Raw genomic sequence first — 144,179 nt, forward strand, 5'->3', positions numbered from 1 at the left:
CCCTCCACATCTTGCTTTTGAAAGTGATTGTCAGAGCCGTAACTGTGACAACCAGCTTGGGATCCCATAATAAAGGTGACGGAATGAATAGATAGTCACATATTAGTTTCCTGATGACATTACAGAGCTGCCAAACCAAGATGCTACTCCCTACCTCCAGACTTCTTGTTATGGGAGGTCATTAGACGTCTTTATAGGTTAAGCCAGAGTTAGCTAAGTTTTCTTTACTTGGAACTAAAAGCATCCCTGACTTATACACTCCAAAAGAAATTCTTTCTCCAAAAGACATCTGAAATTTTCATATGCTCCAACCCATGGTAGGCTATACCTGATGATTTCACACTTGGAGATGTGTCCGAATCCCGAATAGAGATTTTAAGCAATCAAGCTAACCGTTGCAATATATGCATATAAATATCTTAACCACAGATGCAAAAGATATCAGATAAACCAAGAATAAAAGTCACCTGAAAGCCCTTTAAAAGCTAATGAAAATCAAGACATCAAAGGAAAGTGTCTAAATGTAGAAGTTAAATAATTCACCAGATTACCATCAATGACAAGAGCAGAAGTAAATGAGGCAACGTATTCAGAAGATAGAAGGAATTGTTACATCCACAAGAAATAGTATTATTATAGTTATTTATAATTATCCAGTTATATTTATAGTTATCCAGTATTATTTTGCCCTGGATTTGCAACATCACTGACCAAGAAAAGCATCTAGAATTAAAGCTTCCAAATCAAAAGTAAATATAAATTTCCCCCCAGATATAAACTTAATAAATGATTCAGATAAATTCAGTGGGAGTCATGATTTTTTTTTTCTTTTGGCCATGCCACGCAGCTTGCAGGATCTTAGTTCCCTGATCAGGATCCAACCTGGACCCACAGCAGTGAAAGCACTGAGTCCTAACCACTGGACCGCCAGGGAATTACCAGGAGTCATAATGTTTTTATAGAAACACATACATCCTATTCACTGAAGAAATAATTTATGGACCCTCTTAACAAATATTCCATGGTGAAGGCAACTGGAAAATAAATGTATAAAAATCCTTTAAAACCTTGAGTAAGAGCTATATATGTTCCCGAAGAACAAAAACAGAGTTCTTAAGTGTATCTCTAGAAAATCAGAAGTGAATGAAAGAAGAGAGTATGCCTTGTCCCAAAAGCCAATATTCTATCTTATTCCAACACTCTTTCTACTTGAGAAAAACTCTTCTACTCTGATACTGTTTTCATTTGTATTCTTAGTTAGTGCTTTTCGATCAGTTGAAATATATGGCACATTGTGGTTCTCAATAAATGTTTGTTGAATGAATACCTAAAGACTGTTGTATTAATTTCCTGTGGCTTCTATAACAAATTACCACAAGCTTGTGGCTTAAAAATGGCAGAAATTTACTCTCTCACATTTTTGAAAGCCAGAAGTTCAAAATCTGTATCACTGGGCCAAAATCAAGGTGTCAGCATGGCGACTCTTCCTCCAGAAGCTATAAGGAAGAATCTGGTCCTTGTCTCTTACAAAAGCTTCTAGTAGCTGCCAGCATTCCTTAGTTTGTGGCTGCATCACTACAATCTTCAAGACCAGCATCTTCAAATCTTTCTCTGCTCTATCTTCACATCACCTGTGTGTCTGTGCATAAAATCTCTCTCTGCCTCCCTTTTATAAGAACATGTGAGATTGCATTTCAAACCCACCCTGATAATCCCAAAATAATCACCCCACCTCAAGATTCTTTAATCACATCGACAAAGACCTTTTTTTTTTTAAACCATGTACAGTAACATTCACAGGTTCCAGGGATTAGAATGTGGATATGTTTTAGGGGGGCAATTTTTCAGCTTAAGGCACAAGCATACAAAGAAAGTAATAAACAGAAAACAGAATATATGCCAAGAAAAGAGAGCTCCAATAGAGAAACATTCCGTTGCTCATATGGATGTCTTGGATCATCTTAATGCAGCTAAAATCTTCACTTCCAAAAAAACAAAAATTAAAGATAACTTTATTAAAATTAATGTGGTACCTAGAGGGGTGGGATAGGGAGGGTGGGAGAGAGATGCAAGTGGGAGGGGATATGGGGATATATGTACACCTATAGCTGATTCACTCTGTTATACAACAGCAACTAACACAACATTTTAAAGCAATTATACTCCAATAAAGATGTTAAAAAAATTAATGTGGTAATAAAGAAATTTTCAAACCAAACAGTCAGTGCTAATAAATAAAAACTGGAAAATTACAGGCCTTTCCCCTGAAAGAAATAATATTACTTAAGATGAAGAATGGGTCTAATAGAATTTTTGTGCGGAACGAGATCCAAAATCACCATTACTAGTATAATTCACTTGGATTCTTTGTGGGATAAAAGAACATTGGTTGAGATATTTTCTCTACACCAACATTATTTTTGCAGACTTCTGCAGATAGGAAAGGAGAGAGAAGAAAATATTGCCAAGAATTTTGACAATACAAAAGGCTGAAAGGAAATGTTGAATGAATTAAGCATTTCAGGGAGTTTTAAAACTCAGAATATAGAGCTATTGTTTAGTGCACTGAGAAAATTGATAATTTTGAAATTCTTAGAACAGAAATCTAGACTATATTATCACTATTATTTTTCTTCTGCTGTTTCTAGGTCCTGCCACTGTCTCCCAACGTATTATTGCACATTAGGGAACCCAATATAAAAGCAGTTTAAAATTATAGAAATAATAAAAATCCTTTCATTTTATTTTCTTTGCTTTTCTGAATATTTTCAAAACTTCTATTGATACATTCTAAGAACAAAGCAGGGGTTTACACACATGTCTTTACGAGTATTTATTAACATTTCTTTTAATGTCCACATTTTAAAGTTTATCCTAGAATTCCTTATCCAGTAAATATTTGTTGAAAAGTAAATATTTATTGAGTTAATATATATTTTTTGAGTGGTTGAATATTTGCTGAATGACTGAAAGGCAAATGAATGAACAGTGGCTCACAGACCCTTTTTAGAGGTAGGTAAAGTACACCAATTCTACCTAGAGCCATCCAAATGAGAAACAGGAATGTGATTCTTGCTTGTGGCTTATGAAACCCTGGTGCCCACGGACTATGTAGGTGGGGAATATCATGAGCACAGTCTGTGTGTCCAGAAAAGCCTACAGAAGGATTCTCAAATCAGTCTGGAAACAACAAAAATAGAGAAGACATAAACGTATTGTTTCTTTTTTTTTTTTTTGCGTACACGGGCCTCTCACTGTTGTGGCCTCTCCCGTTATGGAGCACAGGCTCCGGACGCGCAGGCTCAGCGGCCATGGCTCATGGGCCCAGCCGCTCCGCGGCATGTGGGATCTTCCCGGACCGGGGCACGAACCCGTGTCACCTGCATCAGCAGGCGGACTCTCAACCACTGCGCCACCAGGGAAGCCCTGTTTCATTTATTTTTATTTTTTATTGAATTATGTTTGAATGTATTTTGGAAGTTTATTCTCATCAGTTTCTCTGGAAATGTTTCTTCCCCTCCTCTTTCTTACCTCTTGACCCTCTTCCTCACTCTTTTCCTCCTTGTCTTCCCTACTGTGTAGTTCCTCTTATTGTGCTATCGTTGGACAAATTCATCATTATCAACCAACAAAAGTTAGATGTGGCCTGATGAACACTTTCTGCCTGACATCTGCAGCTATTTTCAGCTCTTGGAAAAAGTCAGAAGAGATCACTTAGGTCTTAAGACCAACTGAACGTTTTAAAACAGTTGCTGAGACCACACAAAAGATGACGAATAGAAAATAAAATAAAATAAAATTGACCAGGATCACAATGAACATTGCCAATATGGATTTAGAATGCATGGTCGTCCAAATCAAATGCAATGGTACTCTCCTTTTGTAATTCCAACTAAACCTTTAAAGTTTGGAAATACTTGGATTGACCATGGGGTTTATAGAATTGACATGGTTGATAATTGAGACCCTGTGGCAAGATGGAAAGAAACTCATTCTGATTCTCCCTGTTCCTTATATAATATAGCCCAATTTGCAGATTCTGCTTCTTCTATTGTGATTCTAGCTTGCCATTTTTGTTTTTTCTCCTGAACCATTCAGCTATGATCAACTAATAGGAGTGAAGAGCCAGTCAAATAATCACATTGTAGTGTTAGTTATTGACAACATTTCTGGTGATGCTCTGAGTTCTCTGGTCAGGCAATAGCACCCCATGTACATAGAAGGGTATGTGTAATTCCTGAGACTTAACAGAAGAGCTTTAAACTGAAGCTCCAAGTAAAAAAGGGAGGTATGTGCTGTGTATTCAGTATTATGGTGGGTCTCCTGCATCAATCTACCTGCTGTGGGAAGGAATTAGCCAGGAAGTTCCTTATCTTCTCAAGATCAGGAATGATTTTCAAGTCCTCACCTCCAGGGAACTTCTTTCTAGTCATTATTGCAATTTGAACTGAATTTATTTTATCTCAACATTTCTGGCATATTATGCCCACTAACCCCTCCCATTCTGGATTCTTGGTGTTCTTTTTCCTCCTTTTTATTTATACATTCATTTGTTTATTCAAAAAGCAATCAATGAACATTTATTGAGTGTCATATATGGGAGAGAGATTGGATTTGTACTTGGGGTACCAGGTGGTAATACACATTGTCAAAAGCTATGGGGGAGTGTGGTTTATGATCTACAGTGAATGGCCGTGCATTCACTCCTCTGGCTTGAACCTACATGGAAACTGACCAGAGGTAGCCTTTCCAAAGTAGTTACATGTAATGTAGATTTTTCAACATAAGATTAATCAATATAAACTGTTTAACTAGGTGAGTGCCTATGATGGTTCGTTGGTCTCATTATAGGAGTAGATTCTGTGTGTGTGTGTGTGTGTGTGTGTGTGTGTGTGTGTGTGTGTGTGTATGTGTGTGTGTGTGTGTGTGTCCTGCCAGTGGCTGCCTTGACCTTCACTGTGGATTGGATCTGGAACAAGGGCTTTCAAGATCAAGAGCCTCCTGCCACAGACTCAGTGTTCCAGTGTCAGGGAGAAGGACAGCAAGAACTGCTGCAATGGAGTGCAGCATTACCAACTATGAAAGCTGGGGCTTTATATTTAGTAAACCCTAATATGGTGACCCTAAATGTGTTTAGTGCACAGGCTGGCTCTGCTACTCCCACTTGTCTGGCTGGACGTTTTACCTCTATCACCTCAGGCAACCCTAATATGCTGACATGGATAAGATGTGATGCCCTTCACTGGATACAGGCGGCTCTTTTAGGTTGGTACTAATAAAATGCTGTGGCTGGGCCTTAGACTAAAAATTTATGCACGTGTTCACACACACACACACACACAAAGTACATGGATTTAAGGTATTTTACCTCTGCTAGCAAAAAATTGCATGTATCTATAAATAATGAACCCCTTATGGTGGAATTTCAGGTAAAACAGGAGAGATATTTGATAGCAGGTGGCCATTCTCAAACCCCCTTAAGTGCACCTTATTCCAAAGGTCTATTATCTTCTTTGTTCAGTTTAGTGCAAACATGGGACCTGGTGATAAGACTGCTGTCTTTCTAGACAAAATTGAGTTTAAGAGTTTTATGTATGTTTGCCTTAGCTGAGATTTTTAAAAAATGCTTCCAGTTTAATATAATTTTATGTACATTCTTCAAAATCCTTTTCTTTTTCATTTTTTTTCAGTCATTATGCTGAGATAAATTTGATCCACACCTTCCTTTTAATTTATGGAGAACACATTAAAATGTTTGCCCTGTGAAACATTTAGTGAAACATCAGATGATATTTCTGATAAAAAAGGGATTTCAAGGCTAAAGTTCATAAAGTTGATTTACCAAAATTAAACATACTATGATTAAAGTTTAGGATTACTTCAGAATGTGAAATTAATAAACAAGATGAACCTATGATTTAGAAAAATATACCCCTCTTGCCTTTAACTTTATTTCTCTTACTACTATTTTATGAGAAAACAATAGAAATGCGTACAGCAAAGTCGACCCTTTCATTCTTAAAATCTTCTCTTTTTATCCGTGTGTTTAATTTATAACTTGGAACAGTTTAAAGTAGGATTTTTCAGAGTGTGGGAACACAAGACCCTCAAAAGGTATCTCACCAAACAAACTCTCTCATCAACTAAATATAGAAATCACACAATAGTATATCCTATCTGGGAGATTCACAGTGTGATGGTAGTGCCATCTGGAAGCTCTGGAAGAATGGAAAGTAGTGAAAGAATATTCTTAACTCTATCTACCGCAGCACAGCCTGCTTTGCAATTATATCTATTAAATTAATTAATTATATCTATTAATATTATCCATGGATTGCACTTTGGGAAATATTGACCAAGTTTTTCATGGTTACTTAACCCTTAAACATTTTTCCTCTTCAGGGAACAGAGGCAGTATAGTTAGATATTTGGATTTTGGACTCAGATAACCTGAGTTCAAGCTCCAATGCTGTGACCTTGAGCAAATGACTTACCTCTTTGAATGTCAGTCCTTCCACCCCTAAAATGGGCATCATAATAGTATCAGTCTCATAGAGTTGCTGGTAAGTCTTAAATGATAACTTCTATGAAGTACCTAGCATAGTGCCTGGCATATAGAAAGCTCTCTAATTTTTTATATTTATGATTGTACTGCTACTATTAGAGATGGCTTGGATGTATACATCTTAGCTACTCATAAACATGGAAGTCATTATTGTGATTTCTATCATCTTGAGCTTTTCATTCAGAGGCAATAGGTTTGGGCAGATAACAGATCTTTCAACAGCCAACTTTGCATCTGGAATCTCCTCCAAACCTCATCTACCACACTCTAGGCTAAAGAATTCAATCTCACTTAGATAAGATTATCTAAGAGTTTAGTTATTTAACCTAACAAGTTAATCAAGTTTATCTTCCTTGTCCTTCTGTCCTTCCAACCCATTACTTTTCTGTCTCTCTTTTTTCTTCTTATGCTTTTGAGCTCCAGTACTGCTTTGACTAATTCATGTTTCCTTTTCTCTTTCATCCAGCATCAACTGAACTGATTTAGGGTGACCTGGCCATGTTTTACTAATCCACCAATTCAACAAATATTTACTCACTACCTAAGTGGTCCTTGAATTTATGTATCACTCTGTGCACGGAACTCCAGGACCTGACTTTGGCAAAAGGCAGAATCTGAATGTTTACATAAGATGAGGAAAAAGAATGAAAAGAAAACACAGCTACCTAAAAAATAGCTGAGATGCAAAAAGCCCTTTGGTTAGGAGAGAGAGACTGCGCACACAACAGGAAGAAGCCACAGACTCAGTGGCAAAGGGTGAGATTTTCCATCACGAGCACACCTCTTCCCAAACGTTCTCTCCTCGAAAGCTGCTGACAGAGCTTTGGCAAAGGATCATCCTCCCACTGGCTGATAAGCAAAGCCCTGTTTTATATTTAACTCACTCCGGTAGGAGGGGTGGAGTGGGGGATGCGTTGTTTGTAAGAGGAGCCGTGACAATATTCTCGTCAGTCCTCTTCCTCCAGCTCAGCTCCTCTTCTGGAGTCCTTACCCCACCCCCTTGATTCCACATTCATCCTTGAGTGTCTAGTGGGAACGTGAAGGGAGAGGAAAAGATTCAAGCAGCCAGAGAGAGAGAGGTGTGGGAAAGGCGAAAGCAGGCTGCCAAACCAGGGAATTCCTTCCAATTGAAAAAGGAAGACTGCTGACGTTAGTTAGTTAAATTTAACAACCTTTTATGTGTAACATTTGACTTTGGAAACAAAAATGATCTTGGAGGAGGGAGAAGGCTCTAAGAGATACTGCATTAAAAGGAAACATGTGGCCATTATCTGTGCGGTGGTGGTGGGTGTCGGATTAATAGTAGGACTTTCTGTGGGCTTGACCAGATCGTGTGACTCTACCGACGGAGGACAGGGCACAATCCAGGCTCCTTCCCACAGGCCTCCCACTTCGAGGCCTCCCACTTCGAGCCCTCCACAGGACCAGGGGGTCTGCCCTGCCAGTGAAGATGAAAGTGGAGGCTGGAAAGATTTCAGGCTGCCGGACTTCATCAACCCAGTGCACTACGACCTGGAGGTGAAGCCCCTGTTGGAGGAGGACACGTACACGGGCAGCGTGAACATCTCCATCAACGTGAGCTCACCCACCCGGAACCTGTGGCTACACCTCCGGGAGACGAGGATCACCCAGCTCCCGGTGCTGAGGAAGCCCTCTGGGGAGCAGGTGAAAGTCAGGCGGTGCTTCGAATACAAAAAGCAGGAGTATGTGGTAGTGGAGACAGAAGAAGAGCTTGCACCCAACGGTGGCAAGGGTCTCTACCAGTTGACCATGGAGTTCGCCGGCTGGCTGAATGGCTCGCTCGTGGGGTTTTATAGAACAACATACGTGGAGAAAGGACAAATCAAGTAAATTTTTAAATTTTTTTTGCTTTATTTCTCCAAAGCTATATATTTGCTTTCCATTTCTTCTCCTTCCCTTTCACTTTCCACCTTTCAATTATATTGATGGTCTGATCTTTATCTAAACTTGGTTTCATTTCTGCCTGTTCATCTGGGAAGCAAAAATTCTTGCCCATTTATATTTTCAAAGCCTACCACAAAATTTGAAAGTATTGAATGAGCTGCATGGAGTCTAAAAACTCAGTGTAAGTCCTTTATTTCATCAGGAAAAATCACATTATACTGCATTCTATCCTTAACATTTACATGAACTACCTCAAACTTTAAAAATACATGTGTCTGGTAAATTTCACTGGTGATATTCTTGGGCTATGTGGCAATGATTTTAAAGTGAACTTTTAAAATTATATCACACTAAATTTAAGTGAAAATCAGTAAATATCAATTATAATTTTGTCTGTTTTATTGGAGAAGAAACATTGAGAGTATGTAAAATTCACGCAATTGTTTTTGTGTTTTCATTTAGGAAGGAAGGTAGGACTATGTCTTTTTAATCTCATATGGCCAGAACCATGTTTTACAGATAAGCTTTCAATAAACACTCATTGAGTCCATACATTAGTGGTAGCACACGGATAACTCTTCAGGCTTATTATCTATCATGCAGTATGCAATGGTTATGCTAAGCCTTAAGCAATTAAGAACATAAATATATCCCCCCCACACAGCCCTCCTAGTATACATGTATATATACTTGCATTCCCTAGTCTAGCCAAATGGTTACTTGCCTTGTCGCTCAATCAGAGGCTATTACTAGAGCTTTGTCAAAGGCATAAACTCTCTCAATGAACTCAAAAAACCTTCACTCTGCAGGTGTGGTCCTTGCATCAGAGAGGAAGGCTACACCTGAGGTAACACTGAACTTGAAACTGCTTTGACCTTTGCCTACTTAGATTCTGAACAAGTAAATGATTAAGAAACCTTATATCACTGTTCAGAGTGAGACTGAGGCCAGCCCTCTGAATATTCCTTTCCTATGTTGTTTTAAGCATTTTATAGAGCAAAGCAAATCTTTTGGTCAGAATTCTTCCTATTGTTTGTCAGAGACCCAGGGATTAAAATAAAATATTATACATTCTTATCTCACTGTGTAGTACAGCAATAAACTGAGTAGAAATGATAGTCTGAAAAAATATTTGGAGGGATCATGTTCATATAGATACTGTATCTTAATATTACTTGCAAAAAACAAGCTTCTTTATTGTTTACATATTCTTTCTGTTTATAAAAATTACAAATGTTGAAAGCATAGAAAATTATAAAAAGGAAAAAAAGAACCTATAAATAATTTCACCACCCAGTGGTTAGCCCTGTTAAAACACTAATGTATATTCTAAATTTTTTTAGGTAATCAAAATTGTAATTATATTATGTCTACATATCTCTCTGTCCATATACCTTTTAACTGAATATACTGTAAGCACTTCCCTTTGTTAAATATTTTCAAGAATCTGATTTTAAAGATTGTGCAATATTTCACTGCATGAATGCAGTTATTTTTTTAAAACCAATTCCCTAATGTTGGACATTCAAGTAGCTTCCAGTGTTTTATTACTATAAGCAAGTCAGAAAGAACATAGTTGTAAGTACCTAAGTGTGTATCTGTTTATTTTCTCATGTTAGGATATAGTCCGAAAAATAGAATTGCTGGGTCAAAGGGTACAAATATGTCAAGAAACATGTAACATTTATTTTGTTTAATTATTTCATAAATAAGATACATTCACTACAGAAAACTTTAGAAACAGAAAATTATAAGAAAAAAAATCCATCTACAAGTCCATCACTCAAGCATAGTCATTGTTAGCAGTTAGGCAGACATTCTTCTAGTTATTTTTTCTGGATACAGATAAACATGGCATTATTATGCTGTATATAGTATTGTGTAACATGTTTTTACAATTCCACAAATGACTTAAAGGATATATGATAGCCCATTGTACCAATAAAATGTAATTCATTCAACTTTCCCATTAGATTTGGACACTTAAATTGCTTCTACTTTTTTACCTATAAACACCTATAAAATGTAATGAACAGCCTTATAAAAAACTATGAATAGTATTTTCTAATATTTCTATAGGAAATTTCTTAGGAAATTGGCTCAAACTACACATGTACGAGTGCACGCATGTGTGTGTATATATACACACATCTACACATATATAACACATGTGCATGCACATGTGTATATGTGTGTATCTCCAAACTGACTTTCAAAAATATGTCCCAAATTACATTTCCACAAACAATGAATGAAAGAACTTATTTCTCTGAGCCTTACTAACGATAAGATGATTTTTTTAAGTGTTTGCAATTTGGTAAAGGAGTAATACTCTAAAGAATATCTACTTTCAAGAGATTCTAAAAATATGTTAGTGTAAAGTGAAAACAAGTCAAAACTTTTAAATGATTATTGCTGAGTTTAAAACTGCTTTTTGGGTTGTGAAAAGAACAGAAATTGCATCTGGGTAAAGCCATCAAAATACTTTATAAAATTCTATACACTACAGGAAGGCCAAAAAATATGGAACACAGTTCCATTAATAAGTTTCTGTTATATATTTTATAAATACAAAAAATTACTATATGCTAAAATATATATTATTCATTCTAACTCTTTGGATTATTTTACTGTATGAGTTAGTTTTATGATAAGATATATACTTGAGAGATGACATTCTGAAACTTAGCTGTCTTAGTTGCTAAAATACTCAGAAATACTAAGTGACGCAAGGTTGGGGAGGAAGGCTGGTGCTCAATTAGGCTCCCATGGAGGACTGGTGTCACCAGGTTTGTCTGTTTTCATTGGTAGCAGATGAGGCTCTTACATTACACAGGATGCAGCCAGTTTTGCACTGCACACATGGTTTTGGAATGGTTCTGGAACATAATAACCTCATTTAGGCTCAATGGAATACTTTTTGTTTTTCTTATTCTGAAATATTTCAAGCATATGAGAAAAGTGCATTGTTTTCTTTCAAGCCTGTGAATAACATTTTGACAGTGCAGGCCTCTTTAGTGGGTCTCATCTACAGAGTGCAGAGGAGGGCCACAAGCGTGAGTTCAGGGGGAAGAGCACCGTCCTTTCAGATTATAGAGTGAACTTTGTAATATTTGATGCTCATGCAATTTCAAATGCCATCAGAGTAATACATTTTATGTATACCATCAAGATTATACTTTCCAACCCTTCTGCCTTATTGTAAAATTAACTCCAGGATTGAGTATATGCGGTATGGGATATGACCGTCGCAACCACAGTGCAAATAAACATTAGTGCACTCAATAGTAGCCAAAATTACTTGATTTCTGTAAATACAACCGACACTTGAACTTCACAGAGAAGAGACAACTATCTGAGCTTCTTTCCCTCAAAATTCAGAGGCAAATGGAGATTTGGAGAAGGTAGAGCAAGTTTAGAGTTCCCTAGCCATAATAACCGTATCATCTCACCGGGGAGACAGCTATAGTGAGGGTCAGGAGAAGAAAGTTTGGGAAACTTAACAGCCACTTTTCCTACTCTCTGGTCTGTTCCTTCGGGTCTGAGGAAAACTACTTCGAAGGATTGGAACCTTTGGAATGTTTTCCTGCCCACACCACCAAACCACTTCAACACTCCTTCTCAATAGTTATGTAGGATTTCCAGTTGTTCTCAGAGTTCCCCTCTACTCACATCTCCGAAGTATATAACAATATTCTCTCCTCTCCAAGGTTCAGCATTTCCTTCTCTGCATTTGGATTGCTCTTACACAGCATTTCCTAATTATCTGTTCCAGAGAGTTCTAGTTGCATGGGATATTAATAGATACTGTCAGAAAAATGCAAGGGAGGGATTCTGTGGCCAAATTTCTTTGGGAAATAATACTAAACACAAAATTATGTTAAAGTTTTTTAAACTTTAAAGTTTTTTTAAAATGGTGGGACTTTTCAGAGACTTTTATATGATAATGTTCATTATGAACCTCTAGAAGCTGCCATAGTATGTAGTTTCCCAACTGCATGAGACTGTGGAATCTTCTGTGGGTCCCTGAGAGTGGGGTCCCTGTGTCTCTCTTGTTCACTACCTAGCACACAGAGAGAACTTAATGATTATTAAATGAATATACAGACATTTTCATATAGGCTCTCACACTAGTGTCCTCTGGAACATGCTGGGACATGCTGCATCGCCACAGCCCCTTTCCCATAGGGGAATCCAATTTCCACCAATGACAGCTCCACCTTCCCACTCAGTCAGGATGGAAAACTTCCCATGGTTCCTTTTCTCCCCGTCTTGTCAAAGGCAAGAGAAGTCAGTAGAATCTTTTTTTGACTTAGGAATGCAGTCTTCATACTTTAAGGACTGAGAACCATTGGAACTGACAGGAATTGCAAGAAGAATTTAAAAGAGGGACACATGGTTTCCGGTTTGGGTTTTCTGGGTTTTTACAGCATTGCTGGGATTGAAGTTGAATTTTGATGTAATGGTGGGATTTCAATAGGCAGAGGCAAGCAAGAAGGTAAAAAGCTGGCAAACAGGAAAGGCATTAGGTCAAAAAAGCATAGTCGGGAGAAGAAATAAGTTTGTAGGAGAGGTTTATATGAAGAGGCTAGCTAGAGATAACTCTGGAAAACCCACAGGAAAAAAAAAAGTAAGGATATTTAATGACAGGCATTATGCAGGAAAAGTTAACCAATGACTATTTACATGGGGAGGAAAGAACTAAATCTGTACATGAGTATATGAGAGACACTGCAGTTATCCAGGACAGAGAAGACGATGAGGATCAGGTAGGACAGTGATTTCAGGACAGACAGAAGAGAACATAATGGAGAAAATAGCTTGCAGGTAATGCAGTCAGGATTTGAAGACTGACTGGCTGTGGGGAAGAGATGAGTTATAGATTTAGGATGCTCCAGATATCTGATCTGATAGCCCACACCTTTCACTGATATTGAAAATAGAAGAACCAGGTTTAGAAGGGAAGGTCATGAGTTCGGTGGCAGATGTGTTGAATGCCTGTCAGACATCTAGGAAGAGATGTCTAGTAGGCATTTGGATAATTAAATCTGAAGCACAAGGTTAGGGCTTGTGATAAAGATTTAGCAGTTAAGTGGAAACAGAGCAGAAATCATTGAGAAGGTCATAATTAAGTGTGTGTGTGTGTGTGTGTGTGTGTGTGTGCACGTGTGTGTGCATTATATCCTCACGCACAGATATGTATACTCATTTGTAGTTTTGATCTTGAAATTTTAATTGTATGTCAGTTTATTCATTATATTGATATGTCGAGCTATCAGTATGCCCATTATCAACAAAGAACAGCTTCAGCAGGGGTGTCTTGTTTACTTGTTGCAGGATGCATAGTAATTTCCTTTATTTTGGAAGCAAGCAAACAATAAGAAATTTTACTTGACCTTGAGTATCCTCTGCATAGAAAAAAAGCATTTGGAAAATAAATTTAAATAATTAATTGGTTCAAACCACCATAAAAATAGGTTGGAGGGGCTTCCCTGGTGGCGCAGTGGTTGAGAGTCCGCCTGCCGATGCAGAGGACACGGGTTCGTGCCCCGGTCTGGGAAGATCCCACATGCCGCCGAGCGGCTGGGCCCGTGAGCCATGGCCGCTGAGCCTGCGCGTCCGGAGCCTGTGCTCCGCAACGGGAGAAGCCACAGCAGTGAGAGGCCCGGGTACCGCAAAAAAAAATTGGTTGGAGTTTGAATAATCTAGATGGGTTGTCTTGCACTGATCAGCTCCTCTACTGAATTCTGAAACCCTTTACTAGTCTGCAAAGATACTTCATTGTGGCTGCCTCGCCTGCATCAGCAGTCTTTCATTTAAGTTTTTCACTCAGACCTTGCTGTTTATTTTTCTGGCTCAAGATATTAAACTGCTGAACATAGCCTGAGAGTCTTCATTGGAAACAGTACACCAGATGATTTATGAGGTAATCAAGTAGTTGGTTTTTTTAAAGTTGATTCAGAGTGAACGGTTGGTGCTTGCAATCATTACTTCCTCTCTCTTCAGCGTTCTCTAAGGTCAGCTTGATCTGATGCACTCAGAGAAGTCAGAGGAATGCCTTCCCTTTTGTAAATTAACAAGCTACACAGAATTATACTTTTAATGTGCTGGGTCTAGTAAGTGACTTACAACACAGAGAGGCCCCTATGTAAAAATGGTTTACCTCAGCACATTTGCCTGGCATTATAATTATTTAGGACATACCCAAGAGTTACTCCTGAACATACTGTGAGATTAGCCAGGCCTTTTCCATTAATTTGCAAACCAATTCATCTAACTTTAAAAAGAAGTTTTAATCACTGAATAAAACCTCCCCAAAGAAGTTGTGATCTAAAATGGTTTTGTATTGCTATCTCATATACGTTGTTTTCAAATCTGCATATATTTAGAAAACTTTAGTAACTCTGGATGGAATTTAGCATATACAAATAGGGCCTTTTTAAATAACTGAAGTATAGTTGATTTATGATATTATATTAGTTTCAATATTTTTATAGATTATACTCCATTTAAAGTTACTATAAAATATTAGCTATATTCCCTGTGCTGTACAATATATCCTTGTAGCTTATTTATTTTATACATAGTAGTTTGTACCTCTTAATCCCCTACCACATCTTGCCCCTCCCCCCTTCCCTATCCCCACTGGTAACCACTAGTTTGTCCTCTGTATCTGTAAGTCTATTTCTGTTTTGTTATATTTGTTTATTTTTTAGATTCCACATATAAGTGATAACATACAATATTTGTCTTTCTCTGTCTGACTTATTTCATTAAGCATAATACCCTTCAGGTCTTTGCATATTATTGCAAATGGCAGACTTTCATTCTTTTTTATGGCTGAGTAATATCCATTGTATACATAGATACTACATCCTCTTTAGCCATCCATTTGTTGATGGACACTTAGGTTGCTTCCATATCTTGTCTATGAACATTGGAGTGCATGTATCTTTTCAAATTAGTGTTTTCATTTTTTTTCCAGATAGATACCCAGGACTGGAACTGCTGGATTATATGGTAGTCCAATTTTTAGTTTTATGAGGAACCTCCATACTGTTTTCCATAGTGACTGTACCAATTTGCATTCCCACCAACAGTGTACCAGGGTTCCCTTTTCTCCACATCCTTACTAACATTTATTATTTGTGTTTTTTGATAAAAGCCATTCTGACAGGTGTGAGGTGATATCTCACTGCTTTGATTTACATTTCTCTGATGATTAGTGATGTTGAGCATATTTCTGTGTGCCTGTTCCCCATCTGTATGTCTTCTTTGGAAAATTGTCTATTCAGGTCTTCTGCCATTTTTATTCAGGTTGTTCATTTTTTGGGTATTGAGTTGTATAAGCTGTTTATATATTATGGATATTAACCCCTTACTGGTCATATCATTTGCTAATCTTTTCTCCCATTTCATAGGCTGTCTTTTTGTTTTGTTGATGATTCCCTTTGCTGTGCAAAAGCTTTTAAGTTTAATTAGATCCCATTTGTTTATTTTTTATTTTGTTTCCTTTGCCTTAGAAGACAGATCTAAAAATATATTGCTACAATTTATGTGAAAGAGTGTTCTGCCTATGTTTTCTTCTAGGGGTTTTATGATTTCTGGTCTTATATTTAGGTCTTTAATTTATTTTGAGTTGATTTTTGTATATGGTGTGAGAAAATGTTCTAATTTCATTCTTTTACATGTAGTTGTCCAGGTTTCTGAGCACCATTTATTAAAGAAACTGTCTTTTCCCCATTGTATATTCTTGCCTCCTTTGTCATAGATTAATTGACTATAAGTGCGTGTGTTTATTTCTGGGCTCTCTGTTCTGTTCTATTGATCTACGTGTCTGATTTTGTGCCAGTATCATACTGTTTTGGTTACTGTAGCTTTGTAGTCTGAAGTCTGAAGCCAGAGAGTGATATCTCCAGCTTTGTTCTCTTTTCTCAAGATTGCTTTGGAAAATTGGGGTCTTTTGTGGTTCCATATGAATTTCAGGATTATTTGTTCCAGTTCTGTGAAAAACGTCACGAGTATTTTCATAGGGATTGCATTAAATCTGTAGATTGCTTTGGGTAGTGTGGATATTTTAACAGTATCAATTCTTCTAATCCATGAACCTAGGATATCTTTCCATTTCTTTGCATCACCTTCAATTTCCTTCATCAATGTCTTATACTTTTCAGAGTATAGGTTTCTCACCTCCTTGGTTAAGTTTATTCCTAGGCATTTTATTCTTTTTGGTATGATTTTAAACAGGATTATTTTCTTGCTTTCTCTTTCTTTTGGTTCATTATTAGTGTATAGACAAAGCAACAGATTTCTGTATACTAATCTTGTATCTTGCAATTTTACTGACTTCATTTATTAGTTCTAATAGTTTTTTAGTGGAGACTTTAGGGTTTTCTATATATAGTATCATGCAAATAGTGACAATTTTACTTCTTTCTTTCCTATTTGGATGCCTTTTGTTTTTTCTTCTTGTATGATTGCTGTGGCTAGGATCTCCAATACTATGTAAATAATTGACAAAGAATGGGCATCCTTGTCTTGTTCCTGATTTTAGAGGAAAAGCTTTCAGCTTTCCACCACTGAGTATGATGTTAGCTGTGGGTTTGTCATGTATGGGCTTTATTATGTTGAGATATGTTCCCTTTATACCAACTTCAATGAGAGTTTTTATCATGAGTGGATGTTGAATTCTGTTAAATTTTCCTACAGCTATTGAGATAATCATGTGATTTTTATGTTTCCTGTTGTTAATGTGGTGTATCACAGTGACTGATTTGTGGATCTTGAACCATCACTGCATCCCTGGAATAAATCCTACTTGATCATGATGTCTGATCCTTTTCATATATTGTTGAATTCAGTTTGCTGATATTTCATTGAGGATTTTTATATCTATATTCATCAGAGATATTGGCTTGTAATTTTCTTTTTTTGTAGTATTTTTTGCCTACTTTCAGTATCAGAGTAACGGTGGCCTCATGGAGTAAATTTGGAAGTGTTCCCTCCTCTTCAATTTTTTTAGAATAGTTTGAGAAGGATAGATATTAGCTCTTCTCTATATGTTTGGTAGAATTCCCCTGTGACGCTCTCTGGTCCTGGACTTTTGTTTGCTAGGAGTTTTTTTTAGATTGGTCTGTTCAGATTGTCTATTTCTTCCTGATGCAGTCTTGGAAGATCTTATGTCTCTAGAAATTTATCCATTTCTTCTAGGTTGTCTAAGTTATTGCTTTATTGCTGTTCGTAATATTCTCTTATTTTTTTAAATCTCTGTTATATTGGTTGTAATTTCTCCTCTTTCATTTCTCATTTTGTTAATTTGGGTCCTCTCTCTTTTTTCTTGGTGAGCCTGGCTAAACACTTATAAAGTTTGTTTATCTTTCCAAAAAAACCAGCTCTTGGTTTTATTGATCTTTTCTATTTTTTTTCAGTGTCTATTTATTTCCTTTCTGATCTTTATTATTTCCTTCTTTCTGCTGACTTTGGGCTCTGTTTGTTCTTCTTTTTCTAAGTCTTTTAGTTGGTAGGTTAGGTTGTTTATGTGAAACTTTTCTTGTTTCTTGAGGTAAGCCTGTGTTGCTATAAATTTCTCTCTTAAAACTGCTTTTGAGGCATCCCATAGATTTTGGATAGTTATGTTTTTATTTCCATTTGTCTCAAGGTATTTTCTAATTTCCTCTTTGATTTCTTGATTGACCCATTGGTTTTTTGTTGTTTTTTTTTTTTGCGGTACGTGGGCCTCTCACTGTTGTGGCCTCTCCCGTTGCAGAGCACAGGCTCCGACGTGCAGGTTCAGCAGCCATGGCTCACAGGCCTAGCCACTCTGCGACATATGGGATCTTCCTGGACCGGGGCACGAACCCGTGTCCCTGCATCGTCAGGCGGCCTCTCAACCACTGTGCCACCAGGGAAGCCCGACCCACTGGTTTTTTAGTAGCATGTTGTTTAGTCTCCACCTGTTTGTGTTTTTCCTGGTTTTCTTCCTGTAAATGATTTCTACTTTCATACCATTGTAGTCAGAAAAAATGCTTGATATAATTTCTATCCTCTTAAATTTGTTGAGACTTGTTTTGTGGCCTAGCACACAATCTATCCTGGAGAATATTGCATGGGCTCTTGAAAAGAATGTGTATTCTGCTGTTTTGGGATGGAATGTCCTGTAAATACATATTAAGTCCAACTGGTCTAATGTGTCATTTAAGACCACTGATTTCTTAATGGTTTTCTATCTGATGATTCTATCTGGATGACTGTCCATTGATGTAAGTGGTGTGATCAAGTCCCCTACTATTATTGTATTATTGTCAATCTCTCCCTTGTCTGTTAATCACACTCATATTCCCAAATTAGTTATCTGGCTTATTTCTGAGGTGTGACTAAATTGAAACATTCTTGCAGAGAGTGACTTTTCCTCTTCCTTTGCCTGGGGAAGAAATCAGAATCCAGAGGAATTCAAAAGAAAAAAGCAGCTGACTAAACATGGGGTTGGAGCCTGGTGGATCTTCTTATAAATCCTTAGTACACTGGGGAAGTGTACAGGCTTCTTTATATTCTGATGCATTTGCAATTCACTACAGTCTACATGTGTTAGAAACTTCAATTTAATAGTTAAACTGTTATCACAAAAACTAATCAGTAATACTGAAGAATAAATTCTTGGCTGGGACTTTTTGGGTAACTTTATTTTGAAATAATTTCAAACTTAACAGAACAGTTACAAGAACAATACAAGAAACTCCTAGGAACACTACCAATTGTTTACATTTTGTCCTATTTCCCCTCTCCCCAGCAACCCCATATCTCTGTCTCTCTCTAGACCTTTAGAGTATATTGAAACATTGTCTCCCTTTACCTCTTCACATTCAGTATATATTTCTTAAGTACAGGGACATTTTCTAACATAACCACAGTACAGTTATCAGAATCAGAACATTTAACATTGATATGATAATCATCTAATCCACAGTCATAATCAAATTTCATCAATTAACCCAGTATTTTTTTCCTAGTCCAGTATCCAGTTTGGATTCATGCAATGCATTTAATGTCATGCCTTTTTAGACTCCTTTAAACTGGAACAGTCCCTTGCCTTTCTTTGTCTTTCACAACCTTGATATTTTTGAAGAGCACAGGCCAGTTATTTTGAGAATATCCCTCAGTTTTAGTTTGTCTGATTTTCCTCATGATTTAAAAATGCAAGTCAAGCATTTTTGTCAGGAATTTCAGAGAAGTGATACTTAGTCCCTCTCACGAAGTCACATCAGGAGACACGTTATGTTGATCTGTACAATTATTAGTGATCTTTGATTACTTGTTTAAGGTGGTATCCAACAGTTTTCTTCATTGTAAAGTTATAATTTTTTTATTTGTACGTAATTTTCAGAGAAAGTGTTTGAAACTATTCAGATATCCCTTTCCTCAACAAACTTTCATCCACTTTGTTTTGGCATCCACTGATGATTTTCTAAATCCATCATTCCTCCTAAAATTATTAGTAGGCAATCTACTGTAAAGAAGAGCTTTCCTTTGCCCCACTTATTTATTTATTCATATGTTTTATCATGGATTCTTATTTTAATCAATAGTTTATAATTCCATTACTTATTTTGATGTTCCCCCAGATCTGGCCAGGGGTAGTCCCCTCCAGCTGACTTTTGTGTCCTTTTGACTTATTCTTATGATTCTTTGAAAACTTCCTTACTTTTTGGCAAAGCAAGATGTTCCAGGATCATTTTGGACCTTTCTGATCCAGCACTGGAATCAGCCATTTTTATGAAGAGTTCTGGTTCCTTTTATTGGAGAGTGGTAATGGGAACTAGTTGTGCTCATTGCTACAAGCTTGTCATTTCTTCTAGACAAAACTAGGAAATACATGTCTCTGTGTATTTTTATATCCATTTACATATATAGATACATGTGTATGTGAAAAATCATTGAGGATACACTGAACCTGCAGTTACAATTCAATACCAAGGTCTAGTCTTCCTTTTTTACAAACTTATAACTCTCTTCCCCAGCTGTGAGAAACCTGCCTTCTGTTATCCTCATTTTTTTTTTCATTTGCTCAAGCTTGGGATACAGAAGAGATTGTTTCTGAACTGTTAACTCATGCCACTGCAACAATGCAAATCTAAACCTATTTACTGGAGCTCAATATTGATTTAGTTATTTTTAGGTAAAATTTATATACATTAAATGCACAAATCTAATGGGAACAATTCAATGAATTTTGACAAATGCACACATCTTTGTTAACCACACCCATAAAAAGGTATAGCTTTTTTTTTAACATCTTTATTGTAGTATAATTGCTTTACAATGGTGTGTTAGTTTCTGCTTTATAACAAAATGAATCAGCTATACATAAGGTATAGATTTTTTCAGTCATCCCAGAAAGTTGTCCCCCTCAGTCAACAGTGTCCTAAAAGACAGACCTTTTCCAGTTTTATTTTTTACAGATTAGTTTTTTTGGCTGAGTTTTTGACAACTAATTTTTGTATCCAAAGGGGTTTTAAAAGAAATTCAAAAATATTTTAATTTCTTGTAGTTGGATGTTGACCTATGACATATTATTTTTTATATAAGTTAATGTATATAATGCATCCTTGAACCCAAATGAAATGAAGACACTTACCATGGCCTCTGCTGACCCCTTAGTCCCTCCAGTTCACTGTACTTCAGCTACACTGGACATCTTTCAGGTCTCAACCACATTAAATTCTTTTCCACTTTAGAGACTGTGCACTTGCTGTTCCCTCTGTTAAGGAAACACATTTTCCCTAATCTTCACCTGTCTGGGTTTTTCTCATCATTCGGATCTCAGCAAACCATCACCTACTCCAAGAGACTGTCCCTGACTACTCTACCTAATATTGCTCACCACTTTTCCTGAGTCATTTTCTGTCACTTCCCCTGTTTCATTTTCTGTATAGCTCTTAACACTCTCCTTATTTATCTATTTATTTATTTATTCTTTGTTATTCCCTCAGAACCTAGAATAATGCCTGGTAGATGTGTGTGTGTGTGTGTGTGTGTGTGTGTGTGTGTGTGTGTGTGTGTGTGTAGGAAGGGGTTCAATTAATATTTATTGGATCAATGAACAATGTAACAATTTGTTATTCTTTATGAAATATGTTCCTTAGTCTCTGAGAATTCTGAAGGATGAAATATTTTCCTTACACAAATTATTAATGAATATGTCAACATTTCTTTCCTTTTACACTTTTTACTCTGCTTACTCTTCTAATGAGCAAATGTACAATATCTTACTGTAATATAACTACATGTAAAAAGTTTACATTCATTGATTTGTTTTGAGCAATTACTCAGAAAAAAATATTTCCACTTTGAAATGATGGAAACATTAAACACTAACATTTTAGCTTAATAAGCATTAAGTTAGAGCTATAAAGGAATACTGTCTCTTTCCAAAAGTGGACTTTAAACCTGGCCAAAGGTTGCTTCACTGGGAGATTGCTCAGGGACTGACTTTGCATGAAAATGAAAACTAAGGGATTTGTCCCTGGTGTAACATAAGTAAGAAAGAATGTACTATTAGGGACAGGAGCTGTGGACTCTGGAATATACTCCTCTACTCCGTGACAGGACACAGCTGTTCACACTCACAAGGACAGGTACAAGCAAGCCTTTGAGTTTGGCTTTGTGTTTATCTACTTGTCGCTTGATGGCTTTAGGATGGAAAGAGTGATAGCTCAGAAACGGATTGATTTTTGCTCATTTAGAGTTCACAGAGTTTTAGTTATGGCAACAAAATACCTAACTACTCCTATAAAATATCCGAAGCAGCTTCTGAATTTTCATTTATTTGTTAACCTAACAATTCCAGGAAAGACTTTGACAACTATTTGATAGTTTTCTGGATGGAAACTCATTTTAAGAAATGCAGTAGTTATAATTACATAGCTGATTCTTTTCTATAGGAATAGAAACATAGGGGCTATCAGAAGAGGCAACATATATTTTGTTTGTGTGTTTATTTCTAAGGAGCATAGCAGCCACTGATCATGAACCAACAGATGCCAGGAAATCCTTCCCTTGTTTTGATGAGCCCAACAAAAAGGCAACTTATACAATATCTATCGTCCACCCCAAAGAATATAAGGCACTTTCAAACATGCCAGTGGAGGTGAGTATTTTAAATTTTTTAATTTATGCAGATAGTCTGTTTATAATATCAGGTAAATTACCTGCTTTGCTATGAAAGAACCTACTGAACTCTAAAATAAATGTGCTCTAATAGCTTATTTAGAAGCTCGAAAATACATTTGGGCAATCTCTTTTCTTTGAGTACTAGACATCTTTAATTCAAGATATCACATTCCAATCAAAACACCATGTTAGGTTTTCTAAGCAAGAATGGATACAGTAGACATACATTAGCTGGGTTCTGCTTAAATGAAAGAAGCCCCTAATCATGACAAATTAAAGGCAAACTAATGGAATTACAGATTTAAAAATATTCAAGGGCCTAGTTACTATTCTTGGTTTTCAGTTGAATATAAATAATTTTTTTAATAGAGGTTTTTAATAGAGGGCTACTACAAAAAATCATCACTTAAATATTGGAATATAGCCACAACTCCAGGAAACACCATGCCTATAGGTATTCTAGTGAACAAGAAGTACTCATTAAATGTTAAAAAAAAAAAAAATAGGCTACAGTAAGTTCTGTTTGTATAATTATTAACATGACTCTTTCCTCTGTTACTGCTCCTCCTCTCCAGAATGGGTAACGCAGTTAACTAAAGCATCATTACCTCAAGGTTGAGGTTTATTATTCCTTATACCTTTGACATGTAAAAGGATGAAGCTTGGGGCTTCCCTGGTGGCGCAGTGGTTGAAAGTCCGCCTGCCGATGCAGGGGACACGGGTTCGTGCCCCGGCCCGGGAGGATCCCACATGCCGCGGAGCAGCTGGGCCCGTGAGCCATGGCCGCTGAGCCTGCATGTCTGGAGCCTGTGCTCCACAACGGGAGAGGCCACAACAGTGAGAGGCCCGCGTACCGCAAAAAAAATAAAATAAAATAAAAGGGTGAAGCTCATCCTTAGATATAACTGTCACCTATCTAATACCAGAAAAGCATTGTGCGTACTTTACAACTCCCATCTTTCTGATCCACTTTGTGAAATATCATCACTGAAATTCATCCTCTTTAATTACAAATATTCCTTGAAAAAGCAAACCAAAGCTTTAAGAAGGTTAAAAAGTAAACTGTTGGTGTAAGTTTATCAACTTTTCTTCTGGTGTCAGACACCTGGGCAATTGGGTTTTGATTGGAGAAGAAAGAGGAAAGGATAAACCTAAACTATGACACTCTAATCCAGAAGACTGGATCAGAATAAAATGCCATCAGAATTTTTTGGCATAGAACAGAGAAAATGAAGGTGGGAGGAGTAAGAATGCAAACTTTACTAACCTCTGTTTACAGTTTCCTCACATGACCTTTTTGTTTTGCAGAGTATATACTTCTTCACTTTCACCTAGTTCCAGAAACTAGTCCTGGAAGAAGGTGAATAATCTGGGTCCTTAGGAGATCGAAACTACTACTAGGTTCTTATCATAGAGTAACTTTGCTGGGGCTCCAACTCTTCTCTATAAGCATGTGCGCATCATGCTTGCCTTGCCGACGATGCATCAAGTTCTAGTCTAGCCTCCCTCTCTTAAATCCTTTTTTAAAGCTTTCCACTGTAGAGTAACTCACTGTGTGGCTGCAGGGCATGTGGAAATGTTTAAACAATGGGTAGCAGGAATCAGGCAACTATTCATGCATGAAGTATTAGGACTGATGACTGGCTGAGAGAGGAAGGCAAAGCTGGCATGGACAGAAAACCAGACAGATGGGGTCGGTAGTTGCATGAAGTAATGCAATCCTTCTCTCTCTCCACGGTAACCAAAGCAGTGACTTTAGTGACCATACCCTGGGTCTCAGATGGAGACAACCAGAGATGAAAAAGACAACCTGACATCCTGCTATGCCTGGTACAGCTATTACCCTCTTGCACATAGTCAAATCAGCAAATACCTGCTTAGTTCGTTCTGTGTGCAAGGCACTGAGCACTAGCCTGTTCTTCATTAAGAGGCCACAGGACCTGCTCAAATATTATGGCCAGGATTGTGTGTTTAATGTAGAAAGATAAACTCCTGTCCAGTTTATATCACAAAGTTGTATTTCTCCCTGAGAAACCTCATATGGTATATAGTTCAATCACTCTTTCACAGTACTAAAAATAAAATGAATTTTCCTCTAGTTTTTTTCAACATCACCAGTTAGGGGTAAAATTTCTTTTTACACCTAAGCTTTGACAAAGGACTTCTGACTGGAAAGCTAGGTTTGGAGTAATTTTTTGTTTGTCTTGTCCATGATTGATCTTTTTATAAATAAAAAATTATCTTTTGCTTTCAACAGAAAGAAGAGTCAGTGGATGATAAATGGAATCGAACAACTTTCCAAAAGTCTGTTCCCATGAGCACTTACCTGGTGTGCTTTGCTGTACATCAATTTGACTCCATAATGAGGATATCAAATAGGGGGATACCTGTGAGTACCATTATATATTTTTTAAATTTACCACGTATGCATTTGTGATTTTATAATTTTTTTGAATAGTTTTTTTTTTTTTTCACACAACAGACCAGAAAAGCCCATTAGTCACCAGGCTCTGTGAGCCTGATGATACACTGAATAATATAGGAAAATGTAAGCTGAAAGGACCCAGGTGAAAAATAAACAAACGAAACAGCCACAGGAATGGATAGTCTTGAATTATTTAAGGTGAAAATTCACTATAAGTCCAAAGCTAGCTCCTAAGTATATCAGCACAAAGGTATTAAATATTTGCACATGCTTAATTTAGTAAAATGATTGGGGGTATGTGTTTGGGGGTCCCAGATGAAGACCAGAGGGAGAGGAGGAAACCAGAGGGAGATGAAAATCCTTCAAGTAACTAAGCACTGAGGTGTCTGTGGTGCCATTCCAATGTGTAATTCAACATAGGACAACAGCAAAGTATCAAAAAGCATTTTCTAAAAGTGTAAGAAAATACAAATAAGCTTTTTTTAAATCAAAATGATGAACTGAATAATTTTCTTAGAAAAGTAGATTCTAAATTAGATTCTAAATTAGAAAAGTAATTCTAAACACTTTTACCTAATTATTTTTCTCTTTTGGGGGGCCCCCAATTTGCTCATGCCCTGAACACTTGCTAAGCTGTCTAACGGTTAGTCTGCCTCTGTGATACATATTATATATATAAAACATTATAATCTTTGCAATATAATTTTATAAGGAAGAAATCATCGCTCCTACTTTACAGATGAGAAAACTGAAATAATGAGTTTAATTAATTTGCTCAAGATCACCCAACTGGCAAGTGGTGGAGACTCAAATTCCAGATTCTTTTCAAACAATGTGCCCTGCTAAACGTTCTGAAATGTGATATTCTGAAAAATATCTTTACCTCACTGGAGGGGAGAGATGCTCCTCCCTCCACCCCATCTACAGAAGACAGGCAACCAGAGTTTCCCTCCTGCAAAAACCTGTGGGGTTCTTTTCTTCACAACTGAACAGAACCTTGCAGGAGAACTTAAAGGCATCTAATGTGAATGTCAATTCAAGGTAAATTCCACCTCTTTGGCATTTGACCATTCACTCTAAATTGAAATCTAGCCCTTAACACCCAAGCACAAATGCTCCAGTACAATTTCCCACTCCAGAGGGAATTACAGGAAAACCACACTACTTATATCTACTTGAAAGTAACATCGGTGGGAACCCACACCAGTCTCACAGTACTACATTCTTAGAGCTAAACAGACAACCTAAGACAGACATATGAGGAAAACAAGCAACATAAAAGAGAAAATCCAAGACCAACAGAAAAGCACAGTGTGAGTAAATAAGAATAGTTAGGGAAACAAAAAAAAAAGCCATAAAAAATTAAACATATTCTGACAACACAACCTTTAATTATTACACTCAGAGATTCAAGAAGATATGATCACCATAAAATAAAAACAGGAAACTATGATAAAACAATCAGCAATAGTAGTCAGAGTTTAAAAAAAATAATTTCCAAAGCATGACCTTGCTCTAACCTCCAGGAATTTGTTGCTAATTCCTTCAAAAACCAGAACCCAATAAGCGAATAGCTTTAGTTCCTGCCAACTTCTTTGTGTCTTTATCAACTCCACGGAGATGCTTATATTGTTTGAAGCCCTGATACTTCTCGTGGGTTTTCCACTTTTATATTGCAACTATCATTTCTGTTTGTTTGCAGTGGGGGTACATTAAAGCATCAATATTCTGCATGATCTAGAGCCAAAATCTCTATATTACTTGTTCAGCTAAAAAAAAGATTAAGCTAGTTACTTTTTGTGTAATACAACATTTTTAGTAGAAATTTCATGAATCAAAAAACTATTCTTATCCACTCTGTTTCTGACAGTATTATTCTGGTATATTTATCACCTGCTATTCATAGTCAGATTATACTGTGCAGTCCAAAAATCTATAATACCCTGACTGAACTCACCATTCTGGCAAGAATCCTTTATGTCAGTAAATACTGAATCGAGGCCTATGTTCTTCTTAACTGTCTACCTGGAGTAGCAGATATTAGTACTTGAACCATTCACTATGCTTAAAATGTCCTTGTTGCTCATGAAGATTAGAGGACCCAACCCTAAAAAATTGTTAGGAAAAAAGGTAACCAAGTTTGGAAAGTAGCTCAAAAGACTTAACTCTGCTTATTTCCTTTTTTGCATATTAGTTGCATTACATTTTTTATTGAGATATAGTTGGTTAACAATGAAGTTCAGATGTGCAACATAGTAATTCACAACTTTTAAAGGTTATACTCCATTCATAGCTATTATAAAATATTGGCTATATTCCCTGGGCTGTACAATATGTCCTTATAGCTTATTTATATTACACATAGCTGTTTGTACCTCTTAATCCCTTACCTGTATTTTGCCCCTCCCCTCCCCCTCCCCACTGGTAACCACTAGTTTGTTCTCTATATCTGTGAGTCTGTTTCTTTTATGTTATATTCATTAGTTTGTTTTATTTTTCAGACTCCACATATAAGTGATATCATACAGTATTTGTCTCTCTCTGTCTGACTTATTTCACTAAGTATAATACACTCCAAGTCCATCCATGTTGTTGCAAATGTCAAATTTTCATTATTTTTTGGCTGCATAGTATTTCATTGTATATATATATACACCACATCATCTCCATTCATTTGTTGATGGACACTTAGTTTGCTTCCATATCTTGGCTATTGTAAATATGCTACTATGAACACTGCAGTGCATATACCTTTTTCTTTTTAACATCTTTATTGGAGTATAATTGCTTCACAGTGTTGTGTTAGTTTCTGCTGTATAACAAAGTGAATCAGCTATATGTATACATATATCCCCATATCCCAAATCAGAGCAAGATCCTTTCTGACCCACACCCTAGAGAAACGGAAATAAAAACAAAAATAAACAAATGGGACCTAATGAAACTTAAAAGCTTTTGCACAGCAAAGGAAACCATAAACAAGACAAAAAGACAACCCTCAAAATGGGAGAAGATATTTGCAAACAAAGCAAATGACAAAGGATTAATCTCCAAAATATACAAGCAGCTCATGCAGCTCAATATCAAAAAACAAACAACCCAATCCATATACCTTTTTGAATTAATGTTTTTGTTTTCTCTGGATATATACCCAGCAGTGGAATTGCTGGGTCATATGGTAGTTCTATTTTTAGTTTTTTGAGAAACTTCCATACTGTTTTCCATGGTGGCTGCACAAATTTATATTCCCACTGACAGTGTACAAGTGTTCCCTTTTCTCCACACCCTCTCCAGCATTTGTTATTTGTGGTCTTTTTGATGCCAAGTTTTCAGAATGAGTTTGATTTTTATAACATTTTAATGAATTTTTTAAAAATTTCTTTCTTTACTGGAAGGACTATTCTAAATTAAGGTCTCTTAATCTTCCCTGAAGGAATGTATTTAATTCAGGAAGCCACAGAAGATTGCTAATGATCCTTATTCTTTATTTAAATATACAAAAATAAAAAAGAATATAAAATTCTATGAGATAAGTTAGATTTTTTAATGTTTATTATTTGTTTTGAAAAATTCTACTGCAGGAATGATAATCACCAAGCATCAAACAACTCAAATTTTGAGTTAAATGAGAAGTAAGCTGCCAACAAATGTTTTGTGTAACGTAAGTGACGATGCTGGGTTTCTTCTCAAACAACACCTCATGGCAGCTGACCTCTGGAACTCAAAGTTCTGAACACATTGTGAAACTTCAAAGCCACAGCGAAATTACAGTCCTTAGTCACCCAAACTTCAAGCCAAGGTTCTGCATATTTATAATAATTTATCTATGCATAAGGGGCAATCTAAAATTTAGGAAGTGTATATCACATTCCTGTGATAAAGCAGTCACAAAGAAAAGTTGAAAAAACCCCAAAGTATCACTATTCTTTTCTACTAAGTATTCCCCTTCCCCCAAATTTCTGCCTATTGCTGGAAGAATATTTAGAAGAACATAAACTTATAAAAAATTAAACACATTGATGACCTCCTGTAATATCAACCATGTACCTTAAACACGCATTTATAGAATTAAAAACAATATCAAGTTCTTTTCTCTTTCTCATCCTGGCTACATCAGCATTGATAATAAAATTGAGGGTTCCTCCAATCAGAATGTTTTATCAGTCTTTGTTGAGCACATACTATGTGCACAAGGAGGATGCTAAGCCCTGAAGGGAGTGAAATATGCTAAGGTATCTGCACTTCAATTAAGATGTGAAACAGAAGTGGTCACCACTGTCCAGTGTCTCCCAACTGTGTTTTAAGGTCTCTGCTGATCATGCCATTTTTGAGTGCCAAAGATCTCATCTTCTGCTTTAGGGGCCCTGCAAGGGTCCTGGGCCATTTAAAGGGGTGTGTCTATTTGGAACAGTAGAGATAAGATACAAAAACCTCAAGAGATGAACAGGTGCTAACTCTGCTGGATGATCGGCAGTGGAAAGGCAGACTGTTGTCAATGGGGAGAGTGATCATACATTTTTATCATTTATAAAATATAAATAATAGAGAAGGCGTTATTAATTATGCTGGCATAAGAGGTGTAAGCAGATAAGCAGCAGACTTACATTCCTGGGACATTCTGGGCAAACCTGGATGTTTGGTCACCTTTGTCAATGGAAGATGCTCAGCAGACAAGGACAACAAAAACATGGACACAGGACACAGCAGACTTGCAGGGCTGCCAGGTGGTAGTGGGAACCCTGTAGGCCCTGAATGGGCTTCTGACTAGGGTGATGGTGGTAGTGGTGGGTAGCATCTGTTCAATCTGATTCCTTTCTGTTCACATGGTCTTCCCAAGTTCAGTGCCTTCACCTCAGACTTTAAGACACCCTTCCAGAGCCTTGCCCCTTCAATCTTAGTACCCCTCTCCTGGGGTACTAGTTTATTGAGACAGAGCCCTCTGGACGTCCCTCCAGTCTCTTTCCAATCTATTGTTACAGCATAAACGTTGTGGTCTGCTTTTTTCCTTGGCTTCTGTTTTTATTGCTAAATCCTTTTTAACCAGGCTCTTGCAAATTAAAACATTTTGGCTTTCAAATTTATTGTGTAGGCATGAAAAGCCTATTCTGGACTTCAAAAACTTAACTTCTATTTTTTCCCCCTTCATTCTCCTAGTATTCCTAATGGTAATGTGGATACCACCCACATATAAGGAAGTGCAGACAAAGAAAATTACAGAGGTTAATCATTCAATGTATTATCTCTAATGATACTAATGTTCTTGATGGGACACACAGAGCTATCATGTGTCAAGAATTGCTTATGCATTAGCTTATTAACTGCTCACATTATCAGACAGGTACTGTTGTTACCTCTATTTTGTAGCTAGGGAAAGTCAGGTTTCATTCTTAGGAGTAGAGAAAAGAAGAAGTATGATACAGTAAAAAACAAACTTTGCGCTGAAGTTTAGTGTCAGTTTTGTCTTACTTCATTTTTCTCATGTACACATTTTTCTCACGCACACAATGTACACAATGAGGAAGTTTATTTTTAAAACTCTTCCAACTCTAAAATTTGAAATAGAAGTCTACAATCCCTACCTAAAACCTTTGTGTCTAGTTGTATGTTTGACGTCAGAAATTTTCAGATTTGTGAATGGTAATATGGTACGAATATTGAGTATTATTGAGTAACTACAACGGGCTCTGGGGCAGCACCTTATAATCAAACAGTAGTATTTCTGCAGCAATATTTTTTAGTGAGAAAATAAAAATTATTTTTAAAAACTCCTATCAGTTCAGGTCAGATGCTACTGACAAATTTGTTTGCTTAGAACATATAAAACAACTTTTGATTTTCAGAACTCTTTGGACTTTATAATTGTGAAAACTGGGCTAATGAAAGGACTGGGGTAAAGATATCATCAGTGATGCAAAACATTATATTTTATTATTATTAATAGTGCCAGATTCATAGAATTGGTGTGTAGAGTGAGACATTGCATGGTAAGTGCTTATCACATTACCTGGGAATTTTTAAGTATCCAGTAAGACTAATAGTTAATCATAATGATTACACATAAAAGAAGTGACAGCAACCAATTAGAATAAATTCTCGTGGACTTACATTCCATCTCTCAAATTCCTGGAGACCCTTAATTAAAAGGACAATATTAACAACTCTAAAAGCGTCCTTTACAGTAGGTTGCCATATGATAAAAGAAAGGCAACAACAACAACAGTGATAAAGCAGATGTAAGATGTATCACACCTCCTAAAAGAATAATCAGCTGCATACAAGCTTCAGAAAGCACAGATTTTACACCTGACACTAGCTCAATAGATACAGTGCTTTGAGTTATGACTAAAAGTACCCATGGACCTCCCTGGCAGCCCAGTGGTTAAGACTCCGCGCTTCCAATGCAGGGGGCATGGGTTCAATCCCTCGTCGGGGAGCTAAGATCCCAGAAGTTGTGCAGTGTGGCCAAAAATAAATAAATTTAAAAAATAGTATCCAACAGTGGTATATCTAGGTAACTTAATTCACTTAGGAAACTTAGTATCTTTAAAAACTAAATATATGCATTCAAGTTAAGTTCTTAAAGCCTTACAAACTTCATATATATATATATATATATAGTTATAAAACTTATATAAAAACCTTTATATTTAACCTTTAATAGAGTCTTTGAATAATAAAGGCATATATGACTTTTCAGAAAGGAAGAAGAAGAAACAATATGCATGCATATCTCCTTCCTCATCCCATGCTATTTCAATATGGTTATCACAGGCTTTAAAAAAATCATCTCAGTAAAGCAAGCATGTAAACTAGAATGATAGTAATTACTACAATGACAATTCAGGAGTAATTTACTGAATTTTGTCATGGACAGAAGTGCTGAGGCTCAGCAAACAAGGGAGGTGGGTTAGCAGCTTCTACCGACGCCCATAGAAAGTGATCTTTAACATAAAAATGTTTCTGATATATGGCAGATAGGACACATAGATATGCTTTGCCTAATAATGTTACAAGGTTAACAGGCTGTATCTATGTATTCTGTGATTGCTTAGCTCAGTTGATCAAAGCAGTGGTCATAAAATATGATGGATTATATATCAAAATAAGGGTCATCGATCACATGTGATCTGCAGACTGGCCAGACTGTAAAGACAGAACATACTTCTCTGTGGTGTTGAGTTTCTCAGAAACAAAAAAGGAAGGCATTGCTTTTATTTGGATCGAATTTACACTAACACCAATCCTATTTAAGGACACTGCATTCCTGTTGCTGCCAACAATAGAAATATGGAGAGGAAGAAAAACCTGATTATATTGTCTCAGAAGCATTCTGATTGAAGGGAGTCAATCAACCAGCATGGGCAATGTGAACATATTGACAGAAAAAGCACATAGTCTTTCTCCTCCCCATTGCTCCACCTAAGGTGGGAGACCTCACTGTTATCTCTTCTTCCTCTTTTTCAACCCTCTTTCGCTCTCCAAATATTACGCGCAACACAAAAGTACAGAGTGTGTACACAACAGCAGAGTGAGGCAAGAGGAACTATCCTTTCTGAAGTTTTTAACAGAAGAGAACAGATGTGGTGGAAATTCTGAGAATCTCAGTTTACAACGTGACAATGCTATATGAACGTGATAGTTTTGATTTCACAGGGGGCAATTACCTTCTCTCTGTTCAGTGGCCACCAACTGGATCCTTAGTTTCACTTAACTTCTTGGAAAACGCATGTTGTTCACAAAGAGAACAGGAGGGCGGTGAGGAAATGTATCACTTCTTCTAGAAAGCAAAAATAAATAAATAAATAAATAAAACAAAACAAACTTTAAAAGAAAGGGGATGATAAATGAGTGAATTTTGTAGCCTTTGGAGAGGAACACATCTTTACTTAGACAAATAAAGCAAGAATGTCAATCACCCAGTAGCTTGGGAGAACAGTGAGTCAGCAATAGTAATTTAAGGGATTCTTTTTATTTATTTTTTTATTATCTTTATTGGAGTATAATTGCTTTACAATGTTGTGTTAGTTTCTGCTGTACAACAAAGTAAATCAGGTATATGTATACATATATCCCCATATCCCCTCCCTCTTGAGCCTTACTCCCACCCTCTCTATCCCACCACTCTAGGTCAACACAAAGCATCAACCTGATCTCCCTGTGCTATGCAGCTGCTTCCCACGAGCCATCCATTTCACATTTGGTAGTGTATATATGTCAGTGCTGCTCTCTCCTTTCATCCCAGCTTCCCCTTCCCCCGCTCAAACCCCATATCCTCAAGTCCGTTCTCTACGTCTGTGTCTTTATTCCTGCCCTGACACTAGGTTGATCAGTACCGTTTTTTTTTAGATTCCATATATGTGCGTTAGCATATGGTATTTGTTTTTCTCTTTCTGACTTAACTTCACTCTGTATGACAGACTCTAGGTCCATCCACCTCATTACAAATAACTCAGTTTGGTGTCTTTTTACGGCTGAGTAATATTCCACTGTATATATGTGCCACATCTTCTTTATCCATTCATCTGTTGAAGGACATTTAGGTTGCTTCCATGTCCTGGTTATTGTAAATAGTGCTGCAGTGAACACTGTGGTACGTGGATCTTTCTGAATTATGGTTTCCTCAGAGTATATGCCCAGTAGTGGGATTGCTGAGTCATATGGTAGTTCTATATTTAGTTTTTTAAGGAACCGCCATACTGCTCTCCACAGTGGCTGTATCAATTTACATTCCCACCAACAGTGCAGGAGGGTTCCCTTTTCTCCACACCCTCTCCAGCATTTATTGTTTGTAGATTTTGTGATGATGGCCATTCTGACAGGTGTGATGTGATACCTCATTGTGATGTTGATTTGCATTTCTCTGATGATTAGTGATGTTGAGCATCTTTGCATGTGCTTTAAAATTCATGATTTAATGTGGTTATATATATATATATATATAAAATTATATATATATATTCAAAAACTACCATTTGTTAAAGCATACCATTATGCCATATTGAAGCACTACAGTGTTTCTGTTTTCTAACATCTTTATTGGAGTATAATTGCTTTACAATCGTGTGTTAGTTTCTGCTGTATAACAAAGTGAATCAGCTATACATATACATACACTCCCATTTCTCCTCGCTCTTGCATCTCCCTCCAGGCCTCCCTATCCCACCCCTCTAGGTGAACACAAAGCACCAAGCTGATCTCCCTGTGCCATACAGCTGTTTCCCACTAGCTATCTATTTTACATTTGGTAGTGTATATATGCCCACGCCACTCTCTCACTTCGTCCCAGCTTACCCTTCCCCCTCCTCATGTCCTTAAGTCCATTCTCTACATCTGCATCTTTATTCCTGCCCTATCCCTAGTTTCCTCAAAACCATTTTTTTTTACATTCCATATATATGTGTTAGCATATATTTCTTTCTCTCTGACTTACTGCACTCTGTAATATTCCATTGTATATATGTGCCACATCTTCTTTATCACTTAGATTGCTTAGATTGCTGCCATGTCCTGACTATTCAAAATAGTGCTGAAATGAACATTGTAGTACATGACCCTTTTTGAATTATGGTTTTCTCAGGGTATATGCCCAGTAGTGGGATTGCTGGGTCATATGGTAGTTCTATTTTTAGTATTTTAAGGAACCTCCATACTGTTCTCCATAGTAGCTGTATCAATTTACATTCCCACCAACAGTGCAACAGGGCTCCCTTTTCTCCACATCTGCTCCAGCACTTGTTAGTAGATTTTTTGATGATGGCCATTCTGACCAGTGTGAGGTGATACCTCATTGTAGTTTTGATTTGCATTTCTCTAATGATTAGTGATGTGGAGTATCCTTTCATGTGTTTGTTGGCAATCTGTATATCTTCTCTGGAGAAATGCCTACTTAAGTCTTCTGCCCATTTTTGGATTGGGTTGTTTTTTTGATATTGAGCTGCATGAGCTGCTTGAATATTTTGGAGATTAATCCTTTGTCAGTTGCTTCATTTGCAAATATCTTCTCCCATTCTAAAGGTTGCTTTTCATCTTGCTTATGGTTTCCTTTGCTGTGAAAAAGCTTTTAAGTTTCATTAGGTCCCATTTGTTTACTTTTGTGTTTATTTCCATTTCTCTACGGGGTGGGTCAAAAAGGATCTTGCTGTGATTTATGTCATAGAGTGTTCTATGTTTTCCACTAACAGTTTTATAGTGTCTGGCCTTATATTTAGGTCTTTAAACCATTTTGAGTTTATTTTTGTGTATAGTGTTAGGTAGTGTTTTAATTTCATTCTTTTCAATGTAGCTGTCCAATTTTCCCAGCACCACTTATTGAAGAGGCTGTCTTTTCTCCATTGTATATTTTTGCCTCCTTTATCAAAGATAAGGTGACCATATGTGCATAGGTTTATGTCTAGGCTTTCTAGCCTGTTCCATTGATCTATATTTCTGTTTTTGTGCCAGTAGCGTACTGTCTTGATTACTGTAGCTTTGTAATATAGTCTGAAGTCAGGGAGCCTGATTCCTCCAGCTCTGCTTTTCTTTCTCAAGATTGCTTTGGCTATTCGGCATCTTTTGTGTTTACACACAAATTGTGAAATTTTTTGTTCTAGTTCTGTGAAAAATGCCAGTGGTAGTTTGATAGGGATTGCATTGAATCTGTAGATTGCTTTGGGTAGTAGAGTCATTTTCACAATGTTGACTCTTCCAATCCAAGAACACTGTATACCTCTCCATCTGTTTGTATCATCTTTAATTTCTTTCATCAATGTCTTACAGTTTTCTGCATATAGGTCTTTTGTCTCCTTAGGTAAGTTTATTCCTAGATATTTTATTCTTTTTTGTTGCAATGGTAAATGGGAGTGTTTCCTTAAGTTCTCTTTCAGATTTTTCATCATTAGTGTATAGGAATGCAAGACATTTCTGTGCATTAATTTTGTATCTTGCTACTTTACCAAATTCCTTGATTAGCTCTAGTAGTTTTCTGGTAGCATCTTTAGGATTCTCTATGTATATAGAAGCATGTCATTTGCAAACAGTGACAGTTTTACTTCTTCTTTTCTGATTTGGATTTCTTTCATTTCTTCTCTGATTGCTGTCTAAAACTTCCAAAACTATTTTAAATACTAGTGGTAAGAGTGGGCAACCTTCTCTTTTTCCTCATCTTAGTAGAAATGGTTTCAGTTTTTCACCACTAAGAACAATGCTGGCTGTGCGTTTGTCAACTATGGCCTTTATTTTATTGAGGTAAGTTCCATCTATGCATACTTTCTGGAGGGTTTTTATCAAAAATGCGTGTTGAATTTTGTCAAAAGCTTTTTCTGCACCTATTGAGATGATCATATGGTTTTTATCCTTCAGTTTGTTATATGGTGTATCACATTGATTGATTTGCATATACTGAAGAATCCTTGAATTCCTGGGATAAACACCACTTGTTCATGGTGTATGATCCCTTTAATGTGCTGTTGGATTCTCTTTGCTAGTATTTTGTTGAGGATTTCTGCATCTATTTTCATCAGTGATATTGGCCTGTAGTTTTCTTTGTGACATCTTGTCTGGTTTTGGTATCAGAGTGATGGTGGTCTCATAGAATAAGTTTGGGAGTGCTCCTCCCTCTGCTATATTTTGGAAGAGTTTGAGAAGGATAGGTGTTAGCTCTTCTCTAAATGTTCAATAGAATTCACCTGTGAAGCCATCTGGTCCTGGACTTTTGTTTGTTGCAAGATTCTTAATCACAGTCTTAATTTCAGTGCTTGTGATTGGTCTGTTCATATTTTCTATTTCTTCCTGGTTCAGTCTTGGCAGGTTGTGCATTTCTAAGAATTTGTCCATTTCTTCCAGGTTGTCCATTTTATTGGCATAGAGTTGCTTGTAGTAATCTCTCAGGATCCTTTGTATTTCTGCACTGTCAGCTGTTACTTCTCCTTTTTCATTAATAATTCTATTGATTTGAGTCTTCTGCTTTTTTTTCTTGATGAGTCTGGCTAATGGTTTATCAATTTTGTTTATCTTCTCAAAGAACCAGCATTTAGTTTTACTGATCTTTGCTACTGTTTTCTTCATTTCTTTTTCATTTATTTCTGATCTCATCTTTATAATTTCTTTCCTTTTGGTAACTTTAGGGGTTTTTTGTTCTTCTCTCTCTAATTGCTTTAGGTGTAAGGTTAGGTTGTTTATTTAAGATGTTTCTGGTTTCTTGAGGTAGGACTGTATTGCTATAAACTTCCCTCTTAGAACTGCTTTTGCTGCATCCCATAGGTTTGGGTCACCGTGTTTTCATTGTCATTTGTTTCTAGGGGTTTTTTTGTTTGTATTTTTGGTTTGTTTTTTTTTTGCGTACTCGAGCCTCTCACTGTTGTGGCCTCTCCCGCTGCGGAGCACAGGCTCCGGACGCGCAGGCCCAGTGGCCATGGCTCACGGGCCCAGCCCCTCCACGGCATGTGCGATCCTCCCGGACTGGGGCACGAACCCACGTCCCCTGCATCGGCAGGCGGACTCCCAACTACTGCGCCACCAGGGAAGCCCATGTTTCTAGGTATTTTTTGATTTCCTCTTTGATTTCTTCAGTGATCTCTTGGTTATTAAGTAGTGTATTGTTTAGCCTCCATGTGTTTGTATATTACAGATTTTTTCCTGTAATTGATATCTAGTCTCATAGCATTGTGGTCAGAAAGGATACCTGATATGATTTCAATTTTCTTAAATTTACCAGGGCTTGATTTGTGAGCCAAGGTATGGTCTATCCTGGAGAATGTTCCATGAGCACATGAGAAGAAAGTGTATTTTGTTGTTTTTGGATGGAATGTCCAATAAATATCAATTAAGTCCATCCTTTTAATGTATCATTTAAAGCTTGTGTTTCCTTATTTTCATTTTGGATGATCTGTCCATCGCTGAAAGTGGGGTGTTAAAGTCCCCTACTATTGTGTTACTATCAATTTCCTCTTTTATGGCTGTTAGCAATGCCTTATGTATTGAGATGCTCCTATGTTTGGTGCATAAATATTTACAATTCTTATATCTTCTTGGATTGATCCCTTATGTAGTGTGCTTCTTTGTCTCTTGTAATAGTCTTTATCTTAAAGTCTATTTTGTCTGATATGAGAATTGTTACTCCAGCTTTCTTTTGATTTCCATTTGCATGGAATATCTTTTTCCATCCCCTCACTTTCAGTCTGTATGTGTCCCTAGGTCTGAAGTGGGTCTCTTGTAGACAGCATATATACGGGTCTTGTTTTTATATCCATTCAGCCACTCTATGTCTTTTGATTGGAGCATTTAATCCATTTACATTTAAGGTAGTTATCAATGTTGCTATTACCATTTTCTTGTTTGGGGTTTGTTATTGTAGGTCTTTTCTTTCCCTTGTGTTTCCTGCCTAGAGAAGTTCGTTTAGCATTTGTTGTAGGGCTGGTTTGGTGGTGCTGAATTCTCTTAGCTTTTGTCTGTAAAGGTGTTAATTTCTCTGTCGACTCTGAATGAGATCCTTGCTGGGTAGAGTAATCTTGGTTGTTAGGTTTTTCCCTTTCATCACTTTAAGTATGTCCTGCCACTCCCTTCTGGCTTGCAAGTTTCTTCTGAAACATCAGCTGTTAACCTTATGTGGATCCCCATGTATGTTATTTGTTGCTTCTCCCTTGCTGCTTTTAATATTTTTTCTTTGTATTTAATTTTTGGTAGTTTGATTAATACGTGTCTTGGCTCTTGGCATGTTTCTCCTTGGATTTATCCTGTGTAGGACTCTCTGTGCTTCCTGGACTTGATTGACTATTCCCTTTCCCATACTAGGGAAGTTTTCAACTATGATCTCTTCAAATATTTTCTCAGTTCTTTTTTTTCCTCTTCTTCTTCTGGGACCCCTATATAATTCAAACGTTGGTGCGTTTAATGTTGTCCCAGAGGTCTCTGAGACTGTCCTCAATTCTTTTCATTTTTTTTCTTTATTCTGCCCTGTGGTAGTTATTTCCACTATTTTATCTTCCAGGGCACTTATCCATTCTTCTGCCTCAGTTATTCTGCTATTGATTCCTTCTAGAGAATTTTTCATTTCATTTATTGTGTTGTTCATCATTGGTTTGCTCTTTAGTTCTTGTAGGTCCTGGTTAAACGTTTCTTGTATTTTCTCCATTCTATTTCCAAGATTTGGATCATCTTTACTATCATTACCCTGAATTCTTCTTTAGGTAGACTGCCTATTTCCTCTTCATTTGTTTGGCCTGGTGGGTTTTTACGTTGCTCCTTCATCTGCTGCGTATTTCTCTGTCTTCTCATGTTGCTTAACTTACTGTGTTTGGAGTCTCCTTTTCACAAGCTGCAGTTCGTATTCACATTGTTTTTGGTGTCTGTGCCCCGTGGGTAAGGTTGTTTCAGTGGTTTGTGTAGGCTTCCTGGTGGAGGGGACTAGTGCCTGTGTTCTGGTGGATGAGGCTGGATCTCATCTTTCTGGTGGGCAGGACCACGTCCAGTTGTGTGTTTTGGTGTGTCTGTGAACTTATTATGATTTTAGGCAGCCTCTCTGCTAATGGGTGGGGTTGTGTTCCTGTCCTGCTAGTTGTTTGGCATAGGGTGTCCAGCACTGTCACTTGCTGGTTGTTGAGTGGAGCTGGGTCTTAGCGTTGAGATGGACATCTCTGGGAGAGCTTTTGCCATTTGATATTATGTGGGCCATGCAGTCTCTGGTGGACCAATGTCCTGAACTCGGCTCTCCCACCTCAGAGGCTCAGGCCTGACACCCGGCCGGAGCACCAAGACCCTGTCAGCTACTCGGCTCAGAAGAAAAGGGAGAAGAAAAAGAAAGAAAGGAAAAAATAAAATAGTTACTAAAATAAAAAATAAAAACATATATTATTAAAAATAAAAATTAAAGACGTAATAAAAAACAGAAAGAAACAAGAGAATGACCAAACCAAAAAACAAATCCACGAATGATAACAAGTGCTAAAAACTATATGAAAAAAAAAAAAAGAAAAAACGGACAGACATAACCCTAGGACAAACCATCAAAGAAAAGCTATACAAACAAAATCACACAAAGACGCATACATGTATACAATCAGAAAAAGAAAAGAAGGAGAAAAATATATATACATATAAAGAAAAAAGGAAGAGTGCAACCAAATCAACAAATCTACCAGTGATAATAAGCTCTAAATACTAAATTGAGATAAACATAAAACCAGAAACAAATTAGATGCAGAAAGAAAACCCCAAGTCTGCAGTTGCTCCCAAAGTCCACCACCTCAATTTTGGGATGATTCGTTGACTATTCAGGTATTCCACAGATGCAGGGTACATCAAGTTGATTGTAGAGATTTCATCCACTGCTCCTGAGGCTGCTGGGAGAAATTTCTCTTCTTTGTTTGCACAGCTCCTGGGGTTCAGCTTTGGATTTGGACCCGCCTCTGCATGTAGGTTGCCTGAGGGCATCTGTTCTTTGCCCAGACAGGACAGGGTTAAAATAGCAGCTGATTAGGGGGCTCTGGCTCACTCAGGCTGGGGGGAGGGAAGGGTACAGAATGCGGGGAGAGCCTGTGGCAACAGAGGTTGGTGTGACATTGCACCAGCCTGAGGCGCACCATGTGTTCTCCTGGGGAAGCTGTCCCTGGATGACAGGACCCTGGCAGTGGCGGGCTGCACAGGCTCCTGGGAGGGGACGTGTGGATAGTTACCTGTGCTTGCACACAGGATTCTTAGTGGCTGCAGACTCAGCCTTAGGATCTCATGCCCGTCTCTTGTGTCTGCGCTGATAGCCACAGCTCACGCCCACCTCTGGAGCTCGTTTAGGCAGTGCTCTGAATCCCCTCTCCTCGTAGGCAGTTCTGGACTTTTTCCCAGACTCTCTCCCTGCTATCTGTGGCGCACTAGCCCCCTTCAGGCTGTGTTCACGCAGCCAACCCTAGTCCTCTCCCTGGGGTCTGACCTCCGAAGCCTCAGCCTCAGCTCCCAGCCCCACCTGCCCTGGCGGGTGAGCAGACAAGCCTCTTGGGCTGGTGAGTGCTGGTCGGCACTGATCCTCTGTGCAGGAATCTCTCCACTTTGCCCTCCGCACCCCTGTTGCTGCATTCTCATCCGTGGCTCCAAAGCTTCTCCCCCACCCACCCCTCATCTCTGCCAGTGAAGGGGCTTTCCAGTGTGTGGAACTTTTCCTCCTTCACAGCTCCCTCCCTGAGGTGCAGGTCCCATCGCTATTCTTTTGTCTCTGTTTTTCCTTTTGCCCTACCCAGGTAGGTAGGGAGTTTTTGCCTTTTGGGAAGTCTGAAGTCTTATGCCAGTGTTCAGTAGGTGTTCTGTAGTTGTTCTACATGTACATGCATTTTTGATGTATTTGTGGGGAGAAAGTTGATCTCCACGTCTTACTCCTCTGCCATCTTGAAGGTCTTCCGAGGGATACTTTTTAGAAACTCATCCTTTAAATTATTGGATCTTTCTGCTGTTCTTCACTTCTGAGAAAATATGGCTAAAGTTGTATGCATATATCCATCATTACTCTATCACACAGAGTATTTTCACTGCCCTAAAAATCCTCTATGCTCTACCTATTCATCTCTCCACCTCTCACACCCCAGCATGTCATCAACTGATTTTTGTGTGTGTGTGTGCGGTATGTGGGCCTCTCACTGTTGTGGCCTCTCCCGTTGCGGAGCACAGGCTCCGGACACACAGGCTCAATGGCCATGGCTCACGGGCCCAGCAGCTCCACGGCATGTGGGATCTTCCCGGACTGGGGCACGAACCCGTGTCCCCTGCTTCGGCAGGCGAACTCTCAACCACTGCACCACCAGGGAAGCCCCACTGATCTCTTTATTGTCTCCATCTTTTTGACTCTTCCAAAATGTCAAACAGGTGGTATCATACACTGTGTAGCCCTTTCAGATTCATTTCTTTCACTTAATATTGATAATATGCATTTAAGGTTCCTCCCTGTTTTTCCATGGTTTCATAGCTTCTTTCTTTTTAGCACTGTGTAATATTCCATTGCCCACAGTTTATCTGGTACATGAAAGACATCTTGGTGCTTCCAAGTTTTGGCAATTACAAATAAAGCTACTATAAACATCCTCATTCAGGACTTTTTTTTTTTAATTAATTTTTTATTAGTCATCCATTCTATGCACATCAGTGTATACATGTCAATACCAATCTCCCAATTCATCACACCACAACCCCAACACCTTGCCGCTTTCCCCACTTGGTGTCCATACGTTTTTTCTCTATTTCTGTGTCTCAATTTCTGCTCTGCAAATGGGTTCATGTGTACCATTTTCTACGTTCCACACATATGCGTTAATATACGATATTTGTTTCTCTCTTTCTGACTTACTTAACTCTGTATGACAGTTTCTAGATGCATCCACGTCTAAAAATGACCCAATTTCGTTCCTGTTTATGGCTGAGTAATATTCCATTGTATACATGTACCACAACTTCTTTATCCATTCATCTGTCGATGGGCATTTAGGTTGCTTCCATGACCTGGCTATTGTAAATACTGCTGCAATGAACACTGGGTTGCATGTGTCTTTTTGAATTATGGTTTTCTCAAGGTATATGCCCAGTAGTGGGATTGCTGGGTCATATGGTAATTCTATTTTTAGTTCTTTAAGGAACCTCCATACTGTTCTCCATAGTGGCTGTATCAATTTACATTCCCACCAACAGTGCAAGAGGGTTCCCTTTTCTCCACACCCTCTCCAGCATTTGTTGTTTATAGATTTTCTGATGATGCCCTTCTAACCGGTGTGGGGTGATACCTCATTGTAGTTCTGATTTGCATTTCTCTAATAATTAGTTATGTTGAGCAGCTTTTCATGTACTTCCTGGCCATCTGTATGTCTTCTTTGGAGAAATACCTATTTAGCTCTTCTGCCCATTTTTGGATTTGGTTGTTTTTTTAATATTGAGCTGCATGAGCTGTTTATATATTTTGGAGATTAATCCTTTGTCCATTGATTCCTTTGCAAATATTTTCTCCCATTGTGAGAGTTGTCTTTTCATCTTGTTTATGGTTTCCTTTGCTGTGCAAAAGCTTTTAAGTTTCATTAGGTCCCATTTATTTCTTTTTGTTTTTATTTCCATTACTCTAGGAGGTGGATCAAAAAAGATATTCCTGTGATTTATGTCAAAGAGTTTTCTTCCTTTGTTTTTCTCTAAAAGTTTTATAGTGTCCGGTCTTACATTTAGGTCTCTAATCCATTTTGAGTTTATTTTTCTGTATGGTATTAGGGAGTGTTCTAATTTCATTCTTTTACATGTAGTTGTCCAGTTTTCCCAGCACCACGTATTGAAGAGACTGTCTTTTCTCCATTGTATAACCTTGCCTCCTTTGTCATAGATTAGTTAACCATAGGTGTGTGGGTTTCTCTCTGGGCTTTCTATCCTGTTCCATTGATCTATATTTCTGTTTTTGTGCCAGTACCATACTGTCTTGATTACTGTAGCTTTGTAGTATAGTCTGAAGTCAGGGAGTCTGATTCCTCCAGCTCCACTGTTTTCCCTCAAGACTGCTCTGGCTACTCGGGGTCTTTTGTGTCTCCATACAAATTTTAAGACTTTTTGTTCTAGTTCTGTAAAAAATGCCATTGGTAATTTGATAGGGATTGCATTGAATCTGTAGATTGCTTTCAGTAGTATACTCATTTTCACAATGTTGATTCTTCCAATCCAAGAACATGGTATATTTCTCCATCTGTTTGTGTCATCTTTAATTTCTTTCATCAGTGTCTTACACTTTTCTGCATACAGGAATTTTGTCTCCCTAGGTAGGTTTATTCCTAGGTATCTTATTCTTTTTGTTGCAATGTTAAATGGGAGTGTTTCCTTAATTCCTCTTTCAGATCTTTCATCATTAGTGGGGAGGAATGCAAGAGATTTCTGTGCATTAATTTTGTATCCTGCAACTTTACCAAATTCATTGATTAACTCTAGTAGTTTTCTGGTGGCATCATTAGGATCCTCTATGTATAATATCATGTCATCTGCAAACAGTGACAGTTTTACTTTTTCTTTTCCAATTTGTATTCCTTTTTTTACTTTTTGCTTCTCTGATTGCCGTGGCTAGGACTTCCAAAACTATGTTGAATACTAGTGGTGAGAGTGGACATCCTTGTCTTGTTCCTGATCTTAGAGGAAATGCTTTCAGTTTTTCACCATTGAGAATGATGTTTACTGCGGGTTTATTGTATATGGCCTTTATTATGTTAAAGTAGCTTCCTTCTACGCCCACTTTCTGGAGAGTTTTTATGATAAATGGGTGTTGAATTTTGTCAAAAGCTTTTTCTGCATCTATTGAGATGATCATATGGGTTTTGTTCTTCAATTTGTTAATACGGTGTATCACATTGATTGATTTGCATATATTGAAGAATCCTTGCATCTCTGGGATAAACCCCACTTGATCATGGTGTATGATCCTTTTAATGTGTTGTTGGATTCTGTTTGCTAGTGTTTTCTTGAGGATTTTTTCATCTATATTCATCAGTGATATTGGTCTGTAATTTTCTGTTTTTGTACTATCTTTGTCTGGTTTTGGTATCAGGGTGATGGTGGCCTCATAGAATGAGTTTGGGTGTTTTCCTTCCTCTGCAACATTTTAGAAGAGTTTGAGAAGAATGGGTGTTAGCTCTTCTTTAAATGTTTGATAGAATTCACCTGTGAAGCCATCTGGTCCTGGACTTTTGTTTGTTAGAAGACTTTTAATCACAGTTTCAATTTCATTACTTGTGATTGGTCTGTTCCTATTTTCTGTTTCTTCCTGTTCAGTCTTGGAAGGCTATACCTTTCTAAGAATTTGTCCATTTCTTGAAGGTTGCGCATTTTATAGGAACAGAGTTGCTTGTAGTAGCCTCTTAAGATGCTTTGTATTTCTGTCGTGTCTGTTGTAACTTCTTTTTCATTTCTAATTTTATTGATTTGAATCCTCTCCCTCTCTTTCTTGATGAGTCTGGCTAATGGTTTATCAATTTTGTTTACCTTCTCAAAGAACCAGCTTTTAGTTTTACTGATCTTTGCTATTGTTTTCTTTGTTTCTATTTCATTTATTTCTGCTCCAATCTTTATGATTTCTTTCCTTCTGCTAACTTTGGGTTTTGTTTGTTCTTCTTTCTCTAGTTCCTTTAGGTGTAACGTTAGACTGTTTATTTGAGATTTTTCTTGTTTCTTGAGGTAGGCTTGTATAGCTATAAACTTCCCTCTTAGAACTGCTTTTGCTGCATTCCATAGGTTTTGGATCGTTGTGTTTTCATTGTCACTTGTCTCTAAGTATATTTTGATTTCCTCTGTGATTTCTTCAGTGATCTCTTGGTTATTTAATAATGTATTGTTTAGCCTCCATGTGTTTGTGTTTTTTACGTTTTTTTCCCTGTAATTCATTTCTAATCTCATAGCGTTGTGGTCAGAAAAGATGCTTGATATGATTTCAGTTTTGTTAAATTTACTGAGGTTTGATTTGTGACCCAAAATGTGATCTATCCTGGAGAATGTTCCATGCACACTTGAGAAGAGAGTGTAATCTGCTGGTTTTGGATGGAATGTCCTAAAAATACCAATTAAATCTATCTGGTCTGTTGTGCCATTTAAAGCTTGTGTTTCCTTATTAATTTTCTGTTTGGATGACCTGTCCATTGGTGTAAGTGAGGTGTTAAAGTCCCCCACTATTACTGTGTTACTGTTAATTTCCTCTTTTAGAGCTGTTAGCAGTTGCCTTACGTATTGAGGTGCTCCTATGTTGGGTGCATATATATTTATAATTGTTCTATATTCTTCTTGGAGTCATCCCTTGATCATTACGTAGTGTCCTTCCTTATCTCTTGTAATATTCTTTATTTTAAAGTCTATTTTATTTGATATGACTATTGCTACTTCAGCTTTCTTTTGATTTCCATTTGCATGGAATATCTTTTTCCAACCCCTCACTTTCAGTCTGTATGTGTCCCTAGATCTGAAGTGGGTCTCTTATAGACAGCATATATATGGGTCTTGTTTTTGTATCCATTCAGCAAGCCTGTGTCTTTTGGTTGGAGCATTTAATCCATTCACGTTTAAGGTCATTATCGATACGTATGTTCCTATGACCATTTTCTTAATTGTTCTGGATCTGTTTTTGTAGATCCTTTTCTTCTCTTGTGTTTCCCACTTAGAGAAGTTCCTTTAGCATTTGCTGTAGAGCTGGTTTGGTGGTGTTGAATTCTTTTAGCTTTTGCTTCTCTGTAAAGCTTTTGATTTCTCCATCAAATCTGAATGAGATCCTTACTGGGCAGAGTAATCTTGGTTGTAGGTTCTTCCCTTTCATCACTCTATCATGCCACTCCCTTCTGGCTTGTAGAGTTTCTGCTGAGAAATCCTCTGTTAACCTTATGTTAACCTTATGGGAGTTCCCTTATGTTATTTGTCGTTTTTCCCTTGCTGCTTTCAATAATGTTTTTGTCTTTAATTTTTGGCAATTTGATTACTATGTGTCTCGGCATGTTTCTCCTTGGGTTTATCATGTATGGGACTCTCTGTGCTTCTTGGACTGGGTGGCTATTTCTTTTCCCATGTTACAGAAGTTTTCAACTATAATCTCTTAAAATATTTTCTCTGGTACTTTCTCTCTCTCTTCTCCTTCTGGGTCCCCTATAATGCGAATGTTGTTGCATTTAATGTTGTCCCAGAGGTCTCTTAAGCTGTCTTTATTTCTTTTCATTCTTTTTTCTTTATTCTTTTCCGCAGCAGTGAATTCTACCATTCTGTCTTCCAGGTCACTTATTCGTTCTTCTGCCTCAGTTATTCTGCTATTGATTCCTTCTAGTGTATTTTTCATTTCAGTTATTGTATTGTTCATCTGTTTGTTTGTTCTTTATTTCTTCTAGATCTTTGTTAAACATTTCTTGCCTCTTCTCAATCTTTGCCTCCATTCTTTTTCCAAGGTCCTGGATCATCTTCACTATCATTATTCTGAATTCTTTTTCTGGAAGATTGCCTATCTCAATTTCATTTGGTTGTTTTTCTGGGGTTTTATCTTGTTCCTTCATGTGGTACACAGCCCTCTGCCTTTTCATCTTGTCTATCTTTGTGTGAATGTGGGTTTTGTCCCACAGGCTGCAGGACTGTAGTTCTTCTTGCTTCTGCTCTCTGCCCTCTGGTGGATGAGGCTATGTAAGAGGCTTGCTGAAGGTTCCTGATGGGAGGGACTGGTGTTCGATAGAGCTGTCTGTTGCTCTGGTGGGGAGAGTTCAATAAAACTTTAATCCACTTGTTTGCTGATGGGTGGGGCTGGGTTCCCTCCCTGTTGGTTGTTTGGCCTGAGGCAACCCAATACTGGAGCCTACCCAGGCTCTTTGGTGGAGCTAATGGCAGACTCAGGGAGGGCTCACGCCAAGGAGTACTTCCCAGAACTTCTGCTGCCAGTGTCCTTGTCCTTTGGTGAGCCACAGTTGCCCCCTGCCTCTGCAGGAGACCCTCCAACACTAGCAGGTAGGTCTGGTTCAGTCTCCTATGGGGTCACTGCTCCTTCCCCTGGATCCCAATGTGCACGCTACTTTGTGTGTGTCCTCCAAGAGTGGAGTCTGTTTCCCCCAGTCCTGTCGAAGTCCTGCAATCAAATCCCTCTGCCTTCAAAGTCTGATTCTCTAGGAATTCCTCCTCCTGTTGTCAGACCCCCAGGTTGGGAAGCCTGATGTGGGGCTCAGAACCTTTACTCCAGTGGGTGATTTCTGTGGTATAAGTGTTCTCCAGTTTGCGAGTCACCCACCCAGCAGTTACGGGATTTGATTTTATTGTGATAGCGTCCCTCCTACCATCTCATTGTGGCTTCTCCTTTGTCTTTGCATGTGGGGTATCTTTTTTGGTGAGTTCCAGTGTCTTCCTGTCGATGATTGTTCAGCAGTTAGTTGTGATTCCAGTGTTCTCGAAAGAGGGAGCAGAGCATGTCCTTCTATCCTGCCATCTTGAGCCAACCTCAGGACATGTTTTAAACTCCTTTGGGTAAACACAAAGGAGCACAATTCTTGGGCCATATGTTAAGAGTATGTTTAGTTTTGTAAGAAACTGCCAAACTATCCTCCAAAATGGCTGTACCAGCTTGCATTCCCACCAGCAATGTATGGGAATTCCTATTGCTCCACATCCTCACCAGCATTTGGTGTTGTCAGTGTTTTGGATTTTGGCATTGTAGTAGGTGTGCTGTGGTACCTCTTTGTTATTTTAATTTGCATCTCCTTGATGACATATGATGTGAAGCATCTTTTCATATACATACTTGATATCTGTATATCTTCTTTGGTGAGGTGTCTTGTTTAGGTCTTTGGCCCATTTTTTAATCAGGTTGTTTCCTTTCTTCTTGTTGAGTTTTAAGAGTTCTTTGTATATTTTGTACAACTGTTGTTTATGAGATGGACCTTCTACAAATATTTCCTCCCAGTCTGTGGCTTATCTTCTCATTCTCTTGACATTGTCTTTCAGTGAGCAAAAGTTTTAATGAAGCCTAGCTTATCAGTTATTTCTTTCATAGATTATGCCTTTGGTGGTAAAGCTAAGAAGTCATCTTCATATCCAAAGTCATCTAGATTTTCCCCTATGTTATCTTCCAGGAGTTTTATGTTTTGTGTTTTACATTTAGGTATGTGATCAATTTTGAGTTCATATTTGTGAAGGGTGTTAGGTCTGTGTCTAGATTTATTTTTTTGCAGATGGATGTTCAGTTATTCCAGCATCATTCATTGAAGATACTGTCTTTGCTCCATTGTATTGCCTTTACTCCTTTGTCGAAGATCAGTTGACTATATTTATGTGGGTCTATTTCTGGGCTCTCTATTGTCTTGTACTGATCTATTTTTCTATTGTTTTGTTAATACCGCATTGTCTTGATTACTGTAGCTTTACAGTAAGTCTTGAAGTCAGATATTATCAATCTTCCAATATTGTTTTTCTCCTTCAATATTGTGATGGCTACTTGGGGTTATACATGCTTAGAATTGGGGAGTAAAAAGTCTATACTTGGTTTGATTTATAAATTATGTCACGGCATAAAAATAATATCCTAGATACTTAGAGATGTAGCTTATCAAGATTTGGCTTATCAAGATGCCTCCCTCTCAAGAAAATTTTGAGTCATTGTATTTTAGACTCTGGAAGTAGAATAGTTAATATATCAAAGGGTAGTGTGGGTAGCAATGGATAGAAAAGCAAATGGAAAACACGTATCTAAGGGCTCTTTAGATGAGAAAAAAATCACATGCCTTATTTCTTCAAAGACGAATTACACAAAGCGAGATAAATACATAGATACACAAATATTAAGAAGACAATATATGTTCTAAGTAGAAAAAAGTAATAACATTTAAAAAATATACTGTACATTACGTACAGTATATTTTATTTATATATTATTTATTTATAAATTATTACATTATTTATAGTCATTGAAATTACTTAGTGAGTTATGTGGTATTCTTTTCCTTTACATATGAGTCTCAGAAACGTGAAGTGATTTGTCCAAGACCATGCAGAACTGGGATTCCAATTAGACTTACCTGGCTCCAAAGCCCACCTTCTTTGTACTATGTCATGTATCATAGTTTTTGTGTTTTTTCAAATGAAAAATTTTCATTGAATTTTTTTTATTTTAATAGCTCACTATATATGTCCAGCCAGAGCAAAAGCACACAGCTGAATATGCTGCAAATATAACTAAAAGTGTGTTTGATTATTTTGAAGACTACTTCGCTATGGATTATTCTCTTCCTAAATTAGGTGAGAACCATATTTTATTTTCTTGTTTTTAATATTGCTTTTGTTTTCACTTAAGTTAACTCATTTCCTCCAGCTTTAGCATCCTTAGTTAATGGTCATCCCTTAGTCTTTTCATCATATGCCTATACTATGTATCTAATACTTACTAGATGCTGAAAGATTCTTTCTGGATTCCTCTAAGAATAATGTCTATACTCTGTTCTTACCTGATGAATGTATAGTATTTTATTTCCAAATAAAGATTGAAGTATATACATAAAACTGCAGACACTGATAATGATGGAACCAGAAAGAGCAACCTAGATCAGCTGATTTCAAAATTAGTACCCATCTCAATAGCTTACATTAATAAATAATAGGGATAAATAATGCTGTCAGAGTCCCATGTACTTCCAGTCTTTCCACTGTTGTACAAGACTAATTCTAGATTCTTCAGCAGTTAAAATGAACTGGTGCTCCTTCCATAAGTATTTTTTCTAATATGGAGGATGTGGGGAACATGTTTTCTTTTTAAAATAAAAATAGTGCTATAATCAAAATGGTATGGATATGACACTTCTATCAACAGCAGAAATGCTTTAATAGTAAGCTTGAGTGGTATTAGCAAAGACTTTAAATGTAACACCCATATAGATGTCTGTAGGGATGAAATGAAGGCAACAAGAAAACCAACAAACCAACAATCGACTTCTCTATTTCTGTTTCTTCCCTTACTTTAATAAATTACCAATGCAAAGCAACTGGAATGTCAAATTCTCTACATGGGAATGTCTGTGGCTCTGAGCAACTTTGTGGATGCTCCGGGTTTTTTTCTTTTTTTTTTTATTGCTTAACAGCTATTAGAGAAGGAGACAGGAAGAGAAACAACTTTCCACAAAATCAGAATAACATCTAATAAAATGTTAATCACATTAATTTAAAAGCCTTTTTCTCTTTATCTCTCTTGTACCACCCATGATAACCTGGGAAGTGGAAATCTCACAAATTTATTTTTCTGTTCTCTTTTCTTCCTCCCTCTCTCCCATATTCTTCTTCTTCATACTTTTATATGCATTTTCAACTCTTTCAGAATTGACTCTTAGACTTTCCTTACAATTGATTACTGCATTTATCCACCCCCTAAATTAAATGCACTGGAGTTAATTAATTATAATGTGAATATTCACCAAAGAAATGAGGTTTAAAAAAATTCCTTTTGTTCATGGGTTAGGTACAAATTACACTCTGTAACATTATGGAAAATACTGGCCCTTGGGGGGAATACTTCTCCAAACTTTAAGAGGTACTCTGTGATAAAATAACCAAACCTAAGAATGAAAATAACACTAAAAGTAAACTACTGCTGTAATTCTGACCTCCATTTAAGATGTATCCATTTTCATTCTTTTTATAAAAAGCTTTAAGAATATTTTAACCATAAAGAAAGGACCTTTTCTTTATGTTAGATGAAAATTTAATTTATTTTCATTTATGTGCCTAATTTAAATTATATGTAATAATAAATCCCATGCTTATCATAGTTCATTAACTGGAGAAGCTGCGTTCTGTCCACCAATCCAACTGAACCTTTTCTGTTTTGGGATTTAACATAAAACTGATCAACACTGCCTCTTTCTGTCAGATAGCATGTCTACCATTATAGGTCCCAGCAAAAATAAGGACTAGAAAGTCTAGATTGAATTCAACAGTTTAGACCTGGAAGGGAATTTCCAGAGAATATAGTCAATTCCATGTTGATCCAACTAATTTAATACATACATACAAGTGGATGGTAAGCTATTCAATTAGTAGGGAATCTGGTTGACCACAAATTGTACAGAATTAGGGAAAAAGTGGAATTTTGTGTTCTCTAATAATCTGTTTCCTTGGACAGAAATATATTTCTACACACTTGGAAGCTCTGTACTTCTAAGACCTCATTTGAAAACTTCATTCTCTTATTCCTTACAGCATACCCCCCAAACAGAAGATTGGTATTATCTAAGTGAAAGTCATGGGGAAAAAAAGCAAATAAAAATGAAATACAGAAAGGAACAAAAGACATAAAATTATAGAGGACTTGAACAGAGCATTGCCAATAGTATTCTTAAAAAATAAAAGACACATTGATATCAGGAAGAGTTCCATGGATATTCTGAGTGCATTAAAGACTGAAAAGTTTACACAAATAGATGATTGTTTTTCACTCTGAGAAATTATTTTTAGTCTTTTAAAAAACGTTCACCTGAAGAACTTAATTTGGTAAGAAGTGTTATGAACAAAATGGAAAGAATGTATTTCTCACTGGACTCTTTTTCCATAGATAAAATCGCTATTCCAGATTTTGGCACTGGGGCTATGGAGAACTGGGGACTCATCACTTACAGAGAAACAAACCTGCTTTATGACCCTAATGAATCAGCCTCATCAAACCAACAGAGGGTGGCCACTGTGGTTGCCCATGAACTTGTGCATCAGGTATAGAATCTTAGCACCAACTTAGCTTATTTTAAAAAGTGGCTTAAGACCATAGGAATGATTGAAATTATAACTTAGCAAATAAAAAGTAGCCAACCCAGAAAATCCTGCTTGAAAGTCTTTCTTACTGCTAATAAACATTTTACCATAAAGAAACTTTTAAGACACATTGTTCTGCCTTTAGTAAATACACAAGGTTTTCCTATAACTTTAAATATTCCCAGTACTACCAAAATGAAGACAATAAGGAGAATTTCAGATCACTTAAAAACCAGGAGAAATAAAGCAGGAAATAAATGCTAAGTATGATGTCTGTCACTTTTGTGTCAAGTGACAAAATTTGCATGAACAAATGAATGTACTGAAATTTTCTAGGCCTTTCTACCAAAGGCATGAGAATTTAACCCTCTTTCTTGCTTATAATTTCAGTGGTTTGGAAATACTGTGACCATGGAATGGTGGGAAGACTTGTGGTTAAACGAAGGGTTTGCTTCCTTCTTTGAGTTCCTGGGAGTAGACCATGCAGAAAAAGAGTGGCAAATGGTGAGCCCTAAACATATAAGTTCCAAATCTCTGTTTTCCTCATGTCAAGCTGATTGAAGCCTTTGGACTATGACAGTGGCCCTGAGTTTGGGGCCAAGTGCAGTATCGAATTGGGAATTCCATTGGGAGGCTGGGGTGGAACCAGCTGCCTCCACTGAACTACACCATGCTCAGAGCCTATGCCCAGGCCCTAGAGGGCAATTGACCACCACGAGCCAAGAATGTGGTTGGTAGAGTCATTCAACAACACGTGCCAGGGCAGGAAAAAAATATCTAGCTTAGACAATGCCAACTCTGTGTTCAAGAAATTATCTGTAGTGCTAACCCTTTGAAAAATGCCCAAGCCTAATTTTATAAATGACTTCCCTTACACAGGTTGCTGAAATGACACGGTAAAGAGATAAACGCATAAACTTAGTAGTTAGACTCAGGTTCAAATCTTGCACACATCATTTCTTAGATGCATTACAGAGAATGTGACCTCGAGCAAGTTACATATCCTGAGTCAGTTCTCTCCTCTATGAAAGAACACTGTTCTCTGTATTGTAAGCTTAAAAGCTTCCAAAATGTACATGTAATTACTATTATTATTCTGTGTCTCTGAGGGGCCTGGAACAGAGGCTTCTATGAACTCTGAAGATATTTTTCCCAAAAAGCTACACCTGTTTTCATCTGTATTTAGGTGGTGTATTCTTACCAGTTTGTATATATAAAAGTATAAGTGTGTGGTTATGTGAAAGTAGCATTGCAGGAGGTTGTGTACTGTATAGACTACTGCCCTCCACTGGATACAGTAAGAAGAGTGTTAGATGCTCGCAGCCCTTGCCGTTTTTCACAACCTGCTTTAAAAAGTGAAAAAAGTTAAACTGGTGAATGCAAAGTCCACCAATTTAAATGTAAATCTCATTCAAAACACCCTCACAGAAACACCCACAATAATGTTTGAGCAAATACCTCGGCATCATGGCCCCATCAATCAATGTGACATAAAATTAACCATCCCAAATATCTAAAATTTAAAAGACTGATAATACCAAATGTAGGTAAATTTGTGGAGCAATTTCAAGTCACATACATTGCTGGTAGACATGATACAGTCACCCTTGAAAATAGTGTGACCACTTCTTATAAGTTAAACATACATTTATCATATAATCCAGCAATCCTACTCCAAGAGACATGAAAACACTTGTCCACACAAAACCTGCATGTAAATGCACATAATGGGAATATTCATAATAGCCAACTGCTAGAAACAACTCAAATTTATAAATAAATTGTAGCATATTGATACAATAGAATACTACTCAACAGTAGAAGGAGCAAATTACTGGTAAAGTAACATTGTGGATGAATCTCTAAAGCATTTGCTATGTGGAAAAAGGCATCTGTGAATGACTACATACTGAATGAGTCCATTTATTTGACATTATAGAAAAGACAAAACTATAGGAATAAAATATATATCACTGGTTGTCAGGGACTAAGGTGAAAGGAGGAGACAGACTGAAAAAGGATTCAAGGGAACTTTTGGGGGTAAGAAATTTTTCCATATCTTGACTATCATTGTAGTTAAGATTGTTTATATCTGTCAAAACTCATCAAACTGTCTACTTTAAGAGGGTAAATTTTAATAATGTAAATTATATTTCAAAAAACTTTTAAAAATGGACCAAGAAAAGCATTAATTAAATTATAAAATTAATTAAACAATTAACTTCTAATAAATGTCTTCAGGTTATAAAAACTGAAATTACTGAAAAAATGTTCAATTAGTATTTGGTATTGCATCCTTATTATTTTCTCATATCACAAAAGTATACTTTGAGAACAAGTTAGTCTATAAATTAAAACTGAAAGATAAAAAAAGTGAAAAAGTTAATTTGCAACAATTGCTTCTTTAAAATTTAATCTACATTGTGGTTTTTCAAGGATGGAACTATTGACATTTGGGCCAGATAATTCTTTGTTGTGGGGACTGTCCTGTGTATTGTAGGGTATTTAGCAGCATCCCTGGCCTGTATCTATTAGATGCCAGTAACCCTCCACCCCAGCTGTGAAACCAAAAATGTCTCCATAAGATGGTGTGGAGAAAACAGAACCCTCCTACTCTGTTGGTGGGAATGAAAGTTGGTGCAGCCACTATGGAAAACAGTATGGAAGTTCCTCAGAAAACTAAAAATAAAACTACCACATGCTCCAGCAATCCCACTCCTGGACGTATACCTGGACAAAACCATAAATCAAAGAGATACGTGCACCCCTATGTTCACAGCAGCACTATTCACGATAGCCAACACATGGAAACAACCTAAATGTTCATCAAAAGATGAATGGATAAAGACGATGTTGTACACATATACAATGGAATATTACTCAGCTATAAAAAAGAATGAAATAATGCCATTTGCAGCAACACGGATGCAACTAGAGATGATCACACTAAGTAAGTCAGACAGAGAAAGACAGATACCATATGATATCACTTATATGTGGAATCTAAAATATGGCACAATGAACTTATCTACAAAACAGAAATGGACTCACAGACATAGAGAACAGACTTGTGGTTGCCAAGGGGTAGGAGAGGGAGAGGGATGGACTGAGAGTTTGGGGTTAGTAGATGCAAACTATTACATTTAGGATGGATAAACAACAAGGTCCTACTGTATAGCACAGGAAACTATATCCAGTCCCCCGGGATAAACCATAATGGAAAAGAATATAAAAAATAATGTATGTATGTGTATAACTGAGTCACTTTGCTGTACGGTAGAAATTAGCATGACATTGTAAATCAACAATACTTCAATTAAAAAAAGAGAGACAAGAGAAAAATGTCTCCACATATTGTCAGATGTCATCTGAATGATAAAATGTCCCCTAGTTGAGGACCATTCCTCTATGTTGAAAATCGCTGATTTCATAATTTATTGAAATTAAACTATATAAATGAAAAATTATTTTCTCCTGTATTTTCTATAAAGTAACCCTTCTTATATCAAGATGTATTGTTTATGTAATATATTGTATATGTAATATTATAACATTCCATTTTTAGTGTTTCAAAAACAATTAAATATGGGAAAAATTTAGTATTCAGTTCTTAAATGAAATTTAATCATACGATCCAACTCATTCATTCTTCATCTATTCATTCATTCTTCATTCAGTGAACACTACGGAGGACCCAAAACTGAATAAAACACACTTCCTGCCCTTACAGAAGTTCCTAATTTAGGGTCTGGTGGTGGAGGGAATAGATAAACAAAGATACATTGTAAGAGAGCTTGATAAGTACCACAATAGTGGAGCCTCATTTTACAGGTGAAAAATCTGATGCCCAGGAAGGTAATGTACCTTCCAAATGTCACACAGACAACTGGTAGCACAGCCAAGATGAGAGTCAAATTTCCTGACACTGAGATTAAGATCCCTTCTTCTTACCTAAACATTTTAGGGGAACAAAAATTAAAATCCAAGACAAAATTACCTTGATTGACAGTCATCACCTGACAATAGTATCTTGCCTATTATAAGTGGAATTCACAAAATTGGAAAATGTAAACTAATATAGCATGCTCCTTTTGGGAAATATTTTTGATTAAGTAAGATCAATAAAGCTTTTGATTTTTATTATTAGTGATTTAATAGAACTAGATTTCAGAATCTAATTAAGAATCAAAATAATAACAGCAGCCAGTGTGTTAGGTTTTCACTCTGTGCCAGGTACTATGCCAAATGCCTGTCATGCATTATCTCATTAAATCCTCTGCACGTTTCTAAAAACGTAGCTGCCATCATGGGTGAGGGAAATTACTTAAACTCACATGTCTAGAAAGTGGAGAAACTGAGCTTTGAACCTAGGAAGTTTGACTATAGTGCTAGACCTCTCAAACACTCTATTTTGCTGAGAAAACCTAGGACAGGAATGAGAAGGTAATTATTAGAACTAAAGCAAAAGTTAATGTTTTCTTCAATTAATTACGAATCATCCAAATTCCAATGATTAATGGAAAAAGACCCCTAAAACAATTGTTCACAAATCAACACGTTTCCTCAAGTCTCAGACAAATCTGTGGGGTGATATCATCATTCTTACTGCACACATATGAAACAGGGCTTGAAAAGTTTGGCTCATGTCTGAAAGTCACAGAGAAGTAGCAGAAACAGAATTTATAAATGCTTCTGTCTTCTTGGCCTGCCATATAGGGGTGAAGTCAAGGGAATTATAAGTAGAAGGGAATGGAATCAGTATAGAAAAATCAGTGCAAAATATGATTAATTTGAACATCTAATATTTGTTTTAAATAATATGAGTCATTTATTTCCCCCCAATGTGTATTATATAAATGATATTTTGACATATAAACCACTATAAAGGAAGTGCTAGATTTCTTTGGTTCATTCTGTCATTTCAGCGTGATCAGATGCTACTTGAAGAAGTATTACCTGTACAAGAGGATGATTCTTTGATATCTTCACACCCAATTATAGTCACTGTGACAAGTCCTGATGAAATAACATCTGTTTTTGATGGGATTTCCTATAGCAAGGTGCGGAAAATATAACACTGTTTTGAATGTCTTCCTGTTTGGTGGTTCTTCTCTTAGTAAATGCCTAAAAATGGTAAGAATGGTTATACTATGTTAATGGGCTCTGGGAAACAGTGTAGAACTTATTCCAAGTGCTGAATATTCAACAGTTTGTAATTTTCAGCGGAAATGATCAATGCTGGTCATTGTCACAGAATTGTGAAGCAGATTTTTAAAAGTTTCTCTTTTTACTTTTGTTTATAACAGATATCATTCTGATAACTGAACATTTACCCTTTAGGCATCCAATTTAAAGTTATTTGACTTGATTTTTTAAAACACAGTAAATCTTCTCTTTCTACCATGTGGTCAATGAGAAGTGCCATATATGTGGACACCTTTTCTAGTAGAATGCTTCCAGGAAGCACTTAAATCCAATTCCGTTTGAAGGAATTACTTTCATACGTTTTTATATACGATTTAAAGATGAATTTGTTAGCATGTCATAGATGGGGCATTTTTATCCAGTAAAATTTTATGAAAAGTTGCTAATAACCCATAGTGACCTGAAGCTTTATGCTACCCATTTTTCTCCCACAACTTCTCCTGCAGCTTCTCCTCTAAACATATTCCACACCTGTATGCAACATATTTTAGTCGATTTTCCACCCCAGCCTCTTGTGGTTTACCCACTAGGTTAAGTTGTTCAAAAGCCACTGCAAACTAATACATTTTACTGTTCTGGGGATACCCAAAGTTTTATTTAAGACAAAATATTACAATTATGAAAATGAATACTAGATAAAATTGGCTTTAGTGAAAAAGCCTTCTATATATTAGTATTTGAAGTTTATAGCATCATATTTTTTGGCTTTCCCTCTCATATGTTCTCATGGCATTATTTCAGGCTTCCTTTATTCATTTTTCTTTTATATTGTCAATGATTCTTTTTATCTTTCTGTTAAAAGGAAAATCTCTAATCCACTTATAGTATATTCTAATAATTCACATAGAGACATTTATATTTACTAAATCAGCTTCTTCCTAAGTCCTAGATATTCCATGGGTATAAGGTATTAGGTCAGAAATAAATACATGTTTCTGTCAGAAATAAATACATGTTTCTAAGCCTTTAGCTTTATACTAGGTACAAAAATAACATTTTAATAAATTACAGTAGAAACTGCTAACTTAAATGGGGAAGCAATGTTTTTCTGGTCAGTTACTTGAAAATTGATTTTTAAATCTATGAATAATGCATTTAAAATTAATCTTATAACATATGAAATGCAAGTAGACAGCGGAAGTATTCATCAGACTCTTCAGACTAAATAAAATCAAGTGAGATAAACCACTTTGGAAGAGTAGCATTTTATGCCTAAATTATATACGTAATCTATATTAAACTATTTGACCAGATTAATTCCTCAATTGTCTACCCCCTCTGTTAAAATATAGTTATTTTTCCCAAATATTCCAATATACTTAAGAAGTAGCCAGAATTTTATCCTGAAGTTGCTTTCCTTGTTCATCAAAGAACATGACTTTTCTAAAACTTTCTCCAGTTTCTCTTTCATTAGGAAAGCCCCATCTACTGGTTCATGTGGTGAAGTGCAATCATTATTTGAACCTTGTTACTGAAACGATGGCCATTTTATCAATTTCTCCTTGCCTTTCAGTTATTTTAGAAGCATAGATACAGGGGGTATGCCAAGTGGTATTTTCATCCTAAAATCACAAATTGATAGCCATGTAATTTAGCATAATCATCTTAAAGACATTATCTCACATATATGATCATGAAATACTAGTCACAATAGTGATCACTGATATTTGTTTCTTACATATCCTTTATTAATTTAACTTGCCATTCTTTTCCATCATAGGGAGCTTCTATTCTGAGAATGCTTGAAGACTGGATAACACCACAGAAATTTCAAAAAGGATGTCAGGTATGATTTATTACTTTTAATATTATTAAAAAACTACACTGATATATGGCTGATGAATGTTAAGATATGTGATTAATTAAGGACAATTCCCTTTTTACTTTTCTTTTCCTTGCTCAAGGATAATATTGCAGAACACAAAAAGGTGATCACATCCAGGTTATTACCTATGTTGTATCTGTAACTGTCATTTAAAACAAAAGTTTCATAGAGAAGTGAAACAGATTACTTATTTTTTTACACCCTTTACATGTGTATTAGCTCAGTCTGTCATAACAAAACACCATAGATTGGGTGGCATAACAACAGAAATTTATTTTCTCACAGTTCTGTAGACTAAGAAGTCCAAGAACAAGGTGCTGGCAGACTCAGTTTTCGGTGAGAGTTTTCTTTCTGGCTTCCAGATGGTCACCTTTTTGCTGTGTCCTCACATAGCAGAGAGAGAGAGAACCTTCTGGTGCCTCTTCTTATAAGACACTGATCCCATCATGAGGCTCCCACCCTCATGATCTCATCTAAACCTCACCCTAAACCTCCCAAAAGCCTCATCTCCAAATACCATCACATTGGGCATTAGGCCTTCAAAGTATGAATTTGGGGGGAACACAATTCAGTCCATAGCAACATAATATAAAAATTTAAATCTATCTATAAAGCTCTTCCATTATAGTTTTTAAAAGGACTTTTCCCTTATTATTAGATTATAAAATGGTTAACACACATATTCCTATTATGATAAAGTCAGTGAATAAAGAGGGCCTGCTTCCATTTGGAAAGAGAAATAACAGTCAATTCCTTAAAGCATTTCACACATCCCACTTAAGCTTATTCCTCCAGTGGATGTTTCAATTCCATTGCTGTTCTTTTAGACCATAAGCCAATTCTCTCAGGGTTTTATATTATCTATATTACCACCATTGCTACAATGTCCCTGTAACTGTCCTGTCTGCAGGTTGGCTCTGTTGTAGCCTAGGGATGGAACAGTCTTCCTACTCTTTCTCTTCCATCTCCATCCCCCCTGCTGTGACATCCCAGGTAGTAGGCAGAGCAGCGCTGATAGTATCCAATCCATAAAATAGAAAATGGGTGAGAGCAGTGCCCTGCTAGCTTTCCCAAAGGGTACCAGTACTTCCTTTGGATGTGATTCCCCAGGACAGTGCCTGCCCACCATTCCTACAGCTCTCACTACTGCCAAGTCTTCTTATGTGGCAATCAGCATTCTCCGTAATACCATAAAAGGAAATGGTCCCCTTCTACCCAATACTTAAATTCCTAGGTGACTATTAAAGTAAAAAATAAGACCAGGATTTAGGAAATATTCAGGGAGCACATCAGTACATTTTACTACTTTTGTCCATGAATAAAATATTCTGTGTGGACATTAGGTGGAAAGAGAGAAGCTATGTGTTTGTTCTTAAGTGTACATTAGAACATCTTGTAAACTTTTCATCAGCTTCAGACTCAAATTTCATACTTCTCTAACTGTAAGCACCTTTTGTGAGGAACTGTGTCTTCTATATTTTTGCATATAGTAGGAGGATGCATTACAGATGTTAGAAGATCCAAAAAATGCCTCTTGAATGAATGAATGGTCTATAATAAATAATATAGAATATAAAAATAAAGATAATTCATTTTTAAAAGTAAATTAAAATTTCATTTGCATAGTTTTCATTCTAAATTAAACTGATGAATAACACGTTCTTGGAATCTTCAAAGTGGACTTCAAATTAAATAATTTTTCATATTAACTTTTTTTGAGAAGTACCAAAAGAGTCTTTAAAAGAGAATACCTATTCTAATAATTTAATAATACTCTTGCATTTTATTTATCTCATATCTGTGATATAATTAATTAAAAACCCAGTCCAGTCTAAAACTAATATTTCTCACGTTAAAACCATCTTCCTCCACCCTAACTGCGACTACAAATGGCGCGAGAATGAATAGATACTAATTTTCGTATCATTATAGTGCTATGGAATTAATTTACAAAAAGACACTGAAACACTCATTTTTTGCCTTCAATCTTCAAACACTAGCTAATATCTGAAAATAGTATATGATCAATATAGGCCACACTCAATAAGCTCTCAAACCAATTGGAACATCCCTTCACATAATTCTAGTATCCAAATGTATCTCTCCTTGATTTATCATCATGCTATGACTGCTGCCCCTAAACCCCACAATATGTGACACTGTCCAAGACTTTTCCCTTGCAAATACTAACTTTCTACCAAAAGTGACTCTTCATTAGCTAACCTGGTGTGGTGCTAACTCTGGGGATGGCCAGCTCTCTGTTCTCTTTCATGCTCATCACTTTAACCCCAAACCCAATCTCAGACAGCAAAGTAGGTACAGAGTGAGGGGAATTAAGAGTAAAACCAGGGCTTCCCTGGTGGCGCAGTGGTTGAGAGTCCGCCTGCCGATGCAGGGGACACGGGTTCGTGCCCAGGTCCGGGAAGATCCCACGTGCCGCGGAGCGGCTGGGCCCGTGAGCCATGGCCGCTGAGCCTGCGCGTCCGGAGCCTGTGCTCCGCAACGGGAGAGGCCACAACAGTGAGAGGCCCGGGTACCGCAAAAAAAAAAGAGTAAAACAATCAACTGGAAAATCTTTCAGGCTGTGCTTGTATGTAAAAAAGCATATTAAATTATGGAGCACTGATAACAATGTATGGTCATGAAATAGAAGCTGAGAAATATATCCATCCTTTCTTTTTCTCCTAGTATCAGTAGTATCGCTGATAAGACAGGAATGGTTCAACTGGAAAATGTCCTGTCCCTTCCTGAGATACTAGTCATAGGAACACTGTTCCTTTCCTTTGTGCACACTGATACTAACTGAGGGACTATTACTGGGGGACCTAGGTCATCGTAAACTTTTGACTGGAATGACTGCATCGTGATTATGCAAGGTGAAGAAGGAAATTTCTTAATATAGAATATTCAAAAGCACTAATCTAGACAAAATAAAATTAGTTCCTTTTAATATACTGTTTATATAAGCCTCTAGATAAGGTGAAGCAAGAAACTGCAATTTAAAAAACAGTAACAATAACAACAGTGACGAAAACCACACAAACTGATCCAGGATTCAGAAGTCTCTTCACCGTAATCTCAGGCAAATCTCTTCACCTCTCTAGACACCAGTTTCCTTCATGCCCAAAATGTGAGAGTTGTATAAAATAGTATTTAAGGTTCCTTTCAGTTCCAAGATTGCACGTTTCTAAGTACAAGTCACCATGAATATACAAACTCCTCTAAATTAATTTTAAGAAGATACTATTCACTAGAAATCATCATTACCAGGTAGCTATGATTATAATTATTACTATTCCGAGCATCCAATTATTTTACTAAGAAGAAATGAATGATCTATGCAAAACTCTGGAACGAACACCTAAATTTGATACAGAATCTGTGCCTTTCATTTCTTCTCCCTTCCTTCGCCTGCCCTCCAGTGGCAGTGCTGAGCAGTGAACCAATCAAAAGAACAAATATGAAGGCAGCATTCCAAACTGGCCTCAACCCTCTCCCAGGCATCTTGGAGCAGTCCAGATAATATTGTTTTATCTCTCTATGCCTAAAAAGGGGAATTTAGAAGATAACAGGACTAAGGTATAGCACCTCCTGAAAATTAGAGCAACTTAGAGTGAAAATGATATAAGCAAAGTCAACCACTAGTTATTTTCTTTGAAGGTTCAAAGACCACTTAAGAAGGTTCGATTTCTATCAAAGACTTCCACATTTTAAGCAGGACAATTCTAGAGCATAACAGAGGAGTTATACAGCAGGAATTCTGGAAGGTCTCCTGGAGAACTATAAGTAGTGCCCAATTATGAAATTAGAAGAAGACAAGGAATTTTCTCTAGGGATATCATATTATGCCTGAAAACTCATATATAGAGAGGTTTTGTGACTAGAACTGACAAAAAGGGAGACTTGTAGTTAAAAGATTTGTATTTTTAAAATATTTGAAAAATGAAATCTTACTCTTTGGAGTGAATAATTTTCCCAATTTAGCCATCATCATCATGATTATTATTATTCAGAAGACTATATATTCATTTATTTAGAGCAGGAGTCTGCAAACTACTATTACAGCTTGCAGGCCAAATCCAGCCCACCACCCATTTTTGTAAGGTCTGCAAATGAAAATCACTTCTACAGTTTTAAACGGTTGGAAAAAATCAAAAGAGTATTTCATGACATGTGAAAGTTGTATGCAATTCAAATATCAGTGTGCATAAATAACATTTTATTGGAAAACAGCCATTCTCATTCACTTACATATTATCTATGACTGCTTTTGTGCTATTTGGGCAGAGTTGAGTAGTTGTGACAGAGACTATATGTCTCACAACACTTAAAATCTTTATTATACAGCTTTCTACAGAAAAAGTTTGCTGAGCCTTGGCTTAGAGCCAAGCTCACCAGTTTTATCTTTGCATATCACTTCAATCACTCATATGTGATGGGGTCATCTAGTGTTTGAGATGAGAAAACACTACTGGTGTAAATAAAGGTAGGGGATGCAGCCAGCAGTGGACAGGTTAACACCAATAAGTGAACATCATAGAATTATGGATCTTTTTTTCTAGTGGATCAAAAATGTTTTGGACTGTTGACTGCTTGCTAAATAGTTGACAGTCCTTAAGCATCTTATATTGTTTGTCCTGAAAAAATTAAACTCTTTCCCTCACCTGTTCACAATTCCATTAGACTAAAAAAAAAACAACAAAAAAGAGAATTACCTCATTAATAAAAAATATTCCTTATGCTTTACAAATAAATCGTTATTTGTACAGTGTTTTTATAGGTTACAAAATTTTTCGAAAAGGGCGTATCATTTGATTTTCATTCTAGGTACACTTGCTATATTATTCATTAGAGCGAGACATGTTGAAGGGTTCAGCTCATGTTGTGGAAGTATGGAAAAAGCAAACATTGACTTTTGAAATACTTGTTATCTTTCACATGCAGAGTTACTTGGAAAAATACAAATTTAAGAATGCCAAAACTTCAGATTTTTGGGCAGCACTTGAAGAGGTAAGGAGGAGTATATCCTCAAACATTTCTTTGATTAACAAATGATTTATCAATCGTTTCTTTATCTGATTATTCTATCCTTTTATTTCCCCTTATTTGTTGATTGATTATTCTCTATTTTTTAAAAAAATCTTAGGCAAGTAATCTACCAGTGAAAGAAGTAATGGACACCTGGACCAATCAGATGGGTTATCCTGTACTTAATGTGGAAGATATGAGGAACATCACACAGAAACGCTTTCTGTTGGACTCGAGAGTTAATTCTTCTGAGCCACATTCAATTTTGGGGTAAGAATCTATAACGCATTTCAGAAGAAAAGCAGAAATTTGATGGAAATACTGGCCATTTGCTTAGACCTTGCTCTTCAGTACCTGATGCTTAAGCACAGTGTCTTTAGGGAAACAAAGGCACTCAGAAATAGCTCAGTTGTCTTCAGGTTCCAAATGATGGACTGAGCACATGCATGCAAGTACAATTCTTCCCAGAAATCACTGAATAAAGAAACAGAAGTACTAAAAGAAATAAACTCAGAGAAGCAAAGAAAATAGGAAGGGCTAAATGCATCATAAAATTCGAGATGAAGAAAAGCAGAGGGAGAAATATAGACAGAAAACAAACAGAGGAAGATGCAGCCAGATAAAAAGAGACTTTCAGTAGAGGTGGAAGCCGATTCCCCCTATCCGTAGACAGGCTCTGGGCTCAGTGTCAGCACTCAGAGCGGAAGGCAGGAGTGAGGCTGAAAACAGGGCAATTAATTTGAAGTCTGGATTCAGGACAGTTGTGCCAGCCAGACCCCTACCCCTCCACTTTCCCTTCATTGACTGCCATTCTTTCCTCTGCATAGAGCTCTCAAAAGTCTGGCAATGACCCAAGGCAAAAATCCAGAGGGCTTTTTTTCCTAAAGAAATTGACCAAGACGTAGAGGAGAGCTAAGGATTTCCATCTGGTTGGGACACCCAAAGTAAAGCTTTCCTCCTTGTGGCATTTGTAGTATGAATGGGCTGGAGCTGCCAGCTCCCCTCATACATACACAGAGCCTCTAGTCAGACTTCCTGTTCAGCGGAGAAGTCAGTTTCAAAAATATACCTCCCTTCTCTACTCAGCCATAAAAAGAAACGAAATTGAGTTATCTGTGGTGAGGTGGATGGACCTAGAGTCTGTCATACAGAGTGAAGTAAGTCAGAAAGGGAAAAACACCGTACGCTAACACATATATATGGAATCTAAGAAAAAAAAAAAAAAGATCATGAAGAACCTAGGGGTAAGACGGGAATAAAGACACAGACCTACTATAGAATGGACTTGAGGATATGGGGAGGGGGAAGGGTAAGCTGGGACAAAGTGAGAGAATGGCATGGACATATATACGCTACAAAATGTAAAACAGATAGCTAGTGGGAAGCAGCCGCATAGCACAGGGAGATCAGCTCAGTGGTTTGTGACCACCTAGAGGGGTGGGATAGGGAGGGTGGGAGGGAGGGAGACGCGAGAGGGAAGAGATATGGGGATATATTTATATGTATAACTGATCACTTTGTTATAAAGCAGAAACTAACACACCATTGTAAAGCAATTATACTCCAATAAAGATGTTAAAATATATATATATACCTCCCTTCTCAACAGCAGAGGGGTTACATACAAGACACCAAGAATAACCAATTTAGTCCTTCTTTCTTAAATATGAATGATCAAGGATCGCAAGACACATGAAAGAAATCTAAAAGCATAAAAGGTAAAATCTCACATGAACAAACAAGAAACCTATCTCTGGGCTTCCCTGGTGGCGCAGTGGTTGAGAGTCTGCCTGCCGATGCAGGGGACACGGGTTCGTGCCCCGGTCCGGGAAGATCCCACATGCCGCGGAGCGGCTGGGCCCGTGAGCCAATGGCCGCTGAGCCTGCGCGTCCGGAGCCTGTGCTCCGCAACGGGAGAGGCCACAACAGTGAGAGGCCCGCGTACCGAAAAAAAAAAAAAAAGAAACCTATCTCTATAAGAGACATAATTAAAATAAATTTATGAAATATATTAAGAGATCAAAGAAGCTATTATATCCATTAACTAAGAGCAGAATGTTTTCGAAAAGACAAACTGAGAATATAAAAGAGCTATGAAAGATTAAATTTTGGTTGTGAAAAAAATTAATAGACCAACTAGAAATAAATTTGGGGAATTCCCTAAAAGTACAGGACAAACACACATAGAACTGGCAAATATGAAACAGAAGACAAATATGGAAAATCTAGCACCCAACTAATAGAAGTCTCTCAAAAAAAAGAAAATAGAGAAACTTAAGGAGCGAATTGTACTAAAGAAATAATAAAGTGCACAAAGATTCTGATTAAAAGGCCCCATTGACTACACAGTACAAAAAGGAAAAAAAAACACCAAAAACATACCTAGCTATAGCCTCATGAAATTTCAGAAAACAAGGGTACATGAGTTAGTGTGGCATTAGACTTCTTTACAACTCTGAACTCAAGAAGAAAATGAAGCAGTCATTTAAAACGTGGATGCAAAAAATATTTTCAACCTCTAATTCTCTAGGCAGTTCCCTAAACCAAACGTATAAGCACAGTGAAGACATTTTCTGACGTGCAACCCCAGAAAATGCTTTCCACACAGCACTTCTTAGAAAGTTACTAAGGCTACATACAGTCCAGGGGGATTGGAGCCTGGAGAGAAAAAAATATGAATGAATCAAAAAAAGAGGAAGACATAGGATCCAGGAAACAGTTCATCCAACCTAGGAGAGCCATGAAAGGAAATGCAGACCAACAGCGATCCAGTGGGCTCACAGTGCCGCAAGAGCAGGATGACTGGGGCTGAGTTAGGTGATCCCCAGGGAAAAGAGAGTATAATTGGGAGGATGGCGGAATTGGGGAATTGGTGAAGGCCCATCAGTCTGGCCAACTATAAAGAAGAAAATTAGCAAAAAACAAAATCAAGGCTCTATGTAAAAACTGTGATCCAAAAATATAAAGCAGGTAGAATGATTTTATGCCATTGATAAAGTATAAGGAAGAGGAGTCTATTTTACCCTTATGTTAGGGTGTTAGGGGAAATCTGCATTTAAGGGACTCAAGGGCCATGAAATCAGACCATTGAGAAGGAAATATGACTCCAACACACTTCTCGGCCAGCAATATGTATAGAGCATAATTTCGTTTGTGTTATTCATTGTCTTTTGGCTTTTATAATCAACCAATGGATAACATGTTAATGTTTGTTATAGTGACAGGTTAGATTGTAAATATAAACAATCTTAACACTGTAACAAGACAAAACAGCTGACAGAAGAAAGGAGGTGGAAGAGGAAGAAAAGGTGGAAAAAAAGGATACTGGATACTGGTTCTGTGGTGGACCGAAGCTGGCTTTAATCCCAACTCAGTGACATCATTCCAGTAGCCTGAAATTGGTCATGATGTGAGTTAATGGAAATCAGCAAATACTACATTCCACTTCCCACCCCTGCCCTGAGAGCTGGTTGTTAAGCATTTATCAGCACTGCACAAGATAACCTTATTCTACAGTTAGGAGAGAGTAACAATACTAAAATTTATAAAACAAGAAAAGGCAGTATGGGTATACTATTTAAAGCAACAATTGTAACCTACAGAAAGTCTAATAATAATAATTTTGCTTTATTATAATTTGAATGTTAAAGGGGGAATGAAAAAGAAAGTAGTATAAGTGAACTAAGTCACCCTCTCTCATGGGTGAGTTAATAAATACTATCTAAAAAATATAGAGGTATTTAGAGTTACAGTATTAGACATCAGAAGAACTAAAACCAGAAGCATTTAAAAGGGGCTGCTTCTGAGAGAGGTGCTGGTCTGTGGAAAGGGTGTAGGAGACAGTGGCTTTTCAATAGTGATTTTCCCAGTTTTTGATTAAGGATGTTTTTATTTACAATGCATAAATGAAATTCTCCAAACATTTTAACAGCAATTACACACTCAATCAATCAAATTATTTTCCATATATCATTTATAAGAGACTTCTAAACATCACCACTTAAAATTTTATTAAATTCCATTTATAATTTCAAATATAAACACCGAAAGACACAGTTTTATGAATCTAATTTCTAAAAAGAGTTTTCTATACATTTTTATGAATCTAACAAATTAAAAATCATAAATATAGTATATCAAATTTCTTGGGCATTTTCAAACACATTAAACCTTAACAACCAAAAAGGAAAAAAAAGAATCAAACCTTTAACTTTACAAAATCAGAACTTCCTATTACATGAAAAGATGCTCAACATAACTAAATATCAAAGAAATGCAAATCAAAACTACAATGAGGTATCACCTCACACCAGTCAGAATGACCAGCATCAAAAAGTCTACAAACAATAAATGCCAGAGAGGGTGTGGAGAAAAGGGAAACTTCCTACACTGTTGGTGGGAATATAAATTGGTACAACCACTATGGAGAACGGTATGGAGGTTCCTTAAAAAACAAAAAATAGTACTACCATATGATCCAGCAATCCCACTCCTGGGCATATTCCAGAGAAAACCATAATTCAAAAAGATACACACACCCCAATGTTCATTGCAGCAGTATTTACAATAGCCAAGACATGGAAGCAATCTAAATGTCCATCAACAGAGGAATGGATAAAGAAGATGTGGTACATGTATACAATGGAATATTACTCAGCCATAAAAAAGAATGAAATAATGTCGTTTGCAGCAACATGGATGGACCTAGAGATTATCACACTGAGTGAAGTAAGTCAGAGAAAGACAAATATCATATGATATCACTCATGTGGAATTTAATTTAAAAAATGATATAAATAAACTTGTTTACAAAACAGAAACAAACTCACAGATTTCGAAAACAAACTTATGGTTACCAAAGGGGAAACATGCAGGGGAGGGATAAATTAGGAGTTTGGGATTAACATACACACACTACCATATATAAAATAGATAACCAACAAGGGCCTACTATATAGCACAGGGAACTCTATTCAATATTCTGTAATAACGTATATGGGAAAAGAATCTGAAAAAAGAATGAATATATGTATATGCATAACTGAATCACTTTGCTGTACACCTGAAACTAACACAACATTGTAAATCAACTCTACTCCAATAAAATTAACAACAACAAAAAAACCTCACCCAAATCAGACTTTTATAGGCATTTAAACATGACTACTCAGTTAAGGTATTCTAAGAATGTCAGATAAAATTACAAATCCAATACGTCATTTCCTCTAATTTGCCAAATTTTTAAAACATACCAAATATTGTAAAAGCTGACAAAACACGTGCCACACAGCCAGTGATTTCAAAACTTATTACACTTGTATGACTACAACTTTTACAAAAGTATTAATAATATAGCCATTTCTGTATAACTAACTAGTTATTTCTGTATACATTTCCGGGGTGCCAACCGGTCCCAAATGAAGAGAACAAAATCACGATCTCAGGACGCCCCCCCTAGCCACTGTAGCTGGCCACAGGAACCTGGGTGTACCACTTTGGGGATGTCATCTCCGACCTTCATCGCCCAGCTGAGGCCCCTCCTAGACAGGATCCTGGCTAAATGAGAGCAACACCTTGGTCCCCTGGACAACATTCCAATTTCACCCAGGCCGATTTTAATTGTCTTTTAACTTCTTAATATGTGCTTTGGGTGGAGAGAATTTTGCACTCACCACACTCCAGGTGGCCTCTAATCTCCACTACCCGATTTCCACCGAAAAGACCTTTCACCCTCTTCCTTTTTTAATAGTCTCACTGACCTCATTTTACAGTCACATATATAAATCATCACAAGATCAATTATTCAGAAGCAATTAATATAACATGAGGAAGGAGAAATATAGTGTAGAAGGTGTCTCAGGAATCGTTTAATAACTATAAACTGGTTCTTTTACAGTTATTGTTTTATGTTCTAGCAAATTAAATTGGCCCATTTTAATACTGCTAGAGCCTTTGGATACTAAAATTTTTAAAATATTTCTCTCTTGCAAAACTAGCTTCCATTTGGAAGTTTCAGAGTAATTATTCTCTCCTGCCATGTGCCCACTGATACGCTGAGCCTGAATTAATTGTGGGACAGGAGGTATGGTGGAGTAGAGAGGACTACAGAAGACTTTCTTTCTTGAGGAAGTGATATTTAAACTGAGTAAATTGGTGTTGGGGGATGACTGTCGGGGTTTTCAAAACAAAATGCAACATATATGAAGGCTCTAAAGTTTAAAAGGAGCATTATACATATAATATGCAATGCTTACTGAGCATTTACTAAGTAGCTGGCACTATTCTAAGTACTTCAGTGTATTTTATTATAACAGATAGAGAACTTTAGGCAGAAAATTTTTAAATAACTTACTCAAGGTTGCACAGAGTGTAAGTGATGGATCCTCGGTTTGAATGCAGGCAGCTCTGGCTCCAAGAACTGGACAACAGAGAGGCACTGGGAAGACTGGTGGGAGATAAAGTTGGAGGGGAAGGCAGGGGCAGGCATGCAGACCATGTTAAAGATTTTGAACAAAAGAGTGTGAAAATTCAAGGATGTTAAGGAGAGAACTGGCAGGATCATGTTTACATTTTTCAAAGTTCCCCTCTGGCTGCACTATGGAGAACAGATCAGGTGGGACAAGAGTGGATGCAGGGAGACCAGTTAGGATGATATTGTAGCTAGTGACCCATGTGAGAGGTGATGGAGTTGATGGGGCCTGCCCTAGGAGAACAGCCAGGCTGGGGATATGTGGCATATGTTCCAAGGATTGAGTTGAGCTAAAATTTCCAATTAAAGAATAAACAGTGTGCAGGGAATTGAATCGGATGAATTTACAGAGAACAATCTCCTTTTAAAATACTGTACTCATAGTATACTGTATACATAGTATACATAGTATACTATATATACTGTATACAGTATACTACAGTATACTGTAGCTCATACCCATATTTCTAGAGAACTGAAAAATCTTTATAGACCCACTTTATGATACCGTACTACAGGCAGCAGGTAACAGAACCTGTTTCCTGATTTCCAATTCAGGGCTTTGGGAATTGTTACATGAACAGCACACTCAGGTGATTCCAAAAATTCAAATTGCCAAAAACTTTCTGTCCCTGGCATCGAGAATGAAGAACACTCAGAACTATTAAATTAGCTACTTCTAGAAACTGGTTGGCCAGAAAGACAAGATCCAGCCTCATCCACCAGAATACAGGCACTAGTCCCCTCCACCAGGAAGCCTACACAACCCACTGAACCAACTTTAGCCACTGGGGACAGACATAAAAAACAACAGGAACTACGAACCTGCAGCCTGCATAAAGGAGACCCCAAACACACTAAGATAAGCAAAATGAGAAGACAGAGAAACAAACAGCAGATGAAGGAGCAAGATAAAAACCCACCAGACCTAACAAATGAAGAGGAAATAGGCAGTCTACCTGAAAAAGAATTCAGAATAATGATACCAAAGATGATCCAAAATCTTGGAAATCGAATAGAGAAAATGCACGAAACATTTAACAAGGGCCTAGAAGAACTAAAGATGAAACAACTAACGATGAACAACACAATAAATGAAATGAAAAATACTCTAGAAGGGATCAATAGCAGAATAACTGAGGCAGAAGAACGGATAAGTGACCTGGAAGATAAAATAGTGGAAATAACTACTGCAGAGCAGAATAAAGAAAAAAGAATGAAAAGAACTGAGGACAGTCTCAGAGACCTCTGGGACAACATTAAATGCACCAACATTCAAATTATAGGGGTTCCAGAAGAAGAAGAGAAAAAGAAAGGGACTGAGAGAATATTTGAAGAGATTATAGTTGAAAACGTCCCAAATATGGGAAAGGAAATAGTTAATCAAGTCCAGGAAGCACAGAGAGTCCCATACAGGATAAATCCAAGGAGAAACACGCCAAGACACATATTAATCAAACTGTCAAAAATTAAATGCAAAGAAAACATATTAAAAGCAGCAAGGGAAAAACAACAAATAACACACAAGGGTATCCCCATAAGGTTAACAGCTGATCTTTCAGCAGAAACTCTGCAAGCCAGAAGGGACTGGCAGAACATATTTAAAGTGATGAAGGAGAAAAACCTGCAACAAAGATTATTCTGCCCAGCAAGGATCTCATTCAGATTTGATGGAGAAATTAAAACCTTTACAGACAAGCAAAAGCTGAGAGTTCAGCACCACCAAACCAGCTTTACAACAAATGCTAAAGGATCTTCTCTAGGCAAGAAACAAAAGAGAAGGAAAAGACCTACAATAACAAACCCAAAACAATTAAGAAAATGAGAATAGGAACATACATATTGATAATTACCTTAAATGTAAATGGATTAAATGCTCCCACCAAAAGGCACAGATGGGCTGAATGGATACAACAACAAGACCCATATATATGCTGTATACAAGAGACCCACTTCAGACCTAGAGACACATACAGACTGAAAGTGAGGGGATGGAAAAAGATATTCCATGCAAATGGAAACCAAAAGAAAGCTGGAATAGCAATTCTCATATCAGACAAAATGGACTTTAAAATAAAGACTATTAGAAGAGACAAAGAAGGCCACTACATAATGATCAAGGGATCGATCCAAGAAGAAGATATAACAATTTTAAATATTTATGCACCCAACATAGGAGCACCTCAATACATAAGGCAAATACTAACAGCCATAAAAGGGGAAATCGAAAGTAACACATTCATAGTAGGGGACTTTAACACCCCACTTTCACCAATGGACAGATCATCCAAAATAAAAATAAATAAGGAAAATGTTCATTGCAGCTCTATTTACAATAGCCCGGAGATGGAAACAACCTAAGTGCTCATCATCGGATGAATGGATAAAGAAGATGTGGCACATATATACCATGGAATATTACTCAGCCATAAAAAGAAACGAAATTGAGCTATTTGTAATGAGGTAGATAGACCTAGAGTCTGTCATACAGAGTGAAGTAAGTCAGAAAGAAAAAGACAAATACCGTATGCTAACACATATATATGGAATTTAAGAAAAAAAATGTCATGAAGAACCTAGGGGTAAGACAGGAATAAAGACGCAGACCTACTGGAGAACGGACTTGAGGATATGGGGAGGGGGAAGGGTGAACTGTGATAGGGCGAGAGACAGTCATGGACATATACACACTAACAAACGTAGTAAGGTAGATAGCTAGTGGGAAGCAGCTGCATGGCACAGGGATATTGGCTTGGTGCTTTGTGACAGCCTGGAGGGGTGGGATAGGGAGGGTGGGAGGGAGGGAGACACAAGAGGAAGACATATGGGAACATATGTATATGTATAACTGATTCACTTTGTTATAAAGCAGAAACTAACACAGCATTGTAAAGCAATTATACCCCAATAAAGATGTTAAAATAAATAAATAAGGAAACACAAGCTTTAAATGATACATTAAACAAGACTTAATTGATATTTATAGGACATTCCATCCAAAAACAACAGAATACACATTTTTCTCAAGTGCTCATGGAACATTCTCCAGGATAGATCATATCTTGGGTCACAAATCAAGCCTTGGTAAATTTAAGAAAACGATATCGTATCAAGTATCTATTCCGACCACAATGCTATGAGACTAGATATCAATTACAGGAAAAGATCTGTAAAAAACACAAACACATGGAGGCTAAACAATACACTACTTAATAACGAAGTGATCACTGAAGAAATCAAAAAGGAAATCAAAAATACCTAGAAACAAATGACAATGGAGACACAATGACCAGAAATCTATGGGATGCAGCAAAAGCAGTTCTAAGAGGGAAGTATATAGCAATACAATCCTACCTTAGGAAACAGGAAACATCTCGAATAAACAACCTAACCTTGCACCTAAAGCAAATAGAGAAAGAAGAACAAAAAACCCCCAAAGTTAGCAGAAGGAAAGAAATCATAAAAAGCAGATCAGAAATAAATGAAGAAGAAATGAAGGACGATAGCAAAGATCAATAAAACTAAAAGCTGGTTCTTTGAGAAGATAAACAAAATTGATAAACCATCAGCCAGGCTCATCAAGAAAAAGAGGGAGAAGACTGAAATCAATAGAATTAGAAAAGAAAAAGGAGAAGTAACAACTGACACTGCAGAAATACAAAAGATCATGAGAGATTACTACAAGCAACTCTATGCCAATAAAATGGACAACCTGGAAGAAAAGGACAAATTCTTAGAAATGCACAACCTGCCAAGACTGAATCAGGAAGAAACAGAAAATATGAACAGACCAATCACAAGTACTGAAATTGAAACTGTGATTAAAAATCTTCCAGCAAACAGAAGCCCAGGACCAGATGGCTTCACAGGTGAATTCTATCAAATATTTAGAGAAGAGCTAACACCCATCCTTCTCAAACTCTTCCAAAATATAGCAGAGGGAGGAACACTCCCAAGGCCACCATCACCCTGATATCAAAATCAGACAAGGCTGTCACAAAGAAAGAAAACTACAGGCCAATATCACTGATGAACATAGATGTGAAAGTCCTCAACAAAATACTAGCAAACAGAATCCAACGGCACATTAAAAGGATCATACACCATGATCAAGTGGGGTTTATTCCAGGAATGCCAGGATTCTTCAATATACGCAAATCAATCAACGTGATACACTATATTAACAAATTGAAGGAGAAAAACCATACGATCATCTCAATAGATGCAGAGAAAGCTTTTGACAAAATTCAACACCGATTTATGATAAAAACACTGCAGAAAGTAGGCATAGAGGGAACTTTTCTCAATGTAATAAAGGCCATATAATCACAAACCCATAGCCAACATCATCCTCAATGGTGAAAAACTGAAAGCATTTCCACTAAGATCAGGAACAAGACAAGGTTGCCCACTCTCACCACTCTTATTCAACATAGTTTTGGAAGTTTTAGCCACAGCAATCAGAGAAGAAAAAGAAATAAAAGGAATCCAAATCGGAAAAGAAGAAGTAAAGCTGTAAATGTTTGCAGATGACATGATACTATACATAGAGAATCCTAAAGATGCCACCAGAAAACTACTAGAGCTAATCAATGAATTTGGTAAAGTAGCAGGATACAAAATTAATGCACAGAAATCTCTGGCATTCCTATACACTAATGATGAAAAATCTGAAAGTGAAATCAAGAAAACACTCCCATTTACCATTGCAACAAAAAGAATAAAATATCTAGGAATAAACCTACCTAAGGAGACAAAAGACCTGTATGCAGAAAATTATAAGACACTGATGAAAGAAATTAAAGATGATACAAATAGATGGAGAGATATACCATGTTCTTGGATTAGAAGAATCAACATTATGAAAATGACTCTACTACCCAAAGCAATCTACAGATTCAATGCAATCCATATCAAACTACCACTGGCATTTTTCACAGAACTAGAACAAAAAATTTCACAATTTGTATGGAAACACAAAAGACCTAGAATAGCCAAAGCAACCTTGAGAATGAAAAACAGAGCTGGAGGAATCAGGCTCCCTGACTTCAGACTATACTACAAAGCTACAGTAATCAAGACAGTATGGTATTGGCACAAAAACAGAAAGATAGATCAATGGAACAGGATAGAAAGCCCAGAGATAAACCCACGCACATATGGTCACCTTATCTTTGATAAAGGAAGCAGGAATGTACAGTGGAGAAAGGACAGACTCTTCAATAAGTGGTGCTGGGAAAACTGGACAGATACATGTAAAAGTATGAGATTAGAACACTCCCTAACACCATACACAAAAATAAGCTCAAAATGGATTAAAGACCTAAATGTAAGGCCAGAAACTATCAAACTCTTAGAGGAAACCATAGGCAGAACACTCTGTGACATAAATCACAGCAAGATCCTTTTTGACCCACCTCCTAGAGAAATGGAAATAAAAACAAAATAAACAAATGGGACCTAATGAAACTTCAAAGCTTTTGCACAGCAAAGGAAACCATAAACAAGACCAAAAGACTACCCTCAGAATGGGAGAAAATATTTGCAAATGAAGCAACCGACAAAGGATTAATCTCCAAAATTTACAAGCAGCTCATGCAGCTCAATAACAAAAAAACAAACAACCCAATCCAAAAATGGGCAGAAGACCTAAATAGACATTTCTTCAAAGAAGATATACAGACTGCCAACAAACACATGCAAGAATGCTCAACATCATTAATCATTAGAGAAATGCAAATCAAAACTACAATGAGATATCATCTCACACCAGTCAGAATGCCCATCATCAAAAAATCTAGAAACAATAAATGCTGGAGAGGGTGTGGAGAAAAGGGGACACTCTTGCACTGCTGGTGGGAATGTGAATTGGTACAGCCACTATGGAGAACAGTATGGAGGTTCCTTAAAAAACTACAAATAGAACTACCATATGACCCAGCAATCCCACTACTGCCATATACCCTGAGAAAACCATAATTCAAAAAGAGTCATGTACCAAAATGTTCATTGCAGCTCTATTTACAGTAGCCCAGAGATGGAAGCCACCTAAGTGTCCATCATCGGATGAATCGATAAAGAAGATGTGGCACATATATACAATGGAATATTACTCAGCCATAAAAGGAAACGAAATTGAGTTATTTGTAGTGAGGTGGATGGACCTAGAGTCTGTCATACAGAGTGAAGTAAGTCAGAAAGAGAAAGACAAATACCGTATGCTAACACATATATATGGAATCTAAGAAAAAAAATGTCATGAAGAACCTAGGGGTAAGACAGGAATAAAGACACAGACCTACTAGAGAATGGACTGGAGGATATGGGGAGGGGGAAGGGTAAGCTGTGACAAAGTGAGAGAGTGGCATGTACATATATACACTACCAAACGTAAAATAGGTAGCTAGTGGGAAGCAGCCGCATAGCACAGGGAGATCAGCTCGGTGCTTTGTGACCACCTAGAGGAGTGGGATAGGGAGGGTGGGAGGGAGGGAGACGCAAGAGGGAAGAGATATGGGAACATATGCATATGTATAACTGATTCACTTTGTTATTAAGCAGAAACTAACACACCATTGTAAAGCAATTATACTCCAATAAAGATGTAAAAAATAAAAAATAAAAATAAATAAATAAAAAAGAAACTGGTTGGCACCTGAACTGGAGAAGCCAGTGGTGCTCACCTTGTTGAAACCTGTTACCAGCCTCTCCCCCTGGAAACCTCACTCAGCTCTTCCACAGTAAATGAAATTCAGAGAAACTGGATATCTTGCTGGAATGCAGGTTCTGAAAATTAATAGTTCATGCCAAAACAAAGGAAAATTTGAGGTCTTAGACCCAATGAAATCAGTCAGGGAGTGTCTGTATTTCCTTCTTTATCTTTATTTTGGAGAGGAAAGATTATGATGGAGAAAACTTCTCTGTTTTTCACTCTTTCCTCTTCATAATATATGAATGATTTGAAACTTAGATCTGACTTGTTATCAGGTGATAATTCAATTACATAAATCAACATAATTTCTGTGATCATTCTGTTAACATAAATTGTTTTTTACAGTTACTGTTTTATGTTCTAGCAAATCAGACTGGCCATATTTAACACTGCTATTTAAGAGTGTTTGCACATATAAAATTTAAAAAATATATTTCTTTCTTGCGAAACAAACTTCCATTGGGAAAGCTTCACAGTAGTTGTTCCCTTCTCTTTCATATCCACTGATCTGTTAAGCCAGAGACATAGCCAACACTGTTTTTAAACCTGTGGGATTACATTTTTAAAGACTACTCCTGGGTTATAGATTCCTCTCCACACAGACAAAAAACTTTATTACCAAGGGAACTAAACACATCAACAGGTCTAAAATCATTTTTAAAGTTATAATAAATCTTTAAATTGTATTCATCAAGATTTAGAACATGGAACCATATTAACATTTACACTTTTCTCTAATTTTTTTTTAGTTTTAACCTTCAGAGACTTTAAAAAATTTTTAGATTCATAGATGCATGATTTTTAGTGACCATTTATCATAAAGTCAATCTATGTGTTCCCTGTTTTTTAAAAAAAAGTTACAAGTTATATATGCATAGGAAAATAAACCTAGAAAAGACAGGCTATCCTCTTGAGAACATTTCTTAAAAATCTGTAGTGGCTCTTGAACAAATAAGAGAGAAAAAGACATTATATAGAAAGTTATCATTCCTTATTTTTCCATTTGATTAAAAAGTTAGATCATAATAATATAATCTAATTATAGATTAGATTATATGCGGCATAATGCCCCCAGAAAGGAATTCGTTTTTTCTCCAACCCTAGTGTTCACCTGCTCTCTGTTCAGGTATATTACTATCTGGTAGACAATGTTAAGTTGTATTATAAACTAAATGGTCTCTTCCCTTTTCTCACTGCTTAAATATTCCAATATTAGGGAATTCTTACTGACCAGAAACTTTTTATAATTTAAATGGACCACACATTTGTAAGTTACTGTTTTACACTATGGCTTCAACCATCTCTTAGAAATGGGCCAGTTTCACATCTCCATCAGGGAGAGTTCTCTATGGGACAAGTTTACATGTCTTTGGCAGTCCAGTCAATGTAAACCGGTGGAAGAATGGTAGTAGGTATGTCATGTTGGGGCAAAGTCAGTTTCCTTAGTGAAAATTAGATTGGCCATATTTATACTGTCAGAAACTGTTATATTGTTAGATATTTTAAAAGTGAATTATACCTTTAAAAAATTAAATCTGATACTCTTGAATTTTAGAAAACATATAGGAAACTCTATCATTTCATTTATGTAATTTCTATTTCTTGACATTTTGTACTCTCCAATCTATAATTGTACTCACATTAGATCCTGTAAGTGGCTCCAAAACTATAAAATTATATAGCCTCAACCCTGCATCCTTTTTTGTCTTATGATGCTCTTACAGACCTCAGAGTAATATTTTTTACGTGACCTTAACAGTATATCTTATGCCTACTCTTAGGCACAGCCTAGTCCCAGAGACCGTGCCTTAGAGGGGACAGTGGAAATGTGAAATCCTAACTGTGCATACAGTGTATCAAGATACTCTGTACTCTGTTGTCTCAGTCGGGTTGGCATTGGGGAAAGGTGAGGAGGAATGAAATGTTAGTCTACACGGCAACACCACATCAGCAGAGCAGTGAAAGAGTGCAATCTGTAGGTAGAATGTGACTTTAAAAAAAATGCTTCTTTGTCTATCTGTCGAGAAGCTCTGGCAATATTACTAGTCTATCTAAACTACAGACAGACTTTACTAGACTACAAGTACTAGTCTAGTAAAGGGATCGTTCTTAGGTTGGCTTCACTAAAATCAGACCCTGAGGTGATCATTCAAGTGAAAGTGACTCATTAGGAAGTCTAGGAAAGGCTGGTAGGGGGATTGGCAAGAGGGATATCAAGCAGAAAAGGTGCAACAATAAACAGGTTCTGTCCAGGGTGACTACCGTGCAGGGAAGTTCTAGAGACAGTGCTTCAGTGTGGTCCTGCAGATGGGGCAAAGAACATTTCCATGCCCATCCATCATTGGCTAAGGGCTGCATCCAAGGATGTAAACTCCCAGGAACTTCTAGCTTTCCTTGCTCAGGCAGCCAGAGGGCAGTCCTCTAACAGAGAGACCCAGGTGCTGGCTGTGGGCAGGGAAAGCATAATGGAATCCAGGGTGTACAAAAATGACAAAGAAATTCAAGGGGATAAGGGTGGAGCACTGACAATGTCTCCTATAGGATCCAAGAAACAATTTATGTACTGGTTCTATGAAACTTACAGCCAAAAACATTCCACTGCAATAAACTCCTTCAAGAGCGCTAGTTAAAGTTCAATCTATAAAACATTTCACTAGTTAGACAACAAAGGATGATTTCTTTCATGTAGATGGCAAATATATATTCTCCCTGAATTACATAAATTTTATTGTATCTTGAAAGGGAGAAATATCATTCCCCCATTCTCTATTAGGGACTTGAATGATCACAGATGAAGAAAAACAAGGCCAACTCTGAGTTGAAACCTAAACCCAATCACAGATTCATCTTTTCTCTAGATCTCCTGTGTTTTCTGACTGGTAAGATATGATATGAGAACGATCTAAAAGACATTTAAGACCTCTTTTATGAGATTTCAAGACTAAAATGTTAAGTATATATTGTATCAAAGTACAAAGCTAACCTCCTCCCCCCTGCTCTACAAGAAAATACTAAGAAGCTAAAAAGAACACTAAAACCCACTGAAACATGCTTGCCTGGTGAGTTTTCTTTGCAACACACTGGTTCACATGATTGTAAATAGGAGATATTTAAAGAGCATGATAAGCTTTAAGGGATGATGGTGGTGGTGTCATTGCAACATAATTTCTAAAATGCATTATTTCCTTCACAGCATTTTAATATTGTCTTCTGAATTCTAAAAATGTATTGTGTTCCTTGACAGAAACTATAGCATATTAAAGTCTGTGCAAGTATGTATGTGAATGCTCAATTTTATATGTGTTATATTTATGCAATATCTTTATTCCAAAGCTTCAAGCCATTTTTCTTGAAATAATCTTCTTCATCCTTAGCTAATTTTTGATACAAAGTTCCAAATTTTAGAGATTTATATAAATTGAAAGCAATTACATAGCCTATCTTTACCACAAAAGAGTACTGCATTAACTGTATTAATTGTATACTATACACTGGACAATTGCTTATGAGGAAAATATGCTTGTCTATTGCTTTTTATGCTTGTCTATTTTTACTTTGGAAATGTTTTTATTTTTTAGTAATAAAAGTTAAAATTTTTCTTTTTAAAAAACTTTAGTTACACATGGAATATTCCAGTTAAATGGACTGCAGATAACAAATCAAGGATTACATTCTACAACAGGTCAGAAACAAGAGGTAAATATCATCAATTGATTTATTTCTTCTTTGAATTAATGTACTACATTAAATGAATAGAAGTGTAAAGAAACAACAATAAAGATGGAACTTATGATGTAAACTTCAGCAAAAAGAAACCTTTTAAGTAATTAACTGGTGAGCCAAAATCCTTATCTATAATAATGAGAACTTTTTTACCTTAAGAAATTCTTTGTAATGATTTACCATGACTGGTACAATAATAAATACCCACATCCAAAGGAGAAGGGTCAGATACCCAACCACTGGAAGATCAATGTATCAATTTTCATCCTTTCTTTGCTCTCTTCCTTCTTTCCTCGCTTTTTCTCCTTCCTTCCTTTGTTCCTTCTCTTTTCCTTTCTTCTTTTTAAATATCAGATAACCCACTGAATTTCTTAGAATGTTATGTAACATGCCTGATTTTTAAAATGCTGCCATTAAATTAGACCTATCATTTTTCAACTAGCACGACATTAGAATCTTTAATGACTCCAAATCATTTTTTCTAAGCTGTCAAGTTGTCACCAGTAGCTCAAGGCATTACCTATATCTATACCCATCCATCTAACCATCTCCCTAAGTGAATGACTTGGCACTTGCCTGTGTTAAATTCAGCTGTGACTGTTCTGCTCACTTAAGCCAACTAGAAATATATTTCTGTATTCTATCTCCATTGATTTGTCTTTTCCCTTCTTGAAAAATTTTAGAGTTACATAAAAACATGGGAGACCTTATCACATGTTCTCTACTACAGATCGCTGAAAAAATAAGACAGGTTTTAGCAACCATTCCAGAAGAATCTTGCTTTTTATACTTTTGCTATTGTGCTTGTTTTGTGTTTCAAAATCACTTCTTATCTAAGACAAATGAGACTCTTCTTCATCCCTTCCCATGAGGACTTGGTTTCAGAATAGCATTTGGCATGGACTTTCCCCCATGGCTTCTCAGGGATAAAAGTAGATCATCTATCCTCTATTTACATATGCCTATTTGCTCCTGTAAGATATTCTAAAATAGTAATTAATTTCCTCTGGCAAGTAAGTTTTTACACTATTTCCAGTAGATTTTTTTTTAAAAAAACAACTTTATTGAGATATAATTCACATACTAGGAAATTCTCCCATTTAAAGTGTGCAATCCAATGGTTTTTATTACATTCACAGACACTTGTAACCATCATCACAGTAAATTTTAGAGCATTTCAATCACCTCAAAAAGAAACTCCATATCCTTTAGCTATCAACTCCTCTATTCTCCTATAACCCCAGCCCTAAGCAACCACTAATCTACTTTCTGTCTGCATAGATTTGGCTATTTTAGACATTTCACATAAATGGAATGATACACGTAGCATTTTGTGATAGCTTCTTTCACCTAACATGTTTTCAAGTTCATCCATGTCATAGCATGTATCAGTACTTCATTCTTTTTTATTGCCAAATTATATTCACATCATACTGATATTACGTTTTGTAATATCATATTGATATTACAAAGGTAGTATCATATTGATACTACCTTTTATCTGTTCATCAGTTGATGGGCATATGAATTGTTTCTGCCTTTTGGCTGTTATGAATAATATTGCTATAAACATTTGTGAACAAGGTTTTATGTGGCTCTGATATAGTTTTTTCAGCTTTGGTTTTTACTTTTACTATAAATTATTTTGTGAGTTTTAATTTTTACTATAAACTCTACCAGCTTTGCTATAGTCGAGGTAAGACCCCTTTCTGTTGCCTTTACAACAAGACTTTCTTTTGGTCATTTAGGCTAACCTTAACTGATGTAGTCAGCAATTTCTCTTGAATTCTTTTAGAATACCCAGATCAATGCCATTTTGTCTTAGTATTTTATATAGGATAATTTTGTGTTTGAGTACCAAGCTCTATCTTTTGTGGGCTGTCTTCTGACCATTTTCTTACTCAAGTACATTACTCAAGCCAAAGGAAAATGGAGAAGACAGAAAAAAAGTTTAAAAAATGTACAGTAGCACCGATAAAAGGCATAATAAGGCTAGGATTCCCTTGGCAGGTTTTCAGTGGATCTGGTTTAAATATTACTACATATTTTCCCCATTGGTCACCACTGGTTAACTGAGGGTTGGGGGAATGTCTGGGAAGCTGCTTGATTTGTTGTTTACAAATTTAAAAGCATGAGTAAGTTATATACACTAACACAATGTACCTAGCATCTTCATGAAATGAGGTTTCCACAAAAGTAAATTTTCCAGATAACTAAAGCTTATTCAAGTGCTTTGTAAAATAGGTTTCAGGAGTTAACAATAAACATTCTTCTTGTATGTATTATGTACTTATTAGACAGAATATTTGAATAATGAATTAAATAATGAATTAAATTAATTAATTATTTCAAACAAGTATTTACTGAGAACTAACTTATGGGCCAAACACAGGGATAGGTATGGAGATAATGCTGGGTGGGGGGGAACCCACAATCCTTACCTTGTGGTAATTACTGTCTAGGGAGGGTGTGGACGAGTCAGGCAAACATAATACCATGCATAAGGGCCTGGTGTGGTAACAGCCAAAGGCACTCGCAGGAGAAGCACCAGCGGAGATTTAGGGGTTGAAGAAAGTTACTAAAGAAAGGGACATCTAGTCTCAGAGTTAGGGGGGGCTAAAGGTAGAGTTTAAGTGGATGACAGGATGGACTGAGTGTAGACTGAAATAGTGCTACAGACAGAAAATGCTAGTATGAAAGTGAGAAAGCAAAGGGCTCTTAGGGGAAGCTCTATCCCTCTGTCATTACATTTAAGACATTTTTTGCTGTAACTATTGACTTTATCTGTCTCTCCCCTCTCTGTAGAATATTCCTTGAGAAATGGAGCTTATTTTTTGTTGTTGTGTGGTTGTTCTATATCTCCAGCAGGTACCTAGTAATTGTTTATTGAATGAATGAAGTGGCTCTAATGTTCACAGAGCTTTGATGACAAACCTATCTTTATCTGCAACTTCAGAATCATGACTGGTCACTTAGCCAGAAGCAAACTAGACATCTCTTCCTACTTCAAAGTGCCTGCTCCATTTTTAGGCTATGCAATAAGTTCCGGTTTCCTGTTTGGGGACATCTTCAGCTCTCAGCTCAGAGCACAGATGACAACATGTCCTGAGTGTACTGAATGGGCAATCAGCTCAGGTTACCAGCCCCACCTCCCTCTTCTCATTTTCTTTGGTGATTCATCAGTTAGAAATTTCCCAGGCAAGAGTGGGACTTCCCCTAAGGTCGTTTATTTACATTTGTGTTACACACGGTATTTTAAATTAAACATGTACTTTATAACAAAAGAAGAGGATCTCCATCTCAGATGCTTCTCTGGCTATTCTAACCTACCCTGAATAATCTCTCCTCTCACTGTTGAGAGTATATTTTATGCTATTAGTTTCATCAATCCTTGTTCTTAGTATTATTCCTTAGATTTTAAGCAGCAGCATGGTTATTTACGATTCATATGCTCTGTCTTTTCTTTTTAAAGTAAATTATAAGCTCTTTGAAGATACCAACTACACATCATACTCCTTGTCTCCTGCTCCCCTATTCCCAACAAGGTTCTGTGTGCATCCTAAGAGTTACTAAGAGTTCAGGAAGTCCTTGCTTAATGAACGTTTGTTTGCCTGCAGACCGCTGTGCTTCTAGAGGCTGACTGTATAGTAATGCCTCTATCTTTAGCATCAGCTACTATTTTGGCTACTGTCAGTGCATCTACATTTAGTAGTATACCACCTTTTTGTTTCTAATCTGCTGCTTTCTAACATTTAGAAGACTTGTAGATTATCACATGATATCAGACAACCAATCTTGCTAAAACATAGTATTTAAAAATAGGGATTTGGGACTTCCCCAGTGGCACAGTGGTTAAGAATCTAACTCGGGGCTTCCCTGGTGGTGCAGTGGTTGAGAATCTGCCTACCAATGCAGGGGACACGGGTTCGAGCCCTGGTCTGAGAGGATCCCACATGCCGCGGAGCAACTGGGCCCATGAGCCACACCTACTGAGCCTGCGCATCTGGATCCTGTGCTCTGTAACAAGAGAAGCCACGACAGTGAGAGGCCCGCACACCGTGATGAAGAGTGGCCTCCGCTCGCCGCAACTAGAGAAAGCCCTCGCACAGAAATGAAGACCCAACACAGCCAAATAAATAAATAAATAAATGTATTTAAAAAAAAGGATCTGCCTGCCAATGCAGGGGACATGGGTTCAATCCCTGCTCTGGGAAGATCCCACATGCTGCAGAGCAACTAAGCCCGTGCGCCACAACTTCTGAGCCTGCGCTCTAGAGCCCACAAGCCACAACTACTGAGCCCACGAGCCACAACTACTGAAGCCGGCACACCTAGAGTCTGTGATCCACAACAAAGAGAAGCCACCACAATGAGAAGCCTGCGCACTGCAATGAAGAGTAGCCCCTGGTCGCTGCAACTAGAGAAAGCCCACGCGCTGCAGCGAAGACCCAACACAGCCAAATAGTAAATTCATTAATTTTTTTAAAAAAGGAAAAAAAATTTTTAATTGCTTTAAAAAATATTTATAAAAAAATAAATAAATAAAAATAGGGGTTCATAAGCACATAGGGTCTAAAAGACAGTTTAGGGCATAGGAGGTGGAATAGATTTTGTGATGACTGTTTTCATAACTCTTTCAGATTGAGGATGCATTCTGGATGGTTTAGATAACCAAATTCTGACTATCATATAAATAAGACATTACTAAAATTTGATGGTAGTTATACTTAAATATTTCATATCAAAATAATGATGGGCATATATTTTTTAATTTAATGGCAAATAGGGCAGGGGAGAGAGAGAGAGAAACTTTCTTCATTCCTCCAAACTGAGCCTCATGGAATCTTTGAATTTTGATTGAATCATTACGGATTCCGTTTTGCAGATTCAGAAGCTCAGTTTGTTTAATTCAGCCCTGGTCAACCAAGTCTCAGAAATCTTATTCATGTGAACCATACATATAAGAATGCTAATTTGTTAATTTACACAAATAAAAACATACTGGCCAAGGTGAAAGAGAATATTCACTTCAGCTAATTAGATATCTCTTCCAGGAAGAAAATTTACTTAATAAGGGTACATAGAGAGTTGGGGTATATTAATTATTTTAAAGAGGTCATAAGCTGTGACTGCTTTGTATATATACTGCATTAACTAGGGGAGTCTAATTATTGCATTGAGAAGCTATCAGGGGTGGCTCCATGCAATAAAAATTTCTTATTCATGCAACACTCCAATGGAGGTGTTCCTGACCTACCATCTCTCCTAGGTAGCTCACTCTCAGATGATGACTTAGAATTCCTGGCTTTTTCTTTCTCATGGCTCCACCTCCTCCCTCCCCTCGACCCAATCTTGGACTTCTCCGCTGGATCCGTTTCTCTTTTTTTTTTTTTTTTAACTTTTTATTTTACATTGGATTATAGCCGATTAACAATGTTGCAATAGTTTCAGGTGCACAGCAAAGTAACTCAGCCATACATATACATGTATCCATTCTCCCCCACACTCCCCTCCCATCCAGGCTGCCACATAACATTTAGCAGAGTTCCCTGTGCTTTATAGTAGGTCCTTGTTGGTTATCCTTTTTAAATAATTCTCTGCTGAATCTTTTGCATCTGATCAGAATACAGAGGAAGATAATGGAGAGACCAGAACTAGAAACGCATCTATTATTTCTCCCCACACTTTATGTCTCGGTGTCAATCGTATGTTGCCACCTAACTGCAAGGGAGGCTAATAAATATAGTCTAGCTGTGTACCCAGGAGGAAAAGGGAACAGTATGGTAAACAACCAACAGGTTTCTCCATATACACTGTTCTCTATAAGAGCAGATCTGTCAAATGATCTGGAACACATGTACCAACTAAGTTGGGCACCTGCTTTCCTAGGCAGACTAGGGACACATCAACAGATCTTCACTATCCAACTCTCCTTTGCAATTATTTCTTCACAATCACCAAAACCATTGCCTATGATAATCCTTCATCACGATAGTCAGATTGCATTTTTTCCCGATTCCTACTTATTATACATTACATATTAATCCTACATCTTTCTTTTCAGGGAGATTCTCTAGGCTACTTGCTGAGATTTAGATGGGACTCTATAATTATTATTAACACGATCAATAATATTTCCTTGAATAAGTAATTTGTTGAAAACATTGTCACAAATGGAACCAATCCATTTGTACAATGGGTCATGTTAGTCTTCGTTTCAGAGATTGAGCTTTTCTTCCTTGACCCCAAATTCCTTTTTTTTTTTAAACTGTAACTAGTCAGAATACTAGTGGAATTTTTTAAAGATATTTTTGATATGAGACATTTTTAAAGTCTTTATTGAATTTGTTATTGTTATTGTTTCTGTTTTATGTGTTGGTTTTTTGGCCATAAGGCATGTGGGATCTTAGCTCCCTGACCAGGGATCGAACCTGCACCCCCTGCATTGGAAGGTGAAGTCTTAACCACTGGACTGCCAGGGAAGTCCCCCCAAATTCTGACAGTGCATCCTACTTGAAATTTTTAGGTCTCCAAATATAATTTGTGTGTAATTAGTCAAAAAATACTACTCTTGTGTATTACAGCTGTTTTACTACTAACTGATACACAAATTTAATAAGATAGATATAAACTGTCATTTTACACAGAAAAATAACTTGCTTAAAGGATCGATGCAACACAGTATTTATGTCCACAAAGAAAAATGTTTCCTTCTCTAAAAATTTCAGGTTGTCACAAGCTGTCTAGTTGACTGAAGCTTGTTATAATTATTTATATAAAATAGTCTATTAGAGAACTATTATGCATGCTATGTTATTGAAATCTGAGTTGAAACTAGCCTCTGGATGAAATTTTGAAAAGATAATTATCAGACAAATAATAGAAGGAAAAAATTTTTCTAGAAAGAGCCCCTACCCAGAAAGAATTCGTTCACCACTTTTACGTGTAAAACTAGCAAGAAATAGCACAAAACAATTTATAAACTGAATGATAGAGTACTATATGGCCATTAAATTTAAATCTTCATATATAGAAAATGAAATTGCAAAGTGCTTACAATATAATTTCAAATGAAAAGGATTAATAATAATAAACACAGTAAGGTTCCAGTACGTGTATTGTGTGTTCATATGTACATATATATGGAAGATACATACATGCACACAAGATAAAAACATAATGTCAACTGGTGGTGGGTAATTCCTGTATTCTTCATTATACTCTTTTTGTATTTTCCAAATACATATTTGGAACCTAAAGAACACATACTACTGTTATAATCAGAAAATTCTTAATAGTAATTGGAGAAACAGAATGAAACATACACCCTTACTTCTATGCACCACCTGGAATAGGCATCAATATTTTAGCCCTATTTACTTCATTATGTAACTAAACAACCCAACAGTATTTTGTTGTTGACAACTGTTCCAAGAGTAGCATGAACTTGGAAAGTCTGGTAACTACTGACTTCCTGGATCTCAGCTTCCTCATCTATAAAGTGAGAAAAATCACTGTAACTCTAGACAGGCTTAACTAGGTATATATAAAGCACACTTTATAAAATACTGCAGTATTTGGACGGATTGCCAGGAACTTCTCAACGTTATTTATATTTGCTTTGCTATTTATAGAACTGGCGGCATATCCCCTTTCATAATAAAGGGGATAGCTACCATCTGTTGGACACATAACTATGTGACCAACACTTTACCTATGTTATCTTATTTAACCTTCACAACAGCCCTGTGAGGGATTTTTATCCCTACTTCCCTCATGATGAACTGAGACACAGAGAGGTCAAGTGATTTGGCCAAGATCACACAGCTAGTAAGTCACAGAGCAATGATTTTATCCTCAGTCTCTCAGACTGGAAAGTTCATGCTCTTTCTCCTATAATATATGGCTCTGTGCTTAAGCAAGAGGCTGTCCTCCCAATACAAACATTCAAAGTGTATGGCTGCCAAAAGATTAGCTTCCTTTCAACAACATGTCCATGGGAGGATGACAAAGAAAGATAAATACTATATGAGTGAGGTCAATGTTTACAATTTGTCAAGAACCTACTCTGAACGTTCCTAAAGAAACTTTATTGAAGAGTTTACTTATATATTATGGAAAACTACTGTGTCCTGGATATCCTCCAAACCTTGTGAATGCTTCCAAAATTCAAATCATCTTTCCTCCCAAACTGACTCATCTTTCTCTATTCTGTAAGGGCAACACCATTATTCATCCAATCATGCAAGCTATTTTTCCCTCCTCTAACTGTCCTCATCAACTCAGAAAAAGGACAATGTTGATTTTACCAGTGATGTGTCCCTTGAACACATCACCTATTTTCATCATCTCCACATTAGTGTAAGCCCTCATTCTCTCTTGCCCTAGATTATTACAGTAGACTCTAGAATCTCCTTCCAATATCTCCTTCCCATACCACCAACAAAATTATCTTTCTAGAAACAGGCTGGAGCATATTATTTCCCTGCTTAAAAATCTTCTCTATTCTTACCATCTCTCAGAAGATGGACTTCTTGGGCTTCCCTGGTGGCTCAGTGGTTAAGAATCTGCCTGCCAATGCAGGGGACACGGGTTTGAGCCCTGCTCCGCGAAGATCTCACATGCCGTGGAGCAACTAAGCCCATGAGCCACAACTACTGAGCCCACGTGCCACAACTATTGAAGCCCATGTGCCTAGAGCCCATGCTCTGCAACAAGAGAAGCCGTCGCAATGAGAAGCCCGCGCACTGCAAAGAAGAGTGGTCCCCGCTCACCACAACTAGAGAAAGCCCGTACGCAGCAACAAAAGACCTAGAGAAAGCCCATATGCAGCAACGAAAGACCCAACGCAGCCAAAATAAATATAAATAAATTTTTAAAAAAAGAAAAAAAAGAAGATGAACTTAACACAGCTTGTGGCTCTTCACACTGAGGCCTCACTTTTACTTCCAGCCTCATCTCCTATTTTCCAATATCACATCCCACATTATCACTACATTAAACTATTTGAAATTATTTAAATATACTAAGTATTCCCACATCATTATTTAAATTGCATACTGTCCACACAAACAAAAGAGTATATAAGTATAAAAGTACAGGATGCTAACGAACATCCTAATGTTCGTTTGCTAATGCTAACAAACACTGGTCATGTCAGAGCATAACTATTATTTTGAGTAGTTTTTACTTAAAATATAAGTCTTTGTTCCTCAATGTTGAACTTCCAAAATCTATATCCTAGAGTCCTATGTAAATTCTGAATGCTACTTCAGAAAGTTAATTTGGTAAATCCACTGATGAAAAAACATTGATGTAATCCGTTGAAATAAGGAAGCAGAAGACTTTACAAAGATAAAATTGGGAGAACGAGCATGAAATGGACCACAAAATCAAGAATGTTGTATCTGGATTTTAGTCCTATTGCAAGCCTTCTTGACATTTTAAAAGCACTACTGACCCTCAAATCATTGCTCTGCTTAGCAATCACCATTTCCATCAATTTGGATGTTGATTTTAATAAACAAAGTATTCTTTTAAATGTTTACATTTTTATCCCCTCCCCAGGCTGCCCCAGTGAATATTCTTTGTGTAGTTAATCCTTCACGATTAAGAATGTATGGATTACCCCCAAAGGGCATGGACTTCTCTGTCTTTAAGCATTGCTTTACTTATTGAAGGATTGACAAGTACAGAATTATTTCACCCATATGACAAGCTTCTGCCAGTAAGAAATAATAATAAGTCACAAATTACAGGACACTTATTTACATTACTTATTTCTTTTTCAGCTCACACACTACAATGACATGTTAAAGTTAGGCAACTAAATAAGAATTAGGCTTTGGGGCTTTGGATCCAAATCAAACTTGACTCCTTGAGCTAATATTTCTTTTCTTTTCTTTTTACCCTCTGGGTCTAATTTCTCTGTGTTTATAGTATGTGCAAACATGTTTCTCATTAGTGTTTATTTACTACCACAGGAATCACTTTGAACTCTCCTAAACCTAGTGGAAACACTTTTCTCAAAATAAACCCAGACCATATTGGGTTTTATCGTGTAAATTATGAAGTATCAACTTGGGAATGGATAGCTACCAATCTTTCCCTCAACCACAAGGTAAGAATAGCAGGTTGTGAATTGTTTTCTTTTTGTTCTAAGAACAGCATCATAATGACATTAATTTTCAACACGTTTCGTTTTAAGATTCATGTTTCTTACCTTTTTTTCTTTCTCTTCCCAGTACTTTTCTTCTGCTGATCGTGCAAGTCTTATCGATGACGCTTTTGCCTTGGCAAGGTGGGTTTTGGAATGAGATTCAATCATTTAAAATACTGTGGATCTTGTCATAAATCTTTTTAAAAATGAATTACAACAAAGTACTAATTTATAGTTTAAAATATCCAAAGCCACTATTTACATTATTTTTTTCATAACTTTTTTTAAAACTAATATGAGCCTTATAGCTAAAATATTGATATCAACTCAACATACACAAAAACTCACCTACCCTATTGACTTTAGATAGGGTTTGTCTAATCAGAGTCCTTGAGCTAATTAGGAGTGACACTTGCAAATGCACAAAAGTGTACTGTCATAATTTGATTTATTAAAAAGACGAACAGTGTGTTTCATTAACTCATCTCTGTGAGCCCAAGCCCATTGTAAGATTTTATGGTTAGAGTTGTCAAATCTTATTCAGGTCACTGGGGTAAGAAGTATGAGACATAGCGCCCTAGGATTGAATTAAAGTACTGTTTAGGAAATTTGAATTTTTTTCTCATGGCCTGAAGGTAACTTACACTTAGAAAAAAAACAACCTACACTTTGAAAACAATAATCAACATAGATTGGGGTAATGTAAGAGTAGTAACCACAGTACCTTTGAGACATTTTTCTCAGGTAGTCTAACACTAGTAATTCAACAAGTATTTTTTGAATTTCTGGCACTTTTGTAGGAGCTAGGGACACAGCCAACTTGCTCTGCTGGCTTTGTAGTGGCCTCATTTTAGACATAAGCAAGGTACTGAGAATGAGATGCTAGTTCCTCAGGAAGCCTCATGGCCCCTTTGTCTGGGTTAGGTGTCCCTTTTATGGGGTCCTGCATTTCCGATAATATTATATTGTCAATGCTTATTAATTATCCATCTCACCCACCAAACTGCAAGTTTCACAAAGGTAGGCACCTAGATCATGTTCCTATTCATTTTATCCCCAGCTCCTAACTGTGCCCGGCCCCTAGTAGATGTTCATTAAATATGAGCTGAATACATGGCTGGAAAGATAGTATAGCAGCACTAAAGGCATGGGAGAACTATTTTACATGGACTCCCTAGATAGTATACTGGAAGTCAGAAAACATTTGTGACATTTTTAAGGAGGGAATTTATAGGGTTAAAAAACGAGCTCTCAAACCAGGTTAAAATCCTGGTTCTGAATAACCTCGAGAAAGTTTCTTAACCTGTCTCTGCTTCAATTTTATTGTTAGTAAAATGGAGATGACCTTATAAGACTCTCGTGAGGAGCAAATGAAATAATGCACATAAGGGACACCAAACATTGTCTGGTCTTTAGGAAGTGCTCAGCAGATTGTATTACTTGATGAAAAAGCATCCACCATTGTTTAGTAGCAGCAAAGAAGCATTTAGAAAAGCTCTTATGAATTTGCAATCTAGATTCCCTTTGTAGGTAACAGACAACGTGATTCTCTTTGGTGAATCTCCAAGTTTAATCTCCTGGATATGCAACAGATTAATTATTTTCATTATGCTATGGTATGTCAATCACTCATTTGATAAATATTTATTGAGCACCTACTCTGTACCTGGTACTGTGTAGACTGGGGAAATTAAGTGGTGAAAGAAAATGATCAACATTTTAGGGAATTTACTGACAGTCCAGTGGTTAGGACTCCGCGCTTTCACTGTGGAGGGCACGGGTTCAATCCCTGGCCAAGGAACTAAGAGCCCGAAAGCTATGTGGTGCGGCCAAAAACTTAAAAATTAAACATTTTAAAACATAATAGGACCATTTAGATTTTTTTTTTCAGGAAAACTCTCTCCTGTGAAAACATAGTGATCTCTTCCAAAGCTTAGCATCTTGGCTGTTAGAAATTACACAGAGCTGTAATAACCTTATGGTTTAATTTCCATCACAACACAATGCAGACAGTTCTTTTGCTTTAAGAAGTGAAAGCCTCTTGAACAGCTTTCTCTGAGGAGCTGTGTACAAAGCAGATAACTCACACAACTGAACAACTTTCTCACATTTGCTCAGCTCCTTGGCCATAGCCCATAACATTTTGAAGAGCTTCAGAAAGGTAGAAAGTGAAACAAATTTGAAAGCCAAGAAACATGTAGAATCACACAGCCACCAATCCAGAAAATACCTTAGCTATCACCTGAAATATCGCCTGAGCTATTATCACCCAATTTCCTTCTGTAATGCATGAGGTAAAAGGGACTCAAAGAGAAACAGACCCCACCTGTGCTGGTTAGAGTCCGGTCCAGATCACTCTGAAACTTTGCAGAAAAGCAGAAATGCGTACTTAGATGGGTAAGTGCATGTGGTTGCATTAGAATTTACACAGTTCTACTCTGGTATTCAAAAAGAAATGGAACTATTGTTTCATCAGCAAGACTAAAAGGGCGGATCTAAAAACAAAAATATGCTTGATACCCCTGCCCCCAGGTTTGAGGAGCTAGTACTCTTACTGCCTTGGATGGAATATCCCGCTGGGCACATTTATTGAAGATAAGGAGTAAAAATTCACCCAGTCACTTCTGAGTCCCCACAACAGACTCACTTCAACTATATGCCCTGCCCAGTAAAACCCTCAAATGTTCAACTTCATGTAAAGTTCCTCCAGCCCCCAGGCTAGTTTCAGGCCAGCCCCCTGCAATGGGAATAAAGCGCTTGATTTCCTCTCCGTTTTGCCGCATGGAACTTCTACTTCTCACCATGCTGCCTCTGATTCCTCCAGTGTTAAGGCAAGGAGAGCAGAAGGAGGGCAGATGAAGGCAAGAAAGATCCTGACATGCTGTCTACTTCTGGTCCTCTCTGAACTTCGCAGATGTTTAACACTGATCCTTTTCCTTGTGTGGTGCTTTCGTGGAATATGTACCATCCACACACATTCCATGGCCAAGGGTCTTTCTCCTGCAGTTCTTTGAGGTGAGGAAGTGAAAACCTCTGAACCGTATCCAGTCTACAGGAAGTATTCATATATCCTTTCCCCTGACAAGGTCTGGAAGGATAGGCAACCTCATGCAGTCCTGTATCTTCACTCCGATGTCAGAGCAGTAGCAACCACAGTCTCTCATCCTTTAGATTTCTTGGGGTATCAGACACCAGACCACTGTGCCCCCAAGCTCCAGGGTACACAGATAAAACTCTTCAGGTGGTTCCATTAAAGCCCCTTTTCTAGGCTTCATGTGAGGGGAAAAGCATCCTACACCCTCCTGTCTCCTGTGGGAGGACAGCATTCACAGTACACTGACAGAATCCTCCAAAAGCCCTCTTCTAAAATGTCTCCCTCTCCCCCTTTGCCGCTCCAATCTCTTTCGCAGGCTGGTAGTGGGCTATCAGCTAAGGGTCACAAAAACCTGCTCCTAACCATGTCAGTCCTAATTCGATGGGCCTGCGTCTTACTTTGGAGTGTAGGTTAAGGGGCTTGGTTTGGAGGCCTTGCCAAAACGGAGACAGAAAAAATCCTTTTTTTGTCTACCTGTTACAGATTTTTTACCTTTTCAGTCGCTTATACGGCACTCTGCAGCCCACTGTGTGACAAAGAGAGTGGGTGAGGAACAGCACAAGGGAAAGCAGAGTGCTGGCTAGCAGGCACATGGGAGGGACCAGGAGTCCCTAGGCAAGGGAAGAGTGGCAGAAAGGATGGCTTCAAAGGCCCCCTAAGCTAAGGATCCAGACTTTCAGTCAGGCTTCAAGGTGTAGTGGCTCCAGTGCTTTCTAAGGTGAGGGCCAGGTTAGCAAATAAAGACCACAAGGTGGACATCAGCCATGCCGAGATTACAGACTTCTAGGTACACCAGATTTACCATTTCACAGGTGCTAACAGAGCTGACCAGACCACAACACAGAACCTGATAAGCAACTTTCCCCACCCTATCAAGGACTGCCTTTTAAAGAAGGGAGAAGTAGGGGAATGCGGAAAGACTCCAAAAGGGATCCAGCTGATTGCAGAGACTGTTGTAAGCCAGAAATCTGAATTTAATTAGTAAGTTAACATCGAGAGACCAGACACATGGGAAGTTTTCAAAAGTCTCCACACCATCTGAAGGCTCTGCTGAAGAATGAGAGACCACGGGGTCAGTTCTATCCACATAACCACCTCTCTCAAGCATTTCTAATGTCCCATTCGAAAGCCATGTTTGGTAAGACACTATGTTTAATTTGAGCTTCTTGGAGAAGGACTGTGCAGTCTTTCCAGGTCACACCAGAGGAAGCAAAAACAAACCTTTTGTTCCAGATTCCCCAATCTTCTGGGTACCTCAGGCCAAGACAGGAAAGTAAGAACTCCCTCAAAAGACCTCTTTGTTTTCTTCTTCTTCTTTACAGCATTTTGTGAGAACTTTAAGTTTATAGCCTCCATCCTCTCCACACTATAGATTATAGGACAATTCTAGGATTTAAGTTCCTCAGGTTGGACTCTTACTATAAATGGAAGATTTCTGAACAAGGAAAATTCTCAACCAAATCTGGCTTTCAAGGGCTGCTGCTGGTCTATGGATTTAACAGAGTTTGAGACTCAAAGCTGAGTAAAAATGCTGTCTTAGGCTGAGTTCCCTCAAAGCAAAGTCTGAAATGGAGGTTCCCGAATAGGTGGTTTATTGAGAGAGTACTCTCGTGAGATAGGGAGTGCGAGAAGCAGGCTGGGGCAGGGCAAAAGGCTGAGCGACAATATGGTCTCAGCTGGAGTCTAGCTTTGCCAGATTCCAGTAGGAAGCCGTATCCATGAATTGTACTACAGAGTGGATCCAACTTGAGGGAAGCAGGCTGGCCTGTTGCATTCCTAAATCAGACAATTAATGGCCAGGGGTGGGGGTAGCATAACCTTTTAAGCCAGATGGATGTATTTGGTCAAGGGCTATTCTCTGAGGAAAGTGCAGCTATGAGCCAACGCAGCACTGTAAGGGGGTCTGGGAGGGAAGGGCACTATACATGTCTTTGTTCTAAAAACAGATTCTTCACTCGTCGTCCCAGTAGTATCAGCATTGCCTAGGAACTTATGAGAAATGCAACTTCTTAGGCCCTACTCCAGACCTGCTGAATCAGGTCTAGGGATAGGGCCCAAGGGTATGTGATTAACAAACCTTCCAGGTGTTACTGATACATGCACAAACTTGAGAATCATGATTCTAAATGATATGCTCTTCCTCGGAAGTATCAAATACCACAGAGTAACATGATTTGTGGGAAATGAAAAGTGCATCAACTTAATTCTCGAAATATTATCTCTATAATAACCAGCAAAAAATTCACTCTCAGTCCAGTGTGCTGACCATGTGACTCAAACTTAAACAAGTGATACCAAAGTGGAACAACTGCATAGCTATCAAGTATGTTGAAAAAACAAGGCACTAGGATAGGATATTGATTTTTTCAACAGTTAAATATATAGTATTTCATCAGGGCCTCTAACCTTTGGATCACTGGATTACTTCCTTACTTCTACTTATGCTAATTTAGCCAATTCTTTTGGCCTTTGTAACCAAGACCCACTCCTAATCCTTTCACCTACTATAAATGTGTAGCCCATGAGGTTTCTAACCAAATTACCTGCCATTCTTCCTGAACTTTCATTAGCCTTTTCGTTAATTGGATCCTCGGAGCAACAATCACTCTTCATAAGTAGTCCAAGAAAACACTGACTGGGCTGTTGCACAACTGACTGTTGTGCTCTCCACCCGGGAAAACAGAGAATCATTAAAATTAGAAAATTCTCAAGTTTCAACCGTCAACATAAAACTCTACAATTTTTTTTTTTTACTCAACAAACATTCTCAATAAAACACTCCATTTCTCAATATTATTTATACTTTTATTAAGACAGGCTGAATGCTCCAAAATATAAATTCTTCTAAATAAGATCAGGAACTGAGAAAATAGAAGAAATCAGCTCTCTGAACTGAAAACAAACTGTATCATATCACATTAGTGCAAATCATATGATACCAAAGGTGTTTCTTCTTATCTAGCTCTCCAATACCAGTTTATCTTATCAACTCTCAGGGGAGAAATCAAGATATGGTTACATTATTTGCCATTCACAAAAAATGACCTCAAATATACTAGCACTCAATGCATCAGTATTACTTTCTCAATAATTTAAAGTTTATTCTTTAATTTTAACTTTCAAAATGTAAGTTGGAAAGACAGGATTCCTATCTAAGATTCTTTCCAAAACCTAGGCTGAAATTTGAGGCATAACAGATTTCTGAGAACATTATTTCAAAAGGTTCCAAAATCTTTTCTAAGGAGGAAGAAATCGAACTCTTTAAACTTTGAAATGTCAATGGTAACGTCACATTTTTTTGAGAAACAAAATCTATTTTTATTTATCAATATTATTGGGAAATGTATAAAAAAGGGAGATGTTTTTATGGTAAATATAAGTTCAATTGGAATGTTTTAAACATTCACAATTCTCGAGTACTGTTATATTTCCTATTCATGTCAAATGTAAAAAAATTCAATACAATACACTTATAAAGGTGCATTTGTATACTACAATCAGCTTGTGAACCTAAAATTTAAAAGTTTCTATTTGTCAATATTAACTGTATAGCTAAATGGCTTTCATTTTATCTAAAATTCTGCCATAGCAATTTTTCAAATGCACACCTTAATGTTCTCTCTTCCCCTTTATTACTGAACATATGAAAGCACTAATACATCATTGTGAACAAACCTCTTTGATTGGGCCTTAACAGTAATGCATTTTCTTAATTGTTTAATGGAAGGGTTCTCATTAACACTGAAGTCTATGATCCCCATATTAGTACTTTCAGTTGAAGGAAACTAGTCTGTGGTTTTTAATTTACTGTGGGCTTTCTTTTTCTTTCTTAGAGCTCAACTTCTAAATTACAAGGAGGCTCTGAACTTGACCAAGTATCTCAAAATGGAAGAGGAATTTTTACCATGGCAGAGAGTCATTTCAGCTGTAACCTATATTATTAGCATGTTTGAAGATGATAAAGAGCTATACCCTATGATTGAGGTAATGTTAATGCTATATCTTACGAAAGGAGATGTTTAGCCATTAGCAGAATAGGAAGATTTCTGAGAGAAGGAGCTCCTGGGAAACACAAAAGCATATCTTGCCTGCCAAGTGAAATCAAAGGAAATTATAATGACTTGACTAATCAAATCAAAGAGATGCTATTTGCTTTTTCAACTTGAAATGTATCAGTATTTCTGGTTCAGTATACCACTTAAAGGTGTATTTTAGTGTTAGAAGCAATACAATAGTTAATATTTTATTTAAAATAACATTTTAAACCATAGATACAAACTAGATCCTATTTTTAATGGATTTATCTATGTTAAAATGAATCTATTCTCATCAAAATATGACATAATTTTTCCTTATTCTTACTGCTATTATTTCCACATTGAGATTTTATTATAAGATAGTCATTCTAAATGCTTTTCTTGGCTTTGTGATTTCTGCAGCACTTTTGCAGGACACTTGTAATTTTAAACAAATTCTGGATTCCAATCTCTAGCTCTTCCACTTTCTTTATGAAAGAACTTGGACAAATGCTTTCATATTTGTGAGTCTTTGTTTCCTTTGTACAATAGGAATGTCAGTAGTTGGCTGCCTATGGTAATGGAATAGTGAGAATCATATAATATAAATGTCATTTTTAAATCCTAAGCCAAGGTACAAATATTAGTTATCATTTCATCGATACTTGAGCAATCTTCCTTAGTGAGGTAAGTATGTCAGGTGTTATTCTATTTATTACACGTTAACTAAGAAGTGGAGGTTAAAAGGGGCTTACCCAAAGTTCTATAAAACATTAGAGAGTGATCCAGGATGTTCTTATGTTCGGGACTGAAGTAAAATTACAATGTTATAAAAACTTTAATACATTCCTTTCCTAGGACAGGCCCAAAGTTCTCTGAGCTAGTGGGGGAAAAGATTACCACAGGGAACTGTAGATTACAATAAACGGGAGACTGTTGCTAAATAGTAAATTATTACTCACTCTGCATGGTGCTTTTATTTCAGAAATACTTCCGAGATCAAGTGAAGCCCATTGCAGATTCTCTGGGATGGAATGATACTGGAGACCACCTCACAAAGTTATTTTTTACCATTTTAAATATTAATATTCATTTAGTATTCATTTGTATATGTTAAGACATGTTGAAAAGTGGTCAAGGCCCCAGCTGTGTGTGTGTGTTTCTTTTCTTAGACTACTCCGTGCCTCTGTATTAGGGCTCGCATGCAAGATGGGAGACAGCGATGCCTTGAACAATGCTTCCCAGCTATTTCAGACGTGGCTAACTGGGACCGTAAGGTGACTGTTCACCATGTTTTCATTTCTGGAAGACTTTAAACTGAGAAATGAGGAATTAAAATCTCTGAAATACTGTTTCTTCTTCTAGTCTTCCTGTAAATCTCAGGCTTCTGGTATATCGGTATGGAATGCAGAACTCTGGCAATGAGACTACATGGAACTACACTCTTCAGCAATACCAGAAAACTTCATTAGCTCAAGAAAAAGAAAAGCTATTGTATGGATTAGCATCAGTGAAGAATGTCACTATTTTGTCAAGGTAAGCTGGAGCTTTTGAAAAAATTACGTGTATTGGTACTTGATAATTTATACGTCATAGTCTCTTTAAAATGCTGATTATGGATGATATGTTTCCAAGAAAATCTATTAAATAATTATTTTCCTGGCAAGAAACAAAATATCCCTGTAAGAGTTGCTTAAAAAATAAAGACATGTAATCTCATATAAAAAATTCTGGAGGTAGGGAGCTTCCAGTTGTGTACAGTGGTTCAACATTTTCACCCAAGACCTAGGCTCTTTCTCTTTCTTTTCTGCCATCCTCTACATGTTGGACGTCTTATGACTTCCAGAGCTCCAAGCATTTTGCCTTCACACAAACACATTCAATGGAAGAAGGACAGGAGCAAAAGAGCTCCTCCTCACAAGGCTCTGTCTTTTATGATAAGAGGTCAGTTATCTCCACTTCCCCTCATAATCCAGAACTAGGTCACCCTTGATCATTCTGGGTTATACTCTGGATCTACCATTTGATCATTTGCTGACTAGGATGAACTTGAATTCCTTTGACTGATTTGGGCCAATCATGATACTCTGAGGATGGGGTAGTAGTTTACCTTCCCTAGGATCAAGGATACCTTGACCCAAGCCCAGAACAAAACTGGTCTCTGTCAGCAGAGGAGTGTCTGCCACAACATGCATAGACACACACCCAAAAGGTATTTACATTCCACTCAGAAGGTACAAAGACTGCTTGAAGCCCATTTATGAATGTTCTCCCACTCCACATCTATGTCCCAAATCAACTAGCTTCTGCCTTTTTTATTTTTTCCTTAGTTATGGCTTCTGAGTTATTTACTTCATTCATTTAAACAACACTTAAGATGTCCTTTCTATGTACAGGTATATAGATTGTGGGAATAAAAATGAACAAGAATGAAATCTATCCTTGAGAAACTTAAAGCTTCCTGGGAGAAGCAGAATATAAATAGTAAATTACAATGCAATAACCAGTCTGTAAGGACTACCAAAAGCAGTTTGCTTTTACTTAGCAGGGCTAACGATACATTTTCACCATCTCACCTTAGGGCTATATGTGAATTCTTCTCTCTGCCCTAAGATAGTCTATCAAGAACTTGATCATCTTGACATTCCACAAAACATTATATTGATTCATTACTTTGATGGCATTGTGCTAATTGTATAAGATGAGAAAATTAGCAAGTACTTAGATGCCTTACTAAGACTCTTGTGAACTAGAGGATAAGAGATAAATTGTACAAAATTCAGGAGCCCACCACACCACTGCAGTTTCTGGAAGTTTACCAGAGCACGTTCAGATATTCCCTCTGGGTACAGCCATGGCATAAATTTAATAAAAATCTATTGATTTGGTCACTTAATTTATCTTGCACTTATTTGCATTATACCATAATTATAGCCAACTAATCCAACCATACAAGTTACATTAGAAAGTTGTTTTTTACAATCTAGGGAAGAGCAAATAAGACAACTGTAATCCCATATAAAATAATAATATAAGTACTTTCCTTTAATTTGCTGGTTTTTGGGGGGTTTTTTAGTATAATTGAATAACTAGGTAAAATGGATGAAGTACTTCTATTAAATAAATACAAATAATTTTTTAAATTAATATTTGAAATTGTGGTTGTTTTTAGTACCTCCAAAATAATTTAAATGTTCCTAAAGTTTACATTACACTAGTCCTCAAAATTATAGGTTGTTCTTTAAAAAGTTAAATATTTTAGAAAATATTAAATTGTGTTTTATCATTTGTCTTACTTAATTGACTGTGTCAATTGGTGACTCAAGAATTGAATTACTGGAATGAAAGCGATGTTCTATTGGAATTTAGCTAAGGGTGAACACTAAAAGTTCATTTTGAATTGTGTTTCTGTTTGGCTTCTCTTAGATATCTGGATTTGCTCAAGGACTCAAATCTTATTAAAACTCAGGATGTGTTTACAGTCATTCGATACATCTCATATAATAGCTATGGGAAGACTATGGCCTGGAATTGGATACAGCTCAACTGGGAATATCTAGTCAACAGGTGGGATGATCAGATAATGGTTTATTGTTCTGTCTGATACCATCTACAAGTTCTTTCTTTTTCTCTTTTCTGTGCTTTCTCTGACATCTATACAATATCTGAAATGGCATATTATCAGAGGTAAGGATCATGGTATTTTCCTTCCAGGGAAGCAATGTACTAGTTAATTTTAAGCATAATTCATTTTCTGGAAAGTAGTGTTTCCAACTGATCAACAGAATTTTGAAATCTGCAAAGATGACTAAGCATTATTTTTAGTTTGGTTAGAACAAGTTAATTCTGCCTATTGTGCTAGCACCTAGCATAATGCCAGGCACATATTTAGTTCTCAATTAATTTTTAATGAAAACGAAATGATAATTCCTGGACCTGGGTTCCCATTAGAGCCCTACATCTTACTGAGTTCACATGGATAACTTCTGCCACCCTTAACCAGATAATTAAACTTTAGGTATTTTGAAAATTTCTTTTTTTTTAAAATTATTTTTTATTGGAGTATAGTTGTTTTAAAATGTTGTATTAGTTTCTACTGTACAGCAAAGTGAATCAGCTATACATATACATATATCCCCTCTTTTTTGGGATTTCCTTCCCATTTAGGTCACCACAATGCATTAAGTACACTTCCCTGTGCTATACAGTATGTTCTCATTAGTTGTCTATTTTATACATAGCATCAATAGTGTATATATGTCAATCCCAATCTCCCAATTCCTCCCTTCTTAAAAGCAAACTATATTTCCCGGGCAATAGCAGTTTTAAAATAAGGAGCAAGGACAAGAGATGAGCAAATGAGCTAAAGAGATGCTTTCCTAAATTTCTTATTTCTTCCGCCTCATATGGAAGAAATGTTGCTACTCTTGGTCTTGATCCTCTAAATTTAATGCTTATTTCCATTAAAAAGATACTTCTTTGACAGAGTATAAAATATAGATTATATGTCCCAAAACAAATATGTAAACACTGACCAAAGAACTATACCATCTATAATCCCCATACCAAGAAATGGCCTGTGTCATCTCCTCCTAATCTCTCCTGTCTTCCCTTCAGCACTGCCTAGTGCATAATGACCACCTTATCAGAAATATTAACTGCAAAGATAACTTTTTATTTCTATACTCTTTTCTACCCTACAATTAACCAGTGTGCCATTATGTTCATTCACATTTCTTATCCTTCTGAGATCCAAATTATATCTCTAGCTCTCAGCAAAGATACCCTACATTACTTTTGCTTACTTGTGATAAATTTTTGCCTTTTGTATTCTTGCAACTATTGAATGTAACTGCTCATCCATTTCTATGAAGATTGATTGGCACGCTTGTGTATGTGTGTGTGTGGTGTGTATATGATGCTCTGTTCATCTGTTTATAATTGTTTCAATAAACTAATTTGGTTTAGAATTAATAAATCTACCTATTGAAAACATGTTATCTGGAGGTAATAGTTCATATTATGCAAGGTAGTACTTTCCATTTTGAAAGATATATGGCTAATGACACGTACTGTGTATTTTGTTTTAATCGAAAAGACTACGCAACTTTTTTTTTGGTACATGCTGTAAGAAACCTATGTAGATGAAGAAAAATGCTTACTATTAAATTATCGTGAAAATATAAGTAAATAATATTCTATTTTACATAATAAAGTGGGCACTTCCTTATTGTTTATTAAACAGAATATTTCTCAAGGCTTATTTGAATTGCTGTCATGTGAGTTATTTCAAATAATGCATATTTCATTTTTAAAAATTAGCTCATTGTTATACCTCTTAAGAATTAAGAAGTAGGAAAAAGAACAGGTGTTACATTGCCATAAAGTCATAAACAGTTGGCCTTAAAATAAATCTATTAGACCTAATGTTGAAATTTTCAGGAAAAACAAAATGATGAAGTATTTGCAGTGCTAGTTCCAAAACCCTCTCCCAAGGCTTTTAATATTTCTTCATAGTCTAATGATCTAATTCTCATATCATTTCAAACAGCCTAAAACATAAAATTATATAATAACCACATGTCAGATACAAAAAAGCCCAATATTAATTATGGTTAGTTTGAAAAATATATAATTTCCCCATTAAAATTGGATAAGACAAATTAAACAGAAATGATCCAAGCATTAGCCAAATATTTTCAAACTCTTAAATGTTTTCCAGACTTCAGAATGTGTGGTTTTATTGCCTTTGTTTCTGAACAAGTTATTGTCATCTTAAAATAAATAAGCTGCTTTTTTATAAAGCTTTTGTTACGTGATTTTTATGACAGCTGATGGCCACACCACTAATGTCCTTTCCACTTTGAGACTTAACCACAAAGTTCCAAAGATACTTCAGAAATTATTATTTGCTTTTGTTTATTCCATTAAACTCTTACATGAAACTATAAAGTTGAACGAACTCAATAAGCCAATATAGTGTGGTGTGATAAAGTTTGATTTAAATTTATGACTATGAATGAAAAATTAAGTCAATGGGACATGACTGAAGTCATTTAAACAGTATCTCATAAACAAGATAATTTAATAAGCACTTAACTAAAAGTTTTAAGTGCATCAAAACCATTTCTTCTGGATAACATAACAGTACTTACATAAATATTAAATCCAAGAAGATTATTTTTACATAATTATTTTTCAAAATATTTAAGATATAATTAAATCCTTATTTTAGTTTTAAAAGTAATCAAATATGATAAATATACAGCATATTTCCCCTTAAATGGTACACTTCATATGATGGTTTCTTGGAATGAACGTATTTTGTTTTTATATTTCTGATATTTATACAGGTAGTTGCAGTTTTTATTCAATCTATTCATTGCTAGTTTCTAAATATATTCTTCAATTTTTTTTCACAATGAACAAAACAGAAGAGGAATATTATAGAAATTATAGAAAGTCACTGGAAAAACTGTTTTCTTACCTGTAATAACAGACTTTCTTTGAATCTGTAAAATATCATTACAGGAACTTAGTGTGATTTCCTTTTTTAAAATCTCAATTTTCTTATTATAAAATAGGTGTGTATTGTTTTGCACAAAATGCAGATAAGCAAAAATAAGGATACAAAAATCACCCATAAACCCACCACCTAAAAATAACCTCTGTTGTCACACTGTTTTTCCTTGAGTCATTTTTCTATGGCTGTTCATTTATTTACAGAAATGGAATTATATTAGACATATGGTTTTTATTTTGTTTTGTTTTGTTTTGTTTGTGGTACGCGGACCTCTCACTGTTGTGGCCTCTCGCATTGCGGAGCACAGGCTCCGGACGCGCAGGCTCAGCGTCCACGGCTCACGGGCCTAGCCGCTCCGCGGCATGTGGGATCATCCCGGACTGGGGCATGAACCCGCGTCCCCTGCATCGGCAGGCGGACTCTCAACCACTGCGCCACCAGGGAAGCCCAGACATACGGTTTTATAACCTGCTTTTTCTTACATTATCCTATATTGTGGATATCTTTTCATGTCTTTAAGTATGCTTCTTCGATGTTATTTTAAATTCTCAGTCATATTTCAATGTGCAGATACATCTTAGTTTACTTAGCCAGTCCCCATCTGTTGGATAATAAAATTGTTCCAAACTTTCCACTGTATAAATGATGTACTCATGAACATCTTTGAAACTGAACCTCTGCTCTCTTTGAACATCCTTGAGAATTTCCTTAGGATAAAAATAATAGTAGGGCTTCCCTGGTGGCGCAGTGGTTGAGAGTCCGCCTGCCGGTGCGGGGGACACGGGTTCGTGCCCCGGCCCGGGAGGATCCCACATGCCGCGGAGCGGCTGGGCCCGTGAGCCATGGCCGCTGAGCCTGAGCGTCCAGAGCCTGTGCTCTGCAAGGGGTGAGGCCACAGCAGTGAGAGGCCCGCGTACCGCAAAAAAAAATAATAATAGTAGAAGTAATATTGCTGTGTTAAAGGATGTGTTCATTTTTAGAGTTTCTGATGAGTGCTGCAAAACTGTCACCCACAACAAAATTTACTATTAACTTTGACTATTTTTCCAACCCTTGACAATACTCAGTGCTGTCATTTTAAAATATTCTTGCTAATTGAGTACGTGAAAACTAATATCTCATTTTAAATTATAATTCTTTCATCCTGTAAATATTGTGGAGCACCTACTATGTGCTAGGCACAGTGCTTGGTACTCAAAGTACAACAGTATACAAGGAGAAACAGATCTGGTTCTCTGTTCTCATGGAGCTTAGAGTCTAATAATGAAGATCAATATTAAGTAAAGAATCACACAAATACATGTAGTACAGTTAAAACTGTAATAACTACAAATAGAAGAGGTTCAGGGCACACCGAAAGAGTGTAATGGGGAAACTGACCAAGTCAAGAGAAATTGAAGGTTAAGGGCTTTCCTAAGGGAGTGATGATTGAGCTGAATTCTGAAGGAAGGACAGGAGTGAATTATATGAACAGGAGGCAAAGCTTTCCTCATTGAATGCCTACTATCAGAAAAGAGGAAAGATAAGGGCTAAGTTTTTCAGGGTCACATTAAGATTTGGGCTTTTGTTCTAAGAGCAATGATAAGGTCACTACAGGGTTTTAAGTAAGAAAGTAAAATGATGAATTTTACTCTGAAAAGAAAGCTCTGGTGGTAAAGTAAAGCACAGACCAGAGCGAATTTGAGGAAAGCAATTAGAGCTATTGGAGTAGTCCCAGCAAAAGACAGTGAGACACTGTACTATGGATGTAATGGTGAAGATGAAAAGATAAGAACATTTAGAATTTGGTAGATTAGAAATGGGAGGCAAGAGAGGTGACAAGAATAAAATGCCTAATTTCCAGAAAAAGTTTGCAGAAGAACCATGAGTTCAGATATATCTATCTATCTATCTATATATATGCCTTTTGAGTCTCCTTTGAGATGTTAAAGCGGAGATTGTTTCAAGGAAGTTAGAGTCCCTTGCCAAATGCTGCTTAAGGTTTGAATAAATCAAAGAATAAAAATGCTCACTAAACTTATTGGTAACTCAGAAAGAGTCTTTCAGTGGAGTGGTGGGGGCAAAACTCAAATGGAAGCAAATAACAGTCAGTAGTAACACAATGGAGGCAAGAAATGTAGAGAAGCCTCTTGAAAAGTTTGACTATGAATGGGGAGGTGAGAGAAGATATTAAGAGAGCGATGCTAGATCAAGGGACAGGATCTTCCCTTTTTTTATATGGAAGATATTTTAATATGTTTAATATACTTAAAAGCTGATGAGACAGATCCAGTGAAGAGTGAGAGATTTAATATGTAAGACAGGAAAAAGATTTTTTAAAAATTAATGTTTTTGAGAAAGTGAGGGAGAAATAGGAACCAAAGCACAGATGATAGAACGAAAACAGGTATATTTATATGTTTGTAAGCTAAAAGATGTAGAGGTTACTATGTATTTTCTCCGTGAATTAGAACACAAGATCATCTGAGGAGGAAGGGAAGAAGGAGAGTGTTTGGAGGTTTTAAGAGAGTGAAAACATTTGCAAAAGGCAATTCAAAGAGGAAGAGAATGAGTTGACCAGGATAATGCAGGACTGTCAATGTGAAGGGCCCATTTAAGATTGACAGCCATGAATTTATAGTATATAGTATATATATATAGTATATATAGAATATGGGGAATGTTGGGTGACCTCCCTTGACAGAATGTGTCTACGTGGTACAAACAAAGGAAATGAGCAGTTAATTTCACCCAAAGCTGGAGTTTTGCCAGACTCAAATTACTGAAATATAAGGGCGCTTAGGGCTTAGGCAAAAATGTTACTGAAAATGGTAGACCATGGAATCTAAACTATATAAGGAAACAAGTGAAAGCAAAGGAAGAGCTGATGATCCAGAAGAAAGTAGAGGTAGGGATGGTCAATGGGTCAGAAATCCAGATAACGTCAAAGAATGGTCATAGTGGAAAGTGAATGGTAAATTATGTCATGGAGCATGCATAAATTAATAATTTTAGAGTCAGAGTACCTATGGATAATCACAAGGTATGATGATGGGAATTGGTGGCTGGAGTAGAGTGGAGAAAATACCATTGGAAATGAGGTCAAGAAACTAAGGCGCTAAGCTGTTATATCTTCATCCATGTGGACCTTGAAATCATGGCCTGAAGTAGAAAGGATGATAGGAGTCAGGTGCCAAAGTGTATCATAAATGAGATGAAGGGGAATAACTTGAAGGAACAGAGGTTCTTAAAGAGAGAGTGGAGGAATAATGGTTGGGAATCCACAATGGGGAGCATGACCACACCAATTCCCTTTCTGACCTGGTGCTATGGAGGATGTGGGAAAATAAACATTCTCCAAATAAGTAGTATTCCCCGTAAAGGGGCAGTTCCAGAGGGTCAGGTGGCGGGTTTGAGAGGTTGGGCAGCTCTAGACAGCTAAGTCAGAGGCAAGGAGGTACACACATTATAAGGACAGTGTTGAGCATAGATGACTGAGATTCTTACATTTTGAATAATGGCTGATGACATTAAGTAAAGGGAAACTGCTTGCCTTAGATTTCTAAGAGAAGAAAGATGAAAGACATAATGGATTTAAATTCAATGGTGTCTGTGATAAGAGTGAACACTGGACCTGGTATACTGACATTGTGGATAATTACTAGAACATTTCATCTGTTTCCATTAATACATTTTCTCTTTAGGTTTCTTTTGAAAACTGCTGATTCATTCCTTCACTAATTTCATGTTGGCATATTTCTCCCTATTACCAATCTGTAAGGGTTCTTTTTATAGTGAAAATATTTGCCCTTTTTAAAACAAAATAATAAATTTTTAATTTTATGGCAGTTTTTCTTTAGTATAAAATTTTGTAATGTGTATGTGACAAACTTTATTACTTTTTATTTCACGATTTCTGCTTCTGTTATGTGATAAATTTTAAATGTAAAATTTCTCCTGTTTGTTTACCTCTTTATATATTGATATATTTTCCTTTATCTTTCCCCAACATTCCAACAGTTCAAGGTTTATACATAATTCTTGTGATTATTTTTCTTACACTGTGATTAATTGGGATGAAATTTTTACCTGTATTACAATGATTTGTATTTTGGTCTATAAAGAAATTTCTGATTCTTGTTCTTTAAGAGAGAAAATGCAAAAGAGATAGGAATAGAATATTATCTCGAAAGTGCTATCTTTGCACCCAGCTTCAAGTGTCTTTGCTTAGCAGACTGATATAGATCATAACCCCAAATATGCAAGCAGCTAATAAAGCTTTTTGAAAGCAGAATAAATAGCCTATATTCAAATTCCTGTACCTGCAGGAAGACAGGAAGTGTTAGTTAGGATAAAGGTGATAGAGCTATTCTGCTGTAACAGAAACACAGAAATGCAGCAGCTTAAAGGACATAAATAATTATTTCTCAGTCAGGTTGGTCTCCTGAAATGAGCATTCCAAGTTGTTAGGGTAGTCTGACCTTATTCTATCTGTGTGGTTGAAGTTTGGAAAAAGGGGAGGGGAAAAAAAAAAAAAGTCCAAGGCAAGCAATTTCCCTTTACTTAAGCAAGGAGGTGGAAGTTGAACATATCACTTCTTTTTTTAAAAAATTAATCATTTATTTATTATTTTGGCTGCATTGGGTCTTCGTTGTTGTGCGTGGGCTCTCTCCAGTTGTGGCGAGCAGGGGCTACTCTTTGTTGCGGTGCGCGGGCTTCTCATTGCGGTGGCTTCTCTTGTTGCGCAGCATGGGCTCTAGGCACACAGGCTTCAGTAGTTGCGGCTCGTGGTCTCCAGAGCACAGGCTCAGTAGTTGTGGCACACGGGCTTAGTTGCTCCGCAGCATGTGGGATCTTCCCGGACCAGGGCTGGAACCCGTGCCCCCTGCATTGGCAGGCGGATTCTTAACCACTGCGCCACCAAGGAAGCCCCGAATATATCACTTTTGTTCATATTCCACTGATGAGAACTGGATCACCTGTCTGCACCTAGCTATGAGGAAGGCTGAGAAATGTCATCTGACTGTGGTTCTCATGTGTGCAGGAAAAAAGGAGAACAGATTTGGGGAATGTAATAAGCAGTCTACCATCTCTGAGTAAGTGGTGTGGATATGTCTACAAAAAGAAGTGTAGAATTTGCTGAGAATTTCTCCTGAATTGGATTTTAAATTAAATATGTTTACTTACTCTGTTTTGTACTTTCTGTACTTTGAAAATTACTTTTTAAAAAACTCCCAAAATAAAAAGGATATGTCTGCATTTAGAGAAAATATTTAAAGTTCTGGGCACTTACATACCCTTTTCCTCCCCTAAATTTCTCTTCAGATATACACTCAATGACAGAAACCTTGGCCGGATTGTCACTATAGCAGAGCCATTCAACACTGAACTACAACTCTGGCAGGTATGAAGATAAATTCCTCTATACTTGTCAAGGAAGGAACAGAATTAATTTTTTTTCTAGGAGAAGTGATATTTTCTCTATTCAGATCCCAGAAGACAAGAAAAAAGAAATAATTCTTATATATAATTAAATGTACACCTAGTTTTTTCTAAACTGAAAAAAATTCAAACAACCAAGAAATAAATAAAGTTTAAAAGTTGAGAAACGTGAGGCCTTGGGAGGATTAGAAGGCTCCATGAGACCATTTGGTTTACCAAAGCATGAACAGTATGTCTCCCCTTTCCAGGTAAATGTAATCCTGGGATAAGCTGGTCAAGATTTGATTCCTTTCTGAATTCATAGTTTTGGAATTTCAAAACTAAGCCCAAATCTTTCAGATTTCAAATATCTCAATTCCCAGGGGGGTAGGGAATGTTCATTAATGTTGCACAAATAGAGATTGTATGAATTTTCAGTACCTGTATTAGATACTGGAATGTTACATTCCTCTGTATTAAGAAACAGAATAATCCTTATTTTTATAAATAACAAATACTACTATGGTGGAGTTTGGGGGAGGATTTTGGAGGGAAGAGGGAAAATGAACCAAGTTTAACAGAGATTTTTTGATGAGCCCTCAATAAATGAACTGAACGCGTATTAAAATACTCCAGATTCCTGGAATGAAAGGCTAAGCAAAGCCATCATTTCACAGACCAGATTTTCCAGGGAACACCTTGGGGAATGTGCAGAAAATTGAGAAACCCGAAGCAGCAGAAAGAGCATGCCAGCCACCAGTGTGCTGCTCTCCTTCCCCAATACATCAGGGCCTTTTTGGTGTGACATGCTGCTAGGTGTCCAAAAGCCATGGGTAATGATTGCTAATCTGAGAGATGGGCTCAATCTAAATGATGCACCAGAAAATGTATCTCAGTGTTATTCAGTGATACTGAATGTCCAGGGAAGAAGGAAATAAATCCAGAGTGTAAAGAAAATCCTTGAAGAATAATTGGGCTTAAAATTACTTTCTTATTTCCTTCTCTTTTATAGATGGAGAGCTTTTTCAAAAGATATCCAGAAGCTGGAGCAGGACAAAAACCTAGGGAGCAAGTGCTGGAAACAGTGAAAAACAATATCGAATGGCTAAAACAAAACAGAGACACCATAAGAGACTGGTTTTTTTATTTGAATGGTTAATGTGTTCAAATTATCATATTTTAATTTTGTGACTGTATTGTTTCTCCCGTTAAATATTTGGTGGCCTAATTTACAAGCACTCTGGAGGGAGTCTTATACATAGATACTGCTTTTGCTAAGTACTTTAAATTGTTCCTCTTTGTTTATGAAGATACTAATAGAGTAGTTAAGGTACTCAGGGATTTCTTCTAAGTGTACTTCATAGGAGATTCTTTACAAACTGAAGAGCATTTAAGAGCCATTTTAATGTCTTTAAATATCATTCTTTGTATCTTAAATCTGTGAAAATAGAACAATTTGGTCTTAGCTTTACATTTTTTGTACCAAAGAAAAACCACTTAATCTTCTCTCTTGATTGATTTTTAAAGTTTAAATACCAGTACTTGAGGGACCAATAGTATCATCTTAATCTTTATTTTATTATTCAGAATTACACAGATCTAGTATCATTGTATTCACATATGTTTTTACTCCTTTAAATCCTATCAAAGTAACCTGGGCTTATATTTTACTCTAGGATTGCATGAGTTAGCCAAAGAAATGCCTGACTGTTGCCTTTGTTCCCATAATATCAAAAAAGAACTCTCCTCTCCTTTTAAAATAAATTTGAACGATTACCTTGAAAAAATACATTGTTTTCCAGTGTCACTTTACTCTTGAATAATAATGACTGCAGCATCCCCCAATAATTTAGCTGGAGGCAAATAAGATTCAAGAACCCAGTCTTTTTCATGCTTGGTACTCTGTCATCTTGCTCCATTCCCTACAAAGCTCCTTCAAATAAGCTATGAAATTGAAGGGAAGATAGTGCTTAACTCTACTCCATGGATTTTAGGGGAAAAGGGCTAAATAATTGGAAACTGATTAGGAAAGAGAGAAGGCTGATTATTCCATAAAACTATATGGAATTAGAATTTAGCTTTGACCTAACCTAGCAATCTAAGTGTGAAAATGAGGAAACCCATGGATGTCTCCAACATGACTCTGCATATGTGAGGATATATCTTCTTATATATAACTTTTATGCATAAATCCTTAGATCCTAATCCATACAGAATAGCATTGATCAAATTTATATTCATGACTTGATTAAAGACATCAATTTTGTAGAAGCTGGTGGCAAGAACATGTTTAATATGGCACTCGATGCCTAGCAGATCCACAATACAAGTCCAATAGGCAGAAAAGATGGTAAATTACTATGTTCCAATCTGCTATATCTGGAAATCTAAATTTATTTGGAACCTTCAGAAGTATAAGATAATTTAAGATTGGTTTGATGATAATTGAAGCACATGGGAACAATCAAAATCTTTGCTTTGACTTTACATAAAAATGTGCCCTAATCAAGGACTCTCAAATTTTATAACCTTTCCTATCGCTGTCTCTTAATTATCACTTTTCAATCCACATAGCTAAACTGGCAAATTCAAATGTAGACTGGAGGGGAAAAAAAGACAAAAAAAGAAGAAATTTTCAGACTAAAACTTTTAAAGTATTATTTTAAATTACTTCAGAAGAAAAAAACACATTAACATCATAAATCATCAGGAAAAAAAAAAAATCCCTAACTTCAAATTGACCGCAATCAAAACCAGCACTTGAAGTCTATGTATTGTATCAAGTGGACAAATAAGGAAGTGGGATCGTTTATCCTTCTGCTTTATGTAATAAATTCTTAAAAGAAAAATATAAATTTGAGGGGGATGGTAAATGAAACAGATTCCAACTTGCCTACAAGTCATTCTGTTCCATTCTACTTTAAGCACTAAAACTGAGAATGAATTGCTTAGTTCTCTTTAGCCCACATGAAAAAGAACTGTGCACACTGTGCTATGACACCACTAGCTAATCAGGCCTTTCTCAAACAGCATCTGGTTTTTAAAAGGCTGATGACCAGTAGACAGATCTATGCCAAGAACAGTTTGCTACTGTGCTTTCTTGGTTGTGTCATGATTTTTACAGCGAAAAAATTTAGTACGTTGTATCCAAAATTAAACCACGGTAAACCATCAACTTTAAAGAATTAATTGGAAGAAATGATCAGCAAAGTCATGTAGCAAGAAGCAGTGCCAGTAATAATGATTGCCTCCCCCTAGGCAGTTTATTTCTATATTGCAGATCATTGCTGTGCACCCCCATAAATATAAAGTAGGAGTTTAAATAATAAACTATGAATATAAAAGTGACCAGCAGGGAAGTTCTGGGAAGCAGAGATATACAGCTGGGTTGAAGACAATGGTACTCCTACAGTTACCCTCCATGTTGGTGAAGTGTTAATCCAAAAATAGATAAATATAAGGTGGGAACAAAAATCTAGAATGGTAATTCTCAAAGGGGATTAAGAAGCAGGGAACAGAAGGAAGAAAGCAGGATAACCAGTGGAGCTTTCCAAAGCTTTGCTAAATAATGATAATGGTGATAGTAGTAATAATACTAATACTCTAATAATATCAACCTCCTTTTTATACCAAGCCCTGTTCTAAACGCAAGCACTCCACATACATCAATTTATATATTTAAACTTTACAAAAACCCCATGAGGTAGGTACTGTTAATATCCCCATTTTACACATGGAGAAACAGACAGAGAAGTAACAAAACTTGCCCAAGGCCAAAAAATAGTATCTGGCATAAGCCAGGATTTGAACCTAGTCAGTTTATCACCAGAATCTATGTACTTAACCACATATTAAAGTAGAAACATGCATTTTAAAATTAAAGTGACCTGAGTTTGAATCTCAACTACTTGCCTTTAATCTCTCTATTGTTCAGTTTCCTCATCTATAAAGTGGGGATAAAAATAATCACTACCTCACTGCGTTGTTGTGAGGATTAAATGCAAAAATACATGTAAAGGACGCATGTATGGGAAATGATAATCACTCAACATTAGATGCTATTATTGTTACTATTATGATATCTCCTAGTCCCCATTTAAGACACCCGTTTGGAGAATAAAGTTGGGTTCAGGAATAACCAAACCTAAGCAACTAAAGGCACTAAGGAAAGGCAGTGTGTCAGATTATGTTATTGTTCATTAATAGTCACTGGCCCTCCCTGGAGAGAATTCCATTATCTTACCCCACTGAAGTCTAACATGGGTATGTTGCTTTTGGCTGGTGAAATATGAATGAAAGTGATCTATGTTGATTTCAGGCAGAAATATACGGAGTCAGCACATGTTTTGCCATTTTTCTTCTGCCACCCTACATCCAGCAATGTTTCATATAGAGGCTGCTCTGTTAGCCTGAATTTCAGAATGAAAACAATGAAACCGAAAATTGGTTCTTTGAAAAGAACGACAAAATTGACAAACCTTTAGCTAGGCTGACCAAGAAAAAAGTGAGAAGACTTAAATTACTGAAATCAGGAATGAAAGAGGAGGCATCACTACCAAACCTACAGAGATAAAAAGAAAGAGAATATGCATAACCATACCCCAACAAATTAGTGTTGTCAACAACTTAGACAAAATGAACAAATTCCTAGAAAAACAAACTATCAAACTGACTCAAGAAGAAATAGAAAATCTGAACAGACCTATAACAACTGAAGAGATTGATTTAGTAATAAAAAAAAAAAAAAAAAAAAAAAAACTTCCCACAAAGAAAAGCCCAGGACCAGATGCCTTCCTTAATGAATTCTACCAAACATTTAAAGAAAAATTAGCACCAATCCTTCATAAACTTGCAAAAAATAGGAGAGGAGGGAACTTCTCAATTCATTCTATGAGATCACAGATACCAAAACTGATACCAAAACTAGGCAATGACATCATAAGGAAAAAAAAACCCCAAACTACAGGTCAACATCCCTTTCGAATGTATACACAAAGATCCTCCACAAAATATTAGCAAACTAAATCTAGCAACAAAGAAAAATGATGAAAGACCATGACCAAGTGCCAACTGGAATTTACCCAAGAACGCAAGATTGTTTTGACATATGAAAATCAATCAACATGATATACTATGTTGATGGAATAAGGACAAAAACCACATAATCATACCAATGGTGCAAAAGAAGCATTTGACAAAATCCAGCACCCTTTCATGATAAAACAATCAACAAGCTAGGAATAGAAGGGAACTTCCTCAACCTGATGAAGGGCACCTATGAAACACCAACAGGGGGCCTCCCTGGTGGCGCAGTGGTTAAGAATCTGCCTGCCAATGCAGGGGACACGGGTTCGAGCCATGCCCAGGGAAGATCCCACATGTCGTGGAGCAACTAAGCCCATGGGCCACAACTACTGAGGCTGCACTCTAGAGCCTGCGAACCACAACTACTGAGCCCATGTGCCACAACTACTGAAGCCTGCGTGCCTAGAGCCCATGCTGCACAACAAAAGAAGCCACCGCAATGAGAAGCCTGCATACCGCAACGAAGAATAGCCCCCGCTAGCCGCAACTAGAGAAAGTCCACGCACAGCAACAAAGACCCAATGCAGACAAAAATAAATTACTTTAAAAAAAAATAAAGAAACACCAACAGCTAACATCATACATATAGGTAAAAGACTGAATGCTTTGCCCCTAAGATCAGTAACAGGACAAGGATGTTCTTGCTTGCAACTTTACTTAACACTGTAGTGGAAGTTCTTGCAAGGGAAATTATGTAAGGAACAGAAATAAAAGACATAGAAATTGGAAAAAGGAAAAAGGAGAATGATCTTTATTATCAGATGACATGATCTTGCACATAGAAAATCCTAAGGAATACACACACACACACACACACACACAAACATACACATGATTACCACTAAATGTGTTCAGCAAAGTTGCAGGATACAAGGTCAATATATTAAAAGTAATTGTATTTTTATATACTAGCAATGAAAAATAAGAAATTAAAATTAATTACATTCCAAGACCATCTAAAAGTATAAAATACTTAGGAATAAATTTAACAAAAGAAGTTCAAGACTCGTAGACCTAACACTAGGAAACACTGTTAAAAAAAAGTAAAGATCTAAACAGACAGAAAGACATCTCAGGTTCATAGAATGGAAGACTTAATACTGTGAAAACGGCAATACTCCCCAAATTGACCTACAGATTCAACATGATCCCTAAAAATTCCCAGCTTGCTTTTTTGCAGAAACTGAAAACCTGATCATAAAATTCATATTGAAATGAACACAGAATAAATAAAAGAATCTTCAAAGTAAGAACAAAGTTGTAGAACTCATGTTTCTCAAATTTAAAACTTACTACACAGCTACAGTAACCAATACAATGTGATACTGCCATAAGGACAGATATATAGGTCAATGGAATAGAACTGAGAGTCCAAAAATAAATACTTATGTATATGGTCATTTGATTTTTGACAAAACAATACAGTGGGGAAAAATAGTCTTTTCAATAAATGATGCTGGGAAACTGGATATCCACATGCAAAAAAATAAAGTTGGACCACTTTCTTACACCATACACAAAAATTACTCAAAATGCATCATAGACCTAAAAGACAAAACTACAAAACTGCTAAAAAATAAAAATAAAAAATGCAAGTAAATCGATCAGGAAAGTGATGACAACCCTATTTGTAAATCGAATATCTGATTAGGGACTGGTATGCAGAATATATAAAGAACTCTAACACTCAATAATAAAAAGACAAATGACCCATAAAAAATGAGCAAAAGAATTGAATAAATATTTCTCTAAAGATAAACAAATATCCAGTAAGTATATGAAGAGATGCTCAACATTACAAACCAATAGTGAAATGCAAATTAAAACCACAATGAGATACCACTTCACACCCACTAGGATGGCAATACTAAAAAAGACAGACAATAACAACTGTTGGCAAGGATATGGAGAAATTGGAACCTTCATACATTGCTTGTAGGAATTTAAAATGCTGCAGCTGCTTTGGAAAAGTTTGGCAGTTCTTCCAAATAGTAGACATAGAGTTAGTATAGGACCCAGCAATTTTACTCCAAGGTATATATCTAAGAAAAATGAAAACATATGCCCACACAAAAAGCTGTATGCAAATGTTTATAGCAATATTATTCGTAATAGTCAAAAATGAAACAAATCAAATTATGAATGGATTAAAAAAAAGATGGTATATACCTGTAGTGCAATATTATGGAAAAGGAATGAAATTCTGACACATGATATAACATATATGAACTTTGAAAATCATTTAATTGTACACTTTAAACGGGTGAATTTTATGGTATGTGTATCATGTCTCAATAAGATGTTTTTAAAAGCCACCCAGAAATTGAAAATAGAGAAAGAATATCCCCAAATACACAAAATCAAAACAGAGATACCATTTTTCACCTACCAGATCAACCAAAACTAAAGAGATTGGTAAAATTCACTTTGATGCAGGGATGGGGAAGTGGCCCTCTCACCACAGCTGGTAGCAGTGTGGATTGGAACAGTGTTTTAAATGGGAATTTGGCAACATATTTTACAATTTTAAATATGCTTTTCCTTTGACCCAGCAATACAGCTTCTAGAGAGTTATCCTTTAGATGCTATATAAAGACATTCACATGGTATACAGGGATGAAAGGATTTTCACCTCAGAGCTCCTGAAAGTGAAAAACTTATAGCAGTTACTAAACTTGTTAAATAAATTATGATGTTCCCGTACACCAGAATAAGATACAAGCATTCCCATTCCCATATGCTCTACCTTCTCCTCCATTACAGCTGAGCTCCTAGCTAAGGCCAATGCACTAGGTCTCATCTTTGTTCAACTTCCCAAAGCACTGCACTAATAAATCTACATCCTCTCTCATACCATCAGTGTTTCCTTATCTACTGGATTCTTTGCATCAGCAGAGAACCATGGTATTATTTTCCCCCAAAATAACCTCCCCTCCCAAAATCTCTTAACCCTATTTCTCTTTCCAGATCTCTCCTACTTACTGCAAATTTCTCTAAAGAGTTGTCCATTCTTTTTTAGAGGAGAATTTAGCAGAAACTATCAGATTTTAAATGGGTATGCCATCAGACCTAGCAATTCCAATATCAGGGATCCCTTTTAGATAAATACTTAGAGATATTCATTTATTCATTCAACTGATATTATACAGCATTTGTTATGTCCAAGATTTTATCAGCAAATAAAAGACAAAAACAAAACAAAACAAAACAGAGTTGTCTAGGTTCATCTAAAATTTCTCCCTTGAGCCATTCTAATCGGGCTTTAATCCCCACCATTCCACTTAAAGTGCGCTTGTGAGGTCAGGACTTGCTAAATTCAAAAGTCAATTCTCAGCTAACTGATATCTGACTTAATCCAAAGTTAAATTTTAAGACTTCTAGACAAATGAAATGGACTATATATTCTTCAGATAACCTCTCAAAAATAACTATTTTCAACTGAGTTTTGATGTTTTATCAAAATAGTAGTGAGTCTGAATACAGATTTTCTCTCCTGTTATTTTAACAGACAAACTGAGAGAAATGTTGACATATTCTTATGAAAGTTGAGAAGCAGCTGTATGAACAGACTTCCATTCCAAAAGTAGAACCACTGTACAAAGGTAAGATTTTCCCAGATAGATAATTTTGCATCTAACACACAGGCTAATTATCAAGGTCCAAAATTATAGGATGTAGAGCATGGCTCCAGTTGTTTTAGCCTGTAAAAGATTTAAAGAAAATATTGCTAAGCTTCCTCCTCAGCTATCTTCTCTTAGGGGAAAAAATAAAACAACTCTTGATACAGTATCATAAAATCTATAACTTTAATTAATATACCTTTGCAATCAACACTTCAAGATAAATTAAAGATGTATTATAATTGGAAGGATCTATGTCAACATTATGACAATGATTATCCCTGAGTGGTGTAAATGATTCCTACCCAAGGAATTAAAAGGTCTAGGTATAAGAATCAATAAAAGCTCAAATAAATGTATGCTGTTCCTGAAAAATTTACCCACAACATGACAATAAGGAGATTCAATGCTCTGATTTTTCAGGAACGTCTAAACTTGAAATTTATCAAGAAGGAAGCTATAAAAAATTTAGACAAAATTCCTGGTAAACTAACACATGCATAATTTGGGGTAAGTAAAGGGCTGTGCTTTCTTTTTTCTTTCAAATATACAGTGATAGGCTACACTCTGGATCCAGCTAAGATTAGTCAATGACTGTATATAAATTATCAAAGTTTAGGTTAAACTTTTAAATCAAATGTGCAGTCATAACTTGAGAATAGAACAGAGCAACATGGGATCTACAACATTTTCAGCAGTTAGCTGAGAAGAGTCCTTGTGGTCAACTGGGATCTGATCTTCTAACCTCATTCACCAAATTCATGCTGCATGTAACACTGCCCCAGAATCTACCCTAAGTTCTGGTTCTGACTGCCATGCTTAGATTCTCTCACGTGGACGTTTTTATTTTCATATTTCATGTTGGTATTGGGGAAGGAGGGTCTTTAATTTGAAACAATAAAGAATAAGATTTAAGTATACAAGTTCCAACATGGGCACTTCGATTTCATATACACCTTACAGATACGGCCACAGTTTTAGTTGTGCCTTGTTTTGTTAACTGCCAATCTTTTTCAAACCAGACACTGTCAATAGATAATAGGAAATTATAAATATTAAGTCAAGGGTGTAGCTATCCACAAAGCAAACTCAAGAATTAGGGTGATAAGGACTTCCCTGGTGGTGCAGTGGTTAAGAATCCGCCTTCCAATGCAGGGGACATTAAACTCTAGAGCCCGCGAGCCACAACTACTGAAGCCCACGCACTCTAGGGGCCCGCGTGCCGCAACTACTGAGCCCGCATACTGCAACTACTGAAGCCCGTGAGCCTGGAGCCTGTGCCCTGCAATAAGAGAAGCCACCGCAATGAGAAGCCCGTGCAGCACAACAAAGAGTAGCCCCCGCTCACCGCAACTAGATAAAGTGCGTGCACAGCAACAAAGACCCAATGCAGCCAAAAAAAAAGAATTAGGGTGATCTTTGGATTATTTCAGAGATGGCAGAAGAGAAAGATTCTTTCTCGAAGTTTTCAAGACTATTGATGCAAGTGCTATAAGTCCCTAGGAAATTTCTCTGGCAAGAATCCCTTTTCTTTCTCCCCAAATGTTAGAAATGAATGTATTTCCAACACCTAATGTGTCCTTCAATGCACAGGTATCTTCTAACGGAGCAAAAGTACTGACACTTCTCTGCCCCTTTACTTCTCCCCTCATATTTAGGAGTAGGACCCTTCTCTATTTCTTTACTCACTTCTCCCCTCATATTTGGGGCATACCTGGGTCAATTCATACTTCTTTTCTCTTCTAGGAGTCTACCTGTCCAGAGAGTGTAATGTTCTGATATGTTTTCAGAAATAAAACAAACTTAGCAATAAAGGCTCCCTGCGGGGTAGGGGAAGTGGACATGAAGTTGCCCAGGGAGTCGTGGCAGAGTGGTACGTCTACCTAATTCTCTGGGTTTGTTATTTTTACTGCTTACGAAGCTATGTCCTCCAACCTAGTCTTTACCTGTAATAACTCCTTATTCGTCTCTCAGTTGGCTGAGAATTCAGCTAGGAGGAAGGAGGCATACAAACTGTTGATGGATTGAAACTTGACACCAACATGAAGTCCCTCCCAGGGCTGCACGAAACTATATCTGCTCAACCACATCAGCTAACCGATGTACTATGTGAGGTTTTTAGATAAAAGTAGGGCTGTTTGCGGCTTCCCTGGTGGCGCAGTGGTTGAGAGTCCGCCTGCCGATGCAGGGGACACGGGTTCGTGCCCCGGTCCAGGAAGATCCCACATGCCGCGGAGCGGCTGGGCCCGTGAGCCATGGCTGCTAAGCCTGCGCGTCCGGAGCCTGTGCTCCGCAACGGGAGAGGCCACAACAGTGAGAGGCCCGCGTACCGCAAAAAAAAAAAAAAAGAAAAAAGAAAAAAAAAGTAGGGCTGTTTGACTAGCATTTTTCAGAAATATTCCCGATTTTCTACTATTTGCCTCTGAAGATACATCTTTAAATGTATATTAGTAAATAGAAACTGTTAGCTTTAAACTGATATTTTAATAACAAAAGTTGGCCTTAAACAGTAATTTAAAGAGTTGGCCAGACTTCCCTGATGGCGCAGTGGTTAAGAATCTACCTGCCAATGCAGGGGACGCAGGTTCGAGCTCTGGTTCGGGAAGATCCCACATGCCACAGAGCAACTAAGCCTGTGCACCGCAATTACTGAGCCTGCACTCTAGAGCCCACAAGCCACCACTACTGAGCCTGAGTGCCACAACTACTGAAGCCCGGGCGCCTAGAGTCCATGCTCCGCAACAAGAGAAGCCACCGCAATGAGAAGCCCACGCCCCGCAACGAAGAGTAGCCCCTGCTCGCCACAACTAGAGAAAAGCCCGCGTGCAGCAACAAAGACCCAACGCAGCCAAAAAAAAAAAAATTAAATTAAACTAAAAAAAAAAGAGTTGGCCAAGTCCTAACTGAATTAGGCCTTAAACTTTATCTTGAAGGATGAGTAAGATACAGCTAGAGGAACACAACAAAGTTGGGGGGAAAAGGCCAGAGTTTTTAATAAACTTGATATAATGTAGAAGAGAGGAAGGGACGAGGATCACAAACCTGAATTTATGTATAGGGTCCAGAATATGTGAAGTCCTGAAAGTTAACCTGAGGCCTTTATCCCATAGGCAACTAAGGAAACTGTCAAGAGTTCAGGTAAACTACTTCATGGTACTGCTGCCTCGGCATCATTTTGTTTGACCAAGTGGCCTAGAGGGACCTTAAACTGATACAAGACCCTCATGCAAGCACACACCCTAGATGACAACCCACAAAGTCACAAATTAAGTTCCTGATATGACTCCCTCAATAGCCCTTGTAACCAACAGTCTACCCTCCTCCTAGGACCTTGTGTGTTTCTTAGATAAAACCCCCATGGAACTTACCAAAACCCCGCTCTTTTGGTTGGAACTGACCAATTCTGCCTTAGCCCAGGGAACCCCAAAGCACTCCACCCATGAACCCTTACGAAAGCATGTTCCCCAGCTCCTATTGTTCTGTCTGCACTCTGCCTTGACCTCCCCATGTGGCCCCTCAAGACATGCCTTGTATTTCCTCCAGGGCCTGTGAGCAATATACTCCTCTCTTCCAGTTTCTCTACTGGTCTGTTGTACCATGATTCAGCACCCTGTGCTCTACTTAACAAATTTTACTTTAACAAAGTCATGGCAGAACCACTAAAATTTTTTTAATAGAGAAATAAAATACTGAAAATAGGGCTTCCCTGGTGGCGCAGTGGTTGAGAGTCCGCCTGTCGATGCAGGGGACACGGGTTCGTGCCCTGGTCTGGGAAGATCCCACATGCTGCAGAGCTGCTGGGCCCGTGAGCCATGGCCGCTGAGCCTGCGCGTCCGGAGCCTGTGCTCCGCAACGGAAGAGGCCACAACAGTGAGAGGCCCCACGTACCGCAAAAAAAAAAAACAAAAAAACTGAAAATAAAGAATTAGAAATACTAATTTGATTTTTCCACTGTAAGGTGTTTAGAAGTAGAAAGAGAATCAAGTACAACTAAGTGGGAAGTTTGAAGTGGTGAGAGCCTCAACAAATTGCCTTCATTTCCTGCATCACCAATTTTATTTAAAGCAAAAGCCTATGACTAGTCTCTACTTGGTCACCTACTATTCACTCATCAATCCACCACATCATAATTTTTGCATCTGAAATGGTTCCTGCTAAGTCAATGGGCATGTTTTCATTCCTTATCTTACGTGAACAATCATTAACAACCAAGATAACTGACCACTCCTGTATGAGTTTGCCAAAGCTGTCATAACAAAGTACTACAAACGGGGTGGCTTAAACAACAGAATTTTGTTGTCTCATAGTTTTGAAGGCCAGAGTCTGAAATCAAGGTGTCCGCAGGGTTGTTTACTTCTGTGGGCTGTGGAGGAATGATCTGTCCCAAGCCTCTCTTGATGGCTTAGATAGCTATCTTCATGTTCACATGGCACTCTCCCTGTGTATCTCTGTGTTCAAATTTCCCCTTTTTAAAAGGATACCAGTCATATTGGATTAGGCTCACCCTAAAGATCTCACTTTAACTTGACTACCTCTGTAAAGACCCTATCTCCAAATAAGGTCACATTCTGAGGTACTGGGGGGTAGAATTTCAACATATGAATTTTTGGGGTGACACAACTGAACCCGTAACATCCTCCTTCTTGACATCCTCCTCCCCGGGCTTCCTTAGAGCTCTCTCTCTCTCATACATTTCTGACCACTCTTTCTTGTTCTCTTTTTCTGGTTTCTCTTCCTCCACCTGCCCCTTAAGTGTTGATGTTTCCCAGGTTCTGTACTCCTTCCTATTTTTTATTCCACATGTTACCCTTTGGGGTGCCACGCCTGCATGACTTTAACTGTTGTATATACAGAGATGCCTCCAAAATCTATACCTGAAAAATCTATATCCCTTACATTTGTCAAATCCCACAGAACTTTACAGTACAAAGAATAAACATTAATGTGTGCAAATTAGGAAAAAAAAATCATTTAGGAGGTCAGAGGATCCCAGATTGAATACAGAATGTGACCAAAAATTACAAATTTATTTACCACCTCAATGAATGGGGGGGAGGGAAACATGCTGACCTCTGTAACTGTGAAAATGAGTGGATTCTATAAGACTAAGGGCAGAAGAAACTATATATAAGCACTGTATTTTAGTTGATAAAGTTGTTTCCCATAGAAGTTCTGGTTAACAATTCTGACTCTGCTATACATATCTGGTGGAACTGAACAATTAAGCAAATGGATGGCAGATGGTGGGAGCCAGGTTTTGCACTATGGGAATGAGAGGTTACAAATAAGGAAGGGAAGGGGGCTAGAATGATCCATGTGATAAATGGATTCGAGTTTGAGGCATCAGTATGAACTCATGTTTAGCTTCATACAGAGACAGATGGTTGCATATAGAGATATTTATAGATATGTGTATATAGAGAGGTCAGTATACACACATAGCTTTCCTTGTTCTGTCAGCTGACAGACTAGAAGCAACAACACCCCAGTAGTACTGAGCACATTTAGCACCCACATCTTGATTTCTAATACTGTTCTCCAAGAAAAGAAACCAGGACTCCTTGGAAAAATGGCTGATCTTAGGACTAGGGCAGGAAGTATACAAGATGAGTCTGGAGCATCTTATAATGCCAGAAAGTAAGGAAGTGCTCAAAAACAAAACAAAACAGCGCATCACCATCATGGGGGTATGTAAAAGAGAGAGACACAGAAACCAACTGAAAGAGCTCCCAATGACCAAAGCTGGACTAACTGATAGATGAAGTAGTACTGAATTATAACCCAAAGTATAAAATAAATAACCATGAGTCCACACTGACATAAATAAGTGATTAAATAAATTAATAAATGGGGAAGAGTACACAAATATCCTGTACAGAAGTCCACATAATTGATGTAGATACTCCACCCTCAAGGAGGTGGAGCATAGCTCCCCTCTCCTTAAGTGCAGGCTATGCATAATAACTTCCTTCTAAAGAGTACAGCATGAAAAGGGAGAAAAAAGGCAACTTTAAGGTGGAGACCCTGGCAAACACTACCTCAGCCAGGTGTTCCACGTCGACATCGCTGATAAATCATGCTGTTAGTATACACCTTTGATATGATGTGATGAGGTGGCACGTCACGGCTCTGGTCATTCTCCCCAAATCCAGAACCCTCATCTAATCATGAGAAAAACATGGGGCAAATTGCAACTGAGGGACAGACTACAAAATACTGATACCTGACTGGTACTCAAAACTGTCAAAGGCATCAAAAACAATAAAAGTCTGAGAAATTGTTACAACCTAGAGGAGCCTCAAGGACATATAACAATTAAATGCAATATGGTATCCTGACACAGAAAAGGAGCAATAGATAAAAATGAAGGAAATCTGAATAAGTATGGAACTTAACTGATGAAAATAAAATTTAAGAACTATTTATCAAATATATGAATGATTCCTTAATAGTACCCTTGTTCTTGCTAAACTTCTTCAGGCACGATGAATTAGAAAGATGGCTTTGTCATCAACCAGACCAGATCTGATCTCAGCTTTGCCCCTCGATAGCTGTTGGATCCTGAACAAGTTACTTTTAACTTCACTAAGCCTATCTCCTCATTTTAAAAAGGTGCTAATATCTGCTCCATAAGACTTGTAAGGATAAAATGAAATAACTGTTCATAAAACACCTAGCACAGTAATTGGCACATAGCAGGAGCTCAATAAATGCTAAAATCCATCCCCTTTGCAAGTTGCAATGAGACCTGGAAGTCAAAAAGGGCAGGTCTTGTACATCATGTAGAAAGCTGAATGTTTACTTTAAGACTCATGTTTCAGCTTAATACTTTGCCATATGACACTTAAGTGGTGGATCTCACTTGTCAGAAATTAAAATATTTTGAATGCAATATGCCTCTGATGAGAAATAAAGCCTCTCTCAGCTGTCGGAACTCTTCATAAATCTTCACCTTGTACTCATTCGTTCTTTGCTTATTTGAGACCTAACTATATCTTGCCTATTTGAAAAGTCCTTTCTGAATATCCCTTATTTTATTAAAAAAGACAGCGGGTAAATGACAATAACCATTTAATTCACCATAATGGTTAATAAGAAAAGTGATAGACACAATGCATTTTGGTCATGAATTGTGCCTTAATAAAAAGTGAGTTTTCTTTCTAACTGCATAAAAGGAAATTCAGTAATAGCAACCAAAAGCAACCCAGGCCTACCTACATACCATGCTGAAATACAAGAGTATAAGCCAAAAGTAAGAGTGTCTTCATCTTCTATTTGGATACCAACAACCAAACAAACAGAATTGATATGAGCCCAAAAATATATGATAAGAATAACAATATTTCTTAAAAGAAAGAACTGTTAGTGGGAAAAAGACATCAACATGTGAATAGCAAAGCAATGCAATTTCCAAAGTAGCAACTTCCCGTTCCTTATTGACTGTGATTAGTCCTCTCATGTTAAGAATTAAGAGCAGCCTCTAGTGGCAGGTTAAGGATTTTACAGAATGCCCTCTCAGAAACCAAAATGCCTTCTAGTTCTTTTACTATTCAGTCTGAGCAGAAAGTATCAATACATTTCATCCAAGGAATATGGGGAAGCTCAGAGCCAAATATGCTAATCAACTTTAGCCAATAATAATTTCACCCCCACTTTGAGTCTTAATAGTTATTTTATTTGTATTCTTTTCCGTATGTGTAGTTTTAAAAACCAAATCAAATTCTTTGTAGACAGAGATAGACTATTAACTGAATGGGCTATATCTGAACCATTGGCGGGGGGAGGGGGTGCCGTATTTAACTGTAAGGAACGAAAGGGCTAACAAAACCTCAATGAAGACAGATAGGTTTGATGAAATGAAGTCCAATTCGTACTTAGCCTTTCTATCTCCCTAAATCAAGGGTGATCAAAAGCAGAAATATTCTGAGGAAAACAAATATCTTCTCCATCTGAGAAACAATGAACTTTCCTGAATCTCATTTCATCTTTTCAAAGGGGGCCCTTTTCTCGGACAGTGCAAGAGAAAGGCCGGGAATATACCAAATAAATGTCTTCTGGTTCTATACCCCTGCCTTTCTCCTTCCTCTGAACTCTTATACACTCAACCAAACCCTTGATTTCTCTCTACTTATGAAATTTAAATAAATAAGTAAATAAAATGTTCTTCCTCCTCAGTTACTACTACAAAGGCACCGATGTCACCTTTGGACACTCATCGTCACTCAACGAGCGGTGCTGGGATGTGAGGTTTGCCCATAGTGATAGCTCAACCGCTTTGGAGCAAACCAACGTTCAACACTCCACACAGGGACAACCAGAAAGCCTTAAGTACGTTCAGGGGCAGCCATTCTTTAAGTTTCCACAAAGGACAGAGCCCGGGAATTGGGAAAGTCACTGAGAGCTGTGACACGAACTGCAGACTCCGAGTAAGACGGAGGTCACTCTCCGCCCAGTTGGACGTAGGTCGCCTCCCTCGACTTGTAATCAGGCCCCACCGTTTGGGAACGTGTGGGACGGCGAAGGCCGCAAGCGTCGCTCGCCTTCCCGGTGTATGGATACCCTTCCCGTTCTCTGAAGCCTAGAGCACCGCCTGCTCCGCTCCTTCCTGGCCCGGCCGCGCCGGGGTCGCAACGCGACAGAACGCAGGCTGGCGAGGCCCGAGCCGCGCCCGGCGCCCGCACACCCGGCCCGGGGCCCGCCTCGCCCTCCACCGCCCACTAGTCCCAGGCCGGCCTCGCGCGCAGGACCGCGGGCCTCCCGCTCCGGCCCAGGCCTCCTCCAGTTCAGAGCGCCGCTCCACCTCGGAGCAAGGAGCAAGAGGTGCGCGCGGAGAGGCCGGGGGCGAGGACGAAGCTGCAGGCTTTTCAGAATTAGTGGCGCAGTTGGCCTTGGAGGGGAGGGAGGAAGGCTCGAGAAAGGCAGAGGTGACTGAAACCCTAAGCATGACCTACCTAACTGGCTCCGGCACCGGAATCCCCGCTTCACCCAGCGGGCGAGCGGCCGAAGGGGCGCGGGCGCGGGCGGCGGCGGCGTTCGGGGCGGGGCTTCTGCTCCGGGGGGTCCGGGGAACACCGGGAAAAGCCGGCCGCATGGGTTCGCGAGACCAGGGTTGCACCTAGCCTGGGCTCAGTCATGTCTCCAAGGAAAAGTCGCTAATGGTTCCTTCACTTGAGAAAGAAGAGAAATTTGTAAAACCTTGACAGGCCCCTTACGCCCATGAGTTCCTCCTGAAATGACTTCCAAGAAGAGTTAGTCATAAAACAATATTACCTTCTTTCATATAATTAATATAATCATTTAATTTTTAGAGTTTCTTTGTTTGTCTTTCACAGGTGCTTTCAAGTAAATCAATCTAGAATATATTTTATTATATTTTATTTATTAAAAATTCCTACCTCCTCATGGGAGTGCTGCGATGATAAATTAATGTTTGCTAAGCACTTGGAAGGTGAAAACTACATAAAACTTGATGGAGTCACTCTGTTATTATTGATACAGAGAATAATATGATGGGATTGGTAACCCGTACCATCTGTTTTATTAACTGAAATTACACTGTAAAAAGGTTTTGCCTGTTTAGGCAAAGTGGTCAAGTACAGAAATAATTATCCAGGTAATTCAAATTCCCCAGAAAATAGAATCCTGCTTTGAAAGAAAAGTGAGTCTCCTGACTGATTTCGTTTTGTTTTGCTCTATTATTATTGTCACATTTAAATTAATTAGTTGTATAAATGTAATCACCTGCATGACTTCACAATTTTAATTTCTCCTTCCTGTGATTTAAAATGAATTATTTGAAGGCCAGGCAGGTCTTGCATTAACAAACTGAGAATTAAATGGTGCTCTTCCTTTCACAGCAGCCCCACTATTTTACTTTATTTTAAGGTATTGTAATAGAAATTTAAATGAAACTCCAAAGAATGTCAAATATTTTTATATCTGTATCATTAGTTGCACAGTATTTCTGACTAGCAGAGAAAAAAGGTTAAAAATGTCTAATTTTTCTGAGATATATGGCAATCAGAGCAAAGACAGGCAGTATGTCTAGAATTCGATTTCTAGTTAAACTTACTCTACCATAATCTAACTATTAGGAAAATTGCTTTAAATCACCCTCTTTACTTTGCTGAAGTTCACATGGTCATAGCCCTGGAGATAACTTGGCACCAAATGTGTTTCAAAGTAATCCGAAGAGTTTTAGAAATAAATTATCTTTTCGATGCAGGTTTTTTAAATGTAGTGTTCTGAAATATCCAGAAAGCAGCTCTAATTGATCATTATGAAACTTCCCTATATTCAAGCACAGAAAACATTAAAAGTTAATACCGCAAAAGCAGGCCAGACCACTATCATCAACCTAATAGTCATTATCATTTCTATCATTTATTAAATTACTCAGTGCAACCGTGCCAGAGATTGAAGTAATACTGTGAATTCACTAGAGGGAGCAATTCTTTTTAGTAAATTAGTATTACTTATTATATATTTAGTAGTCCTAGAGTAGATCTGGACATTTAACATAATTTGAGAATAAAAATATGCAGATTCAAGAAGGAGAGTTCAGCGAAGATGTACTGTCATTTCAAGAGCTGTTTAGAGGTTTTCTTACAGCATCTGATGAGAAAAGAATTTGAAAACACAAGATAAAGTCCAAGGTAGTGATCTTCAAGCTGAACATCTGTCAGCATTTCCATTTTGTTTTAATTTTCACACATTCATACTTTTAGACCAAAAATTACTGCCTATTAAAATTGGCATAGCATCTGATCCATTAAAAGTTCACCAACAATCACAGTAACGATAGCTAGTTTCCAAGTGTCTGGAATAAGTGCAAATAAACTCCAGATTCAATTAAACAAAGACACTTATTCTAGTTAGCAATATGTGACAGATGTTCAGACCTATTCACATTTCTATTATACATTTCTATTTTTTAGCTGTTTGTGACTTGACATCAACAGTTCATTTACATCCTATTTGATACATTTCATGCTTGGGATTTTAACCAGAAAAACATTTATTAATTCCATATTAATTTAAATATTAATTTAAAATTAATATGAGTTAATAAATAGTATTTATACAACTGTGCCTAACTGTATAAAGTTTTGAATTACCTATAAAATGGTAATGTTTAATGATACAGATTTGACCCTTGAAAACAAAATATACTGAGTTGTTATTGAATTAATGCCAAACTTAATAATACTAATGATGCTAAATTTTTTAATATTTGTTTTATTTCATTTGTAAAATAATTAATTCAATTCCTATTTAGTGAATTTCTACCTGGTGCTGGATACTGTTAGGATCTGAGGATACAAAGATATATAAGATCCAGGTTAGCTCATAATTTAGTGTTTGTTTTTAAGAAAAAATTTCCCCAATAATTTAATTACATTTATGTTAAATAAAAAAAAAAAAAAACCCTATGTCCTTAAAAAGTTCCCTCAAATCCTTTACTGAAAGGAATGGCATTTCTGCCTTTTTTTTTTTTTTTTTTAATCAGTGGGAAACCATCATAAGAGCTCAGAGCTAAAGAAAAGTTTTAGAGTCTTATGTGACATGTTTAGACTATAAGTGATCAATATTAGCACCTCCAAGTCAAGTATTTACTAGTATTTATTTGCATGTCGATGGGCCAGATGTTCTCCAAACTGCATTCCCCAAAACACTTTTTAAAGAAATGCAGTCTGAATACTTGTGCTATTGAATTGATGGTTTTGATCTTGCTTTTACTTAAAAATGAATAAAGAGGATAGGTGACCCATGAATCCCTGGTAATGGTCAGTGTATTCCACACTGAATCTCTCTTCTTTTCCATTATACCATCTGAAATAGTATGTATTTATTTCTTCACTGTTGTTTTAATGCACGGAGTTAACCATAGGCTTTTATAGCTATAATAATGTATCAAAGTCTCTAAGAAATTATATTCTAAAATATGAAGATACATGTTCTTTGTTGCACTGATAGTGTTATTTCAAATATTATCTTACTATGAATTAAACTGTAAATATCAGAGCCACAAAGGAAGAACTGTAATTAATATATTAAGGCTAAGGATTATACAAGTTGAGAATGAATTAATTTTAAGTCAAACACTGAAAACTTACTTTAAGCTGTGACTTAAAGAAAAGGGATATTGAACTTTCATAAATATTCTGTATGCCAATAACAATGAGACATTTTGATATTGGCATATGATTTATAAAGATGGTTGAGAAAATAGAAATCCATTCATTCCACATTTTAAAATTTATTTTCTTTTCAAAATTATAGGGAATTCCCTGGCAGTCCAGGGGTTAGGATTCCATGCTTCCACTGCAGGAAAAAAGATAAAATAAAAATTATATGAGGTTAGTTTCCATTATAGGAAATAAATACATAGCTATAAAAAATTATACTCCATGTACAAAGACATTCAACGTTTTAGTTAGTTTATATTATAATGTCCTTAACACTAAACCTTCATAGGTTAACAATGCCTTTCGAATTAAAAAGCCTGCAGCCTTTCTAAGAAGGGAAATAAATACATTAATTTTTCAGTAGTTTAAATATTTAGCATTGTCACATATAAGTAGCCATCCAGTATGAAAAGTGGGTACTCCTATCATTATCAGAAATATACTTTCTTATACATTTTCTAGATTCTAAACCCAGAACAATTCAGTTTTTAAACAAACTGAATTTAATTGCAATATATGTTGAAAATGAGTGTTCTCCATTCTTCTTAATAATTAAGATTACCTCATTTACCACCACAAAAACAAATTTATACCTATTTGGAAAGCCTTGTCCCTTTGCTTTTTATGTATTTGCAGTTTATAAATGTTAATCCCAGTGGATCCCAGGGACTGGTGAAGGCTCATAGGCTAGAAACATTTTGTAAGAAGTGAAAAAAGCAGACATTCCCCCTCAGTTATAAAGCAAAGAACTTAAGAACTTTGAACTACAATCTAAAAATCTTGGCATATTAACTAAGAGTTTGAAAGGCAAGTATCCATGTTCAAATGTTGATATATTTATGAATACTTTGCCTTATATATTTTTCTACTTAATCTATACTGGTAATATAAAATAAAAATAATGATGATGGAAAAATAACTTGGGAGGCTTAGCCTCGGGGATCAATGATAAGAAAAGATGTTGAACATGAGCTTTTTCTAAGACAGCAACCTAAGAATGGGCTTTTACAGTCCCTGGGAAGAGCTCAGGACACTGAGCCTGTGTAACATCAAAAAAAATGTTTACTTTAGGCTTAAGGTTGGCATTTTAATATGCATTATTCAGTGAACATACGATCACTGTCTTAATAAATTTGAGAAATGAAACTTTTTTTAAAAAGTATTTCACAATTATCAGAATCTTCCTCTTCAAAGCACAGTAGATAACAAATCAGTGTTTGCATAACATTCATATATGTTCTACATAAATATTAATCCCAATTTATAGATGGAAAAACTGAGAAAAGATTCCTTAATAACTTCAGAGACAATTGGAAAAGAGTATAGTTTTGTTTACCACATTTCTGTTTAAAGAACTATTATTACATTAGACAAAATTATCTAATAAATAAAGTGTTACAGGCATATTGTTTTTATAATTGTAAATATTTTCCCAGCGGTAGTTCCTAAGGTATTTTTTAAGGATGAGGATATCAACTCATCTTCTGTGTATGTTTTTGTTTTGTTTAAGTATAGTTGACTTACAACATTATATTAGTTTCAGGTGTACAACATAGTAATTCAATAGTTTTACAGATTATACTCCATTTAAATTTATTATAAAATATTGGCTGTACTCCCTGTGCTGTACAATATATGCTTGTAGCTTATTTACTTTTTACGTAGAAGTTTGTGCCTCCTGTGTAGTTTTTATTTTTATCCCTCCAGAAAAAATAATATAGCTCTTAAGAAACCCCAAAATTGTGAGGATTACATTAAGAATGAAGAATCCTCAGATCTTTTCTGAACTCTGTCATCAACAATTTTATGACTTTGCTTAGTTGATTGAAAGCTTAACACTTACAAATATGGCACATAATGGATCCTCTGGATGTTCCTCAAACAGTAGATAATGAAATGACTCCCAGTGGAGACAATGATTTTTGCTTACCTTCTTTGTACCTTGTGATATGCAAGTTGACTTTAAATCGTATAAATCAATCTAATCCACAATGTTCTGCTTTAAAGTGAGGCCAAAACTGAATGTGAATCTTAGCTTCAGAAAATACATCTATCCCAGAGAAGTTTTTTTTTTTTAATCTTCAGGACAAATTAGGATCATGGAGGTATCTTCCTTCTGTAGTTGTCCCTCTGGTTTGTTTCTAGATGCTCATGTAATTGGGAAAACAATAATTACATTCCATGGATCTGCAAAATGTCCACTGTGTCACCTGTGATGAAACTTCTACAAGACTTTGGAAGTTTGTGGAAGGGAGTTCCTATAAATCTGCTATTTATTGCAGGCAACTGAATAAATGTATCTTAGATCAGCTCGGAAAGCAGCCTTAAAGACATTTTGCAAAGTTCATCCAACATCCTAATCCAGTATTTTTCTGTACAACATTTTTCATAGGTGATAATCTAGCCTGTGTTTCAACTCTTCCTATGAAGAAATTATTCTTCTGTTAGAGAATTGGAAGCATCAAAAAATGCTTCTCTGTGTTATTTGAAATCTACTGTTCTATAACTTTTAGCCTTTTGTTCTCTTTCTGCCCTTTTAACATAGGATATGCAGGATATATCTATTACATGTTTCTTGTGCTCATGCTTTAAACACATGTACAGAGGCCATGTCACCTCTAAGTTTACTCAAAGGGTCACCAGCTGTTCTTAAGGACAAATCACTAGTTGTTTTCACGTACTCTTCATGTTATATTTTGTTGTCTTCACTATCCTGATAGTCCTTTAGTGCTCTCAGTGTGTTTGCCAATGTCTTTCAAAGTATATGACTCAAACTATATACGGTATCTTAAATTGATATAAGTCTAGAAGTGAACTATTACCATAGTTGATATGGAACCTTTGTTCAATTGATGCAGTTGAAAAACACAAAATATTTTTAAGCAGTCATTTATTACCTCATAAGATTGTAGTTCATGGTTTTAGTTATCTGTTGTTTCATAAAGATTACCCCAAAATTTAGTGGCTGAAAACAACAATGAACAGTCATTATCTTTCACAATTTCTGTGGTTCAGGAATTTGAGAGCAACTTAGCTGGGTAATCCTGGTTTAGTGTCTCTCATGAGGTTACAGTTAAAATCTCAGCTAGATCTCCAATCCTCTGAAAGTTTGATTGGGGCTGGAGGATCTGCTTCTAAGATGGCCCACTTATATGGCAGTCAAGTTCACGCTGGCTCAGTTCCTTACCACATGGGTCTGCCCTTAGGGCTGTTTGAGTGGCCTCATGAAATGACATGATTTCTGACTTCCCCCAGAGTGAGTGATCCAAGAGAGAGCAAGGCAGAAGACCTTTATGTCCTAGTCTTGGCAGCCACATATTGTCATTTCCATAATATACTACTGGTTACACAAGTCAGCCCTATCCAGTGTGGGAAGGGAGGGACTACACAGGGGCATGAATATCAGGAAGCAAGAATTATTTGGGGGCCATGTTGGAGGCTGACCCTGGAGTCCATCCTCCATCCCTCATCCCACAGTTAAATTGTACTCACACCTTCTCAAGGCCACCAAAAGTTTCATCCCATTACAGCATCATCTCAAAGTCTAGAATCTTGTCATCTCAACCAGGCCCAGATGTGGATGAAGCTTTCTGGGTATGGTTCCTTGAGCATAGCTCCTTGAGAACAGCTCTTTGATCTGAAGACCTGTGATTAAAGAGGTAAGATATCTGTCCACCCACCACCAACGCCCCCCGACACCTGACATACAATGATGGAGGAGGAATAGGTTAACCATTATACATGTTCCTGTTCAAAGGGCAAAAGGCAAGAGGAATATAGGTCCCCAGTGACTCTGTAGTCCAGCTAGACAAATATTGGAGGTTCTTTCATTAGAACTTATTCCTACTGCCTCTTGGGAATGGTTTTCCATGAATCTTGGCTCTGACCTTTAAGCTCTGGGTTTCTGCCTTCTGAGTTAACTTATTTTTCCATGAAAGGTAGCCTACGTTTGAAGCTGTGTAATTTTCTCAGTCTGGTTCCTCCCTATACGTCCAAAGGCTCTTTTCCTTTTGTTCTATCTCTGTTCCTTTCAGTCCAAGCTGCTGATGTTTCTAACAATTAAGTATTTTTTAAAAATTTGCGGGTCTCCTGTGAATCTTACTGGGGTTTACTCCATCATACAAAAGCCACACCTAGAAATCTGTTTGAGATAATCCCTTATCTACTCAGGGTTTCTGCTGAGATTACTGATGGACAGTACCCTAAAGCTTCCTAGAAGCCCTAATGCCTGACTGACTAGCTCTCATGAGTCATAATCTTAGATCTTTCTCAGATCTTAGCAAAGGATTTTACAATCATATCCTCGGCTTCATTTTTATGCTATGATTGCCTGACAGTGCCTGGATTTGATCTTTGCTCAGAAGCCATTTCTTTGTTTTTGCATTGTTTCCCATCTTGAGAGGCTGGAAATTTTCAAGACTAAGTCTTGGCTTTCTTTTTAGTTTAACAATCCGTCCTTTAGCTTATCTTCCCCCTCTCTCCTTTGACCATAAAAAGCAAGAAGAAATCAAACAGCACCTTTAACACTCTGACTGAAAATCCCTTAACTAGATCATCTATTTTATTAGATTCATTTTCCAGTTCCCACATCACTGCAGGTGATATTGTTGCTCAAGCTTTTGCCACTGAATTAAAAATATCCTCTTTCGTCCAGTTTCCTATAACATTTTCCTCACTACCAGCCTCCTCAAAGGCCATCAGGTTTATAATAACAGTCTGTTCAAGATATTTTCAACTTCCACTAATACTTTCTTCAACATCCTTTTAGTTTCTACTACTGCCTAATTCCAATGCCTCTCCCTCATTTTTAGGATTTGTTATGCAGCAACCCACTTCCTAATATATTATCTATTAATGTGTAGCAAATTACTGCAAAAGTTAGTGGCTGAAAGCAACCGTATCTCAGTTTAATATCAGTTTCCGTGCATCAGGAATTTGGGAGCAGCTTAGCTAAGTGGTCCTAGTTCAAGGTCTATCATGAGGTTGGATTCAAGAGAGTGGCTGAGGTTGTAGCCATCTGAAAGTTTGACTGGCACTGTAGGTTCTGCTTCAGAGATGCTCCCTCACATGTCTGGAAGTTCATACCAAGTGTTGGCAGACAGCCTCAGTTCCTCACCACATGGATTTCTTCGTAAGGCTGCCTGAGTGTCCTCATGACATGGCAGCTACTTCTCCCCCAGAGAAAGTGATCCAAAAGAAAGCACAGCAGAAGGTGCTATATTTTTTATGCCCCAGCCTTGGAAGCCACACATCATCATTTCCACAAATCGTATTAGCTACACAGGTTAACCCTATTCATTTTAAAAGGGGATTGCAAGATGTGAATTATAGGAGCCTGGAATAATTGGGGTCATCATGAAGGCTGGCTACTATGTCCACTAAAATCCCTGATAATTTAGTTTTAAGGAGTTTCTGTAAGCCAACTTCATCACTTTGGTTATTTATTGATTTTTTAAAATGTAAAAATTACCCATATCTACCATTGAATTCCAATTGTAGTTCCAATTCTGTATTTCAGCCTATTCAGATCTTTTTGAAAAAAGATGGACAATCTAATGACATTTAGGGACCTTTTGTCGAAGCCTGAATCCATATCAGACTATCTAATGGTGTGGATTTTTGGATACAGTTGACAAATAAATGAAAAGTTTTTGGCAAGCTTTTGGCTGCCTTATAAATCATAATAGGTTGCCAGCAACTTGAACTCTCAGTAAAATCAGTCTTGGTTGAATGTGTCAGTTGGGGAATTTTGTACCAGGAAAATCTGGACTTCCTGATGGTGGGATTCCAAAACTGTATTTCTCCCTATCTGCCTTGCCATGATTCCTTTTCTTGTTAACCCAACTTAAGAAATTATTCTTCAAATGAATATCATTTGAATATCATTTTCAAATGAATATCATTTCCATATTTCTGCTAATGGCATCATCATTCAGCAGAATAACTGAAGTTTATAACTTCAGAATAACTGAAATTTATAACTCAGACACTTGAAGTTTTTCTGAATTTGTCCTTTCTCTAAACCCTCTCATTCAATGTAGTTTTTGGCTGCCTTTCTCAGCTCTATCTCCTCTTTTCTCTCTATCATACCCCAGTTTAAACCATCTAGTTTACTTCTTGTTGCAGTCTGGTTACACATCCTTGCCACATCAACTTACTAAAGTACAGCATCTCTCCATTCATTATACTGCACAAAAACCTCACTCCCGTCTGCTCAGTGCCTGCACAGTGAACTCCGAACTTCTTAGTCTAGCTTTCAATGATTGCCACATTCTAGCCACAGTTTAGCTTCCCAGCTTTATCTTCCACTACTTCCCCAGGCTGCATTATTCTTGGTTCACCAAACTCATCCCACAGCTACTATTAAGTCTTTATCATGCTTTTTCCTCTGCCTGAAATGCTCTCCCTCCACTTTTATTAAAACCCTGCTCATTTTCAAAGTCAAAATCTAAAGGAATCTCAAGCATGATGTCTTAATCCTCCCAACCAGAAGTATGCTCACTCTTTCTGAAAGTCCAAGATACTTTGTACCACCCCTAAAGTACTTACTGAATTCTAACTTAGGTTTCAGTTATATGCTTACATGATTTATCTCTTCTTGTTTATCTTAAACTTTCTACCTACATAGGTTGTATCATTCTATGTGTAGTAGTTAGCACATCTGCATTACTTAGAGGTGGTTGTTTCTGAGTTGGAACCATCATGGAATGAGTTGAGTAAGTATTATAAATTGGTTTGGGTCAATGAGTAGAAACAACAGTATAGTGTGGTTAAGAGAAAAACCTTTGGAGGTCAAACAATCCCAGATTTAAATTTAGTTTTACTAGTTTCTAGTTAGGTGATTTTAGGCAAATTAATCTCTTGGCATCTCAGTTCCCTCATCTGTAAAATGGGAATAGCAGTGCCTATTTCATAGATTTGTCATCATAATTAAATGAGGTGTTGGGTATAGAACACTTATCTTAATAAATGATTATTAGCTTCCTATCCTCTATTGTTTCTGGAACAGTCTTACAACAGTGTTCAATAACTTTTTTTTTAGTTGATTTATAGTATTTTTAAATTTTATTTTTCAGAGATAAAAAATGAATGCAGCATTATGGCTGATGTCAGATCAAACCATCCTAGTATTTTCTTTTTTTTTAAACATCTTTATTGGAGTATAATTTCTTTATAATGGTGTGTTAGTTTCTGCTTTATAACAAAGTGAATCAGTTATACATATACATATATCCCCATATTCCCTACCTCTTGCATCTCCCTCCCTTCTACCCTCCCTATCCCACCCCTCTAGGTGGTCACAAACCACCGAGCTGATCTCCCTGTGCTATGCAGCTGCTTCCCACTAGCTATCTATTTTACGTTTGGTAGTGTATATATGATTATTAGCTTCCTATCCTCTATTGTTTCTAGAACAGTCTTACAACAGTGTTCAATAACTTTTTATTAAAAAATTTAGAAAACAAAACATTATGAATTATATGTTAAATATATGTGTATATTTAACAATTAAGAAAAACATTAGAAGGGTATAGAATACAGGGTAAAAAATGGAAAAGCAAAATAAGGAATCAAGAAATTACATTGTTTTAAAAAGTGAGCAAGAAGGAATTTAATTTTTGGCACAGACTTATAGTCTTAACTCTACAGAATATGCCGGGAATTCCTTACACTTTTCCAATGGGAAAAATCTAATTACCCATTCTTAATTATAACAGTTCACATCTTAAATTACATATAAAAATGTTTAAACACTTTAGCTTATGGGAGGCCCAGTCAGCCTCCAGAATCTCAGCCACTGGGGAATTTCTGTGCTGGACCACCCACTGTGAAAGTGAAAAGTTGGTACCTTTGCCAGTGTGGAAATTTCTTCAGAAGAAAGCTCTAAGCTGTCATAACCATTTTCCCCCAGGAAGACTGAGGGGGGAAAAACACATGAGAAATTACTGGACAAACACTACTTGTCCAAGTTTCAAAGTAATAATCAAAGTTGGAATTAATGCCTTTAACACCACAGCTCTCCCAAACTTAAGTCTGTTTATATAGATTTGGGCTGACTTGTTTCAGTCTGCTTCTTTGGAGGACACAAACTTACATGAATAAAGCTAGAATTTCAAGGCAAGTCACGCTATTTAGTTATAGTTTAATTTGGATTTTTTGTTCATTTTTTATAGTCTTTTTCAAGATGTCTTTAGAAACAAGTCATTCAAATAGTAATACTGAAATAGCATTTGCATTTGCAATCTTCTTTCAAGTTTCTTGGGATAACCTTTTATTATGAAAGCAAAAGAGACACCCAAATGGTGATTAAACCTGGAGAAGGTATAGAAAGGTGCACAGAATGAGTCTTTGCTCATAACTTTCCCATTTCATAAAGACTAATATTTAACATCTTTTGTATTAAAGGTGTTATCTCATCTATAATTAGGAACAGTCTGAAAATCTAGGGTCTTAGACTAATGCAGAACAGATGTTTGTGAAAGTGCCTGAAATATAATAGACCTTCAATAAATATTATTGTGTTGGCAAAAAAGCTGGACAGGTGTGTGTGTGTATGTGTGTGTGTGTGTGTGTGTTTATGTACACAACTCTCCTTCTTCACCCCCTGAATACTTCCTGAGCAGTGTTAGCAGAAGGCCACTAGAAGATGAGATTTTCTACTTACACTGGAGCCCCTGAGGACCCCAAAAGGCTATCTCAAATCACGGATCCAAAAGCACCTTCTTCTGCTCTCCTCAGGGAAGAAGACTTCATGGGGGTCGGGGAGAGGACACTGTTGAAGCAAAAACTCTTTGGGTTGCAAGTAACAGAAACCAAATCTGAGCTACCATGGGTGAAACAAGAAATATACTGACCTGAGCAGCAAAACCTCAGGAAGGGCATGGATCTAGCTGGACCTCCAGGATCACAGGAACAGGGACATGGCTAGACTTTCTCCAGCCAGCTCTCATTTGTGCTTTTCTGAGTCAGCTTTCGGTCTTAGTAGACACTACAACATTCTGCCCTGGAGAACCTGGCTTTCGACATCTCATCTCTTCATCATGAAAAGGACTACTTCTCTTCTTTAAATCTCATTTGAAAATTCTCAGGGAAGGACAAAAGATACCAGCCTTAGATCATATGCCTCCTCCTATGAACAGAATGACCAGTTCTATAATCGGCAGCCTGACTAGAACAACAGAGTTTGAATAAAGAGAAGAGCAGTTCCTCCAAAAGGAAGACAGTTCTGCTTCCAGAAGATGGAGTGAGATGCCGGACAGACAAAAAAATTATACTTAAAATTATACATTTAAAAATCAGAATTACATTTACTAAATATGAAATTAAAATACTTTTCAGGTGCTTATTATTTTCTATAAAAGTATTTTTCTGCCTCTTGGTATTTATCTCATATTTCTTCTGTCTCAAATGTTTTTCTTACACAGCATCATTAAGTCCTACCCTTCAAATCTGTACTTAAGATTCACTTCCTCGGACTTCTGATAAAATGTGGAAAATTGAATATATTTGTTTATCTTTATTTTCCCCCAAATGCATTTAAAATGGCAGCAAGAAAGGAAAAAAAGAATAAACCCCTAAGTGCAAAGAAGAAGGGGAAAGACTATAACAGATGAAAAGTGACAAAAACTTTCGGAAGATGGGAGGCAGTTATAGTGTGTCTTAGTTATCTTTTGAAATGTAACAAATTACTCCAAAACTTAGCATCTTAAAACAATAAATATTTATTATCTCACACAGTTTTGAGGGTCAGGAATCTGGAAGCAGCTTAGGTTGCAGTCAGTTGTTGGCCAGGGCTGCAGACATGAAGAGCTGAAGAATCTGCTGCCAAGCTCACAGAGATGGCTGTTGAAAGGAGGCTTCGGTGCCTCACCATAAAGCTGCTGGTGAAATACTAACTACAGTGGGGAAAGGTGTACTAATACAATAGAGAAGCTAACAGACACCACCTTAATCAAGTGATCAATATAACGTCACCAAATACTGTCTAAGTGGACATTGTGTGCCTAAGAACACAGCATCACTCCTGTGATATTCCTGAATATCATAGGATATACGCAATCTGAATCTAATTATATGAAAATATCACTCACACAGAACAAATTGAGACATTCTTCAAAAGAACTGGCTTATAATCTTCAAGTGTTAAATTCATGGAATTGTGTTATGTGCTTTGATAGAGCTGTGGGAGCACACAGGAGCGGCACCTTGACCTAATTCAATGCCAAGATGTAGGAAGGCCTTTTCCAGAGTAAGGATGTCTAGGCTGAGATCTAGAGTCAGCCTCGAAAAGGCACAATGGGAGTGAAGCAGGTTGTAATGTACAAGACCAAGGAAAAACCACTTGATCATATGCCAACTGATGTCTCTGTGTGCGTATCCTTTCTTTAATATACAGTAAGAATGCTCCTTTTCCTATCGTATCTAACATGTCACATTTCAAAATATCTTAAGAGGTTGTGTCTATTGCCTTAGTCTAAGAAATGTGCCTTGAAATGCATGTGAAAAGTGAAGAACAATTTTACCTTTGATTGGCTTAGTCACTATAATCATTTTTTCAAACACTATTCATCTCAAAAACTAAGCAATATTATTCTCATAGCACTTTTCATATATTTCCTTAATATATGTGCTTTTTTAAGTTTTTTTGATGTGGACCATTTTTTAAATAACTTTATGTCTATATCTTTTCTTGAGATTTATTTTTTATTTATTTATTTAAGTTATTTTTGGCTGCGTTGGGTCTTAGTTGCGGCATGTGGGCTTCTCTTCAGTTGTGGCGTGTGGATTTTCTCTTCTCTAGTTGTGGCACGGGTTCCAGAGTGCGTGAACTCCGTAGTTTGTGGCACACAGGCTCTCTCGTTGAGGCACGCGAGCTCAGTAGTTGTGGCACGTGGGCTTAGTTGCCCCACCGCATGTGCGATCTTAGTTTCCTGATCAGGGATGGAACCCATGTCCCCTGCATTATAAGGTGGATTCTTTACCACTGGACCACCAGGGAAGTCCCCTGATGTGGACCATTTTTAAAGTCTTCATTGAATTTGTTACCGTATTGCTTCTGTTTCATGTTTTGTTTTGTTTTGGCCCAGAGGCATCTAGGATCTTAGCTCCCCGACCAGAGATCAAACCTGCACCCCCTGCATTGGAGGCCTTAACCACTGAACGGCCAGGGAAGTCCCTATATGTGCCTTTTATGAATGGCATTTTCTAATCACATCAACAGAAAGTGATACCGAAGACTACATTCTTTCACAGTGGCAGTTTGCTTAGTAGTTGGGAGAGCAAGCCTCTTGTCAGATTGTGCCTAGTTTGAGTCTTATTCTATGCTCACCTCTGCCATTCTTTAAATGGGTAGCCTGAGGCTAGTTACTTCTAAGCATAAGTTTTCTCATCTGTCAAATAAGGAAGTAATAGTACCTACTTTGTAGGGTTGTTGTGAGAACTGATTGAGGTAACATATGAAAATCACTTAGCTCACTGGCTCATAGAAAGTACTCAACAAATCAGATCTTCTGTATCTATAGTCACATTTAGAAAAGGTTATATATAAAATAAGGTCAAAACATAATGGTAAAAATATATGTAGAGTGCTATCAAAATAATATTGGCCCACTGTCTTATGAGTGTGTAGATAATTTTTTAAAATGATGATTATAGTGCCTTAGCTACCCAAAGATATTTGTCTACTCTATCACATTTTGTAAGTTCCCAGGCATCCTCCCCCTTGATTTTGTGAATCCCCAGTCATCTAACCCTCCCTCGAGTGCCTCCTAAGAAACAGCCAGGCCAGGGCTAGTGATTCTTCAGTAGAAACTGGGGTCTTTGAAAGCTCTATGGGCACTGCAAAACCCACTTCATTGTAACTCCCTACCATCCCAATCCCTACATTTACTTGTTTGTTCATATATGTATTTGTTTGCATGTTCATTTATTTAGCTGGATAAGGCAAAACATTGATTTTTCTGGTATAATAAGAATTATTAAGTGCCTCATAGGTGCTTCATCAAAAGTAAAGCCACTCTCCCATTGGTGTAGTGATATGTGTTTATTGTTTATGGTAGCCGCTAGAAAGTGGGAGTGGATGGGATAAGTGATCTAAGGAATATTTTGCCACCAACAAATTAATAAAAAATATTTGAAGCTTACTGGGCAACAATTAGCAGAGATAAAAATAACTATGGTTTGTTTAACTTATGACTTTAATTAACGTCTAATTGGGTTAGCAATTTTTTGTTGTTTTTCAGTTGGCCAACATTCTTAACTTCTCAAGTTTCTTTGTCTTTAACTATAAAACTGAAAAAACAACTTAGTCCAAGTATATATATATATATATATATATATATATATATTTATTTATTTATTTATTTATTTTATTATTATTTTGTGTGTGTGTGTGTGTGTGTGTGGTACGCAGGCCTCTCACTGTTGTGGCCTCTCCTGTTGCGGAGCACAGGCTCCGGACGCGCAGGCTCAGCGGCCATGGCTCACGGGCTTAGCCTCACCGTGGCATGTGGGATCTTCCTGGACCGGGGCACGAACCCGCGTCCCCTGAATCGGCAGGCGGACCCTCAACCACTGCGCCACCAGGGAAGCCCCCAAGTATATTTTGATGCACTGCATTTTACTGTATATTGTGAATAGTGAAACTGTTAAAACTGTAAAATAATTGTGAGAGTTGGAGATCACAATCTCTTAACTAGTAAAATGATCCTAGGTTTTGACATTGTAAGCTGGAAAAATTCTGTCTTCTATGTGTCTTGATGCCCCCTCCACACACACACACACAGACACACACACACAAATCTCCTGTCTCCCTTTCCACACACATGCCCAAAGCTATATATATTTTAAATCTTTATTTTAATAAAGATA

General features: G+C 37.1%; 1 protein-coding gene across 1 annotated transcript; it reads left to right on the top strand.

The window, feature by feature from the left end:
- The first annotated feature begins 7,496 nt into the window (after window positions 1-7,496).
- On the top strand, window positions 7,497-112,205 carry ENPEP (glutamyl aminopeptidase). The gene is made up of 20 exons (XM_004269570.3): window positions 7,497-8,412; window positions 22,472-22,613; window positions 24,894-25,025; window positions 49,646-49,766; window positions 52,069-52,223; window positions 52,653-52,766; window positions 57,188-57,322; window positions 59,188-59,253; window positions 64,237-64,302; window positions 64,439-64,590; window positions 81,118-81,197; window positions 91,208-91,344; window positions 91,469-91,524; window positions 98,311-98,461; window positions 99,479-99,552; window positions 99,666-99,770; window positions 99,859-100,029; window positions 101,920-102,060; window positions 110,321-110,399; window positions 111,429-112,205. Exons 1-20 carry the CDS (start codon window positions 7,772-7,774, stop codon window positions 111,573-111,575), a joined length of 2,865 nt encoding a protein of 954 aa, XP_004269618.1. The 5' UTR covers window positions 7,497-7,771; the 3' UTR covers window positions 111,576-112,205.
- Window positions 112,206-144,179: the final 31,974 nt, after the last annotated feature.

Source organism: Orcinus orca, chromosome 4 (genome assembly GCF_937001465.1).
Source record: "Orcinus orca chromosome 4, mOrcOrc1.1, whole genome shotgun sequence".
NCBI classification, from domain to species: domain Eukaryota; kingdom Metazoa; phylum Chordata; class Mammalia; order Artiodactyla; family Delphinidae; genus Orcinus; species Orcinus orca.

Bases quoted from the DNA above. Each gene is read 5' to 3' on its own strand.
- ENPEP (XM_004269570.3), top strand. From the start codon at position 7,772: ATGATCTTGGAGGAGGGAGAAGGCTCTAAGAGATACTGCATTAAAAGG. The intron at 52,224-52,652 runs GTATAGAATCTT...TTATAATTTCAG, and splicing joins CCCATGAACTTGTGCATCAG to TGGTTTGGAAATACTGTGAC. The intron at 102,061-110,320 runs GTGGGATGATCA...ATTTCTCTTCAG, and splicing joins TGGGAATATCTAGTCAACAG to ATATACACTCAATGACAGAA.